The sequence below is a fragment of the Malaclemys terrapin genome, chromosome 12 (assembly GCF_027887155.1).
Source record: "Malaclemys terrapin pileata isolate rMalTer1 chromosome 12, rMalTer1.hap1, whole genome shotgun sequence".
NCBI classification, from domain to species: Eukaryota; Metazoa; Chordata; order Testudines; family Emydidae; genus Malaclemys; species Malaclemys terrapin.
In genome coordinates this window covers 21,055,834-21,190,064 of record NC_071516.1, presented here as the reverse complement: position 1 = coordinate 21,190,064, position 134,231 = coordinate 21,055,834, and the positions used below count along the sequence as shown (strand labels likewise).

The 134,231-nt window shown below is 48.8% G+C and overlaps 3 protein-coding genes across 6 annotated transcripts; 2 read left to right on the top strand and 1 right to left on the bottom strand.

The window, feature by feature from the left end:
* Window positions 1-978: 978 nt before the first annotated feature.
* Window positions 979-16,046, bottom strand: GHRH (growth hormone releasing hormone). 2 transcript variants are annotated; one of them, XM_054046179.1, is made up of 7 exons: window positions 15,761-16,046; window positions 9,600-9,700; window positions 6,027-6,164; window positions 3,915-4,019; window positions 3,002-3,133; window positions 2,492-2,591; window positions 979-2,022 (listed from the first exon to the last, which is right to left on the bottom strand). In XM_054046179.1, exons 2-6 carry the CDS (start codon window positions 9,677-9,679, stop codon window positions 2,522-2,524), a joined length of 525 nt encoding a protein of 174 aa, XP_053902154.1. In that variant the 5' UTR covers window positions 9,680-9,700; window positions 15,761-16,046; the 3' UTR covers window positions 979-2,022; window positions 2,492-2,521. The 2 variants fall into 2 exon arrangements, with proteins under 2 accessions (XP_053902154.1, XP_053902155.1); XM_054046180.1 differs by having other exon boundaries at window positions 6,027-6,140.
* An 11,769-nt stretch (window positions 16,047-27,815) lies between these two features.
* On the top strand, window positions 27,816-35,570 carry MANBAL (mannosidase beta like). Of its 2 annotated transcripts, XM_054046067.1 has the most exons (4): window positions 27,816-27,922; window positions 32,168-32,365; window positions 33,999-34,094; window positions 35,148-35,238. In XM_054046067.1, the coding sequence occupies exons 2-3, from the start codon at window positions 32,216-32,218 to the stop codon at window positions 34,089-34,091; spliced, it is 243 nt and encodes an 80-aa protein (XP_053902042.1). In that variant the 5' UTR covers window positions 27,816-27,922; window positions 32,168-32,215; the 3' UTR covers window positions 34,092-34,094; window positions 35,148-35,238. The 2 variants fall into 2 exon arrangements, with proteins under 2 accessions (XP_053902042.1, XP_053902041.1); XM_054046066.1 differs by lacking the exon at window positions 33,999-34,094 and having other exon boundaries at window positions 27,817-27,922; window positions 35,148-35,570.
* A 13,906-nt stretch (window positions 35,571-49,476) lies between these two features.
* SRC (SRC proto-oncogene, non-receptor tyrosine kinase) lies at window positions 49,477-120,899 on the top strand. Of its 2 annotated transcripts, XM_054045700.1 has the most exons (14): window positions 49,477-49,740; window positions 83,612-83,686; window positions 92,463-92,712; window positions 93,023-93,122; window positions 95,035-95,052; window positions 102,498-102,596; window positions 103,556-103,659; window positions 109,521-109,670; window positions 110,923-111,078; window positions 111,730-111,909; window positions 113,064-113,140; window positions 114,286-114,439; window positions 115,349-115,480; window positions 115,958-120,899. In XM_054045700.1, the coding sequence occupies exons 3-14, from the start codon at window positions 92,472-92,474 to the stop codon at window positions 116,164-116,166; spliced, it is 1,620 nt and encodes a 539-aa protein (XP_053901675.1). In that variant the 5' UTR covers window positions 49,477-49,740; window positions 83,612-83,686; window positions 92,463-92,471; the 3' UTR covers window positions 116,167-120,899. The 2 variants fall into 2 exon arrangements, with proteins under 2 accessions (XP_053901675.1, XP_053901676.1); XM_054045701.1 differs by lacking the exon at window positions 95,035-95,052.
* Window positions 120,900-134,231: the final 13,332 nt, after the last annotated feature.

The window sequence follows — 134,231 nt, the reverse complement described above, 5'->3', positions numbered from 1 at the left end:
CTGTTTTGGGTGGAGTTTTACCCCCGTCCTTCCTCTTCAATCAGCAACTCCTAGCATAGGAATAAACTGAACCCTTTTTTTGTTTTTTTGTTTTTTTTATTTTGAGAGACCCCCTTTTCTCTGTTTTGAAAATGTTTGTTTGTTAGTACTCTGCCTGGATTCTTCCGTTTCCCTTCTTGCAGCTGTCGCCTATCACTGCAGCTGTAGGGCCAGGGGTCCAGGAGTCACCCAGCTAGCACAGGGCAGGATGGCTTAAGGATGCCTGGAGAAACACTCTGTAGAAACACCTCAGCTGACTTACATGGAGCTACACCTAGGATCAGGGTGGTCCTCAGGCTACATTTTTAGATGGGACATCTAAATTTGCATCCACCATCAGTTACATCCATAACTGGGAGCAGATGATTGATAGGCTTTAGCTTCCTACCTCCTTGATTGCACATGCGAGTGAGAATTTAGCTGTCTGCCATTAATGCCCACAGTGGAATGTGGCTGCTATTAGTTGGAAAGGAAAAATTGTTCCCACAAAACTAGAGGCCAAGTTGAAGCCCGTTTCAGATATTTAGTCCTTAGTGTCCACAATGTATGATATAAATATTCGCTTTCAGGCATGTAGGCTGGACCCCATTTTCATATGTGTCACCTCATGAACTGCACTGAGCAGAGGGCCATGAAGAAAAGCAAAGAAAAAATTCTCCACCCCAAGTTTGACCTAGGCAAAGGTCTAATATAACGAGAGACATCTCCAAAGACCTCAACTCTACTCATGTATGTGCAAAATTATACCTATGCCTGGAGTTGACAAGTGCAGATACCGCCATGTGCTCTTTTAATAGTCTAGCACAGCTGCAAAACCAGTTGGCAAACATTGGGTCCTTAATGTGCGTTGGACAGAAAATGTAGCTCATGACCAAGAAACGGGCACATCTCAAGAGACAAGGAGGAATCTTGACCTGCTGTTGGACAGGTTTATTCAGAACAACTTTTATTTCTGCTGCGATGATGGAAAAGCGAAACCCACCCGGAATTATTTACATGTCATCTGAAGTCATAACTGTTACATGTGCAGTACTAGGAGCATCATGATGCAAAAGTAGGAGCAGAATAATGTTCTTCCTCTGCCTTTCGGACACTGGAGAGAGGGGTTTTGTGGCACTGGGGGAACATACTAAAATATTTTCCCTTCTAAAGGGCAGTGAGGAGTTACACAGCCTCACCCTGAATGTGGGAAATAATGTTGCAATGGAGTTAGGAGAAGAATTAATAATGCTCCATCATGAAAGTTGAAATATATTGACCAGTATAATCTGAAATTCCCCTCTGATGATGCACAGGAGTCTCATTTACATCATACCAACCCCAGGCTGGACTTGCTGGTGAGTTCAACCCTGCTGCAAGAGTTCTGGACAGGACAAAAAAGCCATGTCTTAGGCCAGCGATGTTTCCAGTACATTGTGTGTGTTTTCTAAAGAAGAAATAAATCGTTCATTAGTGTGCAATCATGTAATGCTTGATCTGATCTCCATTGGACATGTATCCATAAGGGGGAGGAGTCATATCAATGTATAGACTAAATCGACATGGATACCAAAAGGTAGTTTTTAGTAGCCTGCATGTTTATTGAGTAAACAAACTTTCAGACAGAGCAGTAACTCAGCAGATTTCTTTCAGTAGCACTTGATTCAAAAATTTTATGTTGAGATTGTAGATAATCAAATCTCGGCCCTGGGCTAGGTGTGCACAGGATTGAGTAGCCCTATACAGAGAACTGACCAGTAGCAGATAACAGTGAGAGATCTGTTTGATCAAGTACACCTGAAGGGAAGTAGGGAGGAATTAATTTAAGGACTGATTCAAATTAACCTGGGCATAGTAACTTTTAAAACAATCTTATTCCTTTATGAAATGTCTCTAGGTTCCAAGAAGGATATGCATGAATTACAGCTGTTCATGTCCAGGATCTTGTCTTTGCTGCTGTGGGTTGTTTACTCTACAGCTGGGTCCATGATCTCTGAATGACTCCTGTGCAGAAGGGAAAAAAAAGAAAATTATGAGGCAGCTGTTTGTGAATAAAGACAACAGATGTGTGTTACGTCAACCACAGGCTCGCCAGAGCTGTCATCACTTGGCTGCAAGAGTCAGACGTAAGTAAGTCAGGCGAAAGAATCGAAGGGAAGTGAGGTGGGTAAGGAAGGTGCCCAAGTTTGCTGTAGCTTTCCATTCATGGAAGCATTTGATTTTGAAGCATTTCTTTTAAACAGTACCAGTCTTCATGGCCACCGTTTTCAAACTAAAGTTAGGCTCTAAATCCATGTTTAGGTACATAAGAACTCGCCACTCAATTGACTTCAGTGGGCGCTGTCTGTGCTGAGATGGAAGCTTAATCATCTCTCTGCACAGTAACGCTGGTCTTAAGCCTTTCTTTTCCCACTACAAGCACTGCAAAAGCAGGATGTTGCACAAAGCTCAGCAGCTAGGGATTGCTACTCACCAGAGCACGGTGGGGAGAAGGGAGAGAGATTTACAGTTTCATGAGCTTGGCCAGGGTGTTGGCAAAGTCCTTGACATGATCACTGTTGACATCCTGAGGCCTGAATAAGAGGAGAGAGCTGGGTAGGTTGTGACATCATTCTGTGTGGAAAACAACTCACTGTTGTGATTGCTCTCAGAAAATAGAGTTGGGGGAAGAGACAAGTTGATGAGGTACAGGGCTAGTATCAGCCATGCTGTGGAGGGGAGGCTCCATCCAAGTTTCCCCCAATGCAGCTGTGCCATGCTTACCGTTGGAAAGAAAGATGCAGGCTTTGATGCACAGTAGAAGCTTTATTCTGACCAGAATGTACTGGAGAAATATTACCTACTGCCATTTTTCACCCACATAAGTCAGATAAGAATAAGGACCTATTCCTGCTCCCATTGAAGTGTACAGCAAAAGTCCTATTGACTGAAATGGGGTTAAGATTATAGGGCCCTACATTTCAAGGTAAAGCTTTCTACCTACCTTTGATTCTGCAATATGGCTCCCAAGAAATTCTTTAATACCATCTGCTGGTGGTAGCGGCTGTCCATCAAGATGCTCTCAGACTGGCGTCTGGTCAAAAATTCATGCTCCCCTTCCCCTGGACTGCGTTCGCTGGTTGGGTTATGCAAAGAACAAGAATGGGCTGCTAGAATGGCTCTCTGCAAACAGGGGCTTTACAAACAGTTTCTCCATCTTTTGCTGGAAAGATGGGGAATCTGCTGCACTTGCAGGGGTGGCTTAGCTATTGCCTCATGGATCAGGTTGTTGCAGGATCTTACTTTTGATTTGCAAATCATTTGCCCATCCATTGCTAAGATGAAATAACTGACCTCATTGCTCACAGTCTCTTGAGTAGGAATGGGGTTGGTCAAGTGGGAGACCAATGATAGGCTGCAGTTGACAAGTGTCTCCTGTCTTGTTTAGCAACACTAGTGTATGTGGTCAAAGCTGAGGGAGCAGCAATGTAGATTTTGATTTCCCCCCGCCCCCCTGCTGTGGTGCAGGGTGAAGCCAAGTTTTTCTTTCAGTGAGTGATAGCACTTAATGCTTCCCACAAAGGTTCTAGCCGGTTCCTAAGGTGGTGGAGATTAAGAATAACCCTGAAGCTAATAGGTTGGGAAGGAAAGGATTAAATACAATGCCCAAAGAAAACTCTGATTGTCGGGATCATTAAAAAAATATGGGGATGCGGGGTTCTCTTAGACTACAGAGGAAGAGGCTTTTTCTTGTACTGGTGAAACAGTGAGAAATGCATATGACTAGGAGAGATGATGATTCCATCGGACTGGAGGGAAAGTTCTCTACTTTAGCTATGTGCATGGAAGAAATTGCCTGGTGTAACACGCAAAGCCCCAACCCAGTAACAGCAGAAGAATAGGAAAAGTGGTCTTACCCCAGCCGTTTGCCTATAATGGTTTGTAAGATCTTCCGGGCAGAGATCTGCCCCAAGACTTTCCGGTAGTGGTCAGTGAATATGGCATCAGCATGACGCTGCATCCTAAAGATAAGAGACAGACGCTAGATGCATAAAACACCCTGGATAATACACCCTTTTGGTAAGAAATCAACTTTAAAAATACCAAAAAACCATTCACATCTGATAGTGCTGAGAAAGGAGCTGATTAAGGGGCAAACAACCATCCCAGAATCTGTCTGACACTTTTTATTCTCCACCAGAAAAGCAATTGTTTTTTAAAAAGTCCTGACATGGAAACAGCAGGAAAAATCTACCAACCAATCAAGAACTGCTGGGGAAAAGTGGCTTCACACTTAAATAAAAAAAATGTTGTAAAGGGCCCAAAGGTTTGTGAGTTGGGGGGGGGAGGGAGGGGATGGAGACAGCTGGGCTGCAGCGGTGAGCGGGAGGGTGGCTAGGATGTTCCTATGCCCTGGCTATTCCCCAGCAACACCATGGGACCATTCGGGGTGAATGCAGCTGGGACATGAGTTTCCGAGACGGCCTCAGAGGTGCTCTAATGTTCACTGGGATCGGGGTCCCAGAAGTCCTAGGAGAGGGGAAGTGCAAGCCCCCCACTCAATCCCCACATCCTGGCTCTGTACAAGGACAGGGATGAATCCACCAACCCAACCCCATTGCTCTTGTCTGCCTCAGTTCCCTCACCTGCTTAAACAGGAGTAACTATCCCTCCCTGCCTGATGGGGGTGCTGTGAGGATGAATTCGTGAATGTTTTTGAGGTGAACAGATGCTGCCACAATTCCCAGAGATGCCTAGAGCTCTGCAGAATTGCTGCTTGCATGAAATAGGGCGGGAAAGGAGTATTGATCTTGTGCCTCATTTTGCTATCTGTCAATAACTGTCTCTTTGGAAAGGTTGGAAGAGCTAACCCCTTCCTCAGGTGTAGGGAGACAGCCTTATAATAGTGGAGAGAATACACAGCCTGCTGACTACATGTTGTCTGGCTATGAGCACAGACTTCATCTGCTAGAGCAGGGTTTTGTCCAGTCAGCACCAGGTCGGGGAGACCTTTTAAGGAAGATACCGGCACTTTCAGATATGTCAATGGCATCGTGACACTCCACTTCCTGCATTAGCGCTGGACCCATGGGGCAGTGTGCTAGGAGGGGGCTCTGTGTCGCTGGCGATGTCTGTCAGTGGGTTCGCGCTACTATGCTGTTGCCCACATCAGTTCAGTAAAGATGCTGTAGGACTTCTGGCAAGAGTTGGGGTGATAATTCCAAACATCTTGATCAAATTCCTGTGTGAGTAATGACATGCTTCCTACCTACCCTTCCCTCTATGGCTTCAATTGGACTTAAAATTCTTCTGTTCCTGACCTAGGTAGCCACAGAATGGCTGTTTTCAATTTGATTCCTGTGTGTTAAACCACTAGAGAAATCAGTGAAGGTGGCTGGAAAATGGTTTGACTTTTTGGCAAAATATCAAAACCCGAAAAACCTTGGCCAAAACCGCCCCCTCCCTGCCCAAAAAAAAAAAAAAAAAAAGGCCCTGCACATTTCTATGGAAATGGTGCTGCAGTGCCTCGTGGGAGTTGTCGTTTAGGTGCATTATGCCCCCTTTCTTTTCTGTGGGCAGGTCTTGGTGGCCGAGCTAAATCTCCCATAATGCACCATGATCTCCTTTCTTGCTGAGTCACCACAGTGCATCATGGGAGATGTATGTAGTCCAGTAGATAATGAGACCAAGAGGCAGCCCTACTACAACTCCCAGGAGGCACCTTCGCTGCCTTTCCAAATTGAATTTTTTTCATTTTCAGGTGAAAGCTTTTCAATTTTCAAATGTTTGGGTTTTTAATATCTTCTATAGAAAGCAGACAATTTTTGCAAAAACTTTACTTTAATCAAAACCCCAATTTTCCATCGAAAAACTTCAACCAGCCCTAGAACTCAATCCTCACTGTAATTTCTGCAAAATATCCACAAGTGCCCTCAAATCCTCTTGCTGTTTCCCTCATGGGCTGCAGTGTAGGAAGAACTTAACTGAGGGTCCCTTTGTGTCTTGGGGTTGGAGAGGGAGGCACCTACCTTTTTTCAGCAGGGTTGGCTAGAAAACCCTCCTCTTCCTGCTGCTGCTGCTCCACAGAGAGATTGTTGCTCTGCACTGGACTGCCGTCCTGTAGCTGAAAGCTCACCGTCTTGCTAGAGATGGGCAGTGGATTGTACCTGTAAGAATGGGCCAGCAGCTCTGAGCACAACCAAGCTGCAATCCACACCATCTCCCCACCACCATAGCCTTCTCCACTGGGCCAACCACCAGCAGTCCTTAAGTAGCACTTGCTGGGTTCACCTCGGTATGGCTTGTCTTCTCTCTTATTCTTCCCTTCCCTGTCTCATGGAGACAGCACAGGTTGTCTTTGTACTGCTGTCCTCCAGCTCTGGAAGCTGCCTAGATGCTACTTATACCAATATGCTAGGCACCTTTTGAGATTAGAAACCCAGAAGTCCCAGGCACAAAGCAACAGACAGGTCCCCCTCTCCAAAATGCCAACATACCCAGGCAAAACATAACCAATTGTGTTCTCACTGTGCCAGTTCTTGAAAGCAAAGCCTAAAGTTTTGTAGATCTACTGATTTGTGAACTTACAAAAATAAGATTTCAACAGGTGGTAGAGAGATACTTAAATGAATTACAAGGAGGCCTTAGTACACAACCCTTCAATCCATATAATACCAAAGCTCCTGCACCTCTCACTTCAATGCAAGTGGACAATAATACAGAAGAAGCAAAGACAGTTAACCTGTACTTACAACTTTTTAATTAAAGGCAGGGCTGGCTGTACCATCTATATTATTACGGTTGCTGAACACTTCCTATTATAAGACCCTGTTTTCAACTGTTTATAATTTTGCCAAACTTCAACCATTTAGGCTGAAATTTTCCATGCCAGGCTGATTTGTTTTGAAAAATTTAACCAAAATAGCTCCGCTATTTCCAAGAACGAGGCAAGGGCAAAATGTGTTGTTTTCCCCCTGTTAAAAAATTTGAGAGACCTTTTCTTTAAAATGTCCTAACACGCCTGTACTCAAAATTTGGCAAGGGGGCGGCCTTTGTGTCAGGGATGTGTCTTTTGCCCTTCCCATAAAAATCCACTTCAAAGTTGGCCAAGTTATAAGCATTTGAAAAACAGGGGTTTGTAAATGATCAGAGACATCTTTGATTTGAGCAGCTAAAATCTCCAAAGATTGTCCTCACTAAGCATGCTCCAGCCCCTCGCTGCTCCTGTGTATGACCAGACTGCCCATGTGCCATCCCTGCAGAGTGACTGAGGTCTACGCTAGAAAATTAGGTTGCTTTAACTACATCAGTCAGAGGTGTGAAAAATCCACCCTCCTGAGTGCATAGTTAAGCCGACCTAAGTCCCCATGTAGGCAGCGCTAGGTTAATGGAAGAGCTCTTCATCAACCTAGCTACCACCTCTCGGGGAGACGGATTGCCTGCGCTGATGGGAGAATCCCTCCCTCAGTGTAGGAAGTGTCTACACTGAAGCAGAGCAGCTGCAATGGTGCAACTGTGCCCTGTAGCATTTTAAGTGTATGCGAGCACTGAGCCTGTTTCAGCCCAGGGCTATGGGGGGCTCAGAAGGACTTTCTCTTTCCAGTAATGGCTGCTCCCAAGTGCTGTGGGCTGGGGTGCGGCAAGGCACTGGGACTGAGAGCAGGAAGTCCATCTCTCATGTGCTTTCAGTCATCCAGCCAGCACAGAGGAAGAAGCTGTCCAAATGCAGAAGGGACAAAAGCCAGACGGGGGCGGGGGGGAAGGAGTAGATTGGGACAGGGAGTGGGGAGACAAATGGACTAGCTAGGCAAGGAGACTGAGACTGGGAACCAGTGGAGGACATGGCGGTGGGGACTGAGACTGGATGGGGGAAGACTGGCACTGGCTTCTGACTGGGACTAGGAACCAGTGTGGGGGCACAATAGGGGTAGGAGAGATGGCCCTGACAAGGAGTTTGGTGTGGGGGAGAACTTGGACTGGCTGGGCAAAGGAACCGGGTGGGAGGAGGGGAAGAGGCTGCGAGTTGGGAGGAAGGAGAACAGGAATCGGGGCTTAGCTTTCTCCTATGGGCTTGCTGTCCAACGTGGAAAAAATAGTATGTGAGTACTTAATGAATACGCAGCGTGGGGCCAAGTTAAAGCTACACCGGCCACCCGAATTCTGGCACTTCCTAACTTTTGAGTGCTTGACTTTGCAACCTTAATAATGTCAGGAGTGAGAGAGAGATGTTGCCTGATGACTTGGGAAACTGCTAATGAACTATATAGAGAGTCCACTCTAGGTCACCAGTTCAAATCCAGCATGGCGTGGTTGCAACAAAAAACAATTACTATCTGATGGCAGTTTGGCTCATATGTAGGAGCTTGTGATTCTAGGCATCGTCCTCTGGCTCTATCTGGATTTTTATCCTGCACCCAGCCCTGTGGTATCTGAGCACCGTGCAAGCAAGTGTCTAGTGCTACCATTGGTTCCCCAGTTGGCCAGCTCAGTGGAGCCTGAACTCTGCTATTGCCAGTAGAGGAGGGGTCTCTAGATCGACCTGAGGTCTGTTGCTGTGGCAGTGAGTGGGTAAACTTGTTGTGCTGTCGTTCATGTACCTGTTCTGTGAGTAAACAGAGGGCTTGGGCTCCCGGGCTGCTGTCCTGGCTGCTGTCACCAGCCCTGAACTTATATATTTTGCTTTAAAACTGTTTAGGCCGTTTGACCCTGCCTGTCACTTTTTTCGACTGCATCCAGTTTTCTCCTCAGGGGCCTTATAGTTAACCCTTCACGCTGTCAGACACAATGACAGCAAACCATTATGATCCATTATACCACCACCTGACTTCACGCCCATCAACAAAGAGCGGGCATGGAGTGAATACTGGACTCAACATTGTGCCATGCGTCTTCAGTGAGCCAAGGACCCAGATGAATCCGAAAGCTGTGGGTCCCATAATAGCAATGTAAACAGCTGCTCATGGAGACATTGCAGGCTCCGCTTTCTCATCCCAGCCAGAGGAATGAGGAGGAGGAAAAGCTTGTTCTCACTGAAGCATAAAGTAATGTTTAAACAAGACAACATGGCACAACCTGCGGGGTCGGCACAGGAGACTTTCAGCCCCGGCATAGCAGGGGGTGCTGCAGGTCACGACTGACTTGTACTGCCAGAGCTATGTGTGGGAGGCGCTCCAGGTGGAAATAGCAGGAGGAGGTGTGGGTCAGGACTGAGGTGAGCTGACAGGGCTACAGGCAAGGGGCAGAGATCAGGACAGAAATAGCACGGGTGCCGCGGGTCAGGATGAGGTGAACTGTCAGAGTTGCGTGGGGACCCTGGAGCCCTGGACTGAAATAGCAGAGGATGTTGCTAGTCAGGATTAAGAGCTGCCACAGCTTGTGGTGGTGGGGAGTCTGAAAATGCAGAGGGCTTTGCCAGTCAGCATGGAATGTGCTGTCGGAGCTTGGGGTTGGGGGGGGGGGGGGAGCTTGCAAAATGCTGCCTGCAGTGTCGTGAGCCTGGTATGAAAATCCACCAAATGCCCAGGCCAGAAAATAGGAGTAAAGTCAGAGCGATGGGGGGAAATCTTTGGGCAGGCAGGAAGCTAAAGGGGCTTGGAGCCTACCTGAGAGCTGGGTAGAGAGGAGAAGAGATGGAGCACATGACTAAATGGAGGAACAGGAGGAAGATGGCCCTGTGCAGCATCCTTCACCCTTCTGGAGTGACCTGAAATCGAGAGAAATCCAAATCAGTGATGGTAACAGACAGTGACTCCTGACCTCATATGCAACAGTTGGAGGCCATGAGCACACCACTGCCAATGAGTTGGGAGAAAGCTTCTTGAATGTGCATGGGAGCTCTCAGCTACATCTTCATTTTCTCAGTCAGACTCAAGTCACTGCATCCCTTTGTCATCAGCATCAATGGGACAGAAATCACCCTGTGCAGCCTATATTTATAATACCCAACATGTACTTCCCCTTGCAAGACAGCGGCCTCAGCATATCCGTGTCTTGGCATTGCACGATGATTATCATATAAATACCCGATTAACAGCCACCATCTCAGCAAAGCAGCCCCTTCCAATGCCTGCCTCTGCCTGGAACGCTGTCCCAGCAAGTTGACTCCCTGCCTTTGGTGACTGATGGCCAGACTCTAGAGCCCATTTCCAGGGAATGCTGATGGTGATACAAACGCCGGCCTTGAATCCATAACCCCCTGCCTGTGAGCTGGGATCAGAACATACTCCCCTCTCACTAGGCCTTTCTGCTCTCACCCGCCACTACTGGAGCACATTTTACCAGACGAGTCAGAGACCGGAAGCAGGGAGTGTGGGATTGTCCTAATTCGAGCTGCTTGAACTACTTTGTGAGGAGCTGAGATCTTTTTTCAGGCTAGTGAACCCAATCCTGATTTTCATCTGAATGGATTTGCCCTTTGTAAATATTTACCTGATAGTTTGCACAAATAACTTTCACCCTCTGAGGAGCTGTTTGGATTACAGGCGCACCTAGGGGCCTCAGCTGAGATTGGGACTCCTTTGCATCAAGCCCTATACAACCACAGAGAGAGAGAGTCCCTGCCCGGAAGAGCTTACAGGTAAATAGACAAAGGGTGGGAGGGGATAAAGGAGGCCCTCGTAAGCAGAGCGATTCACCTAAATTCACAGGTGGAATTAGGAAGGTGTCCTGGGTTCTAGAGCATTAGCCTAGCTTCTGCCGACACACTACTTGTGTTGTGCAGTTGGTCAGTTTAGTTGCACAGTATGCAGTTCTTCTCCCGTAATGGATGGCTGCAACACCTGACATGGGAAAACAAGTAACAACATGTTTCTGGAGCGATAACAGTCCATGTGGACAAGGGGGATCCAGTGGATATAGTGTGTTTAGATTTTTAGAAAGCCTTTGACAAGGTCCCTCACCAAAGGCTCTTAAGCAAAGTAACCAGTCATAGGATAAGATGGGAGATTCTCTCATGGATTGGTAATTGGTTAAAAGATAGGAAACAAAGGATAGAAATAAATGCTCAGTTTTCAGAATGGAGAGAGGTAAATAGTGGGGTCCCCCAGGGATCTGTACTGGACCAGTCCTATTAAACATATTCATAAACGATCTGGAAAAGGGGTAAACAGTGAGGTGGCAAAATTTGCAGATGATACAAAACTATTCAAGATAGTTAAGTCCCAGGCAGACTGCGAAGAGCTACAAAAGGATCTCTCGAAACTGGGTGACTGGGCAACAAAATGGCAGATGAAATTCAATGTTGATAAATACAAAGTAATGCACATTGAAAAACATAATCCCAATTATACATATAAACTGATGGGGTCTAAATTAGCTGTTACCACTCAAGAAAGAGATCTTGGCGTCATTGTGGACAGTTCTCTGAAAACATCCAGTTAATGTGCAGCAGCAGTCAAAAAAGCGAACAGAATGTTGGGAATCATTAAGAAAGGGATAGATAATAAGACAGAAAATATCATATTGCCCCTATGTAAATCCATGGTATGCCCACATCTTGAATACTACGTGCAGATTTGGTTGCCCCATCTCAAAAAAGATATATTGGAATTGGAAAAGGTTCAGAAAAGGCAATAAAAATGATGAGAGGTATGGAACCGTGCCGTATGAGGAGCGATTAATAAGACTGGGACTTTTCAGCTTGGAAAAGAGATGACTAAGGGGGTATATGATAGCAGTCTATAAAATCATGACTGGTGGAGAAAGTAAATAAGGAAGTGTTATTTACTCCTTCTCATACCACAAGAACTAGGGGCCACCAAATGAAATTAATAGGCAGCAGGTTTAAAACAAACAAAAGGGAGTATTTTTTCATACAAAACACAGTCAACCTGTGGAACTCCTTGCCAGAGAATGTTGTGAAGGCTAAGACTATAACACAGTTCAAAAAAGAAGATAAATTCATGAAGGATAGGTCCATCAATGGCTATTAGCCAGGATGGGCAGGGATGGTGTCCCAACCTGTTTGCCAGAAGCTGGGAATGGGCGACAGGGGATGGATCACTTGATGATTACCTGTTCTGTTCATTCCCTCTGGGGCACCTGGTATTGGCCACTGTTGGAAGACAGGATACTGGGCTAGATGGACCTTTGGTCTGACCCAGTATGGCCATTCTTATGAATGTTTCAGGATAGGCAAACACTTTCATGATTGTTTAGCAGCTGTCTGGATACTTGGGAACAGGAATGATCCAAGTCTGTGGACGAAAGTGAACTGAACTCTGTGCTTTTATTTGTGGAAATTAGAGATGGAAGAAAAATTCCATTAAATCTTTTTTTCCTGATGGAAAGTACCTTTGTGATCAAAATAAAAATGTTTGCAAAATGTTATCATTTGGATGGAAATTTATCAACAACCATATTCCAAAATGGAAAAATCCTTGCTTTAAAAAAAAAACAAAAAAAAAAACTAGTTGGGTGTCAATCACAGGTCGGGTAGAGCTGGGTTGTGGCATTGGTGGGAATTCTTTGGGGGAAGTTGATTAGTTTAGTTACAATGTTGGGTTATTTTATTTGATCTGAGGTAATTGACAGGTCTGTTTATTCACTTGTGTGTGTTTAATCTGTTACCTGGGGCTCCGGAATACCAGATGGTTGCTATTCTATTGTAGTTTAGTAAAAAAATCCAAATACATATTTATTTCTAGAGCTGTGAACTTAGACAACTGCTGGCAAAGTGCATACGAAGCCACAGTCCTGACTTCAAAAAGCTTTCAGGCTCACTGGGATAGATCTCATGAAGGGTATTCGCCCAAGACACAGTATAGCTTGGAGTGATTGTCAGCAAGAAAATACAGGTAAGGAGCTGTTGTGAGTGAAAAGGGATCTGAAGAAGAACAAGAAGGGTGCATGGCACACAGGGAGGGGAAAGTTGTTACAAGCAGAGGAATGAAAGAAGGTGCAGAGCTGAATGTAGAAAGAGATAAAGTGACCAATGAGGAGCAGGACATGAGATGGGGCTATTCCCTTCTCTGCACTGGCATCCGCAGGAGGAGAGGATGCCGTGCCCTTTCCCTGGGTGGAGCAGCAGCAGAGTTCCTCCTGCCCTCCCGGACATATTGTGCTAGCTCTAGCACAACTCCCTGCAGAGCTCCTGCCAGGCTGTACTCCTCTGTTCTGCCCACAACAGGCTGCAGCACCTGTATGCCACTGTCAAGCCCTAAACGGCTTATCACCTACTACAAATTTGGGGATAGAACCCAGATCTCTGGCCCTGTGCCATAGGCACAAAGGCATCCTTCCTTTCTTCCAGTGCCTGAAAGGATCAAACAGGCAGCAGGAGCCTGACAGTGAAGGAGAAGGAATCTAACTGCACATGGACTTGATCAGGGATGGGAGATGAAATGGAAATGCAAAATAATTCAAAGGACTGTGTGGGTGAAGGAGAGTGAACCTCGAAGATTCAGTGGAGAGTTGTGTGAACACGATCCAGTCCAGCCAGGTCTGTAAGACTGGGCTGCATATCTGACCAGCACAGGCAGGTGTGTCTATCCCTAAGGACTGGGCATTGTTGCTGCTGTTGATCATTGATGGAGTGCCATCAGTGCACGTGGCACTGCACAGATATGATCCCTAGGCCAAGGTGCTCAAAATTGAAATCTGACAACACAGTGATGACACACAGGAGCGTTGGGTGTGTTTGAGTTTTTCATAGACACAAAAGGGGTTTTGTGTTTGGTGGGTTATCACTGAAGCTCCTCATGGACAAATTGTGTTTTAAGGAGCTATTTGAAGGAGGAGAGGAAAGTTGTTTGGGGCAAAATGAGTAAGAAGGTGTTCCAGGCATAGGAGCTGATCTCGCTGCTATTGATGTTGTTTGTTTATTATTGTAGTGTCTAGGAGTCCCATTTATGAACCAGACCACATTGTGGCAGGTGCTATATGAACACAAAGACAGTCCTTGCCCCAAAGTTAAGCCCCCACTGACTTCAGTGAGTGCAGAATCAGACTCCCAGGGAGCAGGATTGTACTATTAATTACTGTAAACAGTTCCCCAGCCTGCTTTCTGGTTTCCCAGTTTACAGCTGTTTATGCTTCAAACCTGCAGGCTGGGTCAGCCTTCAGCACTATTTCCATCTGTTGTTCTTTTGGAAGTGAAGCAGCTTGACCTAACTTTAGAACAGAGCTGATGGTTGGTAAAAGAGGGAACTGAATCCACCTCCCAAAGAATTCTTGCCTCTTAGAAACCATCATGTCAGCCCCATGAAGACCCTCCGAATGCCAGGGAACCGAACCAGTGACACTCCTGTGGGACAGAATTATAAGGCTTCTGGTTTTAGGTTTACACTGCTGTTTAATGGAGGAAGCATGCCCCCCACCCTGGTACCCCAATACCCCAACATGAATCCCAAATCATATCCATCAACTTCTGATAAAGAAAATGAGGGTGATCTAGACACTCCAAAAGGAGCATTGGCACTGTCTCAGACTTGGGTGCCAATCAATGTTCTTTATATTATGAACAGCAAAACCACTGTGAGAGCATAGCAATGAAATGGCAGTGGGGTTGCACAAGTGCAACCAGGGGAGAATATAGCCCTTTGCTTTTCCCTTCCTTCCCGTTTGTATTCCTAGGGTAAGACACCCCACCACACACTACTATCCCCACTTTCATTCTATACCCAGCTCCTCTTCTTTCAGTGCCAGGTGTTCCTCCAGACTGTTTTCATCCCTTTTGAAATCTTTATTCTGTACCCCCTCTGACCCCATTAGTTTCTTAAAGAAGCTTTTTTGATTTTCCTTTTCTCTCATCTGTTTTTACCTTCCTTATCTTCTCTTTCCCCTCTTTCATATCCCTTCATTTCTGTCCCCTTGGTCCTTTCTCCTTTGGTCTTTCTCCCACCCCATACACAAGGGATACTGAACCTGGAGTCCTGCTCACCTTCCTCAAGTGTGGCCGTTATTTCAGAGGGTGAACAGAAGAATGTTCAAGTTTCGCTCTCTGAACATGGCCAAGTTGACAGCCCTGGAAAATCTTGTTCCCGTCTTAATTATGACAGGGTTAATTTCACTTCTTTGCTTTGCATTCTAGCGAGGGGGGTGTGGGGGAGATTAGTAAATTCCCTTTAAGATGAAAAGCATTTAATGTGATTGTAAAAGATAAAGCACAACAGTTTCCCAACACCCCCTCATGCAATTTTAATGTTGCAGTGTTTGTGAAAATACTGATGGATAGATTAGATTGATCACTCCTTCTGTTCCTTACTGTGTCTGGGATACGTGTCTAATCAGTCCTAAAAATACTGCTGTGGGGATGCAATGAAACCTTAATTACTCCTGCAGTCTGGTAAGGTTGATTTTTATACTGTACAATATTGCAATTAAAAGTACAAAGATATTTCCAATTGCTTCCTCTGCTATCCTGTAATTGGTTGTGCGTTACCCGTAAGTCTTTCAAATTTCTACTCATCCCTTTGTTTGGCTCAACTAAATAGTTATTAATGGATGAGTAAAATATTAGTTTTGTGGTGGCTTTCATCATCAGTGTTGTAAGAGCAGGGTGCAGATTCTGTGCCTGGGCTCGTAAATTTCCAGACTGTTTTGCAAGGCTGTTCTATAACATTACTTTGTATATTTACATGTATCAGACACTTCAGTTATTCATAATTGTTTCAGTCTATAACTTAATCCATAAAGCCCTTTGAGATTAGTACTGAGGCTGCTGATAAATGCCAAATCTGATTGTGTTTTTAGGGTAACTGAATTGCCCCCAGTTTCCAAATAGCAGGTATCTTGTTAAAACACACATGCAAAGGATCAAACTTACCGTTCCCTGAGGAAATGGGATCTTCCCAGCTCGCTACGTGATTTCCTTTCCCTGTTAAAAATACTTCTTCTTTCTCTCTCGCTCTCTTGCCAGCTTTTGTTGCTTCAGCGAACTGGACTGGGTTCCTTCCTCCTTAGTTCTTTACCTATGCAGGGTCCCAGCGGACTGGGACCAAGACTCGTTCAGATCTCCCCAACTACCGTGGCAGTTCTGCTGCTGCTGCGAGAGGTGCACCTTCTCCTTTTATACCTGTGCTCCCTTAGGAGTTCTGTGGGCTTCTCAACGTCAGAGGATCAATTACCCTCCAGTCGTTCAAAGGGCTGTGTTTAGCATCCCCTCTTTTTGCGGACGAGGATGCAGGCAGGGAGGTGTGGGAGGCAAGGGGGGGCTATGCCTGCAGTTTGAGGATGATTTGCATGCTTTCCCTTTATCTTACAGATATAGAATAACAACAATAATTTGGCACAATGAATGACAAATTTGCTTTAGAAGGTAAACTTCTTTTCCCTTTAAAATGTCATTTTTCCTTGTAACCCACAATGGGGGAAAGTTAACCATTAATATTCGTTCCTGCTGCCTTTGTAGGAAGGTTTATCTCTTGGCCTTTTTCTTTTCCTCCTGATTATCAGGCTTTTCCTCCTTCCCCTTTGTTGTTGGCACCTGCTGTCGTTAGCAGGGCAGTTCATGCTTCAGTCCCTCGCAAACATCGCAGCCTCACGTCAGGCAAGCAAAGCATCTTGCTGAAGAGCCTCACTCTGTGCATGTGCGCTGGAAAAATCAGAGGTCCTGCTCCATTTGCCATGTCATCCCTCCATTTTGGTTTCCGGTGGCCTGTTCCATTCCTGCAGGAACCGTTCGGGAAATGCTTTTTACAAAGCCTCATTTCGGAGGGAACTGGATGGCGCTGGGGGCTCGTAATAAGACTTTCCTTGCTCCATGACCAGTGTGAACCCAGACTGGAAAAGTTGTTACTACCAAAAGATCAGAAGGGATCTAAACCTTTCTGCTTCAGACCATAAGCCAACCTCCAGCTATTTTGGGTGTTTGGAGGAAACTTTCTGTGGGGCAGGTTATCTCAGAGTTGCCTCCTGCAGAGTTTCTTGCACCTCTGGAGCAGCTGTGTTCTGGCTACTGTTAGACAGGATGGCAGGACAAGATGTCCCACTTGGTCTTCTCTGGTATGGAAGGGGGGGTTTTCAAAAGCATTCAGTGTTGGCCTAACTCTGCAGCCTTCTCTCAAAACACACCATCCCCATAGACACTAATCCTCAGTCTTCTCTGGCAGCTATGGTAGAGGGCAAGGATGAAACTCCTCTGTTGCTCTTAGAGGCAGTCCCTCTGTCAGGGTTGATGCACATTGGGAGGGTGGTGTGAGGGACGTTTGCACTGCCACTGCCTGGACTGTACCTGCTCTGTAGATAAATATAGCGCTTCCATCCCTACTGCGGTCAAACCGACATCATGGGCCCAGTCCAACTCCCAGTGAAATCAATGAAAGGCTCCCATGGCCTAAACAGGAGCTGGATCTGTCCCTAAAGAGGATCTATGTAATATATTTGCAGTTCTGTAAGGCTTTTGACTTGGTACTGCATGATTTTTTGATTTTAAAAAACTAGAAAGATACCAAATTAACCTGGCACGCATTAAATGGATTAAAAGCTGGCTGATAGCTCTCAAAATGTAATTGTAAATGGGGAATCATCATTCAACAGGTGTTCCTAGTGGGGTCCTGCTGGGATCCTTTCTTGGCCCTAGGCTACTTAACATTTTATTAATGCCCTAGAAGAAAACATAAAATCATCACTGATCAAGTTTGCAGATGACACACACATTGCGGGAGTGGTAAATAATCAAGAGGACAGGTCACAGATTCAGAGCGATCTGGGTTGTTTGGTAAGCTGGGAGCACGCAATCTGTGTTTTAATATGGCTTAGTGTAAATGTCTACATCTAGGAATGAAGAATGCAGGCCACACTTATAGGATGAGGGACTCTATCCTGAGAAACAGGGACTCTGAAAAAGATTTGGGGGGTTGGTGGATAATCCGCTGAACATGAGCTCCCAGTGTGACGCTGTGGCCAAAAGGACTAATGCGAACCTGCTGCATAAACATGGGACTCTCGGGTAGGAGTATGGTGTTTATTTTACCTCTGTATTTGGCACTGGTGTGACCGCTGCTGGAATCCTGTGTCCAGTTCTGGTGTCCATAGTTCAAGAAAGATGTTGATAAATTGGAGAGGGTTCAGAGAAGAGCCATGAGAATGATTAAAGGATTAGAAAACATGCCCTGTAGCGATAAACTCAAGGAGCTCATTCTCTTTAGCTTAACAAAGAGAAGGTTAAGAGGTGATTTGATTACAGACTGTAAGTAGCTATACGGGGAACAAATATTTAATAATGGGCTCTTCAGTCTAGCAGAGAAAGGTCTAATGCAAGGATGGGCAAACTTTTTGGCCCAAGGGCCACACTGGGGTGGCAAAACTGTATGGAGTGCCTCCCCAAACAGTCTGCCCCCTCCCACTTCCTGCCCCCTGACGGCCCCCCTCAGAACGCACAACCCATCCAACCCCTCCGCTCCTTGTCCCCTAACCAACCCCCAGAACCTCACCCCCTATCCAACCCCCTTGCTCCCAGTCCCGACTGCCCCCCTGACTCCTATCCACACCTCTGCCCCCGACAGGCCCCCAGAACCCCACATCTATCCAACTCCCCCTGTTCCCCGTCTCCTGACCCCTAGCCACACCGCCGCCCCCTGGGATTCCCACACTTCTCCAACACTTCCCCCCCCCCCCCATTCCCCATCCCCTTTTATTTTATTTCTTAAAATGTGGTTCAGCTGCAAAGCAACTGTGGGAAGAGCCACAGGAAGGATTATTCTCTTTATTCCAGATCTGAGTTAAAGAAGCCTCCACACAAAACTGTTCAGGAGGAAAAGGTTTGCTGTGCAAATCAGGCATTTGTACATAGATATTCTTGTTATTTTAACACCAAATAAGGAAAATGTTCTGAATACCACAGCAGAGCTTTAAAAATCAATGTGCTGGGCCACGCAGCCGTGTGCTGTCTTTCAGCACTGCAATGAGATCGTTCAGCTCTACGTTCATTGCTAATGTTTCTGAAACAAAACTTCCTGCTCTTTCATGGATGAGGCTGGTAGCACCAATTTTTCAGCACAACTTGTTTTTCCCCGGCTGTAAATCAGTGCTATGCTTCCCTGTCTCACACGTGAATCATGCTATTTTGTTAAGCCCTGTACCACGCTGGAGCAGTTATCAACTGTCTCAGGGTATTTATTTGTGCTTCTCGACCATTATATTTTATGAGGGAGTTTCATATCAGCCTTGCCTATTGCCCAAGACCAAGCTGCTGCAGATAACTGACTCGTACACTAGGTATACCATACGTCCGGATTTTCCCGGACATGTCCGGCTTTTTGGGACTCAAATCCCCGTCCGGGGGGAAATCCCAAAAAGCCGAACATGTCCGGGAAAATCCGGCGCCGCTGGGCCGGGGGCTGGCCCGGGGCTGGTGGTGCTGGGCGGCCGGGGGTGCGCCAGGCCGGCAGTGCCGGGCGGCCGGGGGGTGTGCCGGGCCGCCGGGGGCCGGCGGTGCCGGGCGGCCGGGGGGTGCGCCGGTGCGCCGGGCCGCCGGGGGCTGCACCGGGCCGGCGGTGCCGGCCGGACGGTGGGTGCGCCGGGCCGGCGGGGGGTGCGCCATCGGTGCCGGGGGGTGCGCCGGGCCGCCGGGGGATGCGCCGGCGGTGCTGGGCGGGCCGGGGGCCGGGCTGGGGGTGCTCGGCCGGGGGCCGGCAGTGCTGGGCGGGCCGGGGGTGGTCGGCCAGGGGCTGGGACCAGCACCCCAGGGCCCGAGCCGACCCAGGCTGGCGCCGCCGGGGGGGCCAGCCTGGGCCGCGCCTCCTCCCCCCCCACACTCCCCCTTACCTGCTTCAGGCTTCCCGCGAATCAAATGTTCGCGGGAAGCAGGAGAGGGGGCGGAGACTTTGGGGAAGGGGCGGAGTTGGGGCGGGGGCGGGGGCGGGGCCCTGTGGAGTGTCCTCCATTTGGAGGCACAAAATATGGTAACCCTATCGTACAGTGCCCCTCTGAACAAGGAGAATCCATGCTTAGGAAGGGTGTGGTCTGTTTAACTGCCATACTATTAGTTATCCACCAAGCATTTTGGATTGGGGGCTTAGCCTCTGTTTTTATTTCAGATCCCAACTGCTTTCCAAGGAAGGTGTTAAAAATCCCACTGTTCTAGGTGTTTCCTTGCTGTCATAGGTCCATGGTCCTATTCTGCACTGCTGAACCCAGCTGGGAGCCCAAGTTAAGCAATAAACAACCCCCTCAAGGGTTTCAGATTCATGTACAGGTTCCAAAGAAAGTAAAACAAACATACAGGGTCTCTGGCCATGTTCCCTTCATGCAGTTTAGGCGTCTTTAAACAAACAATATAAATGCTGTAGCTCTTATATTATCCGCACTTCCTGTCCCAGCTTGTACTCCGAATCCTTCCATGTTCCTAGAACTGAAAGGAGTCAGCCTAAACACCCTTTCTTGAATCCTTGGTCTTACCCTCTGGCCAGGCACTGCAGGCTGCAGTAGGTGCCTGAACACAACTGGCTGTGATCTGTATTTTTGCCTGAAAGGGGTAAACAGTGAGGTGGCAACGTTTGCAGATGATATTAAACTGCTCAAGATAGTTAAGACCAGAGCAGCCTGTGTAGAACTTCAAAAAGATCTCACAAAACTAAGTGATTGAGCAACAAAATGGCAAATTAAATTTAATATGGATAAATGTAAAGTAATGTCCATTGGAAAAAACAATCCCAACTATACATACAATATGACGGGGCCAATTTAGCTACAACTAATCAGGAAAGAGATCTTGGAGTCATCGTGGATAGTTCTCTGAAGATGTCCACGCGGTGTGCAGTGGCAGTCAAAAAAGCAAACAGGATATTAGGAATTATTAAAAAAGGGATAGAGAATAAGACACAGAATATCTTATTGCCCTTATATAAATCCATGCCCACATCTTGAATACTGCATACAGATGTGGTCTTCTCATCTCAAAAAAAGATATACTGGCATTAGAAAAGGTTCAGAGAAGGGCAACTAAAATGATTAGGGGTTTGGAACAGGTCCCATATGAGGAGAGATTAAAGAGGCTAGGACTTTTCAGCTTGGAAAAGAGGAGACTAAGGGGGGATATGATAGAGGTACATAAAATCATGAGTGGTGCGGAGAAAGTGAATAAGGAAAAGTTATTTACTTGTTCCCATAATATAAGAACTAGGGGCCACCAAATGAAATTAATGGGCAGCAAGTTTAAAACAAATAAAAGGAAGTTGTTCTTCACACAGTGCCCAGTCAACCTGTGGAACTCCTTGCCTGAGGAGGTTGTGAAGGCTAGGACTATAACAGGGTTTAAAAGAGAACTAGATAAATTCATGGAGGTTAAGTCCATTAATGGCTATTAGCCAGGATGGGTAAGGAATGGTGTCCCTACCCTCTGTTTCTCAGAGGGTGGAGATGGATAGCAGGAGAGAAATCACTTGATCATTACCTGTTAGGTTTGCTCCCTCTGGGGCACCTGGCATTGGCCACTGTCGGTAGACAGGATACTGGGCTAGATGGACCTTTGGTCTGACTCAGTATGGCCGTTCTTATGTTCTGGCTTCGCTCTTGAGTTGGGGCTTCTCCAAACAGGGGCTTGGATCTCAAGTATCTGTGCATTTTGTCTTAATCCACCACAGTCTATGAAGGGATGTGATGTGGTTCAGAGCCTGGCCTGCATTCATCCCTGCTGCAGTCAGTGGATGCTCATCCCTGAGAGCATTTTATGATCACTGTTTAGTGTTTAACTAATATAGTGGCAAAGGTGGATCTGGCACCGTACAGACCTATAGGAAGACCCCTGCTTAAGGGGTTTAGGAATCAATCCTGCAAGCACTGAAGTCAGTAAGAGCTTTTCCACTTATTTCAGTAGGTGCAAATTTGGCCATTAAATGTAACAGAGATATTAATGTATTTTTTCCTGATAAGTAGTTTTAGAGACAGTTGTATGTTGTACGATTGCATTTGTACCTAGAACTTTTCCTCTCTTGCCCCGCCTCGCTCTCTCTCTTGATCTCCTTCATTTCATTAGAGTTACAGCCAACCCCAGAGCATGATGTAATGGGCACGACAAGTTACCTCCCATAATCCAGCAGTCAGGGCTAGGTGGGTGTTATCAGATATATTATTTCCTGTACACAATGGGCCAGCTTAGCTGATGTAAATTGGATTAGGTCCATTGAAGTTAATGGTTCTACACCAGTTTACCCTGGCAGAGGATCTGGCCCCCTTTCTGATTGAAATTCTGCTGAAGTTTGAAGTTGTATCTGCTTACACCCAGTCTGACTGTGGCCCACAGTGTGAGACAGACATCTGCTGCTATTACATTCTATTTCCAGTCCTTCATTGACAAAGGGCAGAGCCCGAAAATCCTGATGCAATTCCCTAGATATTGATTTCCTCTTAGCCTTGTCGCCTACATCCTTCATTCCATGTTTTAAAAAATAGTTGCTGTCCACTCCCTATATACCATATAGACTCCCAGATTAGCTCACCTGCATGTTAGATGGACACCCCCCCCCCCCACTTAGTGATGTTGGAACTAACTCTATTGGGTATTCAGCTAAAAGGTCAGAAAAACCTTCCCTGGACTTCGTTGCGATCTCCAGCTGTCCTAGCCTTTTCTCCAGTCTCCCCAAAGCTTTCCTGAGCATGGCTGTTGGCTCATATGTCCTCTGGTCCCCATGACCCGCTATGCAGCACCTCAGGACTTTCCAAACCCCATGTGGTTTTCTTTTCATCAGTTAGTGAGGCAATTAGGTTACCACAACTGACTTGTTAGCCTAAACAGCGCCGATTAAGCTGACTGGGAGACCTATTTTAGCATACATTTCTCATCTTACATGCGACTACAAATGGTAGAGCTATTGCACATCATCAAGAATTTAATAATATTTCTAATGAATTGGTATTTATATAGTACCTTTAATCCAAGGGAGCCCAAAGTTCTTCACAAGCCATTGGAATGTAGCAATGCGGCACTTCTTGGGGGGGGGGGGTGAGAGAGAAAGAGAGAGAGAGAAGATGTGGGGGGACCTGGCAACAACCCAGCACACAAGAACAAAAGGAGCAAAAAGAAATATTGGCAAGGGCCGTTGGGAACCACTCCCTGCTCTTCCAGAGGAGCCACAGAATCTGTAATGTCTAAACACAGCAAGCAGGATGTCTTCTTTTTAATTTAAAAAAAAATTTCCTTGGTAAATTGTATGGGACTCAGTTTCTCTACTTTGGAAGGATAAAGGGCCAGGATTTGATGCTGTGGATTCTTGGAGTCTCCAGATTTGTTGCTTAGAACACCAATATATTTCCCTTGAGGACTTTGGGGCTGAAGCACACTGAATACAAATATTTATCAAAATAATCTCCTTAGAAAAGGGTCCCCATGGAAGAGAAGCAGCCCAGCTCTTGGCCAAATACTTTGCATTTGGAAGCATGAATGTGAAGCAACGTATCAGATTAAAAACAGATGGATTAAACTGGTGGCATGCAAAAAGTAAAAGAAGGTGCTAGCAAAATGAAGGACTGTCCCATACATTTAAAAGCCTGTTTGAAAAGCCTGCTTAATCTTCACACGTTAACATTTCACTTAGACTACAATAGAGCAAGTGGCACCAGCCTGCATGATGTGAATCTGGCAGGAGCCCTGACGTGGCAGTGTGAGCAAGATGCCATTTTTAGCACTTGTGCCTGTCTGTTTCTGTTTGTTTTCTGAGAGAACCATAGAAATGTTTCGCCAGCAGAGGGGAAATGCCCCCAGCATTGGCCAGCAGATGTCACTATTCTACAGTCAGTTCTGTATTTCAGCCTCTCAAACTGACTCATTGCATGTATCCTCTCCTCCTCAGGGAAGGAGAGAAACTTCAGGTCTTGGAAATGCTTCCCAGATGATCAAGAATTGTACTTAACTCTTCATTTTCTTGCAATTTTGAGAGATAATTTTCCAAAAAGCTGACCGGTCACATTCCAACACTAGACTGGGAGCTAGGAGATCTGAGTTCCTCTTTCTCTGTAACCTTGCCCATGTTTTCAAAACTGGCCTCTGATTTTGTGTTCCTCAGATTTTGGGAACCCAGATTGAAAGGCCTCGGATCCTGGTTTTCAGAGGCACTGACAACCTCATATACAAACTGAAAGTCAACGGGAGCTATGGGTACTCAGCCCGTTTAAAAATCAGGCCCCAAAAGTCTCAGGCTTGGGAATCAGAAATGGAGCCCCATCCCAAATCACAGGCTGTTTTTTAAGATGTTGGCATAACTGCTTTGTGCCTCAGTTTCCCCATCTGTAAAAATGTGGATCTGAATTACCCACCTTTGGAAAGTGCTTTAAGAGCCTCAGATGAAAGGTGCTATTTAAGTGTCTGAAAAGTATCTGAAAAGCAAAAGTCATCTTATGGACAGGGAATCCTCTCAAATCTCCCATGGCTTTGCTAAGCCATCATTCACACAGTATATTCAATCTGATAAATGCCCTTTTTCTATATTTTTAAAATACACTTCAATAGGTGGTTATGTATAATGGTGGCAGGTATCATGCTATGCAAGCTGCTCCCAATCCTACCCAGTAGCACCACCTGCCTAGTCAATGTTTGGGTTTCTATTGAAGTGTTTGGTGGTTGTCAGGCTGCTAGTTTACAGAGTGGATGGGGCCTTTCCAAAACCTGCAGCTGTTGTCTTGATATTTTGCATGGCAAAATGCCTGGGGGAGTAGAAGCGGACCTAAGTACAAAGCATGGAAGCTGTATATAGATGCCTCTGCTCAGAGATCTCACTCTACAGGCATCTGAAATGCTATTACCAGACAGAGCTCTGATGGTATTAAGTTGATATAGAAACATGGAGATCCCGTGGAAATTTTTAGAGCAGGAGATCCAGGTTAAAGTTTTCAAAAGTACCTATTTCCAAAACTGACTTAGACCCAGATCCTCAATCAAAGGTATTTAGGCATCTAACTACCAATTGAAATCAGTGGGGAGTCAGGTTCCTAAATATCTTTGAGGAGCCTAAATCCTACTGACTTTTAATGAGATTTAGGGTCCTATGGGCATAACTCACTTTTAAAAATGGGATTTAGGCCTTGAATAAACAAGTTCCTGTGCCTGAGTTTCTCCATTGGTAGAACTGGGATAATCATCTAGGTGTGAGTTTTAGTTTTTATAGGGCTTTCAAATCCTTGGATGAAAGGGATTATATAAATCCAGAGTGTGGATTATGGTTATAAATGCAAGACCTGGAAAGGTAAAGTCTTTGTTTTTCTAAGCCACGATGACTTCCATTTGATATTTCAAAACATCTAATTGAATTCTTTTTTTGAAAAAAGACCTTTCGCCTGTAATACCTATTTGTATCAGGCTGAACATAAGCACACAATAGTGTATTTTGCCCCCTTTAGCCAGAAACTTCTGATTCTGAGGGCCAGATTCTCAGATGGTGTAAATCTGCAGAGCTCCATTGAATTCAATAGATTAGTTAGCTTTACACCAGCTAACAACCTGACCCTGAGTCTTTTCTCTGTCAGGAATGTCATCTGGCCGCCTTTGCCAGGCTGGCAGGATCTCCCCTGATGTCCATTTCCACAGAATTATTGGTAAAAGGATTTTTTAGTCCCTGAGACTATTTTTTTAATTCAGTGTTTTGGGCCAATAGTGGCAGATCTCACGGCCTTCCCCAAGCTCAACCTTAAATGTAAGCAGCCATGGGTGATGTCAGTTCCCTGAATCGTTTCTAAGATGGGCTTTTTTTCCTGAATGTTTTTCACATTAGACATCCAGGTCCTGTATACCCTTTTTAACATGGATGTCTCTATGGAAAACCAGAGAACTAGTAGGACTATGACATCTCAGGTACCAAATAAGTGAAACCTGTTAAATGAGGGAGGAAGTGATTTTTATTCGCCTGTTTTTACTAACACCTATTGAACTCACACACTTGATAAGCAGTCAGAAAATCCATTTATTACAGACTCAGTTGTCTGACCCTTCACAGGGCTGAGAAAACTCCCCACACCCATTTAGGATAGTCAGTGAGTTCTCAGAAAAAAAAAAAAAAAAAAAAAAAAAAAAAAGGAAAACTAGGTTTGACATTACTGATATTTCTAAGGTAAAAAGTAGGGAGGAAAAGAAAAACCTTCCAGACTTTTTATACATGACAAAGAAGGGGGAAAGTATTTTTTTTTTTCTTTGCAGATCATCTTACCTTTCATGATTGGGCCCTGAATCGGGGTAGCTAAATGACAGAGAGATTCCTTGGACACAGCACAGACTGAAGTGCAATTCGTCATTGTTGTGCCTAAGCACTTCAAGGAGACAAGCACAGGAAAATTACAGGTAAAAAGAAGCCTGTGAAAACGGAAAAGCCAGATGATTGATCATAGATGGCAGGGTGGCCTCTGTTAATTATTCATATCTATTTAAATAACAATTGCACCAATTTTGAGAGGAACATGCAGATAGAGGAGGCAGCATTGTGCAAGACTGCTTCATTAGACAGTTTGTTGAATAGACAACAGAATCAAAACCTATTTTGGACCTGGTATTTGGAAACATGCTCTTCTAATTGTTACTGCTCCACAGCTGGCCCCAAGGTAGAGCGTTCAGGCTGAATGCATGGTTTAAAAGAGTAGTCTTGAGCTAGGGGTCCTATTTGAATGTGAAGAAGCAAAGGGACTTCAAAGTGACCTTACCGGGGTATTCAGAATTATGAGAGGGTTTGATATAAGACAGAGCCAGACTAGAAGGGGTTTCCAAAACCACCTGCTTTCTGAAAATCAGGAAAGTAACATTAAACAGGTTGCCGATTATCTACAGAACAAGACACATCTGGAATAAATTGCCTGAGGCCACTGAAGCAAACAGTAGAAATAAACTTAAATGACAGCTAAATATTTTGATGGTGAGATAAGGGATTGCAGAAGCAGAACAATCGGTTGAGATGATAAACCTACAGGGGACAGGCTTATCCAGTCAAATGGCCACCAACTCCAGCAACCCCACCAGCTGCAGAATAGCCTGAGCAAACCTATGAGAAGGAAGAGAGAGGAGGGACCAGGAATTAGGAGTAGGAAGAAAGAAAAAAATGGTAACCCCAAAATGAAGGGAATGGAGTGGGGGGATTAGGACCCCACTTAGATTTAGCATAATATATTTATGGAGCAGAAAGTTAAACTCTTTGTTCTATTCAGGTTCTCTAGTGTCCCCATTACCATAGTACAGGGATGGCCAAACTCACTGACCCTCCGAGCCACATACGATAATCTTCAGAAGCTCGAGAGCCGGGTGCACCTGCCACGGCTCGGGGCTTCAGCCATGTGGGGCGCACGCCTGCTGCGGTTTGGGGCTTCAGCCCCACTTCTGCTGAAGCCCCAAGTCCCAGCAGGTGCCTGCCATGGGGCTGAAGCCCCCAGACAACACCACCCCCCCCATCCTCACAGGGCAGAAGCCCTGAGCTCCCCCTGCCCCAGTCTGGTAGGTGGCGAATAGGGAGCAGTGGGATGGGGCTCTGTGAGCCGCACTTAAAGGAGCCAGTTTGGCCACCCCTGCAAGTGTCTGAGTCCCCTGGACCTCCAGGGCCAGGACAAGGGTGAGGAGAGCTCATGCTCAAATATCTAATTTGAAAACACCCCACTATTGGAATAGCATTAGCGCACACGGGGAGCTGGCTGCAGGATCGGGGCCCCATTTGAGTCCGAGCCCTGTACGTGACGCCCAGGGCGTGGGGCAGTTCGGTTCCTGCTCTGAACGCTGTCGCCTAGGCCCAGCTCCACCCTGCAGGCATGGGCCGGGCCGGTCCGGGTCTGTGCGTTCAATGCGCAGCCCCGCTCCCGCCAGGCGGCCCCAGCGCTCAGGTGGGGGCACAACGGGGGTAAATGCCAATGCACGCGGGGGGGCGGGTCACATGTGCCCTGTCCCGCCCCCTCGGCGGGGTGTGGGAGGGCCCTAGCAACGCCGGCCCGGAGCTGGTTGCTACGGGAGCGGAGGGAGGAAGCGCTTCCTGCGGCGCTGGGAGGAATCACTTCCCGGGGCGGCGAGGCCTGGCCGCTGGAGCGGGAGGTGAGAGGCGCGGGGGTGGAGGGGGAGTGTGAAGGGGCTCAGAGGAGGGGATGGGGGTGAGAGGATCGGGGTAGGGATGGGGGGGCTCGAGGATGGGATGGGGGTGAGAGGATGGGGTAGGGATGGGGGGGCTCGAGGATGGGATGGGGGTGAGAGGATTGGGGTAGGGATGGGATGGGGGTGAGAGGATCGGGGTAGGGATGAGGGGGCTCAGAGGAGGGGATGGGGGTGAGAGGATCGGGGTAGGGATGAGGGGGCTCAGAGGAGGGGATGGGGGTGAGAGGATCGGGGTAGGGATGAGGGGGCTCAGAGGATGGGACGGGGGTCAGAGAATTGCGGTAGGGCTAAGGGGGCTCAGAGGAGGGGATGGGGGTCAGAGGATCGGGGTAGGGATGAGGGGGGCTCAGAGGATGGGATGGGGGTGAGAGAATTGGGGTAGGGATGAGGGGGGCTCAGAGGAGGGGATGGGGGTCAGAGGATCGGGGTGGGGATGGGGGTGAGAGGATCGGGGTAAGGATGGGGGGGCTCAAGGATGGGATGGGGGTGAGAGGATTGGGGTAGGGATGGGATGGGGGTGAGAGGATCGGGGTAGGGATGAGGGGGGCACAGAGGATGGGACAGGGGTCAGAGAATTGCGGTAGGGCTAAGGGGGCTCAGAGGAGGGGATGGGGGTCAGAGAATCGGGGTAGGGATGAGGGGGGCTTAGAGGATGGGACGGGGATTAGAGGATCGGGGTGGGGATAGGGAGGCTCAGAGGATGGGATGGGGGTCAGAGAATTGCGGTCGGGATAAGGGGGCTCAGAGGATGGAGTGGGGGTCAGAGGATTGGGGTAGGGATGGGAGGTGCTCAGGACAAGTTGGGAGGGTGAGATACAAACTCAGGATGCTCAGAAAGGTTTTTGTGCAGGTAGGGGTGCAGAGGAGAGCCCTGCACCTGGCAGGAGAACAGGGAGTAAGGAAGGGGTCTGAGTCACCAGAGCTAAATCAGGAAGGGATTTTTTTTTTTAAAGTAGGGATTGGGGGAGTGGAAAATAGCTCCCCTTTGTGTGTTATGGACAGGAGGAGTCTCATCAGATTAATGGGAATCCTCCTGCCCAGCCCAGCCAGTGAATGGCTCACAATTGAAAACATTCCCCAAATGAATCCCCTTGCTTCGCTTCTTCTTTATAATCTTCCTGGGACCAGGTGTGCTCTTAACTGACTTTATCAAAGAGGGAATAGACACCCTGAACGGGAAGCATGTCACTCAGCTATAAGGCTGCTCAGCTGTTTCCATTAAAGCCCCAGGCCAGAATTGTCAAATATGGGTACCTAAAGTTAGGCCCCTAAATCCGTAGCTGTAAATAGAAGTGGTCTCATTTTCAGAAGATCAGCGCACCCTGAAATCCCATTGAAGCCAATGGGAGCTGCTGGCTCCCAGCACTCTTGAAGTTCATTCAGGCTGTTTCTATTGAGGGGCCTACTGACTAGCTTCAGATACACCCAGATCTGGCCAGTTTGGCTGAGCACTGGAAACATTCACCTTTTGCTCTGACACTGTCATTCTTTGTCTTTACCCAAAGATGGATTTATGATGTATTGTTTTTAGTGGCTTTGGTGTGCATGCTGCTGTATAGCTATATTGTGGTAGGCCCCAAATGAGGGATTGTCCTCCTCCCTGTTGTTTTAGGCACTGTATAAACATTATGAACAACAGTCACATTCATTCCCTCCTCTGTAGAGCTTACAACCTGTGGCCCTGATCCTGAAAACTCTGAACCATTGGGCACAGGGCCTGATCCTGCACTCAGTGAAGTCAATTGTAATACCTTCCATTGACTTCAGTGGGTGCCAGATTAAGCCCATGGTATCCACTACTGTGACTAGTTAGCTTCAGGGTTACAACTCTGTGCCGATGTCTTTGCTTCTGCAAAAATAGTGTGTTTTTACGTTGAGATAGCTAGCTTGATGTAAAATCCTAGTGGAGACAAGTTCATGGAGGATAGGTCCATCAATGGCTATTAGCCAGGATGGGCAGGGATGGTGTCCCTAGCCTCTGTTTGCCAGAAGCTAGGAATGAGCAACAGGGAATGGATCGTTTGATGATTACCTGTTCTGTTCATTGCCTCTGGGGCACCTGGCATTGGCCAATGACGGAAGACAGGATACTGGGCTAGATGGATCTTTGGTCTGACCGGTCTGGCCGTTCTTATGAGACAAGGCACAGCTAGTTTTTACCTTGATGTGGCTGCTTGATGTAGCTAGTTGAAGTCAACCCCATGTCCCGCTACTGTTTAGCTTGACTTGCTTTTTGAGATTAAAAACTACCTGTGCCTTGTCTTCACTAGCATTTTACACTGAGGTAAAGACATGGTGTAAAGTAAAGACTTTACACTTGGGGTAAAGACTCACTTTTTTTTGCAGTGAAGACAAAAGCCTGGAAGTGTTCTGTCCAGCAGTAAGGCCCTGATCTTGCAAAGACTTAGACATGCATTTAACTTAGACCCTTTGGGAGTACTAATGTGTGTAAAATTAAACGTATGTGTACATGTTTGCAGGTTTGGGCTTTATGTTAGATGCAGGAGCCCTATCTATATTAGAAAACTATTCTGTGGTGGGATTTTTTTTTTTTTTTTACTGTATAAATTAGATCTGTTGTGAGCAGATCTAACGGCACAGTGCTTCAAATGGTGGTGGCAGCTGATACACTTTCTACACTAGGCCTCCTGATACTGCTAACAGCCCGGGGAAATTTTTAGAAAACTTCCCTAAGCCACAATGAGATATGAAATAGATAAGTAGGAATGGAAGGGAGATTTGTGCAGTATGAGATTAGGAGTTCTCTATTTTCACACTGTATGTGTCAGTTCCCTTTTTTGGTTTATTTTTGCACATTTATTTTTGGTAGGTTGACCTATGAGTGGGGGTTAGTGGGAGTGTGTTTAAAAATAAAAAAAGTTGTTGTTGTATGTTGAAAGTTTGAGCAAAAATCCTTTTTGCTATTTTTCAATTTGATGAGAAGGATGAGGGCAGGGAATACAATCTTTAAAAAAAAAAAAAAAAAGTTCTAACTTTTTTTTTTTCTTTTTTAAACAAAGTCAGATACAAAATAAGTGAAGTTTAAAATTTGCCCTGCCTCTGTTCCTCACTAAGAACTGCTGACTTTGCTTGGTTTGGGTGGAGATTTTAAAATAAGAAAGTTGAAACAAATTACTTCTGAGCATCCTTGCTTGACACCATTTTGGACCAAGTCGCTGGGAGCTCTGGTCCCGTCGCTGCGGGCAGCTCCGGGTCTGCACGCTGCTCTCCGCAGCGGGAGTCCCTGCTCTGGCCTGATCAGCCCTTGGGGCCGGGGAGTTAGTGCTGCCTGCAATGGGACATGTGCCCACCAAGAACTGACAGGACTGCGACCCACCAACTGGCCTCACGCAGGCCATGGGGCAGCGACAGAGGGGGGCCTTTTGGGTCACCTTCCAGCCTGCTCTGGGACTAGACTGGATCTGATGCAGTGCCTTAGGTGCAAAATGCTCCTTATCTTATTCCCTGCCCCCCTGCTAGCTAGTACCCCTAACCTAGTCACACTGGAACTTGTTCCCTAGAGGTGAAGGCCTCTGTACCCGGTTGCCTAACTGCAAAGACAAATTCTCTAGCCTGTCCCAGTTCTGTGGAGTTGTCACCTTTCTTAGCTATGGACTTTTTTTTTTTTTTTTTTTTTTGGTGGGGGAGTGAATATAAATCAACATCTGTTCTTCAAGGTGATAGAACATGGATTATCCTGGGAAAATGAATATTTTCTGTGAACAGAGGAATTATCATATCAGATCCAACTGGGGTCCATCTAAACCAGTGGCTTGTCTCTGACGGTGGCCTGTAGTAAATACTTTAGCAGAAGATGCTAAAAACCCACAATAGACAGTTATGTTATCACATGTTCAGTTTCAGGAGTAAATATATACTTGCTCATTGCTGTCCCCCATCACTGTATGGCCAGCACAAACATCACAATTTGTTTGGCCTCCTCCCACCCATAAGCAAGCTATTCTGGTCATCGGAAGTCTGTTCTAGTCAGCAGATTGCAAAAGATTACAGCATCTAAAGTGTGACTTTCAGTCCCCTCCTTGTTATTGGCTCTGTAGCCTGACAATGCCTTTAGAGGCACCAACATAATTTATTCTGTGGGATTGTTTTTTTACTGCAAATAAAATTGACCGAATTCTAGAAACTATGACTCAAAATAAACAATCTGCTGTTGTTATTTCACTGTAGAAACCAGACTTCTTGAGAGTGTTTGTGAAGGAGGAAGACGCTTCTGCCATGGCTGCCGAGCTGGATTTCTCTCCCCCTGAAGTCCCAGAGCCCACATTCCTGGAGAACGTGCTGCGCTATGGGCTCTTTTTTGGAGCCATTTTCCAGCTGATCTGTGTATTGGCCATAATCCTCCCAATTTCAAAGTCCCATAAGACAGTAAGTTGTTCTCTTCAGTACCAGCAAGCGTGGGCACAATCGAGTGGTGGTAGCCAGAACCTAATGGTTGATCAGTAATTCTGTAGTTCATTGCACTTTCTGTCTTTCCTGCGAGGTTCCCTTTACCTCTCTTCTGCCTTAACAGTCCCACGTCACTGCAGCCCACTTCCCAGCCACAGAAGGTGGGAACAGCTGAACCTGCCAGGGCCTTTCTGAGCATCAGCACAAGGGATCAGCACTTTCCATGCAGGCTAAGTGTACTTGCCTCTGCATTGCTCCCAATTTCTTCCAGAACACAAACAAAGGGCTGACCTCAGTCTCAAATCTACATTGCCATGTTATTATGGGTCTGGTCCATTCTTTACCCTGTTGGTCAAGAAGCCAATCAAGGCGTACCCTCAGTAGAGTCTGCCTTTTCAGCAAGAGACTGTTAGCTCTTCTTTGTGCATAATCCTTGATAAAGGGCATCACTGCATGCAATACAGCTGAATTTCCTGGTGTTTGTTGGCACCAGCAATACAGCTTTCAGAACCGACCCCCACCTCTGTGCAGACATGTGGAAGGCCACCTGGCTGTAGTCAGCACAAGAGGGGGATTATAAGTAAACTACAGGGCACAAAGCAAATGTGAGATGGAGTTAAAATGTAAAACATGGGCTAAACTGGAGTGATCAAAGTCCAACTGGCTATTCTGATAGAACAAGATTCAAATGCACTTGGAAACCCCTGTATTTGTAGGGTCTTCAGTCTTTACACCAACTTTTCCTGATGGCAATCAGACCACAATACATAGTGATTTTATATTTGTCTTGCTGTGTAGGGTGGAGGCCAGTATTTACAGGAACAACTTAACATGGGAAGTTTTGTTCTCTTTACAGCTGGCAATAGATTTGTTTAGAAAAATCTGATTCTTGTTGTGAAAAGATGAGGGGTATCTTTATCACAATATGTGTCTGAAGCCTGGAATGCTGCAATAATGCATTGAATGTAAAGAATCTGTTTATAGATAGTATCAGAGGGGTAGCCATGTTAGTCTGTATCCACAAAAACAACAAGGAGTCCGGTGGCACCTTAAAGACTAACAGATTTATAGATATATTTCTAAGCTGGAAGATGCCGAACCTGCTCAAGGTGTGTTTGTGTGTGTGAGAGCGAGCTGCAGCTTGAGGGGAGATGTGGTTTCTTTCATTTTCTTGACCCTGTTATGTTTGGGGGAAACGTTTAATGGCCTGAACTTTGAAAGTGAACAATAAGGCGAGCTCACACTTTGGCGTAGGGAGCTGAAAGCCAGGCACTGATTGGGAGTTGTAATGCTTAAGAAACCATCCTGTGGTGTGCACATGCTGTGGTTAAATTTTCCACACATATACTCTGCCCTCTTAGAGAAGCTGCAGACAAGTCCCATATGATCGATTTACAAGCTAATAAACAAGAATAGATGTCTTCTGGTCACGGGAGTTACACCAGCTGCTTGAGTCTGTGTAGAATTCAGAACAGCCTCTCTCACTTGAGGAGGCTTCAGGCTTTGAAGACTACCTTACTTTGAACATTAGAAGGCAGCAGTGATCATCATACAGCAGCAGTGAACTCTGTGTCCCTGAATAGGAACTGCATAATGCTCTATTTCTCCACAGTATTGCCACACTGTTTGCCAGCTCCCCATGCACCGATTACATCCTTCAACAAGCCAGCCAAGACTCCTCCCTTGGAAGGCCACACAGATATGAATAGTAATAGCACAGCAACTTGAGAAACATTTGAACTAAGCTCATTGATTAAAAGGATACTGTCAGCTACTCCCCTCCCCTGCACTATCTGTAACTCTCTCTTGGAAGCTTAAAACTAACACATCTTTCTCTGCCATTTTTGTGTGTCCTTTTCCAGTTGGCACATATTGATTGATAGAAATGTAGAAGCGTAAGCAATATTTATATCCAAACTCATTTAATGAAATGAGGCAATCTGCATGTGTGTGCCTTCTGGGATGAGACTGGCTCTGTTCCCTTGCATTTTTCCAAGATGACTAGAGTTTGTTTCCCATAATAGAAATGTTATCTATCATCTCCCTTGAAGGAAGAGATTGGGATTCTCTAAGCTATCCTTCTTAGTCCAGGTGAAGAGACCTTTGTCTCTAACTTCTCTCCTAGATCTGGGGGCTTGATTACAAACTCTGAGCTTTAAATTCCTGCTGCTGGTTTGTTTGGGATTTTTTTGGAGGAGTGGGGGTTGTCTGCTGCATGATGATGTTTTTACTTTTGCAAAATCCCTGTTGAATGTTTCAGCACATGTACAGCTGATTTCAGGATTCTTTTTCTGTTCTTCCCATTTGGAATTTTTTTTAATTTCACTTCTCTCTTTCCTGCCCTCCGTCACAGCTATCTTTTGTTCTTCCTTCTCAAAATCTTCCCTAAGGGGTGTAACAACTTCACTGGGTAACGGAATGTGGTTCTGCTTGGCTTCTGAGGTCTGGTCTATACCCAGAGTTGCATCAGTAACAGTGCATAGTTTTAAACCAGTGTAAGAAACAGGATGGATACTCCTAAATCAAATTAAATCTGGATAACATGGGGTTAGCTTGCATCAGTAATTTACAGATTGCATGTTTCAAACAATATGACCAGGTTTAAACCAACGGGTGCGATGTGTGTGTTGACAAGGCCTTGTATTAGTTGCTTGCTCCTTTTGGTATAGACACTCAGATTCTGAACTGGGATGAGATGTGAAATACAAATCTCATGCCTGAAAACATTACTGACTGTTCCTTTCTTAATTGACTGTTGTAGGACTCTGACAATTTTGAGTTTAAAAGTTCAGAGGTGGTGAAGAAGCCGAAGGTGGCTGCTCCGCAGCTGAGCAAGAAACCCAAGAAGGAAACCAAGAAGAAGAGATAAAAGGCCTTGTAAAGGAGCCTTAAAGACAAGTGGACTGCACACAGCCAGATGGTTAATTTAACTGTCCTAGTCAGCATGAATCATCTCACCTCCGATGGGGAGGGAAAGCTTACACTTGCATCTCCTCCATGCTGGCTGGGATGTGAAGTGACGCATGGAATGGGGGGCATGTGTTGTGCCCCTGAGGATACCTTTTTCTAAGTCATTCTTTTAAAGACAGATGGTTCAAATGGATTAAGGACATCACGCTACCCAGCTTTGTATTCACTTGTATTGTTGTTACATCTAAAATACATCACTGCATTTTATGCCTTAGTAGTAATGGCTTTGTTACGTTTTTTAAAAAAATATTCTCCGTACGTAATAACTACCCCGAGTCCAGACTTGCCCAGCTCAGGGCTTTCACCTGCCCCTATATTGCCAGCACTCTGTGACTGCTTTCTTCAGCCACTCTAGTCATGTAAACACTTTTCCTCTCTGCTTCCAGCCTGAAAGAAATATGGAAATTTCAAAACTTTTTGTGGTCAGAGGGGCTGAAAAAATGCAAGGACTAAGTGATTACTGGGCTCTTAAAAATACGGAGATGTTCCATTATAGAAAGCGGCAGCAGAGAGGTTAGGAGTATTGCAAACTGTCTGCCCGCAACAAACAGAACTCTGTGTACCACGTTCTGCTGCTAACAAAGCATGGAAATCATTCTATCAGTCCTCCCATCTATAGTGCTCTTAGGCAAATTTTGGGTGTGCATGCAGCTTTGCCTAGCATGGTATCCTGTGTCTCCTCTCACTGAACATCTTCTGAAGTTAACTATTATCCTGCCCTGGGAGACTATGCAAAATCCACGGGACAATAAGCTCGCTATGAAACACAGCAGAGATGATCATGTCTGTTGCTGTATAGCCAGGCACCTTCAGGCTCTCACTTTGAGGCCAGAGACCTAATGTTAGATTTAAATGTGGCTAGAAAAGATTGGAAACATACATGGTGATAAAGTGGCAGAGCCTCAATAGGGCAGCACTACCTCCTGATGATAGCTCACATGTCAGCTTGTTTGATCACTAGCGAGTCATTAGTATGAGAACCGCTGCTTAAATGCACTCAGAATGCAGAGCAGCACTAGGATCTGCTTTGAAGGAAAGTGTTCTATTGATTACTGCTCCAGTCCTGCAGTCAGAGCCACATGGACAGATCCCTGCCACTCTGATGCATCTCTCTGATGTTATTGGACACAGGATGGATCCAGTTGCAGGACTGATGCCTGTCAGTGGGTATCAGATATTACACTGCATTTGTTCTACAACATAAGCAAAACAATATGTTTGCACTTCTACAAATTACCACTGCTGAGGAGAGAGACTGAACCGCCTGTTCCTTTTTGTGTTTCTGGGGTCTTTTGGCCTCAAAGGGGTCTGACTCAAACTTCTGATGGCTTCTTAACTGTGCTGTAGGTACTGTCCCAGATGCTCTGTCTCCCTGCTTACACAGCATGTCACTGGCATTGGTTGCTGGAAGCACATTAGTGGTGGTTAAAATGTGACATGGAGAACCCCTCTGTGAATTCACTCTTTATTTGTTCTAAAGACAATTTTCAACAGAGTACCGAATGAAACACTAATAGACAAAAGAAGACCCCACCCACCCTCTACCCCAACTCCATAGCCAGAATGATCTCTCGATGCAGCAAAAAAATGTTATGAAACAGATGATAGAGAACACTGATCTTTGTAGGCCAGGAGTTCCTTGGTATGCTCCATATTCCTATCCAGAGACTCCAAGGGAATGAAAATAATTGTTGCTGTCCCAGTACAGGTGCAGTTAAGTTTTGCCATTTTTTTTAAATGAGGACAGATCAGCACTTGTCATGTGTCCTAGCCCAGTGAAGCAGTCCCTCTCCTTGTGATTTGATGGGGTTTTTGATTTGTTATAACAGAAGCACAAAGTATTTTGTGGTAACATGCATATTGCTGGAAAGGCAGGGGCTGTGTTGCAGCCTAAAGAGCATGCTAGTTAATGGGGATTGTACAGTCATTGCCTTGAAATGACAGGCCTCCACATCAACCCATCATTTTTTTGCCAGTCAGAATTTTACTGGTCACGTGAGCTGATTTTCAGTGACACTCACGCTGCCTGGGCCCTGGCCACCAGGCCGGGGAACTCTGCATTTTAATTTAATTTTAAATGACGTTTCTTAAACGTTTTAAAAACCTTATTTATTTTACATACAACAATAGTTTAGTTCTATATTATAGACTTCTAGAAAGAGACCTTCTAAAAAGGTTAAAATGTATTACTGGCACGCGAAACCTTAAATTAGAGTGAATAGATGAAGACTCGGCACACCACTTCTGAAAGGTTGCTGAGCCCTGATTTAGTTTGTTGTTTTTTAAAAATAGATGAGGTTCCAGTCCATTCCTTAGGGTAACGTAGTTCAGCCCTCTGATTAGCTAAACATATAGTCTCTACTCACAGATGAGTAATACAATATGTATTAAGAACGAGGAGTACTTGTGGAACCTTAGAGACTACCAAATTTATTTGAGAATAAGCTTTCGTGGGCTAAAACCCACTTCATCGGATGCATGCAGTGGAAAATACAGTAGGAAGATGTATATACACAGAGGACATGAAAAAATGGGTGTTGCCGTACTAACTATAAAAAGAGTAATCAATTAAGGTGGGCTATTATCAGCAGGAGAAAAAAACTTGTAGTGATAATCAGGATGGCCCATTTCCAACAGTTGACAAGAAGGTGTGAGTAACGGGGGGGGAGGGAGGGAATTAGCATGGGGAAATAGGTTTTACTTTGTGTAATGACCCATCCACTCCCAGTCTTTATTCAAGCCTAATTTAATGGTGTCCAGTTTGCAAATTAATTCCAATTCTGCAGTTGCCCTTTGGAGTCTATTTCTGAAGTTTTTTTGTTGGAGTATTGTGACTTTGAGGTCTGTAATTGAGTGATCAGGGAAGTTGAAGTGTTTTCCAACTGGTTTTTGAATGTTATAATTCTTGACGTCTGATTTGTGTTCGTTTATTCTTTTGTGTAGAGACTGTCCGGTTTGGCCAATGTACATGGCAGAGGGGCATTGCTGGCACATGATGGTATATATCACATTGGTAGATCTATTCTACTGCATGTATCCGATGAAGTGGGTTTTAGCCCATGAAAGCTTATGCTCAAATAAATTTGTTAGTCTCTAAGGTGCCACAAGGACTCCTCGTACTTTTTGCTGATACAGACGAACACGGCTACCACTCTGAAACCTGTCACAATATGTATTGTATTTTAACTTCTCTTGAAATGTGTATGTAATAAAGATAACTGGGGAAAATGCAGTGACAGACTTTTTAAACTTTGCTGCCTCCCCTTGAGCATTCAGTGTGAAAATAGCCACTGATTTGGGAGTGAGTGGATAGGGGCATAAATAATGTTAGTCGTAAGAATAGTCTGACTGTTAGAAAAAAACTGCTAAGATCCCCTCACCTGTAAGGAATTAGTTAATTGATACTGTAAGGTACTGTAGATGTTTGTGTTTGACTCCTTTTGAAAGATGGCAAACGGTCCTTTAATATACATCCCCCCCGAGAAAGGAAACGATACCATGACTAAATTAATTTGTGTCTCGTGGGATATTTTTGCTCTGAGAGCTCTAGGGAAGGTGTAGTAATGATTAAAACACTGCTTGTTAATGATACTGACTGGGATCGGATGGCTCAGTAGATTGATAATGGGGATTTTTGCCTCTAGGTCCCTGGTTTGAATCTAGACCAGTTTAATAGTGGCTGAAGTATAGTCCTGTCTGATGGCAGTTCATTGAGTTGGATGGAAATAGGTAGTTCAGCCAAGGTTCTGGTGACCATCACCTCTCAAACCCTCAGCAGAAAAGCTAAGAGAGAGGGTACAAAGAACAACTGTATTTCTGTGGTAAATCCTTTAATCGGTGAAGTCTTTCCTTGTGGTGGGTTTGTCATTAGCCTCCCAAAGAGGGCTGAAGACCTGACTAAGTCACTGTTGTTTTATTTAAAGGAAACTTTTAGAGCCTGGCTTCTGATAGGAATATTGGTCCAAACGCCTGAATCCAAATATCGATCTCTGCGCAGAGCCTAGTCAGTACCAGAGTGTCCTGGGAGCCCAAAGCCCAGGAAGTAGGAGCTAGATGCCCTCAGTTAATTGTGGTTGCTGAGTTCCTTTCACTCCATCGGGCAGGTCTGTGTTTTGTAGAAATACATTTGTGAGTTGGGATTGTTTTTAATTTGCCAGTTGGTTGTATTAGAGCAAATCCATCCTAGCTTCCTCCCCTCATTTTAGAGCTACAGTGGTTGCTGTCCCTTTGAACGCAGGTATTACACAAACAATACATCCTTGTACTTCTCCAGTACAAGTAGCACAATCCCTTGAGGCTGGCTAATAAGTAGCTCATGACCGAAGTCTCTGTTCACACAGTTCAATTAAATCCCTATTAATCTTATTCAGACCTAATTTACTTTCATTCTAATGCACACACTTCTGTTCGCCTCAGATACACCCTGGTGAGGTTCCCCACTGATAGGAAATGAACTGCCTCGGGCCATCTTTGAAGAAGACTGATGTCTGCCCAGATCCGCCCCCTTCCCCAATCAAAAGGTATGGCCTGGGATTATTTCCCAGCCTACATTTCTGCTGCTAGGAATGTAAAAATAAGACTCAAATGCTGGGATGTGCTAGGCCTGGAGGTGATACGCATGAGGAAATGAGGAGACATAAGAAAGCAGACAGGGAAAAGACCAGGTTAGTGATCTTGTCTCTCCCAGGGGCCACTGCTGAATCGTTCCCTATTGTACATTGCTAATATTTTGACTACCATCTAGACTGAAATGTCCCCAAAGTAATGGGGCTCCAAGCTCTTCCCTCGGGAGACTGTCTTACAGTCTAATACCTCCCACCAGCTCAGTTTCCCTGATATTCACCTCCATTTTGTCTCCTAGTTTCATGTCTTTCCTCCTAGTTTAACCTTCCTTGCATTTGCATTATCCTAATTAACTCCTCTCCCCCTCTTGATGTCTCCACTCATCCAATATATGTTAACTGTTATGTTCCCACTACCATTCTCCAACTCACGGTTATTGCTTAGCCAAGACTTTACTCTGAGAGCCAGATTCTGCCACCCCTGTTCATGCTGAGTAGTACCTGAATTCGCAAGTAGTCCCATTAATCCTAAATGCCCTGATGATCACTAGCACTTTCCATTATCACAGTGCTGTCCAAATAGCTCATTGAGCCTCATGCCCTCACTGTGGGGGGGTATCAGCACCCCAATTTCACTAACTGGGGCACAGGGAAGCTAAGTGACTTCATAGAATCATAGAAATTAGAGCTGGAAGAGACCTCGAGAGGTCATCTAAACCAGTGTTTCTCAACCTTTTTGATACCAGGGACCGGATTGCTGACTTCCTAAACTGTCAGGGAGATCTACAGGACCAATGCTGGTTCACAGACCCGGTGCTGAGAAACACTGATTCTAGTCCAGGTCCCTGCACTGATGCAGGACCAAGTATACCTAGACCATCCTTGACAGGTGTTTGTCTAACCTGTCCTTAAAAACCTCCAAAGATGGGAATTCCACAACCTCCCTTGGAAGCCTATTCCAGAGCTTAAATACCCTTATAGTTAGAAGCTTTTTCCAAATATCTAACAGAAATTGTCTTTGCTGCAGATTAAGCCGCTTGCTTCGTGTCTTACCTTCGGCTGCCATGGAGAACAATTTGATCACTGTCCTCTTTATAAAAACCCTTAACCTATTTACAAACTGTTATCAGACCCCCCTCTCCCCATCTTCTTTCTCAAGACTAAACATGCCCAGTTCTTTTAAACATTTTCTCATAGGTCAGGTTTTCTAAATCTTTTAGCATATTTGTTGCTCTCCTCTGGACTGTGTCCAATTTGTCCACCTCTTCTTAAACTGTGTACCCAGAATTGAACATTGTACTCTAGCTGAGACCTCATCAATGCCAAGTAGAGCGGGACAATTACCTCCTGTGTCGTCATACGACGCTCCTGGAACAGCCTAGAACAATATTCGCTGCTGCACCACATTGTTGGCTCATATTCAATTTGTGACCCACTCTGACCCCTAGATCCTTCTCAGCAGTAGTGCCGCCTAACCAGTTACTCCCTGTTTTATTGCTGTGCAATTGATTTTTCCATCCTAAGTATAGCATTTTGCACTTGTCTTTATTGAATTTCTTCTTGTTGCGTTCAGACCAATTCTCCAAGTTGTCAAAGTCATTTTGAATTCTAAGTCTGTCTTCCACTGTGCCTGCAAATCCTCCCAGCTTCATGGCATCCACAAGTTTTATGAGCATGTTCTCCATTATCCAAGTCATTAATGAAAATATTGAATGGTACTGAACCCAGGACAGACTCCTGTGGGACCCCACCTAGTTGGACAGCAAACCATTGATAAATACTTTGAGTACAGTCTTTCAACCAGTTTGGCACCCACCTTTTAGTAATTTAATCGAGACCATGTTTGCTTATGAGAATGTCATGTGGGACTGTGTCAAAAGCCTTAGTAAAATCAAGCTATATCCCATCTACTGTGCTCTCCCTTGTCAAAGAAGGAAATTAGGATTTGCCCCTAGTTGCAGAGTCATTGTCCAAGTGGGAATTAGCACCCAGGAGTTCCTAGCTCCAAGTCCTGTGCCTAGGCCAGGCCAGGCTTCTCTCCTGCTTACATTGCTACTGCCTTCTGGCTTCCAGCTGCCGTGAGATCCATTCTAACCTCCTGTCTTACCACGTACCCCTCAGTCTACCAGCAAAATCCAATGCAATGAATCATGTGAGGTCCCTGTGCAGTTAGAGTACAAAGCTGCTCCCTAACTCTGTGACTGGACTAATGCTGACTCAAGTCCCAATGCTGACAACTTCCTGTTGTTATTTGTGCTCTTTGCTGGAGCTGGTACAGTCACAGAGCTGGGTCACGTGTTTGGGGCCTGTTAGGACACATTTCTCCTCCTTTCAGAGGGCAACTGTTTAATCAGCTCATCTACTAATTGATGGATGTTATAGCAGCAAGGATCTACTGTTGCTATTGGGGTTTGTGTAGAGAAAGTTCCTTGAGGCTGTGTTCCCCGTGGTGCCGTGGATCTGACTGATTTGAGTGGCTGAAATACATGTCTGTCTCTTGATAAAAACCCTTGTGGGGAGATGCATGGATTCGGCACCCGTGCAGATGTGTGGTATTTGTGCTGGGTTCAGAAGGGTGATGGGGAAAAGCTGGAATGATATATATATATCCCCTCCCCCCACCCCAAATTGTAGTTCAGATGAAAGTAGCCATGGATCCAAACCACACCTGGTTTCAAGTTTACAGAACCAGAATCTAGTCTCCTCAACCCATCCCTAGCTCAAAGGAGCAATATACAATAGTTCGGGGGCAATATCCTGCCTGTGCTGCATTTGGCACAGTACCCAACGTGGGAGGGAAGTTGGCTTTAACCCACTCTCTTGCTCCCTGACACCGCCACTACCATAACTCGGAGCAGCCCTATACTGATAGGAACTGTGTCTAGGATGGCTCTGCTGTCTGAGGCTTGCTGGAGCTCAATGCACTCTAGACACAACCATGATGCTGGATGTGATGGTCACATAGGCTGGCTTCACCATCATTGTGCCACCCTGCAATTCCAGCACCAGAGGACTCCCAAGCTGCACTGTTTGCAAATCAGCCAGACATGGTGAAGATCTGGCCCATAACATTTTCCTGAGGCTCTGCTATTGCTCTTCTCTAGCCCTGTTAAAGCTGGTCAAAATAAATAAATAAATAAATAAAAACTTCTGTCCCACAGGGAATTCTGAGATTTTTAAAGTTGATTTTGTCTCAAATTAGGATGAAAAAATAAAAATCTCTGATTTTTGTGCAAGCTGCAATATTTCATTTTGACCCAATTGAAATGTTTAGGTTTGACTATCATTTTGAGGTTTATATGTTATTGTAATGTGTCAGGGAAAAGACCAAATGAACTGGTTTGGTCTTATTGAAACAAAATGTTTTCATACTTTCCCATCAAAAATGTCAGTGAAATCGACAGGCCCACAAACTTGTGGATTCAGGATTTTCTGATGGAAAAATGTTCCACTGGAAAATTTTCCACCAGCTCTTATTGATATTGCTGTGTGAAACATCATTGTTGAGGTAACGACCCTTTACTGCTTTCCCACCTGTAAGTACTGCTAATGACATTAGAAAGAACAGAGTGGGCTGTCATGCCACTGAAGCTTATGATAGCCTCCCTTCATCCTAACCCTTCCTGGGCTGCCCCACACTCATCATTCACTTTGCTCCTAAAGACCCATTTCTACTGCAACGCCTGCAAGACAGCAACAAACCAATAAAGGTGAAGTACAGGGTCATGGGGGATGTTTTATTTCTATATCATATACAAAAGTAAAAAGGGAACTAACAAGTGCACATCAACCATCTTCTTGAGCACTTTGCTTCTGTGTTGTAATCCCTTATCCTTTGTCTTTTGTTTGTCTCTTTAAGCCCTGAGCCTGCAAACATAGCTCTTGTCCCTGTGGTGAAACTGAACAGAATAAGAGTTCACAGGAGAAATTGTGGAGCATGTTCCGCAAAAGCTATTCCAGTCAATTTCCCCATGTAGACAAGTCCAGCTACTCAGCTTGGCTTCAATAGAACTACTCATGGGCTAAAAGTGAACCATGTGCATGAGTCTTTGTAGGATCAGGATGATAGAGTGTAAACTCTTTGGGGCAAGGACTTTGTCTACCTCAATGTCTGTCCAGCATCTCCATCACTACCACACTCTAAATAATCATCACAATCTGTGCAGAGCTGTCTGGACTTTGCACTGAGCAAAACACAACCAGCCCAAGGAACTGGATCCACACGACCAAAGCTTTAAAATTTGCCAGGATGCTTAAAAATTAATCTGGCTCGAGTAGAATAGATGCACTGTGTAAATCCACAGCTATGGATTGAGAGCTCGGGATTCCGCTCAGCTACTTTATTCAGCAGGCTTCCTCTTACTCACTTTGTACAATGAGTGAAGAAAGCTCACATATCTACGCTCTCTAGTTCACTCCTGACCTTGAAGGCTCCTCCTGGATGGGGAGAGCATGGTTCTTAGGTGTAGTGTGTATGAGATGCTGTGCACTTCAGGTCAGACAGAGGCCTTAAAAATAAGTGATGAAAAACTGTTTAGATGAATGTTAAATGCCACCAGTTAAAGGTGAACAGAAGAATCATTCGAGAATAAAAAAGTTCAAATAAGAGCTGAGGGTCCCCTATTAGTAACATAATCTATGTTTAGATTTTAAAAGGACCAAGAAAAACATTTTGAGCAGGATGGAAAGCAAAGAAAAATGCTTGGCATTTGGTGCTAGTAGGGGCATGAACAGCTCCAAGGGACAGCCTCCGCACTTGGGACTGATTGAGGAATGCACTAAAGTACATGCTTAGCTTTAAGCACATGCTTAAGTTCCATTAATATCAATGCTTTGTGTTTAAGTGCTGTTGTGCCTACATTGTGTTCCTGAATTGGAGCTTCAGCAGGTCAGAGAAGGAGGAGTGGATTGATTTCAGAACGTATATATTTGCAGATTTTTAAGTCTACACATCATCACCCTCATCATAACATAAACTGGGTTATTGCACGTTAAATGGGACAAAACCCTTTGCTGTTCTCCTTTGAGCAACACTGAACAGCTCCCAGAGGTGGAGAGTTTTGTGATGACAACACACCCTATAGAAACAGATTTGGCTACAAAAGAGAAAATAAAATTCAGCTACCCAAAGGACTCTCCATTAAATTGGATCAGCATCCCTTAAAAGACCTGGCTGTACAAACTCCAGTTCATATTGGGCCTGAGGGTGAATCGCTCACTCTCACTGGCAAGCAGTTACTTGCATGAGTAGCTCCCATTGACTTCATTGGGACTACATGTCTGAGCAGTGAGAAGATGGGGACTCCCAATCTGGTCCTAAAAAATGGCCCAACTTAACCTACAGCCTTTTGTTACCAAAAATCCAGAAAGTTGTGAGGGGGGATGAAAAGGAATCATAGTCGTGGCTTATGCTGGAGGGAATGTGGAGAATGGAGAGCCTGCTAGCACAATGGTAACTCTGCACCTGTACCCAAGATATTTAGAAACTGAAATGTATGTAGACAAAATCCTGTCTAGCTTGGTATTTATATGGCCCTAATGATAATCACCATATTGGTTAAGTATTTATCATGGGAGGGGCGTTGACAAGATACCCCCTTCCCACCATAGATCCTGTGGCTCCCAGCCAAGAATTCATCATTCAGATCTCACAGCACCTAACTTTCATACTTGCTAGTGGCACCCATAGTAGCCTAACAGTCTGTCACCAAAAGATAAAGGAACCCCTGGTCATCAACTTCTGCATCAGTGAACTAGGGGAGGTGGTGGCTGGAATTAGCACAGCATGTATGATCCTTGCCACAAAAAAACCCCAACCCAAAACTCTTTATAAATCTGGTTGTTGGTTGGCTTTCTAGTAACAAAGTAACAGTTGCTATCCAATAATAAGCACATTTGTGCGGTGCTTCTCATGTTCAAATTGCTTTATGGCTCTGGTCTTCACAGCAACCCTGTGAGCTAGGCAAATAATTAAATATTACCTGTGCATCAGTGCCTAGTAGACATCCGTAAGTTAAAGGCAGTGTAAGGGAGCCAGCCCTCTCTGGTGAAAAGGCAGGGGCCTGTCCTCAGTATGGCAATGATCAAAACTATTAACTGAGATTGCAGACAGCGTGCTCCAATGATAAACTGATAAGGAACTTATCAAGTGAACAGCTACTCAGTGTAATAGCTCCAAGTGACTATGTGCTGGACACTCAGATAATGGAATTAGCTTTCGGTATGACTCCTTGTTCCTTGTGACTCACAGGCTTGTCGGCCTTCTGCCGTGTCACAGGAAATGCTTTTTCAATAAAGAAAAAGAAAAAAATCAGCCATGCAGGTCTCTGGAATGCTTTAACGTTTCCAACTTTCTCGAAGTGTCAGCTCCTGCCTGAAGTATTGTGATTTTTAAAAATCAAACCACTTCAGGGTTCCATGGGATTTCCTGACCTGAGGTGCTGTTTGCTACGGACAATGGATTGTTTTATTCTGCCTGTGATTTAATGGTTCATAGAAAAGCTACAAGTGTGGTTTAAGTACTGGACCCAATTTCTTCCTTGGATATAATACGACAAGGAAAGATTGGAGGGAATTGTTGAAGGAGGGGTTAGTCAGCGCTGTATAGATACTCACGCAGCAGAGACATGCTCAGTAGAGTAGGTAGATACCATCATTGTGATGTCGGTGCTTGAATTCAAAGAGCTCCCAGAATCCTCAATAACAACAGTATGTCCAGGTCAGTAGCAAGGCACAAAGACAAGTTAGCAGGGAAAAAGCTTACTCTCCTGAGCTGTACCTGTTCTTCTGTATAGAATGAGAGGAATCTGGACTCCTGCTCTGTCAATCCAAGTACCTTTCTCAAAGTGCATATAAATAATAATTTGATGTGTCCATGTTTTGGCTTGTGCGGGAGACCCCATGGTTGCCAACACCCTCAGCTGGCTAAATTTGCATCTATAAATTAGTGCCAATTAGTGGCTAGGGTGGGATGCTGAAAAAGTTGCCTCTTTGGGAAGTTCGCATGTGCATTAAAAAGAGAAAAGGTATTAAGCTGTGTGGGTGGAATCCTATTTCATTTCCACTTCTCACTGTACATTCAGCCCTACACTTCCTCATGTTGATCTACTGAATGCTTCTGCCTGGCTCCAAAAAGGCCATTTCTCCAGGGCCAAGAGGAAGTTGGTTTGTCTGACTGCAGGGGTCTTTCCCACCAGTGATTTACCAACCTTCCCAAACATTGACCTGAAGGGGCCACGTGGGCAGAGAGGGGAATGCAGTCTCAGTGTTTACTCAAGCCTGTGAATTTGGTTATGGAGCAATTTATGATTTCCCCCTGTGGAGTCACAAAGATAGCTCAACCTTTTACTGATAGACCTCAGCCTCCTGGGAGCAATGAGATCTCCAGGTTCTTTAAATCCTGATCCCAGGTGAGTGGGGAAAGAAAATAAAGTGGAGACAGAGCGTGACTTATAAAACTATTAAAGCAGTGGTCTTAGAGATCACTCAGATATGTACCATTACTATTGCTTCAAACATGGTGGCGTTAGATTCCCTGGCTACCTTAAAGGTAGCTGCAAAATAACATACAATTAGGACTGGTCTTCTTTCCATTTCTCTATGATGCATAAAGAAGGCCTGAATAAAGAAGGTTTATTTTTGCATGCTAGTTTCTAGAGGGGAGGTTTTGTTTTTTACTTTAGAAATATCAGGAGCATCAAAGCTGGTTTCCCCTCTTTTGTTGAAGGCCTTTCTTGGAGGATGCAGAGGAGGCTTTAGATCTCTATCAGCTCTTAACTGAAAGGGCTGGAGTAAGTAACAAAATAGCTTTTCTTCCAACTGATTTTTGGTGTCAGAGTTCAATAATAAAAATGAACCCAAAGAATTTTAAACAGACTGCATGGAAATCACTTCCCTTCTCCATTAATCAGGTTCCACTTTTATGGGATATCATCAACAGCTTAGTTCTCCAGTTGCCCATAGAGCTTCTGTGTTAAAAACCAGATATGACTTGGCATGCTAAGCAGAACCTCCACCCACCCACCCACCTTTTTGGGGAACAGGTAGCTGAGGCCCTTTCAGGGGAGGTAGCATAATCTAGTAAGTACATCATAGAACTGGGAGTTTGGAGTTCTAGTCCCTGCTCTTTTGTGTGATCTTGGACAAGTCACTTTCCTTCTTTGTCCTCATTTCCCCTCCCTTGTCAGTCTTATCTGTTTAAATTGCAAATTCTCAGAGGAAAGGGGTCTCTAGGCCCTAAAGGTGTTTGAGGCATTATAACAACAATTCCAGGCCTTCTCATTAATGCTTGTGATGGGCTCAGATGAGTGCCACAGAAAAGCCCAGGAATACCCCCACAGGAAGTACTTTTAGGACACAGGTTTAGCTCAGTAATCACTGGGGTACCTCTAGACACCTCAGGGAACAGTGGGGACTCATCTGCAGGCAGGTGGGATTTTTTTTTTTAATACAACTATTTATTTGTGCTCTAGAAGGCTACCTAGAGGCAAGCACATGGGCAAACACACAGGCCTCCTGCATGGGTTTAGTCTGGCACAGCTCATATTTACCGGGAAACTCTGGGGCAGGGACAGTCTTTTTGTTCTGTAAAAAGCTCAAAGAGTCCTGTGGCACCTTATAGACTAACCGAGGTATTGGAGCATAAGCCATTGTTCTGTTTTTCCAGCACTGAGAGCAATGAGGGCCCCAGTCCATGACGGCGGGGTCTCCTAGTTGCTAAGAGAGTACAATAAATCAACAACAACAATAACAATAATAATTCCACTCTGCGGACCCTGGGAGGCGAGCAGTACCGGGGTTTCCCTCCAGCCCTGGCGAGCCAGCAGAGATGCAGCTGCTCTGGGGGCTATATGGCCCGCAGGCTGGAGGGCTGGGCATAGCTCGCCCCAGCTCGGCGGGCTGTTCCTCGTCGCTGCAGCTCCAGCCTCGCCACCCACCTAGCTGCGGCGGGGGCCGGAGCTCCGTATTCTCCACATAGAAAAGCGACGTCAAGCCCTGTCTTGCAAACGTCGCAGCTTCGCTCAGGACTATGCCCGTTTCCAGCCGCTGGCAGAGCGCCCGGAGCCGTTTTTTTCCTTATTAAAAAAGAAGAAGAAAATATCTAGGGGGGAAGGGCTGGTTCTTTTTCCTTAATCTGTTTCCGGTTTGCTGCCATATTCCCCCTTTTGGGGTGGGTTGGGGGAGGGGAGCATTTGCAAATAAATAGGAATCGATGCTAGGCTTTGGGGTGGTAGCAGCAGTGAGAGGAGGAAGGACAGGGCTGGACCAGGAGCCGCCCCGGCCGTGAGCGCCCGAGCCCAGGCAGGCACCTGGAGGGAAAGGGGGGGGGGGGCTATTGCTTTGGCCTCGCCTGGCCCCCGATGCTAAATCCAAGCAGGCAGCAGCATGAATCACTGTGGGGAGAAGGTGTCTCAGCCGCAGGCGGGCGTGAACCGCTGCTGACATCACGGCTCCAAGTTACAATCCGGCTCTCTAGCCATTTGCTAGCGTTGCAGCCGCGCCGGGAAGGGGCCGGGGGACTGAGCAGCCGAGGGGGTTAATTCCGCCCCCACTCCCCCCCCCCCCGAGAGAGACAAAGCCAGAGCCGGGTTTTTGTGTCTGTCTGGGCGCGCCAACCATGAGCCGTGTGTCCCCGGCGCGGCTGCCCGGCTCTCTGCCGCTCCGCGATGGTGTCTCGCAGCGGCGCGGGCGAGTCGTGTAACTGCTGGGGCCGGGGAGCCTGCGAGCCGCCGAGGGCTTTGCATGTGGGGGCTGCGGCGCTTGGGAGAAAGGAGCTGAGCGAGGAAGCCGCCTGGATTTGGGAGTTTTCCGCGGAGAGAGAAGGTAAGAAACCGCCCGGCTGCCGCCTGCCCTGCGATAGGGACTGGCCGAGGGAAAGGGGCTAGTGATACGCTCGGGGATATTGACTAAGCCGGGGATGAAACTGACCCGGAGCTTTGTTAACCTCCTGCCTTGGCGGTGTGTGTGGGTGTCTGCTGGGGTTGTGTAGGAGCGTTACACTTCTCCTCTGAACAACACAACAGCAGCAGCAGCAATCCCTGTGTGTGGCACCTTGGAGCTGCCTCCTTACGGCTGAGGATGAATTAGCTGAAGCAGCTAAATGGGAAAGGTATTGTCTGATGGGGCTGGGAAGGGAGGGTGATACGGTCGGGGGATGTGGGACTTGTTCAGATCCCCTCACTTTCTTTTGTTGTGGTGGTGTAGGGCTGACTGACAGGTTGGGGCTTCTCTGTCTAGCTGAAGACTTTCTGTAGTTCATTTAATCAAACCACTCGGAGAAGCAAGAGGGGGGAGGGAGCAGGAGCTGTATGTAGGCCAAAATATGAAATATTAATAACTCGGCTGCTTTGATGTCTTCTGATCCATTTCCCTTTTACTATTTGTTAAATATTCATTTCAGTGGTTTGTTTTTAATCACGTAGGTGCTCTTCGGGGGTTTGTGTGTTTACATCACTTTGGGGAGTGTAGAAGAATCTCTGCTCCTCACTTTTTTTTCTTTCTTTCTCTCTTTTTCCTTCTAACCTGGCCCTGTCTTAACTAGGGTTTATCTTGTGGAAGACTGGAAAGCTGTTTATTACTTACCAGCCCTGTAACTTCGGCTTCTTCAGATCAGTACAACACCAATATAAAAAAGAAAGTAACACGCTAGGTTTTATAATTCATACTATATCTATAGTAATCAGTTTCTGTCATGCAAAATATTGTAGTCCTAGGTACACAAGGTGGTTGAGGTAATATATTTTATTGGGCTGACTTCTGCTTTAGAGCTATCATATCTGTAGTAATCAGATGCTGTCATGCAAAATACTGTAGTCCTAGGTACACAAGGTGGTTGAGGTAATATATTTTATTGGGCCGACTTCTGCTTTAGAGCGACACAGAGTCCTAGTCCTCCTCCTGAAGCCAAACACCTGGGGTCAGAGCGGGCAAACTTCAATTGGCTTTTGTTGTTGTTTTACTCCCTAGCTCTCCTGGGTGTATGCAATGTGGGTGGTACACATGCTCTGCTTTATCATTCTGAGACACTGTAAGAATTTCAGCTGTCATCTTGGTTCACTTATTTGTACCTGTTGGAAGAAGATGTGTTAGTAGACCTAATGGAAGGGGCAGTCAGGAGGTGCTTAATACATCTTGACCCTGGCAAGGCGTGAGGTGCCTCTTCCGTTGGATGTTCCTGGTACTGTGTGGTGTCTGCCAGCGAACTTCTGTACGGCTTTCTGCAAAAAATGAATGAGAACCTGCTGCTGTCTCTACCCTGGGATCGCTCCCCCATTCCTTCCCCTCCCCTATCCCCGAGTACTTGTGCAATGACTTACCCCAGTTCTGCTGGGGTACTTACCTAGAGACCAGCAGATGTTAAGCCCTCCCAAATAGGTTTCAATTTTTATAAAACCTAGAGCTTTAGAAGCCCATTTTGTTAGTTTCTTGGCCTGTGGTGACTGAATGCCCTTGGGGGAATAGGCTGCATTGGGAACCCAGAATTGTCTCACACAGTTTCTTTGTACTAGTATAGACTAGGAACAGCCATCCAGTAGTCTACTGTTCATAAAGAAACAAGATGGTCAGTGATTGTAGTGTGTGTGTTCTCCTTCCCCAAAAGAGGTGGCTAACTATTTTACCTGTTCCACAAAACAGCTAAATGGCAGGTGACCCACCAGACTGTGAAGGGTATTTTAGGTCATCCCAGAATGTAACACATCCCTGGTAAAGTTTGCCTCTGCTGGCTTGAAACAGGTAGCTGCTCTTGGCTCATGCGGCAGAATGCTCACCTGGAGGTGTGTGGGTTGGCTTTCTTTTTGGGCAGGCCTGTCTGCTGCCAGTGAGTGTTAGCTTTCTGAATGCTCCCCATCATGCCGGGCTTGTGTGTGGGAGCTGCAGGGTGGAGAACTCAACCTGGCTGCTTTGCTTGGAAGTCTCTAGGATTCTAGCCCTGCTTGCTATGGGATCATGGGCGAGGCACTTCTTTGTGCCACCTACAAAGTGCTGGTGGCGGGGGGGATAACAAACCCAACCCACACTAGTAAAACAACTTGAGAACCTCCAAGAAGTGCTGTCTAAGACCTTGCCTACACTGGGAAAGCATGTGAAGCTTGTTGGTGATTTCCCCCTTCTTCCCCCCTCCCCCACCCACTCACCGTCAACACACACCCCTGCCCCAGCGTTTCCAAGAGTGGAAGCTGTAGCATGGACAGAATGCAGGCACATCTTGCAGCTACTCTGTGAGCTAGATCAGGGGACATGATGGTGAAATGCCTGCATCCTGTCTACACCACAGCCTTCATGGTGGTCAGTACCAGGGCAGGTAACCACTTACCAACTTCTTCAGTATAGAAGCAACCAAAGTTCTTGTTTTTTTTATTATTATTATTTCTTTTCAAATACTGTATTGGAAAGCCGTTCTTGAACTATCTGCCAAACCTGGAGTTCCCCTTCAGCAGGTGATAGCTCTATAAATGTCTAAGGCCGTCATTCATCAAAGCACTCAAGTACATTATGAAGTTCACCTTTACTGAAGGGGGGCCCCCAAAGATGTATGGGGTGTCTGATGATCCCAATGCCATTACCTGTGATTGGGGGAGGTGCAAAAGAAGACAGACCATTGGGCATCTGAAGATGAAGCTGTGTCAATTAAATATAAATATGTCATGTTTAAGTTTGGGGACTTGGTCCTGAGAATTGCTCTGCACCTACAACTTGTTAGTCAATGGGCCGGATCCTTAGCTAGTCTATAATGACATAGGCTCACCCAAGATCTCCCAACAAGCAGAGCTAGAACTCTGGAGACATTGAAGTCAATGGAGTTATACCATTTTCACCAACTGAGGATCCAGCCTGATGAGAGTTTTGGCTACTCTGCACTCAGGCCTTTAATGATTATGATGTTAAACAAAAAGATGGCCTGAGCCAAACTGCTTTGAACTATGGGAGGTTGGAGTTGGAATCTGCTTCCAAGTTGTGAGCAAGGGAGGTAGGTGGGGGAATCTCTCTCTGTGGCTGCTGCTGAAATAGTGGATCAGCTGACATTTTAGGAGGCTGATTTGTGTGTGACTATGTGCTGGACTTAAGAGAAAGATATGGTATGTCCTACCGATGGATTGTCTTCCACTGGGCAGGCATGGCGGGCTTGCGAAACTCCAGTGCACTGTGCAGAATCAGGAGAGTTGCCTCAAAAGTAGCTCTACAACTTGATGAACTGCCCAGGTGTGCTTTGGGGCGGGGGGGAGCCAGCAAGTACCTAGATACAGACCTGGAGGATAGTCTCACTTTTGAGACCTGGAAAGAGGGTATGCAGTTAGAAATGACCAATGTGTATGGGAAGCTTGGCTGGTGAGACAAACCAGAGGAGCTGCTTCATTAATTTCTGTAGTCTGCTTACCCGGGAAGGGGTGTATGCTCAAAGGTCTGAGCGTGTGAAATGAAATCTGCGCTTAATAGGCAAAGTCACGTACTCTCTTGTACTGAAGCGTGTGGTGGCCTTTGCTGGTGGACACGTGTTGAAATGTAATAGCATGTGAAAGTGATGCTGTTGTCACTGCCACAGCAGCACTTGATGCCTGAAGCCTCGCTTGTTTCCCAAGTGGGCCCGACCAGGCCTTAGTGGGCACTTGTCCACTTACCACAGTGGTTCCCCAGTTGGACTTGATTGTGCAGCCTCTGAATAGCAGAATGAAACCTGCTCTGTGGGCATCTGGAGCTGGAGGAGCTGTGGCCGTCACTGCCCATTTGTGCATTGGCAGAAGTGTGGCTGGAGGGGGATGGCTGAGAGCTGCCCAGTCTGATTGCACTATTCCTGGTGGGAGCTAGGGCTAATGATGGGATTAAGCCTGGACTTGGAAGTCATTGGTAAAACTCTCTGAAAATGATCTAGAATAGAACCACTGGGCCCAAGTCTCACTTAATTACCCACAAATGCAAATGTTTTGAGAAAGGAGTTTGAGGCGAACCATAGACTGAAGTGGACGACTTCAGTTTCTTAGTCTGCTTCCTCTGAGTGCTTAACACAAAAAGGCAGCATCATTTCTATAAAGGGCAACATCATTTCTGTGTTTTTGGCATTGCTAGGGACGTTTGAAAGCCTATCTAAACCACTATTGTTTCCTGTACTGTCTGTCTTACTGCTTGATTTTTAACATGCTCCTTTTTATCTCTCGGAACAACTTCCCATATGACCTCACTTCCTCAACATGCGGCGTCTCGTTTCATAGAACCCAGTTGGAAATTCTTCCAATGCATTTCACTTACTCTGGTGCAGAACATCCCAGAGTGAAACAAGTTCTTCCCCCCTGCCTTGGCCATTTGCCTCCCCCCGCCCCCAAACCTTCCCCTCCGTAAGAAAGCACATGAGGTACCTCCACCCAAGTTGCTGAGTTGTGTTGTGTTTTGTTTTAACAGGGAAGAGGCAGATTCATTTAAGTTGATGCTTGTAAATGAAATATGAGCTTAAATCACTTAACATGGAAATAACTGTCTCTGCTAATGCTATTCATGCTGCTCTAGTTAAAATTGTCAGTGTTTCCATTCCAATAAAGCCTTGTTTTCTGAGGCTTAGAACTTTGGGTCATTTAACATAACAAAACAAAACAATCCCTCCAGGCTGAAATTTGCTAGCAAAAGTCTGCCTGGGAGCAAAAAATGTAAAGTATGTGGTGCTATTTAAACCAAACTTTACAAAAATAATTTCTCTTGCCTTCAATTTTTTTTAATGGCACAGAACCACAAAATAACTAGAAGCCTCCGAGCTCTCCATAGAAGAACAGAATAAGCCCGTGGCACTGTAGTAAAATCACATGTAGATTTCTTTCTTTTGTGTGGGGGAGGGAGAAATTAGTTGAGATTCAACTCTGAAATGCAGCTGCAGGTCATCTAGTAGCTGCGCCTGACAGCATTTTCCCCAGGGGGTTCACCTAGATGCCCAGACCCACATCAAGGCCCTAATCCTGCAACAGGCAGCGCTCCATTGGGGCTGCCCAGGCATAGACATCAACTTGTGAAGATCTTATTTCAGGATCAGGCCTTTACCCTGCAGCAAACTGTGCCTGGGCTGTGGATTCTGATGTTCAAAGTGTGGTTTGAAAACAATCCTTGAGAGGTATTTTGAGAGAGTGTGGTCTGAGCACAAGGCTGGGAACCAGAAACTCCTGGGATGTAAATCCAGCTCTGCCACCAAATTCTCTGGAGGTCATTTATAACCTCTCTGCCCTCAGCTTCCCCAGGAGTAATATGGGGATGCTCCAGGGGCACGGTGAGATTTAATTCATTAATGTTTGTGAAGTGCTTTGCAGATAAAGGCTAAGCATGAATATCCCCTTTGGGAGAACCAGCTGGCCCATGCTTGCTTTCTGTCTGGCTCTTGTTCCATTTGCCAAATCTCTTTAATTAAACCAGGCAGATTCCTGACTCCCGGGGTGTGATGCTGCGAATGTTACTGTGTTGCTGGCTTAGCGTAAAGCAGGGATGTGGCCACCCCATGTGGTGGGGCCGATGCAGTGAACTGTGACTCTAGAAAGAGAAAAGCAGGCGTCCGTTTTTATTGAGGCCTCTGCAGAATGGGGTCCCAATGCCCTAGGGTGCCAAAATGCTCAGCACCCTCAGCTTCCACAGAGCCCCTAGTTGGGAGGTTCCCAGTACCCTGCAGGATCAGGCATTTAGGTGACCAGTTATCCAGTGGAGGGACCTACAAAACATCATGCTTGGGCAGACTCCTGCTCCAAATGGGAGTCTGGTTAGACTAATCCTGCATACAGGACATTGGGGCTCCTCCCTCCTCACCACTGGTCTTGGGGAGCCTGCTCCCTGAGACCTATCCCAAGTGAGTGGCCAGAAACTGAGGAAGCCTGGAACTGGAATAGCCAGCTGTGTCGATTGTTTGAGGTGGTTTCTTTGGACTAGTTGAAGACAGGGTTGCTTGGGGCAACAGAATATGGAGAGGAAACACAATGCCATTGAGCATCTGGAGGAGAAAACATTGGCCTCCAATTTGAACCCCCACCCCCTCCAGATTCCTTCCTTGAAGTCTGAGATTCTGAACATCTCTGCTCAGATCTCCCTTGGTTTCATGACCAGATGCGCTGAGGTAGCTGTAATCACCATTGCTCCTGTCTGACCAGTCTTAGCCGACTAGATCTTGCTGCTGTTCCCGCTCTGGGATGAACTGCGGTAGGAGGCAGACAGAGATTCTGGGGCTTGAGGGATCCTGAATAGCTGTTCTAAATCATAACTGAAATGAAGATGGGGTCCTCATGTTGTTTTGAGGGGAGAGAAGATACTCCTATCCTTGGTGCCATGTCTGTTGTTATGGGCACTCCCCAGGTTGGCTAGCTCCAGGGACTTGCTCAGTAAAGATTAGTCCAACTTGCTTCTCTGCCCTAACCTTGCAGGTTACAAATTCCGTAATGTAAATGGTTCTCCCCAAGGCCAGTACGATAGCTGGCTCCTGGAGTGCTGCCCAAGGGGAACTGCAAAGGAAAATGTCAGCTCGCCTCCCAATGAGAGGCATGCTGGTGCTCAGATATCCTTGTGGGAGGAGCTTGTTTTGGGGTTGACCCCTGTTCCAGGTGGGTGGGAGAAAGGTGAAGGTTCTGATCTCTTGTGATACTGACTTTGTCTCCTGCTTGGGTTTTGCTGGGTCATTTTCTCTTCTTGCTTGTGACTTCTGCTGTGCAGTATTACTCCCTGACTTTCCTCTATTACTGTAGGAAAATCCTGGAGGCTGGCTCTAAATTTCCCAGCCATGTCTCATGTTTGACCTATTATGGTCTCATTTCCGTGACTGTAAACTTTACTGGCATGAGGTTTGCTGTGCTGTGCAAACAAATGGAGGAAAACCTGACTGCACGCTACAGAAATAGCTTCCACACTGCATGTCTCCTTCTCAGCTTGTGGTTTCTCACTGACACTGCATGACTGCTGGTCTGTGGCTGTAATGTGGAAGCAACGAAGTGAAGCAGCTGCAACTGAGTTTTATTTTGCATTTGTCCGACTTTGAAACTCTTGTGAATCAAAACTGGGGAGTGCAGAAATGTGTCCTCGACTTCTGCAAACTGTGGAATCATTCTCAGTTCTGCTGTGCGTGGCTATGCCCTCTTCTCACGCAGGCCAGCATGAAACTGGGCCTGTATGACATGAAACATACACTAGAAGTGAAACCCATCTGCCCCTGTCCCTGCCCTGCTTTATTCCTGTTCTCTCCTGTTTGACCCTGGAGTTTTTTCTCCTTCCTTTGCAGCATGGGGCACAGGTCACTTGCTGGTTTAAACTAGTGAAAATGGTGGATTCTGTGTAACTTGAAGTCTTTAAACCATGATTTGAGAATTTCAGTAACTCAGCCAGAGGTTAGGGGTCTGTTACAGGAGTGGGTAGGCAAGATTATGTGGTCTACAATGTGCAGGAGGTCAGACTAGATGATCATGATGGTCCCTTCTGTCTGAGTACTGGATGTTTTGAGCCCTGGCTGGCTGTGTGGCAGGGAAATGCAATAGGAAAAACTCTAATAGGCAGAAAACCAATTGACTTTATAGAAACAGCTACAGCATTTGAGCATTTGTAGAATTCCTCCTGGTGGGCTTGAATCTCACTCTTCCTAGGATCATTTTCTGGGGGATGGGACACTGGACCAGGAGACCTTGCTTCTAATTCCTGACTCTGACACTGATCAGGTTTGTGACTGTGGCCAAGTCACTTAACTTCACTTTGGGCACGTCTTCACTACCCGCCAGATCGGCGGGTAGCAATCGATCTATTGGGGATCGACTTATCGCGTCTAGTGAAGACACGATAAAATCGATCCCCGATGGCTCTGCCGTCGACTCCGGAAATCCACTGCGGCAAGAGGCGGAAGCGGAGTTGATGGCGGCACAGCTGCGGTCAACTTGCCGCCGTCCTCACAGCCAGGTAAGTCGACCTAAAATACGCAACTTCAGCTATGCTATTCACGTAGCTGAAGTTGCATATCTTAGGTCGACCCCCGTCCTCCTCCCCTCCCCCCCCCCCCCCCGGTAGTGTAGACCTAGCCTTTGTGTCTCATTCCCCATCTGTGAAATAGGGCCAGTACCTGCCAACTCAGAAATGCTTCGCTGCCTCCTGACGAAGCTCCAGAAATGCTTGGCATTGCATAGGGTCCTTCCATAACATCTGTGGGGGGATGGAATCTGTTCTCCTCATGAGACCTGGAACTACAGCAAAGAATGAGTGAGGGTGGATAGAGGTACTGAGGTAACTGGGGCTGGAACGCAGCCATGTGCAGCATTGTCCTCCTCTGCCTATTCCAGCTCTGCACCATGATCCTCTGTGCAATCCTCTGACACTGCAGAAGCCCTGGAAGCACCTGATGGCAAATGACATCCCTGAGCAAGTGGGACTGAGGGTTTCCTGTGGGTACAGCCTGCTTGCTGCTTGTAGCCGTGTTTGGCTCCAGAGAGGTGTAGCAGATCTGATTTCTATGAACAGGAGGGCAGGTTTGACCCTGTTTGCAGTGGTTGAGTAGACAGCTCTGCTTTTGACACGCCTGCCTTTCATGTTGCACCCCTCCTCCTATCCCTGAGCTTGTAAGGGACTGCAATAAGTTGGGCCCTTCCCTTAAGGAGAAATCCCCTTGATTGTGATGAGGATTGAGATTAACCCAACAGGGTTCTACAGAAATGAGCCGGAACCATCCTGTGGACTCTGAGGAAATTGGATCCCGGTTATAGGTTGCATAGGCTGGTTTGAAAATCCTATGCCATTGTATAGACTTCTCCATAAGGGTTAATTTTTAACTGTGCTTTAGAGGTCTGAGTGGGAAGCCCCGTTAGCGTTATTTTTTGTAGTAGGTATTTGAGAAACGCCAATGAACGCTGCTCTTTGTCCGCCCTGCACCAAAACAGTACTGGGTGCCCTCGTTCACCTTCAGCAGCGCTAGCGGCAAAGTGCTCTCATTAGAGCTCATCAGTGATACCGGTGCATAAACGAGAAGGGATGGAAATCTTAATGCGTTCACAGCCCTCCGAGTGCTTGAGCAGCTCAACTCCTGGCCTGCAAGGAGCCATTGTCACCCAGCTGCGGACTGGTGGGGGAGAACTGAGGCAGCAGTATTCACCCTTGAGAGACTGGCTGAAATTGTGAGGCATGAATGGGGGGAAGGTGGGAGTTTTCTCTCTTCAGAGAGCACAGTAGAACTTCCAGGCTGGGAGGAGAGTGGCTGCAGATTAGGTGCATGGTGCTGCACAGAGATCAAAGAGTGGGTCTCGGCCCTGCCGTGCCTGCTTTTCCAAAGCAAACAGGATGCACGGCTTCATGGGTCAGCAGGGTTTTTCTGGAAGCCCAAGAGGTGCAGGTGTGACTGTGCTGGGCACAATGGACACCGTGAACGAAGGCAGCAGACATGGAAGGAGACACTGTGGTAGAACTGAGGGATTGGGTTGGGAGCGGTCTAACAAACTCCTCACCCACGCTGGTGCCCTGTTAGCTGGTGATCTCTCCGCAGCATGTCGCCCCATTAGTGCAGAAAGCCTTAAATACAGGGTCTGTCCGGGAGAGAGGCCATGTCTGTAGCCTGTCACTGCAACTCTCATCACTCCACGGGTTCCAGCACATTGCCAGCCCCTATGCAGCAAGCTGCTGCCATTGCTAGTTTGGTGAAAGCTCTCCTGGTTAAGTGCGGCTCACGTCACTCAGAGAAACCCTCCCCTCTCTTCAGTTCCTGGCAGCCCTGTGCTGCTGGAACCTCTGGCTCCCCTTTAGGTCCTGCCACAGCATCTACTGGCTGACTCACGGCTGTGGCTGGCACGGGAGCCCTGTGTGTCTTGCATTTGGGAAGTGCATGGAGCTGACTTATCTTGGAGGAAGGGTGGGGAGGAAAAGAAACGAACTCTCAGCTTTTCTGACTGTCTCTTACTCTGAGGTTGGCCTGGCCACACTCTGGTACAGCATTCAAGGCTCTCTAAGCCAGAGCAGCTCTGAGGAATCTGATGCAACCAGGAAGTTGATTTGCTCATCTTATGAGCAAGCATGATCTGCTAGAGATGCAGGTGCTGGTGGGCCAGGATGGCCTACGCACCTGAGTTGTCCTGTCTCAGTAACAAACAATTCATCACCAAGGCAGGAAAGCTAGCTCAGACAAGTCCATCTGTGCTATTGTTGCAATATAGGAAAAGATTCCCTCCCTGATACAGCGTCTGAGGGAGTAAATACTGCACATGTGGGGAAATATAGGCAACAAACACGATGCAAATCAGGGAGACTAGAGGCCCCAGCTAAGATCAGGCCTTCTGTGCTAGGTGCTGTACGAATACATATGTGACAATCCCAAAGAGTGTACTATCCAAATCGATAAGACAAACAGGTGGGCGTAGAAGCAGCGTCCGAGAAAGGCCCAAGGTTGCACAGCTGGCTGGTGGCAGTGCTGGGAATAGAACTTGCGTCTCTTACTCACTGGCTCATGCTGTTCCTCAATTTGATTTCACTAGCTCCAGCCTTGCAACAGGTAGTCATTGTGTTGTCTTTGTTGTAATGTTGCCTCCATATTACCACGAGATCAGGGGCAAGATGTTCACTTTAACCCAGCCACTTGCGTGCCTGGAACCCCCTTGAAGTCTGCAGCCATGGGATTCTTGGCTTATGTAGTTTTGTACACAAATACCCAGTGGTGCTTGAACAATTTGTACGGGGGGCGCGGGGGGGGTGGTGGTGGTGCTGAGAGCCATTGAACCAAACTGTAAACCCTGCATAGAATGGAAACTACTTCCAGCCAGGGGGTGCAGTAGCACCCCTGCAAACACCTAGATCTGATTCCCTTTCTCTCTCTGCATGTACAATATTGATTTGAAACTGGCTGGTTATGCCTGTGTACCACTGCCCTGAACTGGATATGCGAAGCTCTGCCATAGACCTTACACTGCCACCAGCCAGTGAAGATTCTCCTCCTAGTTTCAGTGGCAGAGGCCTGTCCTTTTGAAGCTGGAGGATCTGTGTTCTCTCTGCTATCACTATGCAAAGAATCAGTGGCCACTTAAGGGACTCGGTGGTCTCTGTGCTGCACTGCATGGCCATTCAAATCTTCACTGCGCCCATATCCATTGCCAGACTTATCTGTTAATTACACTTGGGTACGATATTGGCTCCTCTGATGTGTTCTGGAGGCTAGGGATGTATAGGATATAAGAGACACTGAAAAATCAGGCCCTAGATGTAGATAAAATGGCCATAGTGGGTCAGACGAGACCAATGGTCCATCTAGAGCCCAGTTTTGCCCACGGTAAGGGGCAATATTGGCAGCTTGCCAGGGCCTAGAACCAACTGCAGCCATCCCTTTCTTAGGGTGGTGATGTGGCCCATGGAGATGCAACACGACAGCTTGACCTGAGCAACCTAGCAATTAGAATCTGATTTCTAGGCGGAGGGGAGTGGATTTCTGTTCTGGAGGCAGAAACTTCCTTCCAGCGCTAACTAGTTCCCAGCTGTAGGAGAGAAGCAAATTCCACTTGCAGCTGCTTCGACAGAGCCGAGACCCACATGCCAGCAAGCTCTCTCCCAGAGCTACTGACAGGCCACTGCAGTGACAGGAACCCACAGGGGAAGTGTCTGCTTTCAGTCTGAGATGCCTCCCTACACCTGAGAGCTATGGGGAGCACACACTCCAAACGAGGGCGGAAGTGACTCAGCCGCAGTATTACCTGTGGGCAGCCAAAGTGCTGCTCTCTACCTGTTTAAGCAGAGGTGAAGTGCCAAGAGGGAATGACGCACTAGTGATCACTGGAGCCACTTTGTGTGCTTGAAAGCCTTGGGCCAGAGCAAGGATACCAGCTCAGCCAGGCGGGAGAATCCTTCGAGGGGGAAGAAGAACAGGGCCACGTAGAAGAGAAGTTCCAGGTCTGAGCAAGTGCTAACCATCCCCAGCTGTGCTGGCGTCACTGCCCAAGCATTTCCATTCCAGAAACCAGCCAGGCCAGTCTGACAAGGAGAGGAACTCCTGCAGGCTTCAAAAAAATCCTCTGCTGGCAACTCCAGCTCTTAGGGTACGTCCAGACTTCCCGCTGTATCGGGGAGTAGCGATTGATTTATCGGGGATCGATATATCGTGTCTCGTTAAGACGCGATATATCGATCCCCGAATGCGCTCCCCGTCGACTCTGGAACTCCACTGGAGCGAGCAGCGGTAGCGGAGTCGACGGGGGAGCCGTGGTCTTTGATCCCGCACCGTGAGGATCCAAGGTAAATCGATCTAAGATACTTAGACTTCAGCTACGCTATTCACGTAGCTGAAGTTGCGTATCTTAGATCGATTTCCCTCTCCCCCCCACCCCCCAGTGTAGACCAGCCCTTAGAGACATGAATCCAGAGATGGGGGAACACATACATCACAAGTGTGCTGATCCCTTATGGAAGAGCCCTATAGAATTTAATGGGGATTAAGGCAATAGGGATCTATAGGAATTACTCTTCAAAACCCATAGCAGTGATAAAGATGATCCCCAAAGGACATAAGGTTATTGATTATTCCATTCTATAGGGAAGTTGTTCTCAGAGTGCTCCATCCTCCTTGTCACGTGGGTTTAATGCAAGTCACTTCTCTATTTGCCTCTCCTGCTATGTGGCCTTGGTCCAGATAAGTTTCCCCCTCTGTATAAGGATTGCAAGGCCACCCATCAGCAGAATGACAGGTTTCAGAGTAGCAGCCGTGTTAGTCTGTATCCGCAAAAAGAACAGGAGTACTTGTGGCACCTTAGAGACTAACAAATTTATTAGAGCATAAGCTTTCGTGGACTACAGCCCACTGTAGTCCACGAAAGCTTATGCTCTAATAAATTTGTTAGTCCACGAAAGCTTATGCTCTAATAAATTTGTTAGTCTCTAAGGTGCCACAAGTACTCCTGTTCTTCTTCCATCAGCAGAAAACACTCAAAGAATCTCAAAGCTGTTGTGCTGCACATGCACTGCACTATAAGAGTGCTGCATTCACTGTTAGCAGGTGACAGATCCAAATAGAGGTCACCGCAGAGACAGGTGATTTCTGAACCCATACTGGATTCCCCTCTGGGGCATGGAGAACGTTTTCTGTTCATCGGGTCAAGATATCCCATCGCAGGTGCCAACTAGCAGGAATCAACGGGAGCTCTGAGCAGTTTTGTGCTGACATGAGCAGAGAGAGAGATCTGGCTTCAAACAGGAGTGATACACCTTGTCACTGGCATGCAGTCAAGAGATAGTGGGGTGAGGAAGGACCAGTCACCAGCGGAAATACAACACAACACCCTTTACCCAGCAGGGCAAGAGAACACTCCTAGAGGAGCAGGAATGGGTGCAGCACCACAGCTGCTCAGCACAGCAAACAGAAGTGAAACAGAAGGTGCCGGCTGCCAGGCAGGACTAGTCCACAAAGTGTCCCTTTGTGCATTGAAAGCTTTAATTTACCACTGACAGTCGAGCTGCATTTGCCTATGCAAACCCGGGGGGAAGTGGGGAGAGGCAACAGCAGGTCAAGGTGAGCTCCAAGGGTGGATCCATTCTTGACCCAGCTCTCAGCAGCACTTCACACGCCCCTCCAGCGTTTCTGACACTGACTCCTGAGAGTGGAAGAGAGAAAGCGGCTTGGGGGGAGAGGAATCAAGCATTGGACTCCTCTGAGGCCGAAGCAAAGGGAGAGATGAATATGTGCACAGGGCTCTAGCAAAGAGAACCACGAAATGCACAAGGAGCGAGCGCACCAAAGAGCACAGGCCCCTTGGATCCTCACTGTAGATACCATGGGCTTTGGGGGAGGGGGAATATTGTTAGTTTAGCTAGGGCCTTGGTCACCCAGTGGGATCCCCATGGAAACGGGTGGAGGCTGAAGGGAATCGGGTACCATAGCAAAGGGTGTGGCATAAAAACCTAATGGAAAGAATGGACTGAACCTCGAAAGAGCCCAGGTTCCGGGATGGTTGGAGCTTCGAGGTGGCGTTCTGTGAGGGAGCATAGTCCAGTGTTCGGAGCACAGGCCTGGAAGTGGGGAGTCGGGCTTCTTGTTCCAATGCTGCTGCTGGCTCGGTATGGGCCACGGTGAGTCTCCGCAGGAGCTCAGCCCTGTCCTAAACCAGGCCATAAACCTCTTCCTCACTTCCCCCATCTGTGAAAGGAGGAGGATGCCATATTCACCTGCCTCACAGGGGTGGGGTGGGGGGGGGGTTTGCAAAAACAGTTTGTTTGCAAAGGGCTTTAAATATACCGCGTGGTAGAAGTACATGGGACTTATTTCAGCTGTCTAAGATCAAACATAGCATCAACTTGCTAGTGGAGATTCTCTCTTCTAGGAAGGGGCTAGCTTGCACCAATAGGGCTCTTCCATCTCAATCACTCTGACTGTCGCTGGAAATGAGCTGGTCAGAATTTTCCTGGGGTGAAACTGCATGGGGTGAGGCAGTGGCACAACAAACTGTCCCCTCTTGCAGCTGACTTTGTCTGCATGCAAAAGCCATGTTGCGTTGGGTTGGCTTGCCGTGCTTGTGCTCTAGCCTCTCTCCCTTCCTGAGAGTGAGTGTAAGTGAGGCTGTGCCAAGCCTGCTGGAAAAGAGAGGGTTCTCTTGGGGGGGGGGGGGGCGGAGGAGGGGTGATGGGAACCCTTGCCAAGAAAGCAGCAATGATGGGTACCATTCATGGGCGGGGGGGGAGTGGAATCTCTAAGGTGGCATGAGTGAAATCTGGGCTTAGCTGAGCTGTGCACATTAGTAGGGTTATGGCCTGCCTTTCAATTCTGTATTCCAGCTCAGAGATCAAAGCCTGCATGCTGGGAGGAGGGGAAGGACAGAGTGAGCCCCCCCCCCCCTCTTTTTTTTCTTTTAATCTTCTGCAGTAAACAAGGGGAAAGAAAGCCCTATTGTCCGGCCCTTCAGCAAGAGGAGATGCTCCAGATTGCTCACAGCAGGATTCCTCCACAGAGCTCGTCTATGAGGGCCTCAAAATATCAAGTGCAGCCTTCAAGGAGCTCTTTCCTGCCCTCTGAATGCATTCCACTCAACAAAAGCTTCATTAAAATGAAAGGGGAGGGATAAGAAGGCTTGAACTGGTGAATTAGAGAGAATCTGGTCTGCCTGCACGGAGTAAATGAGGTCACTTTTTACCAGCGCTAGAGAGTTAAACTCGTGTGTCGGATCAAGGTGATTCAGGGTTTGATTTCAGTGTGTGGCTGGCTGCTACAAGCTCTCATTCCATGGGCTTCACTGTTCACACAACTCCCTGGGAGGAGCAAGGGGGCGGAAGAGGTCTCTGCAATTGAACACCCTCCCTAGGAAGGGAATATTGTTAAAGTACTACCAAGAGGCACTAACTGGGGATCGGAACCCCCTTGTGCTAGGTGCTGTACAAACACAGAACGAAAAGACCGTTTCTGCCCCCAAAGAGCTGACAATCTGCGTCTAAACGAGACAGCAGGTGGATACGGACAGCCAAGGGAAGGGGGGAGCACTAGAGTACAGTGAGATGATTGTTATGCTAATCATAATCAGTGGACACCAGCTAAAATGATGTGGGTTGCATTGAATGGATATACTTCTCTTGGCTTTTCACACACGTGTGAGATTCTTGCTTAGCAAACTAGTGCCGCTGGCAGCAAAGGGACTTCCATGGCCTGAAACTGAAAGTGCTTCTGTTTTATTTTGAAATCCCCCGGTCTGGTGGTGCAGCTGACCCAGCTGCAGTGCACACTTCCCTGTGCTGTCTTGCTTGCAGGCACACCCTGGCCTGAAGGATGAGGGAAGTGGCAGGAAGGAAAGGTCCCTGGATCTTGCCTGGCCCCATTTTGGCTGGTGAAGTTTGGGGGGCAGGGGGTGTCTCTGCTGTGGGCTGGGCTGGGATGACTGAACTCGCTTTGCTTGGAACCTCCATCTGGATTTGCTCCCCAGCCCTCTCCCCACTTCCAAGTGAACGTCTGTTACCTCACTCAAGCATGTAAAATACAGCTCACTGGAGCTTCAGCAGTTTCCCCATGTGCCACAAGGACCGGTATTAAACTCAAAGCTTCCACTGATGTTCTTATTTCCTCTCTCGACCTTGAGTTGACAGTCTTTCTGGGCTTGGTTCTGGAGCCTGCTGATGGGCATGTTTACAGGAGGGCTGGGAAAGCTGATGGGCCCACTGGTGGAAAGTGCCAAAACATGGGTCTGCTATCTGTGCCACTTGTCCGTTCTTGGGAGAGGGGGATGGGACGCCTTGCCAGGGAAGTGTGCTCTCTCTGGTGTGAATGGTGACCAGAGATTCCTTCTTCTAAAACAATGGTTCTCACACTATGGGGTGGGCATCTCAAGGGAGGCACCGGAATGTGTCAAGGGAGGCATAAGGTGTGCGTGCTGCTTTTTTTTTTTTTTTTTTAAGCTTTGCGTGTCTGGGGCTTGTACAGAAGGGCTTTGCACACCTGGGGGGCAAGGATAAAGGGGACAGCTAGAGCCCCACCATCCCATTCCTTCACCGGGAGGTGGAAGGGCTTTGGGTATCTGCCCTGGGGTGGCAGCAGCAGCGCAGAAGTAAAGGTGGCAATGGGGCGCTAAGTCAGCTGTGAAAAGTTATATTGACAAACAGCACTTTTCACATTGCCACCCTTACTTCTGTGCTGCTGCTGGCATGGCACTGCCCTCAGTGCTGGGTGGTGGTCTATGTACTTTGAGGTGGGGGAGGGAGGGGCTGAATGACTGACTGCAGACACACAAAGAAGGGGGGAGCCTGATCAAATAAGCTTGAGAACCACTTTTCTAAAGGGAACAGAGTGCCAAAATCTGAGTCCTGAGATCTGTGGTTTTCTCTTAGAACAGGTGCTGGGAGGGGCTCCCTCCCCAGACACAACCCATCTGTGCGCCGTAGCCCTGCCCTATAAGGACTGCTTATGGGAGAGGAAAGCCCCATCTCCAGGACCCAGCCTACCTGTGCCTCTAACCCTGCCAACAAGAGTGCCCATTGGTATCTGAGACAGAGGGGTGTCCTGTGTGCGGTGTGGACTACTCCTGGGCTGCCCTAAGAATTCAGCTGCTCAGAATCTCAACAGTGCTGCATTTCCCTAGGCCAGGGCTTGCAAGGATATCCTTGGAAGGCTGTCCGCTGCAGCTCCTCACTGGGAGAATCCTTGCCTAGCCAGCTCGGAGACTTTTTTGAGCCCCTTGATGCTTCTCTAGCCCTTTCACCTAGTGTGAAGGGGTTGGAACTTGAAGCAGAGGTGAGACGCCTCCTCACTCCAAATCAACACCAACTGGGTAGGAAAAGCTCAGTAACGGAGGCTCTAAAGCCATCTACCCTCAACCCTCCCCTCTGGCACTGGACTAATGACGCTGCAGTAACCAACATGTCATTGGGGCTAAAGGTCTCAGGTCACATTTCCTGCTTTTCCTCTGGGTTTGTGTGTTTTCCAGTCACACTCTTGTTCTTCCTGGAAACCTTGTGGTATCCTTGGCATTACTGGCTTGCACCATCTGCTTGAGGTGTGACAGGAGCTGGGCAGGCCCTTGAAGGAGTGAAGACATGGGGAATAGGAGCTTATTATTAGGAAGGCAAAAACTGGGGAAAGGAAATGGCTAGAAGAGAAACAAGAACAAAATGGAGGTTTTTCTAAATATAGCTACATACTACAGGATCCTGAGTGCAGGACCCACTGCTTTTCATCTGGCGCCTGTGCTCTCTGGTGGTCTGAATGGGCCGCTTCTGTTCCTGGCATTCCAGAGCTGCTCTTAGACAGGTTTATAGCTTCCCATTCCTGGCTGCTAAAGCCTGTCTCCTGAGATGATGCTCTTTAAAGATAGCTTTGCTGGCCCGTCAGCTGTTCCCAGGCAGCTGGGCTTTGCAGAGCCCTGCAAAATGTTTTCATAGTGAATTGCAGGAAACTGGGACTGCTTCAGAATGTTGTGAGGCAGGTGAAACTCAGATCCTTGTGGATCACTGGGCAGGTTTCACTTCAGAACCCTGAAATAACTCCTGCCTTGGCCAAAGTGGCCAGCCGAGTTTCACCTGGCTTTGTGTTGAAATTGTTCAGTCGTGTGGCCAAACCTGGAACTCCAAGCAAAGCTTGTGTCTGTACAGCCTTCCTGGTTCAAGCCCAAAGACTGCTTGGCTTGGTGATGGGGAAATCCCCACTCCCCACCTTCCCTACCCCCACAAATCTGTGCCTAGTAACTATCTCACCCTGCAAAGCCTCTTTCTTCTCCCTCCCCATTGCAGACCTCGTCACCTACTCTTAATCTTCCCCGCCTATGTGGCATCCAGTTGTGTCTGGCTCACACGTGTGGGTGTTGTGTGGATTAGATTAGCTGGTGTCTGCAAAGCGCTTGCATGGCTGCATGCACTTTGCATATATAACCCACACACCTGCTGGGTGTGGTGTTCTGTCCCATGAGCCCACTTAGAGAGCGAGATTAATGAGTCTGCTCTAGAGCCTTAGCTAAAGGCCATATGGCTTTGAGCTCATGCAGTACAGGCTCATGCATATAGCTCCAGAGGTCCCAGGTTCGATCCCGCCTGCCGATGACCAGGGTCTGTCTGTGTTACACATAGACCGCTTTGCCAGCACACAGCCCCCCTGGAGGGGAAACGCAGTCTCTACATTCGCACCCAGGGGGACATTTCAGTGGAGCTTGGCTGTTTGCTGTGGAAAATGTGTTGGTGTTGCTGCTCTGACCTGGTACAACTGAAAGCGGGCAGAGTTTATGGCTTGTTTTCCTGTAAACCCAGCAGCAGCCAGCTGCTTGGATTCCCTTTAGTGATTACTGACTCAATCCTCTACAGAGTATGAGGGGCTCAGTCTCCGCACCTTGGCTCATAGAGACCCCAGTGGCCTCTCTTCCCCCTTCAAAAACCATTCCATCAAACCTTCCATCTTCAAGCCCCTTGTTAAGTGCACAAAGGGCCATTGAGTGGCACAAGGGCCTAGCTTCCACTGTTTCATTGCTCTTTAGCTCCAGCGTTCCATCCATCGGTCTCTCTGAACTCTGTTGAAAGGAGAGAAATTCAACAGTAATAAGTCACCAGGACCAGATAGGATTCACCCAAGGGTTCTGAAGGAACTCACATAGTAGTTTTGCAATTTCTGTAACCGATCACTTAAATCAGACTCTGTACCAGATGATACCTATGTAATACTGTGGGGGTTTTGGTTTTTTGTTTTTAAAAAGGCTCCAGAGGTGATCCTGCCAGTTACAAGCTGATAAGCCTAACTTCAGTACTACGCAAACTGATAAATCTGTTTTTCACTGTAGTTTCAGTCAGAGACACAGATGAACATGATGTGTTGGACGAGTCACCATGGGTTTTGTAAAGGGAAATCACGCCTCACCAATCTATTAGAATTTTCTGAGGGAATCATCAAGCATGTGGACAAGGGTGATCCAGTGGATATAGCATACTTGAACTTTTAGAAAGCCTTTTTACAAGGTCTCTCACCAAAGGCTCTTAAGCAAACTAAGCAGTCATGGGATAAGAGGGGAGGTCCTCTCACAGATCACTATGCAGTTACAGATTGGAAACAAAGGGCAGGAATAAATGGTCAGTTTTCACAGTGGAGAGAGGTAAATAGCAGAGTCCCCAAAGGATCTGTACTGGGACCAGTACTGTTCACCATATTCACTCCCTTTTTTCAGATCATATATGAACAGTAAGGTGGCAAAGTTATTCAAGATAGCCAAGTCCAAAGCTGACTGTAAAAAGTTACAAAGGGATCTCAGTAAACTGGGAGACTGGGCAAAAAATGGCAGATGAAATTCAATGTTGATCAGTGCAAAGTAATGCACATTGAGAAAACATAATTCCAAATATACATACAAACGGATGGCGTCTAATTTAACTATTACTGCTCAATAAAGAGATCTGGGAGTCATTGTGGATAGTTCTCTGAAAATAGCCACTCAATGTGCAGTGGCAGTCAAACAAGCTAATGAGGTTAGGAATCCTTGGGAAAGGGGTGGCTAATAAGACAGAAAATATCATAATGCCACTGCGTAAATCCATGGTACACCCATATCATGAATACTGCATGCGTTTCTGGTTGCCCCATCTCAGAAAGATATATTGGAATTATTAAAGGTACAGAGACAGGCAACAAATGACTTAGTGGTATGGAACAGCTTCCCTATGAGGAGATTAAAAAGACTGAGACTGTTCAGCTTGGAAAAGTGATGACAAAGGGCAGGGGAGGGGGAATATGATAAAGGTCTATAAAACCATGAATGGTGCAGAGAAATGAATAGGGAAGTGTTACTTCTCTGTGCAACACACAGTCAACCTGTGGAACTCCTTGACATGTGGTGTTATGAAGGCCAAAGGGTTCAAAAGAGAATTAGATAAGTTCACAGAGGATAGGTCAATCAATAGCTATTAGCCAAGATGCTCAGGGATGCAACCCCACGGTCTGAGCATCCCTAGCCTCTGACCGCCAAAACTGGGACTGGATGATGGGATGGATCAGTCAATTGCCCTGTTCTGTTGATTCCCTCTGAAACATCTGGCACCAGCCTCTGTCAGAAGGTGGGATACTGAGCTAGAAGGACCATTGGTCTGACCAGCATGGTGGCTCTTACGAGGAGTGGGAGAGACTCAGTGGCTGCTCTAGGTGAGGGTTGGATGTACTTGCATACGTTATAAGCAATTCCAATAAGGCTTGTTTTCTAGCTGTCATGGAATCTCCTGTGGTCTCTAATCTGCCTGTATCCACTTCACAGTGGCAAAAGGACTAAGGAGGGAAGAACTGTGGTCTGTGTGGTGACTATACAGGACTGCAGAATATCGGTGTCTCTCCTTGGGTGGGACTGGATAAACAAGGCTAATACACTAGCCTCCTGCATCTATAGATCTGAATTCATATCCCAGAGTATAAGACCAACATGAAATGGAAGGCTTCCATAGTGCAAAGGGCTTATCTGCCACAAGCCAACCCCAGTGGCTTCATGCCTTGTCTGTGCTAGAAAAGTAGTCTGGTGTTGACTGTTCATTAGCAAAGGCTCTCCTTGTGGTCTCCCCCCTCAAATGAGGTAGGAAATGGTTCGGGGGTTAGCATGGATGGGCTAGATCTTTGTGTATTCTTTAATGGACTTTGTGTTGTAGTGGTTAATGCTCTCTGAGAATGGATTGGTTATGTCTACGATAGCAATTTAGAGGCTGCTTTCAGCAACCGCCTGAGGAGATGGGTAGGCAGGGTGTCTGTGGCGGACAACCATTGTCAGCAGCAGCACATAATTTTCCTAATGTAACTGGATCACCAGTGTAGTGAGACTGGCTAGCTTGGCCCAGGGATGGGCCCGTTGCAGGTGTATTGACAGAGCTGGGGTAGCATTACTGTCTGTCTGGCTTTCCCCCCTACGGGGAATAATGTGGGGGCTGGTTCCCCACTGCCACAGAGTTTTGGGGTCAGTTGTATTTACGCATTTAAAAAAAAAATCCTATATCCCCCCCCCCGTTGCTGATTGCAGCATGAAGTACAAAGAGGAATCAGCAAGTCTGGACAAGTAGGGTTACCATACGTCCAGATTTTCCCGGACATGTCCGGCTTTTTGGGCTCCAAATCCCCGTCTGGGGGGAAATCCCAAAAAGCCGGACATGTCCGGGAAAATCGGGACATGCGGGCGGCGGTGCTGGGCCGGGCTGGGGGCTGGGGGCGCCGAGCGCCGGGGGCCCTGAGCGCCGGGGGGGCCGGCGGGGCCGGGGACCGGCGGGGCCGAGTGCCGGGGGGGTGCTGAGCGGGCCGGGGGGCCGGCGGGGCTGGGGGGTGCTGAGCGGGCCGGGGGTGCTCGGCCGGGGGTCCGGGGGCGTGCTGAGCGGGCCGGTGGGGCCGGGGCGTGCTGAGCGGGCCGGTGGGGCCGGGGGGTGCTGAGCCGGCCGAGGGCCGGGGGGTGCTGAGCGGGCCGGCGGGGCTGGGGGGTGCTGAGCGGGCCAGGGGTGTTCGGCCGGGGGGCTGGCGGGGCCAGGGGAAGCTCGGCCGTGGGGCCGGGGGCCGGGCCAGGGACCGGCAGTGCTGGGCAGGCCAGGGGTGCTCGGCCGGGGGCTGGGCCCGGGGCCGGCACCCCAGGGCCCGAGCCGACCCAGGCTGGAAACGCCGGGGGGGCCAGCCTGGGCCGCGCCTCCTCCCCCCACACCGCCCCTTACCTGCTTCAGGCTTCCCGCGAATCAAATGTTCGCGGGAAGCAGGGGAGGGGGCGGGGACTTTGGGGAAGGGGCGGAGTTGAGGCGGGGGGGCGTGGGCGGGGCCGGGGCCCGGTGGTGTGTCCTCCTTTTGGAGGCACAAAATATGGTAACCCTAGGACAAGGCCTGTTTAAAAAGTTGGGGAGTCAGGTGTCTGAGGTGGGAATTAGCCACGCATCACTCAAGATTATCACAAACATCAAGATGGCACGTATCGCTGTGTTTAACGTAGGGGAATGGCACTGGCAATGCAGGGTGCGTGCTCGGTGTTCTCTGATCCTGACAAGTTCTCTCACCTAGCGTTCTGCTCCGAGTGTAGTAGTTGTGAGCTCTCCCACAGCATCTCTCCAAACAGCTGTGCACAATACAGCAGCTTCCCTGGTTAGGTGACACTCCTTGGCACTTGTGGGGTTTATAAACCCTGTCCTAAATTTTCAAAAATGACTTTGGGGGCCCAACTTCAGGTTCCTTTTAAAGGGGCTTCATTTTTTTTCAGAGGCAAAGGACTAGGGTGGGGTTACCGGACATACGGGTTTTCCTGGACATTGCCTCTTTTTTGATCCTCTGGCCGGGTGGATTTTTCAAATAAGAGCAACGTCTGGGATTTTTGCAAGCAGATGTTGTGGCTCAGAAAGAGACCCGATTTGTCCCTCCCCTGTATCAACAGCTGCCAGAACCCTAGCTCCCAGCCCTGGGAAGGGGGGAGAGAGAAGCACTGACAGACGGCTGTCGCTGTATCCTGGGCCTGTGTCAGCTGCCCTGCCACTGTGACAGGGAGTGATACTGCCCCCTATCTCAAGAGAGAGGCTGAAGATATTTCTTCCTCTCTCCCCCGACAGTGTGTTGTTTTTGTTTTGTTTTTAGGGGGGGAGGTGAGGGAATGGGATGGCAGGGCTCTGGCTCTCCCCTTTATCCTCGCTTCCCAGGTGTGCACAGTCCTTTTGTACAAGCCCCAGCCACTCAGAGCTCTTTAATAAAAAAAAAACCAACACCCAGCTCCTGGAGTCATGGGATATGAGAATCTCTTATTCCTGCCTCTTCTCCCCCCCCCCCTGCTCCCCAAATCCCTAAAAAGTCTAGCCTGCATGGTTGTGAAGTAAAGCTCAAAATATAACCCTGGAACAAACTGCCTAGGGAAGTCATGGAAGCGCCTTCATTGGAGGTTTTCAAAAGGAAGCTGGATAGCCGTCTGTCTTGAATGGTTTAGACACAATAAATCCTGCAACTTGGCAGGGGGTTAAACTAGATGCCACTTGCGGTCCCTACTTGGATTCTAACCCCTAAGGGCTCAGAAAGCAGAAAGCAACCCCCGGGTTTTTTAAATGTCATGATCTTTAGGGTCTGAGCTAATAATCTTTGCTTGTATAGGCTTGGCAATATTGTGTACAATAAAACTCCTATGAGCCACTCAAAACCCTTTCCTCTCCCTCTCAGTCTTACGCACCTGGCCCATGCTTTGGGACTCTCATTCCACAAATTCCTGCTGGGAAAGGAACCCTCCTCCAGAGGAGGATAGTGCATGTTTCCCTGCCTCTTGTTTTCACTTGGGCCTCTGCCAATTGCAGTCAGTGCTGGGTGTTTACAGATAACTTCCATGGAACCCTGCCCGCCTAGGCAAGTAGTTTCATAACTTACTCGACAAGCCAAAATAATTGCCAGGATTGGCCCAGAACCTACAAAGACAACACATGCTCATGCGGTAGAGGAAGATTCCAATCTGTTGCTGCCTGAATATGCAGATTTGTGTGTGTTTGTGTTCACGGTTTGCTTAGTCAGATAAAGCATCCAAAACTCTTGATTCAATCTTCAGTTTTATTTTTTTAAGGCATTTAATTCCTTCCCATTTCTGAATGCCCCTCTTTCTCCCTCCATGGGGGAGGAGATGGAGTGAATTTGCTTGTTAATTTAATTATCCCTTTCCTTTCCGTGACCCATTGGCCCCTGCTAGGTTTGGTTATGTAGCTTTAATTAAGATGGTTTTAAATTTAACAGGAGCTGACAGGATTGGTGGGTGGGGCTGGCTCTTTAATACACTAGTTTGGGTCTTGTGAGAGGTGAGACAGTTCCAGGAACGTAATTTACCATATTCCCCCATCCCGTCTATTTGTTTTATCATGGAGAAATTGTAGCTGGATTAAGGGGGATGGGGGAGGAAAGCTACATTGCCATGAATGAGTAATGAATGGGGTTCCTTCACTCGCATCTTCGCTGGGTAACTGCTGAACGTTACGGAAAGCCAAGCTCGCATTCCAGGCAGCAGCACAGGGAATGGTGGGCTTCATCAGGAAGCTGGCTGTTTAAACTCACTGTTGCCCACCCTTGCGGCTTTGTGATGTGTTTGGTGTGTTCTTAAAACCCTAGCTCCTGGAGTCAGCAGAGTCTCCCCGAATCACTTTGCATTTGAAAAAGAAAGTTTCTAGCCTGTTATGGTTGTGGAGAAAAGCTGGTATGTGCCCTGAGTGCCTTCAGGTCTGAGCCTGTAATGTGCCAAGAGAAAGAAGCAATTTTTCCTCTCTAAACACCTTGTGGTATTTTGGAGCCTGACTCATGAATTTTTTTGAATGCCTGGGGTTGGCCATGCTGTGAACCGTCATGGCCTGGTTTGTAATGTTTCTTGGCACAGATTTGCATCCCTGCCAGTCAGCTCACAAGGTCAGAGTGGAATCTCATCAGGCCTGTGTGGCAAGTTGGGCAATGTGATCTTCTATCTATGGTACTTACGTGGCCTCTATCACCATAGTACTCGAGCGCCTCGCAATCTGTAATGTAGTTATCCCCACAATACCCCTGGGAGGCAGGGCAGTGCTAGTCCCCCCCATGTTGGGAAACTGAGGCGCCAAGACTAAATGACTTGTCCAAGGCCACATAGGAAGTCTGTGGTGGAGCAGATAATTGAACCAGGTCTCCCAAGACCCAGGCAGCAAAATTAACTACTGGCCCATCCTTCCTGTTGGACTGAGCTAGCCATCATGATGATGCGAGAGAGGTTGGGAACAACCCACTCTACAGATGACTCTGGCACGAGAACCCTTTGACCTAACATGCTGTCTTGTCTCTTACTGTGATGGGATCAGTGTGGCCCTTCCCCTGGGTATGGGTTGCAAAGTGTGGATCTAAACTTGTCCAAAGGTCTTGGCAGCAGCTTAGATCCGAGCATTTGGTTGAGAACCATCCAGCTTCTTTGACTGCAAGCACTAGGATGTCTTCATGTGGCAGGTGAGAGACCCTGAAATGTTAGGGACTAACGCTGAAATCTGTTAATCCCAACAGCATCCTGAAACAGGATAGCAAGTTTCCAGTTGCAGCACTTCCCCCTAACAAATGGTCTGCAAGACCAGAAGACATAAAAATGTCTGTTCCCTTGGAGCCACTGCCTTGGATGTTGCAAGAGTTGCACTGGGGAGATTGGCACCATGCCCACCTGTAATCGGAAATCCTGCCCTTTAATTACACCCGTTCCACTTTGACAGGCTAGAGTTGCTCCATGCAATTCTCTCTTCTGGCCTCTTCTGTGAAGACTGAGACCCAAACAGGCAAAAGTTCAAGATTTAGAGATGGAATAGACAAGATCAGCCATGCAACATTTGGAACTCTCTCTTGTATAGTTCTAGCACTCTGAGAGTGTGGGTGAGAAATACTTTCTCTCTGCTCTTCCCCCCCCCCCCAATCTCTATTGCCTCAGACTCTCTGATGTGTAAGATTTGTACTTTCACTCGCTCTTGCATGGAGACCTGGACTACACTTAACATTTAGATCAACCTAGCTATGTCGTTCCAGGAGGCGGGGGTGGGGTGGGGGGGAGAGAATTCACACCCCGGAGAGCCAGAGCTATGCTGCCCTGGACCCCAGCATAGATGTAGCTAGATGAATGGAAGAATTCTTCCATTCATCTAGCCACCGCCACTGAGGGAGATGGATTACTTACAGTGACAGTAAAACCCCCTTCTGCGATGTAGGAAATGTCTGCATAGCGCTTGTAGTGTGACATAGCCATAGTCTCTTCTGTCCCTCTTGCCAGCCTAAAAGATCCACTTCTTAGTCTGGCATGAAGCAGGTGAATTTATTAACGTCTGGTTTTGCAAACCATTAAAGGGGAAAGCCTGTCTCCGTTTGACTGACTATATTTACCTTCAGAATTAGGCTCTGAACAGGGCCTAGCTAGGAGCCATGCTCACTGTTCTTTCCCCACCTCCCATCCCAGGGATGGGGAGATAGGAGGATGCAACTGCTCTAATTTTAGTATTGTGACTTTAGTATTACAGCCATGTGATCAGTACTCAAAACTTCCCAGACATCAGTTAACCAAAGAGCTGAAGTTGCCCCTATTAGCCAGAGCCTACTGTACTGGGGTAGAGCTGTGCTGGAAACTATTTTCCCATTCTGTGAACATCTGGAGATATCTGAAACCATCCAAATTTGGGTCAAAAACTCAACCTCGCACTGAAAATCCAAAAATAAGCTTTTAATTTGGATCAATAAAAACATCTCCGTTTTGATTTTTTTTGTCTAATTTACTGAAGTTTCAAAACAGAAAGTCATTGACTCGAAAACCAAGCTGTTTGTCAAAGTCTCCCATTCTGATGTTTTCCAATCTTGAAGCTCTTTCCAAAAAGTTTTTCCAAGTCACCTGATTATTTGTTTGTGAAACAGGGTCAGTTTCAGTGTCGAGGAATTGACGCTCTTCAGTGAAGAGGGGTTTGTCAAATTCCCAACCAGCTCTATCCAGGGGCAATCACTGCCCTTGTGAGAAGTCTCCCTTTTCTCTCCATCTCCTCACAAAAAAGCTACTGAAAAAGAGGGAGATGCTGTGGTTCTTACCAGGGTGCTGGCCCTGGACCTGACTGGGGCCTCCATCCTCTTTGGGGCTAGCAGATGTGTACTGACTCTTAAGCTTCCTCCCCTCCAGCTGTCTCCCAACAACTGGAAAGGTTGAGGGTGGTCTCATTCCCTGATCTCCTCGGCACTGGGGAGGGCAGAGGGTTTCCCCATCTCTATTTCCCCCCACCTCCCCTGCCTCCTGGCTGCTGTAATAGGCAGTGTCTTTGCTAATGCAGTGGCATTTTAGAGGTCCTCTCCAGTGCCTGCTTCAGCTACTGCTGCGTGTTTATTTCCAAGTGGAACTGACCCTTTGCCTACTACAGGGTTCTTCTGAACAGTAGCCATGAAAACAGCAAGACATTAGTACGGTTTCACTCTGCTGCTACTCAGAGCTTTCCCAGGCTGCAGCAGAGGCACTAAAGCTGCTTATCTGCTGACTCAGGAAGGCAACACTGCATCCGTTCACACTTGGCTCCCATATATAAAATGTCCCCGCCAACCAGAGGGGCTAGAAACGTGGACTTTTGGTTAGCAGAAAGCTTCAGTTCTGCACAGGCTGAAGGCACAGGTTGCACTTGCCAGTAATGAGGAGAGGGGATTTTCATGCTCTGCATAGGATCCGCGTACTAGTGCTAGGATTCACACCTCCAGCCTAGCGCGCTGCTCTAAGTACAGTACCCCAAGGGGAGGAGCATGATCTCATCCTTTGTGGGGCCTGAGCCCCACCATTCCTAGGGCTTTGGGACTTTTGCTTTGTAGATGACACTATTTGCCAAGGCCTCTGCTTTCCTGTAATAGAAACAAGAATGTGGTATCTCCAGATCTTGGTCTGGTAACATGGTGTGTGGGTGTCTCTCTCCTTAGCCCTTCTGGAAAGGAGACCGCTTCCCCTCCTCCACCAGTCTGGAAAGCTGTAAAAGCCACACTGATAGCACTCCGGCCTTGAGATATTTGGGTACAAGGAGCCTCTCTACTCGGGAGCAGTGGGCGGGCGAGTCTTTCTCAAGGAGACAGACTGGCTTCAATGCAGCTGGATTTCCTCGGGCTGCAGCTGGCGAAGTGTTGCTCTGCCAAGGGAGACGTAAGTCACTGGGGTCATTCTCTTGCCCCTTCTAAACTCCCGGGGTAGCAGCTCCAGGGGGAATTCGGGGCAGGAGATCCTGGCTCGGTATGAACTGCTGGGAGACTCTCCCTTTTGTTGCCCCATCCCGTGGGGTGGCTCTCAACTTGTGAGGGAAATTCTCTCTTCCCCGTGGGTCCTGTAGGAGGCACCAGATGAGACCCATAGGCACCTAGCCAGCCTCTTGCCCCTGTGATGAATGCATGTTGTAGTGTGAGAGTGCAGACTGCTGCCCTCTGGACTGTGCCATAGGCCCCATTCTGGTACCAGCTAGTGGAGATTCCCCTAGGTTCAGGTGGCAGGCGCTCTGCTTTGGAGCAGGAGGCTCTGACCCCACCGGTGACCGTTGTCAGCATGCTGCACACCAGAACTTCTAGGTTCCCCTGTATCTGCATCCGCCTGGGGTCTCTTGCCTTAGCAGTGGATTGCAAGCTCTCTGGGGTGGAGACTGCCTTGTCCATGTTCGTACAGGTCCTGAACCATGATTGAGACTCCTAGGTGCTACCACAACACACCTAGCTAATGGCCATGGATATGATAGTGATGCCTTCACTTCAAAGGGCTCTTTTTCTCGCCCTCTCCACCATTTCCCCTTCCCGGGCCTATCCTGACTCTGTCGGAGGGGCGCGCACGATACAGGCGCTAGCTCGGTGCGCCCTTCTCCTTGGCAGGAGGCCCCGTGCCACGTGTACGGAATCTCTCTAGAACAAATGCGGCGATGGGCTTGCAGATGGGATGCAGAGCACAAACCGAAACGCCGCCCGCTCCAGGGCCTCCGGGGGCTGGCCGATCCAAAGGAGTGGAAGCAGCGCTGGCCAGGTCTGGAGGCATTCCCCGACAGTTAATTTTTACTCTCCATATGCCAACGCTTTCTTTTCACACCCTGTGGCTCATTCAATTAACAACCCCACAGCTTTCCAGATTTGCTGTGGATGAAGCCGGGGGGCGGGCGGGAGGAAATGCTGTCTAAGCACCATGATCTGAACCAAGCTGAACTATGCAGCTGAGTGCCTTGTTTTTAATTGCTTTTTTGGGGGTGGGGAGGCCATTTGCTAAGATCTGTCTTGTTCTGTCTCCTGAGGGCAGGAATTGCATGTCTCAGCTTATCCATCGCTTCCCTCTCCAGCTCCCTCCCCTCTGTTTGGTCTTAATCAGTGCCACAGCTTGGGGTGGGTGGAGGGTAGTGGATGGAGGGAAGAGCTGTGGTGAAAACCTGGAACTGGATATTTGGGAAACGTTCCTCTTGGCTGCTGGAAAATGCTACAAAGCTCCAAGGAAAGGGCAGATCTCATGGATCACAAACGCCTTCGCTATTTGGTATCTCGCTTCCCTCCTGCCCCTCCAACGGTGTCTATGGGAGCGGGCCGTTTTAAGCCTCTTGAAGAGGGGATTGCAAGCTGCCACTATTTGGCAGAGTAAAGATGGGCAGAGCAGGCGCTGATGACTTAATGCCAAGCAGGGTGGCTGTCTGGTTAGAGCACAAGACTCGAGTTGGGCAACTGCCTGTTCTAATCCTGGCCCCATCACTGCTTTACTGTGATCTTGGGCAAGTCTCTTAACCCGTCTGTGCCTAGTAGATTTCTGTGCGAAATGGGGATCGTGCTTAAACCTGGTGGTGGTGACTAATCTGTTAGTTTGAAGTGCTTAAGATCCTTGGGGGGAAGGTGCTAGGGACGTGCCTGCGTTACTTGTTAGTACAGGTCTGTGGCATCTTACGCTGGGGTTACGTTCCGCAGTCAGCGCGTAAAGCGAAAATCGCATATAGTCAAAATTACATTGAGTGTAATGGCGGGCGAAATCGCCCGCACTACAGGTACAGTATTTATTAAAATGTCTGTCGCATCTTACGCGCATTTAACATGCGCAATTTCAGCTTTACGCGGTCGGCAAAAACAAAACCCCCCAAAAAAAGAGAAAAATAACAATTCTAATACTGTACCTGTAGTGCGGGCGATTTTGCCCACCGTTACCCTCAATGTAATTTTGACTATACACGATTTTCGCTTTACACGCTGACTGCAGAACATAACCCCAGTGTAAGATGAGACAGACCTGTACTGCTCTGCTTATCAACCATCCCTAATTAGAATGGAGGACTTTCAAGTTCAGCATAGACCAACTTGCATCTGGGCATGGTCTGGTAGAGAGGTGCTGGGCTGGAATTCAAAGTCCTTGAGTGCGTATCTGAACCCAACTCTGCCACTGATGTAGTGTGTGACCTTGGGCAAGTCATTTCACTGCCTCTGTGTCCCCTTCTGTTTTTTTTTTTTTTTTTTTTTTAAAGCGGGGGGGATGGGGGAGACTTTCCAGTGCTTTGAGATCTTGAGATGGGCTTTTGTCACTTGGCACCATAGATGCAGGCAGCAATATTCTGTACACTGGCTTCTGCTGAGCTTAAAGAAGAGTCCATAATTTCTCGAAATCCCCAGACAGGATGGTGCAAAAATTGTTTCTACACCTCCAACCTGACCTGCAAAGAGTGGACAGTGCAATGTTAGCAAGAGGGAAATTCTGAAAAGGTTTTTACCATCCGCCCTGGGATGAGCCCTCCTAACCCAGGAGTTAGAGCCCTAAGGGTGCCGGCTTCCAGAACATGATTAGCCTGGTCTATGCTAGACAAACTTCCCAAACACTTCCCACTGTGGCTGATGCCAAACAGAGAGAGACCCCGGAAAGCTAGGGTAGGCAATGCTTACGTGCTCATATAGAGGCTTCAGCAGTGCTGGGGGCAGGAGGTGTTGTACAGCTTGTCTAGGGTTTTCAATATTTCCTCCTGTAACTTCTTCCCTTCCTTTGCCATCCTCCCACCCTTAGTAATATTGTGTACCACAGGAGTACCTAGAGGCACTGTATGGACTTGGTGAGGGGCAGCCCCTGCCCCAAAGAGCTAACAATCCAGCCAAGAGACATAGGGTGGGGGGTATGAAACTGAGGGGAAGTAACTTGCCAGAGGTCACATGGCAGGTCGGTGGCAGAGATGGGAATAGAACCCAGGATGACGTCCTGGCCCAACTGACTTCACTCCAAATCTTTACAGTCCTAGTCCAGTGCCTGAATTGTTACTACCTTGTCTATCTTCCCGACCAGACCTGTAATCCATCTCTTTTCCCATGGATGCTTTTTCTTCTGTGTCTTGGTGGAATTTTTTTAATATCCCCTCATTCACTGGTAGCATCTCATCTGATCAGACATGCTGAGCAGCTCAAGCCATGAGGGTTTTTTTTTTTTTAATGTGATTCAGACTAGTCACCCATCTTGCTAAATACAGTGAAATTCAAATACTGAGCATCAGCCAAAAAAAATGCAACTAGGAAGATTCCCTTTCCAGAACTTCACTGCGGCTCTAACAGAATCAGACAGAGCCAAGGGATGCAGCCTCCGTAGACCTGTCAAATGCAGTGGAGTATGGGTGTGGGAAGGGAATCTTATTTGTATGTACTGCAATCCTGAGTTGAGACTGTAACTTGAAATCCACGCATCCTGCTGTGCAATTACATCGAGCAAATATTAGTCAAGTACGAATTACAAACTGTTCTGTCTTAGAGAGCTGTCAGTCAAATGCTGCTTGTTCTTCTAATCAACCTCACTAAAAATAGTGGCAAAACTTATTAGCAGGGAGAAGGGAGGGATATCAAACTGTGCTGTAGCGCATCTGCTGCATGTTAAGCAATGTACTCAGAAACTGCCAGCCAAAATACCCCCGTGGGACTGAGAGGAGATGTTTGGTTGGCCGGGTCTGCTTAGATCCTGGCAATAAAATCCATTGTTCATATCCACCCCAGTGCAACAGAATATTAAAAAAACCAAAAACACCCTCCCCTCCCCCCACAACTCTAGCCTTTGCCATACCCCCTTGTCTTGGGATCCTGTTAATTCTCAAGCTAAGCAGGGGCTGGGTCAGGTTTTTGATGGAAGATTTCAAAGGCAATCTTAGATGCTCAGAAGCAGTGTGTGCTCTCATTTGGTCCCTGTCTACACCGATTCTTTCTAAAACCTTTGACCTGTGCAGCTCTGCTGGTGGGAGTTCTCAGGTAAAAGGTACAGGCAGCCACTGGTATTGAGCCCCGCTCTGAGCCAAGTTAGATGATACTGTGGTAAATACACCAGTGACTGATCTATTCTAGTTCACCCACCATTGCTAACATCAATGGCACTTCGTGGCTTTGTCTACACTAGATTTTTTTGACACAGGTTTTGTCATTTGGATGAAATGTGAAAGCATGGGCCTGGCCATTTCTCGTGCTCAATGATCCCACAGCACTTTAAGAGTAAGGATGTTGCTCGAGATGCCCTAGTTAAACCCCAAATTCAGTAATTCTAGTCTGAGTTTCCCCTGAATTTTCAAATAGGTAGTGGTGTTGTACCTCCACTAAGCCTTAAATTGTTTATAGCTGCGGCGTTCATCCCAGAAGTGGCTGCATTTCAGGGTAGCATATATGTTCTTGGTATATTTCCCCCGCCCCTCCCTGCCCGTGGATTGAAGGTGTGTGTGTGTGTGTGTGTGTGTGTGTGTGTGTGTGTGTGTGTGTGTGTGTTGCTTTGGGAGCCTCTGAAAGCTGCTATAGAAGTACAAAATGAGTGACTTAGTGGATTTTTTTTTTTAAACTCCTTGTGCCCCTGTTGGGGGTGAGGGTTAGAGGAATAACTCTCTGAAGGTGGAACTCCAACTAATAACTACTCCAAGGAGTGACCTGTGTGGCAATGATGTGACTGGACCCACATCATGTCAGTGAGAGCACTGGTGACGCTTCTGAAAGGATTTGCTTTCAGACTAGAAGAAATTCAGCTGAAAGGGGTCCAAGAGCCTGAGCATGCTCAAGAAATGGAACCTAGGTGGTAGAAACCAGTTAAAACCTGAGCCTCCAGTTCACCCGGGGGTTTTGGGATGTTTTGGATGGCATATTGGGCCTATCTGCTCTGCCGCTACCTGTGCTGTCCCTGTGCTCTCTCTGGGGGCAGGACTTGCGGCATCTCTCACAAGCACTACGATGTCCTCCCCCAGCCAGCCCAGTAGGAAACCTACATCCGTGCACAGGGCTGCTCAGGCTGATCTGTGCAGGCTAGTTGGGGGGTGGGGTTGGATCTGTGTCTAAACCCTCTGAGATGAAACCCACAGTTCCTAGGAAGAGACACCGCAGCGCTGGGTACTGCGCTGGCCCACCTAGCTCAGGCCGGGAGCAGTTTCTCACACTGGTGACGACTCAGATACCCATTCAGGCGCAAGCTCGGTTGGATAGCCCTGGGCTGCCCACTGACAACCTCCCCTTCCTTACCCTGTTGATTTGATTAAGTGGAGCAGAGAATCGTCCCCTCTTTACACGTGACCGATCAGAGAAGCAGATGTTGGCTGGCTGTTGTGGACTTCAGAGATCCACCAAGCGAGAAAGTTCTTGGGGAAGGTGAGGAGGGTGGAGATCACAGCCTCACTGGGTTTAATTAGCCCTTCCCATGAGCTCTTCTTGCCCTAATTAGGAGGCTGATGGGAAGCCCCCCTTCCTGGGAGGACTGGAGTAGAGGGAGGAGGTGTGAAACGGATTTCAAGCTGGAGTACTGAAAGTTGCAAGCATGGGGCTATCTGTGCTGGGAAGGTGCCCAAGCAGCATGCAGTGAGCAGCATGTTGAGAACTCTGTGGTAACCTTTCACTTCATTTGTGTCTCAGATTCCTGAAGAGCTGAGGTGACTTTACACACGGCCACACTGCCCCTGTAGAAAGGCTGTAGCTGGACACATCGAGGTAAGACCTTTTCCTTTTTGGGCAGAGGGGAGAAGAGGGTCTGAGAGTTCTGCCAGTGACTATTCAACAGGTCACAAAGTGAAACCGAAATCTTCTGCTTTGAGGCACTTAGTTCCCTAAGCAATAGGCACCTTTAGCTGGGTGGACTTCGTCCCAGTGCATGGGAATGACGCACATTACCTGGTCCTGCCCGGCGTGGAAGCTTTGTGGAGAAAAGTACATCTATTGGTTAGGTTTGTCTCCATATCAGCTGGTGCTTCCAGAGCAGACCCCACTGGCTGTGCTAAACTGGGCATGATGCTTTTAGTTCTAACTGGCCTGTTGGACACATAGCTGAAGCCTTAAACTCATCCCACCAATGGCCTCAAACTCATCCATTGTGATTTCTTCCCTTGAGCTGAAATCATCAGAGAGCTCCTGTGTGCCTGAACTTGCCTTCTCTGCTAATCCAGTCGCGGAAAAGCCTGCTTCCTTATACCAGGTCTAATCAGCCAGGAGCAAGCGTTTGGGAATGCTGGCCGCTTTTGCACTTGGTATGGAGAGGGGACGGGAGCTTTCAAATTAAAGATTCTGTGAGATCCTAATCGCTGACAAACCAGATGTGAAATGGAACCACAAATATGTTTTTCCCTGTGACAATCTAGTGCTGCCGTTGTTTGTTTGTTTTTATTTTTAAACTGGGGGAAATGATGTGAAAAACAATAGGGTTTTTGTTTGGGGGGAGGATGGGTGTGGGAGGCAGGAAATGTACAAGTCAACAGATTCTGGTCCCTCTCCCGAAAAGTGACAGCACTTTGTTCCCTCTCCCACCCCACAATATGCTTTTCTGTTTCCTTATTGTATGGCTCTGCACGTGGTTTGGAACCCGGATGACTCAGGCTGTAAAGTCTCTGGGGCAGGGACCATCTTTTTGTTCTGTGTGTGGTACGATGCCGAATGCAATGGGCTGCTGCTCCAGGATTGGGGCTCCAAGGTGCTACCGCAATAAAGGCAGGATGTAGGAACGGCTTTGGGGATGATGATAATTTAGGCAGCTTCCTTCTTGCACCTGAAGCTTGGACCCATTTTTGCAGCTTCCAGTTATCCAAGCAGGTCTCCTTGGTAGTGTAGTGGGAGCCTGGAAAACTGTACTAGAAACCAGTGCAGAGAGCGTGGTGCTGTGCAGACGTTTGTCTCCCAATTTCTGCCTGTAACGTGCCGTGCTCACAAGGCAAAAGGCCTCTCTCATGAGGTGAAAGCAGCCACGTTCAGCTGCAACCACACTGAAGTTGGCACAGTTCTGATCTTGTTGTGGCTAGGACTAAAGGCTCCCCAGGGAAGCGTCCAATATCTGTTTCCTGCTGGGGCTGATACTACAAGCTTAGCTTGGTAGCTTCCTTTAAGCCCAGTAACTCATTTAACAAGGCTAGAAGAGATGGAACTAGCTGTGGGAGGGAGTGGAGGAGCCAGCCTCCTGAAGGCTCTAGGCTAACTGGGCAGTAGATTCAACTAGCTGTATTCTCTCCTTCCTCCCCGCAGCCTGTCTTTCCTCCCTTTTCTTTCGTGGCTCATTCTTTCTCTCCCTCCTGGCAGAGTGTGTCTGATCTCTCACAGTCACCCCCGAGACCTTTGTACACAGCACATTCCCGGACAGGTCATTAATAACTCCTTTCCCCCAGGCCTCCCCTGTGCCACTCTTTAGCAATACAAATTCCTTTGCTAGACTAGTGAATAGGCATTGACCCTCCTGGTTTTATCAGGAGGGGGTGGCTGGAGATCTCCTTGTACTGCTGCTGAATCCTCCTGGATTGCAGGCAGAGGTTGGAATTTTAACCCTGTCCTTGCCTGAGAGTGGAAGCGTGGCTGCCGCCAGCTGTTAGCAGTCAGGTTTCTGCCAATATGGTAACTTATTGTCCACTGCCAGTTCTTGATGGGCCACTGTTAGCTGGAGGGTTGGCATTGCCTCTCGCTCTTTCAGAGGCACAGCTCTTTCCCCAAAGGTTGATTGGATGACTCGACATGGGGGGGATAGCTCAGTGGTTTGAGCATTGGCCTGCTAAACCCATAGTTGTGAGTTCAATCCTTGAGGGGAGCCATTTAGGGATATGGGGCAAAAATCTGTTGGCTGATTTAATTGGCGATTGGCCCTACTTTATGCAGGGGGTTGGACTGGATGATCTCCTGAGGTCCCTTCCAACCCTGATATTCTATGACTTCTGTTTTGCACAGGGAGGGGAGGAAGATAAATGGTTTTGGCGGCATCTCCAGGGGGGAAGAGTGATGTTGGGGCACTACCTTGAGGTGGACATTGAGCCTGCTAAGAAGCCAGTGGGTATATGAGGAACGCTGAGGCTCTTCCCTATCTATGCCGATGGCCCTTCCCTATCTATGCTGTGATCCTACAGCGTGTAAGAGGCGGAGGTTTCCTGGGAGGAGGGGAGTGGGGGATGGGAGGGTGGGCTAGCTGCCTGCACCTCATATAGGACTTACAAATCAGGCATTATAAAAAGCTCACCTGACCTGAGTGAACTTGCCATTCAATCCTCCTCTCTGTCGCCCCTCCTTCTAGTTTGGGTTGCCAGTGAAGGCTGGGCTCCAAGAGAGGACCTGCTGTTGGATTAGTAGGGGTAGCCAATGTAAGCGGGGCTGAGCTGGTGATAGGTGAGTAGGGGGGATAGGATTGAACACAGGGCAGAGGAGAGCTTGGGAAGTATGTAGCATAAGTAAAGGAAGGACGACGTCCCCAGGATAGGTCTGAGCTGCTCACCTCTCTGCCTCCACACCCCTGAATTCTGTCCCACTCTGAGCCTGGTGTCTGGCTTACCTTTCTTCTGTGTCTCCTGGCCAGTGGCCCTGTATGTGCCGTTGTTTCCCTCTCTCCAGTGGAGCAGTATAACGAAGGGCAGTGCCCTACAGCACTTCCTTTTTGGTCTGTGTGTTCTAGCTCTGCAGCCAAAGCCCTAGAAGCTTGTGTGAGCGAGAGGCCAAATTAGGCCTCATCAAAGCAGTGCACACTGTGATTCAGCAGGAGTCTGAAGCTAGTGGATTCCTTTTTCAAAAGGGTAAACCCGTGGAGGGGTGGGGGTTTCCAGCACTTGGGATTCTAATCCAACGCACAAACCGTGCACTTGTGAAAGGTACTGGGGGTGGAGCCCTCCCTCTAGTCTAGAGGCTACTTGGATAGTCCCTGACTTGGAGACGCCTGATACACTTCCACAGTGGGTAGTGTGCTGCCACTAACTTCTTGTTCTCATAGGCGACTTCCCGACGGATGCTGCGAGGTATTCCAGCCTGGCATGGCAGCGCGCTCAGCTGGAGCCTACCAGCAGGACTCCTGACATGGGGCAGTGGTTCGAAGTGGGTGGGGGAAGGGAAAGTTCAGGACTCCTCTCTCCCAAAGAAGTCCCTGCAGATGGACAAGGACTCTCTTGAGAGTAGGGTTGCCTTAGCGTGCCCCACTTGTGAATGGACGCGGGGTGGGGGAAAGAAACATCCCCAGGAGTCTGAAACAAGGGCATCAAAACTTGTGCTGCCTGTGGGGGCCTAAGCAGATCAGAAAGTATCTCCAGAGGTGACAAGTAACCAAGGGGCTAGCCATGAGTGGCCATTTCTGGGTGCTTTAGATGAAGGCCTCCATCCCCCCCCAATACACCAGTTCTCTGATACAAGGTGCGGGGTTGGCTCCTGAAGCAAGAGGATGATTGGTCCTGTTCAATTGTATTCTAGCTAGTGCAACTGCAGGGGCCGGTCTTACTCACGTAAAAGGCCTGGTCCTTTTCTGAAGCCTATTTCAATGAGTTGTGGTGGTGATGTACACACGAGCTCCTGTGGGACCCAATTGCTGTGTGAGCGGTAAAGTGTCAGTCCCACCAGTCCCTTTGCCCATTGTCTTCCCCAGGAGTCATCTGGCTGGGCCAAGTTCACTGCTAGTGTAAGTGATTTCAGCCGAGGAAGAATTTGGCCCATTGTCTTTCTCTCTTCTCCTCCCACTACACACTGATCTGGGCAAGTCCCAGTGAATACTCTGACACTAGGCTCTTGCGGGACTCTGAAAAGGGATACTGCAATGCATTATAGCGCGGTTAAGTTAGGCCCATTATGTCTGTCTTTCAGAGACTCGCTCACCAGGCTAAAAGAAAGTGACTCAGAATGATTAGGAAAAATCCCTACGCTTACACACAGACCATATTACGAGACTTAGTCTTTTTCCGTTTGGGGAAGTGTTGTTTCCAGGGGAAATTCTGAGCCGACTTGGGTACTTGTGACTGCCTATGTAATGGTGGAAAACAACCAGTGCGGTTAGGCCCTGCCCTGCATTGTGCGTGTCTCCTCCTCCCTTCACCCACAGATGGAATTTAGCAGGGCAGAATCCAGTAATGGGAACAAATGGCGGGAGACCTGAATCACCTGAGACAGAGGTAGGAAAAAACAAAAGGCTGAACTGGGGGCAAGAGGAGGGAATGTTTCTGTCTTTCCCTGTCTGATCACTGATCTAGGAGACTGCCGTTCCTCATGCCAAGTATTCCAGCGCATGAGGAACAGCAGTCTCCTAGATCAGTGATTCTCAAAGCCAGTCCGCTGCTTGTTCAGGGAAAGTCCCTGGCGGGCCGGGCCGGTTTGTTTACCTGCTGCATCCGCAGGTTCGGACGATCGTGGCTCCCACTGGCCGTAGTTCGCCACTCCAGGCCAATGGGGGCTGTGGGAAGTGGTGCAGGCCGAGGGATGTGCTGGCCGCCCTTCCCGCAGCCCCCATTGGCCTGGAGTGGTGAACCGCGGCCAGTGGGAGCCGCGATTGGCCGAACCTGTGGACACGGCAGGTAAGCAAACTGGCCCGGCCCACCAGGGGCTTTCCCTGAACAAGCGACGGACCAGCTTTGAGAACCCCGGTCCTAGATCATACTCTCTGTATCACTCTTCTGCATGATTTATTTATTTTTAAAAGACCCTTATTCCCTTGGTCTGTCTCCTGTTTTCCCTCCACGCACAGGCAAGCTGTGACCTTGCCATGACCATGCCTCCCTTGTGAGATGCCATTGCCACAGAAATCTCTTGGCCTGCCCAAGGACTCGGTTTTGTGTTCCTGTTGTGCCTTCAGCCTGAGGGTCTCCAAGCACTTTGCGCAGCTTAATGTTTGAAGTAAAGAAATACTATCATCACTTCCCAGATGGGGAGGAAAAACTGAGGGGAAGTGACTTTGCCCACGGTCTCCCAGTGTCTGAGTCAGAAAGAAAACTCTCATCTCCTGACACCTAGTTCCTTAGCTATTGATGAGGGTCCCAATCCTGCAAATGTTGACATATATGCTCCACTTTACTACCATCAGTAGCTCCATTGAAATCAGTGGAGTTATTCATGATAGTAAAGGTTAATAATGTGTAAGTGTGTGTGGTTTTTTGTTTGTTTGTTTGTTTTTGTTTTTTGTTTTGTTTTTTGTAGAAAAACAAAAATGCTCCCTCGATCTAGAGGTTGGAAGTGAGCAGACAACCTCGGCTTTTTCAGAAACAAAGGAGTTTATTTTGAAGACAGGATCTAATAATAAAGACCAGAAGCAGAACTCATTCCATTAGAAGGAAGGATTTTCCATTTAAGATGCAGGTAGCTCCCTAAAGCAAAGACCCATACACCCACGCCTATCTAATCCCACTTCGCAGAAATCCTAAGTGGAGATGAGGTTCCTCAACTGGAACACTGGCTCAGAACCTCCTTGGCTCTGTGTAGGTGTGTTGTGTATTGAAAACAGTGCTGGAATTGCAGGCTGTCCCTTTAAGAGAAGGAAGATGGACAGGGTTCCTGATCCTGCTTGCAGGCTAGGGAGCTCTGTAGCAAAGCATGTGACTGCAAAGGTGCAGTTGTTTGGCGTCAGTCTGTTTTTAAAGTAAGGGGCACTGAGTTGTGCATCGCTACCTTGAGGGAGCAGCCCGTCTTCTCTGTTTGGGTTCTTGTGCGTTATTTCTGAATTCTAAGACATAAAGTAGTGTTACATTGCAACCTTCCAGCCAGAGTATTTTGTTTTTTATCGAATTTCTCTGTCTGACATGACCATAACAATCTAGACTTGAACTTGTTGGCTCACACCCTTCTTTAAGCTTCTGTCAGAGAGAAGTTTGCTCAGAAAAGATCATTCTGGGCTTCCCACCTGGTCCCATGCAGTTTGCAGGATCCCTTGTTACTTCCTCCTGCACAGCTTCATCTAACCTGCTCTCAGATTTCTGCATCACACGTCTCTGCCATCTTCTCTGGCCCTTGCTCAACTGCTCAGCTTATTAAGAACCGCCCCCTAGCCTAAATACTTCCTTCTGTAGCTTCAGGACATTGCTATGTATCCTGCCATCTTCAGAGACCACAAATAATTCCCGTCCTTCATTTATATAGCTATTTAGAAGGTATTTATAGACTGTGATCTTGAGTTGACAGAGGGTTTTTATATATACAAGGAGCTCAGCCACTAACTGCCTAAAATGCTCAGAATCAGAACACCGTGTGTGTTACCTAAGACTATAAGAATGACCATACTGGGTCAGACCAAAAGTCCATCTAGCCCAATATCCTGTCTTCCGACAGTGGCCGATGCCAGGTGCCCCAGAGGGAATAAACAGAACAGGTAATCATCAAGTGATCCATCCCCTGTCGCCCATTCCCAGCTTCTGGCAAACAGAGGCTAGGGACACCATCCCTGCCCATCCTGGATAATAGCCATTGATGGACCTATCTTTCATGAATTTATCTAGTTCTTTTTTTGAACCCTGTTCTAGTCTTGGTCTTCACAACATCCTCTGGCAAGGAGTTCCACAGATTGACTGTGCATTGTGTGAAAAAATACTTTCTTTTGTTTGTTTTAAACCTGCTGCCAATTAATTTCATTTGGTGACCCCAGATTCTTGTGCTATGAGAAGGATTAAATAATTCTTCACACCAGTCATGATTTTATAGACTTCAATCATATCCCCCCTTAGTTGGACTTTTCAGCTTGGAAAAGAGACATCTTCTTATTCTCCCCCCATATGGCAGCCATTCCATACCCCTATTCATTTTTGTGGCCCTTTTCTGAACCTTGTCCAATTCCAATATATCTTTTTTTTGAGACAGGGTGACCACATCTGCACGCAGTATGTGTGTTAATGCTCAACTATTGAGTCCTATGGGCTACTTCTAGGTGGTAGGGTCTCTCCCACAATCTTTAGGAATTTTTAAAATCCCATCTTTCCAGTGATGATCCAGCAGTTGTGTCTGAACTTCTGATGCAGTTATTACTTGTGTAAGTTGATCAGACTCCTCTCCTCCTACCCATAGGTGCTGGAACAAAAAGCGCTAAGGGTGCTGCCACACCCCCTGGCTTGAAATGGTTTCCATCATGTGCAGGGTTTACAGTTTGGTTCAATGGCTCTCAGCACCCCTACTATACAAATTGTTCCAGCCCCCCTGCTCCTGCCTGTCCCCTAATAGGGACATAGAATGGAGCGTTTGTACGTAACAGTCTCCTGCTGGATGCGATTACTGTATCACCCTCTGCTGTGTCCCGTGTAACGTTCTTGTCAGACACCATGCTGCTTTGCGATGTGGAATGACTGTTGTCATATGAAGTGCTAGTGATGCCTCTGTGGTCTTGTGAGCCCTGCTTTCAGAATGCCTCTCTGAAACTGGGATAATTCTGCAAGCTATGGGACAGGCAGGACCCTTCGCTGCTGTTCAGGCGAGCTTTGGGGGAGCAGAAAGTCAAAGGAGGATTATGGAAAAGGCTTATTTTGGAAGCCAATGGTGGTAGCACATCTTGAATGGCTCTAGGATTTTAGAGACCCACCTCCCCGGCCTTGGATGATCTGCAGATCAGTGCCTGTCTGATGCCCTATGAGCAATGGGTGCCGGCTATCCTACCTGCCCCCGAAGGAAATGGTGAACCTCTGGCCATCAGCTGACCATTCTGAATCTGCTCTCGCTGTCCAGTTTTCCCACAGAGTAATGCACAAACATGCTGGGACCCGCAGGCCCGCTGCAGGATGTGGGTATGAGGAGATGTGCTAGGGAAAGTGGGCCCACAAGGGAGTTGGTGTCTGAACACTTCACCTATTGAGTGGGGGTGGTCCGAGGGGAGCAGCAGAGTTCAGAGCTGTCTAATGTTGGAGCCTAGGACTTGTTTTTTCCCTTAGCTGAGCGAGGGCAGATGGTCTTCGGATCCTCTACCTGAAGTCCTGATTGCTTGTAGACCTTAAATTTCCCATAGAGTTCCTGGAGTGCCTAGTCCTATTATTGCCCGGGCCAAATTTGAACTCTGGTAAGTACGTTCAGCATAGTTGAAGTGCCTGCTGCAGTGTGAAATTAGATCTTCTATAGCATTCTTCTGTGTTTGCTGATGCATCATCCCACCTAGAGATGGCTGCTTGGCATTTTGGGTGGAGAATGATCCCCATGTACTACAGAGGGATCTGAACACTCCTGGACTCTGGACCAGATCTTTGTAGCTAGTCTCTGTCTAATTGGTTACTCGTGAAAGGCGTGTGCTCTGCATTATTCATTCTACTGTAATGCTATTGAGTTTGCCTCTCTTTGGTACTTGGACTATCGCTTACCAAGTGCATTGGGTCTGTTTCATTATCTAATACAGGGAAGTGAGAGACTGTGCCTGAATATAATGAAGTAGAGCCCATCCCCGGGCAATTGTGATGCGAGGTTTGCCAGCTGAGCAGTGGTTGTTTGGCCAGCACACAAGGGGTCTGGAGGCTTCAGTCCAGACCCTAATGGGCAGACGTTCGTGTCACCCAGACCACAGGGATCAGCTTAACCCCACTGTCTTCTCCTCCAGTTTTGGACCATGGGGAGCAGCAAGAGCAAACCCAGAGACCCCAGCCAGAGGAGACGCAGCCTGGAATCTGCTGAGAACGCCCACCATGGTGGCTACCCTTCCTCTCAAACGCCCAGCAAGACGCCTGTCCCCGATGCCCATCGGACCCCCAACCGCTCCTTTGGGAGCATGGCAGCTGAGCCGAAGCTCTTCGGAGGCTTCAATACGTCCGACACAGTCATGTCCCCGCAGCGCTCAGGGGCTTTAGCTGGTCAGTATGACGTCAGCTCTGACCTGCCAGAGGGGGAGGGGCGTCTGGAGGAGGGAGGGTGTTAGAAGGGAGCCACGCGCTCAATGAGGAAGAACCGTGAGCCTTAGGCTGGGGGGCGGGGGAGGCGTATGGCAGGTGGGGGCCATTTTTGCCAGGTGTGAGGAAGGCTGCAGTGGAGAATCCAGACTTGCAAATGCCATGAGGAAAGCAGAGGCTGTGCCGAGCCCAGCTCACGGCTAATTGCCATGGAGGGGCAAATGCTTCCTGGAGCAGGAGGGTGGCTAACAGGATGAGTTTGGGTCTGTTTCAGGTGGAGTCACCACCTTTGTGGCCCTCTACGACTATGAGTCACGGACGGAAACAGACCTTTCCTTCAAGAAAGGGGAGCGCCTCCAAATTGTCAACAACACGTAAGTGTGTCTGCCTGCTTGCTGGGCTGGAGACACCTCTGCTGCGTGGGCTGGCGTCTCCCTTGGAGGGGTTTCGACCCTTGCTGCTCAGGGGAGCCCCGCTGGTAATGTTCTTGCCTCAAAACTGCTCTTCTCCCTCTTGCTTCTCCCCTTTCTTCCATGTTTAACCCCCGTCTGGTCACGTCTGTTGCCTGGTGTTTGCACGTGGTTCCTCTGGGATCCTTCCCAAAGCCTGGTGGCGCGGCTGTCTGCCTGAGGAGGGCTGGGCTGTGTCTCCTGTGCTAGCAAAGAGCCCCTGAGCTAGACCCAGGGGATTTATCAAGAGCACCACAAGGTGCCGTCCCTGTCTCCTGGGGCTGCTGCCAGCCAGGGAGCTTGGGGGCCATGTAGCAGCCCGTGCAGCACTAGGTGGTGATGGGCAGCTAATGAGATCCTCCAGCTTGCCCCATTCAAGCAGCCTCCCTTCTTACCTCCCTAGCCCTCCGCCCCAGGCCTGGGGAGGGCTGGGTATGGTTCCCTGCAGCGCTGCCCAGCGCGCTGGCCAAAGGTGTCTTGCTAGAGAGGCTCCAGTCCCAACCTTCAAAGAGGCAGTGAAAGGAAACTGACCTGCTCTAAGGAGCATACCTGTGACTGGAGTCCTGTGGTGTTTCTCTTCTACTTTGTGAAATAATGGTGCCCCCAGGTCTCAGTCCCCAGCGTCCTGCCCATCCCTTGAGCACTGGATGTGATGTATATCTAGGGGCAGAGGCAGTGAATGCACCTCAGATGGTTTGACAGGCATCCTACGGTCCATGAGGGTCTCCCATGGAAGTGGGTAACAAACACCTGCTAGCCCTGCAAGAGGATCCACTGGGAAGATTGTGAAGCCCTCTGTGTCTTGATGTGATGCCCTGCAGGGTGGGGGGTTTAGGTGCCAAGGGAACTGCATTAACCCAGGCAGCCTGCGCTGAAGGAGTTGGGCAGCAGAATGAGGCATTTGGGAAATCCTGGGGGTTACTGAGTTAGTCCCGCTCTCTTCCTAGAGTTGGGTCCTGCATCTGGCCTGCTCTCCCCATTGCTCGGGCGGGGTTGGTGGTATGGAGCTAGAGGCAGTCTGTGCTCTGGGAAGGTCCTGGAGAGGAACAGCAAAGGGAGGTGAGCAGCGAGCATGCACAGGGCCCACTGATAGAATGCAAATGGCATCTTCCCTTAGAACAATCACTAAAGTCACCACAGTCCCCTCGAAGCGAGATGCACAGAGGTTAAGTGCTGTGCCCAGGGCCACAGAGAGAGTTGGCGTCTGACTCGGGAGTCCCTGGCTCCCAGTTCTGTGCTTGGACCACTTCACAGTTCCCCTCCATAAGCTGTGAAACAGCCCTCTGCTGCTGACGCTGTGGAGAGGGATTGTTGGTTGTTTCTCTGGCTGCTGGAAGCATCTGAGGTGTCTGTGGCAGGTGCTTTCTGGGGTGAGCTAGACCTAGAGGCTCTTATTGAAAGTTGCATTGTCCAGATCAGCTTTAGTTTGCCCTAGTGTTGGGGCCAGGCCCCTTCCTAATAGGCCTCTAGGGTGAGCCAGAACTGGCTTCCACTTTCCCTGCCCTACCACCACCACTCGCCAAAACAAACTATCATTGGGAGGTATTGTCCTGTTACTCATGGTGCCCCTTGGCTGCCAAATTTCTCCTCTGTCTAGTGGCATCAACTTCCCCCGTCTTTAAATAAATCACACCTCTCAGGGGGTTTATTATGCTTTCCTGCCTCTGTTGCTGACAGCCTCACTCGAGGCGACAGGATCTCAAATCCCTTTTGATTGCCTTGTGAGATCTCTCCATGCACACTTTTCCCAGTCACTGTCCAGCCACGCCAGCGCCTGTGCGGTACCTCTAATCTAAGCCCTGTCTCTTTCTCTCCTGCACAACATGCTTTCATTTAGGAGAAAAGTGGATGTCAGGTGTGTATCTGTTTTTACTTTTTTGTTTAAAGCCAACTTCCTTCCCGGGTGAGCTAAAGGGCAGCTGGGGAGGGGGTTGTTTTGTGGTCCATTTATGGTCCCCGGTCACAGTTTGCATTTGGGCCCCTTTGTTTTGTTTTGTTTTTCCCCCCAGTGGAACTTTTATAGGTTCATTTTCTAACTACAAATAGCCCTGCCTAAATCCATGTGCCCATACTGCGGTGGTGTGAATTCAGTCCCCTCCTCTCATCCAGGTCTGGCACCTTCTTCCCTCATCCCGTCCCAACAAAGCACTTCTTACCTGTTTGTTTTCTCTCCCCCTTTTTTGTTTCTCCCATTCATCCAAGCCACCAGTGCACCCTGCTTTCCAATGGCAATGGGGGATGCAGGCAGGACCGAGTGGGGACTGCTTTCACCCTGCCTCTCTGAAATTCCTGGCGCTGCACCCCTTGATCACTTCAGCCGCCCCGGTGGCCATTCTTGCCAGCTCATTGCATGCAGTTGGAAGTAGGATGGTGCAAAGGGCTGCTGTAGGAGAGGTGTTGAATTTGTTCTTCGTTGGAACCAAGTATGTGCTTTTGAATAAGTGTGCATGCACAGACAAGCCTATCAATAGGTACATTTCAGAGCTCTTAAAGTGCACTGGCTGAATAACCATGCTTCAAGGAATGTGCATGCTCTGCTGGCAAAGGCTGTGCTGTGGGAGACGCATCAATCTGGGTTCTTACACTTTCCCTTGCCACTTTCTTAAAACTAAGGAAACTTAAAATGTGAAGGGAACACTTAAAGATTGCAACATCGAGCACTGGCAGGTCCAATAACTCCCTGCGTGTGAGGTTTCTCCTGCTATGTTACTTGTATAGTGTTACCCAAATGGAATTTTTCAGTTCCCAACTCCTGTGTGTTTTTGGTTATTAACTCAAGCCATAAAATCTCTCTAATGTGCGAAGTGGCGGAGTTCAATGTTGCAGAAGAAACCTTAACTTTGGGAGTGTCCTGACCCCTTTTTGAACGTTTGACTTTTGGAATCTTAATTTTGTACTAACACTAGCTTCGGTTTCTAATGAGTACTCCTAAAAGGAGGAATCTGCCTATTGGGGATTCTGGATTGTGCAAATATCTGGGGGAGGTTCCCCCCACTCCCATGCACAAAAGGCACCTCTGCTTTCCATCTGAATGACATTTGCTCACTATCCTAAAGTACGTGTGTCTCCTTTGTACATGCTGCAGGAACTCTGAGAACAAAATGGCTATCTCTGCAGGGTGGGTAAAGTTCTTGGAACTTTTAAGGTGCAGTGTGCAGGAGAAAATACATCAGTTTCAAACGACATACCCCACAGTATCCAGTGTAACCGCATTGCTGTGACCTTCACTTTATCAGAGTTAAAAAACATCTTTAGAAAGCAGCTTCACGCAGTGCTGTTAGGGGAGTGACTAACCTATACATGTTGAATGATTGAAAAAAACTTAATCTTCTGCCTAACACACTGAGATGTGCAGACATTCCTGGGATAACCACCCATCTTGTCAAGCATTCTCGCTGACCTAGCAGTAGAGCTGGCATTCTAGCCACATGTTCTGAATGCAGTTAGCCCGAAACCTAGTCATTTTGTTTTCCTTTTGCAAAGTATCATTAGAAAAATATGTGGCAGATGGAAAATCCTGCCTGGCGATACATCCAGGCCCTTTAGTATTGGAACTAGAGTCATGTAACCTCTCGTGAAATGTGTCTGGTTGCGTGGGTTACAAACTCCCACCCACGCTTGGTTTTCAGTCAATCTGGGTTGGTTTATGGGTTTGCTCCGAAACCACACAGAGCTCAGTGTCTTCAGCAGTTTTCTTCTGGAGTCGCTGACCTTGTTTCGACTCAGTTAAACTTGAGAAGGATCCATATGCTTGGAGTGAGAGAGGACTATTGCGTGGACCCCTGTGGGACCTGAGGAGAGACTCAGGTGCCTAGCCAGGAGGGGACTACACCTTTGAAAAGCTGGGAAGGTAGTAAGTGGCAAGGCCTTTCCTCTGCCCCTGAGCTTTGGTAGCCTATAGCCATAGCTCGTATAAAAGGTGTGTGGGCCTGCCAAAGTCACTGTGGAATAGCACAGCAAGTTTGCAACGAGAGCTGCCCCGCTCCATTTACCTAGGGTTACCATACGTCCGGATTTTCCCGGACATGTCCGGCTTTTGGGGGTTCAAATCCCCGTCCGGGGGGAAATCCCCAAAAGCCGGGCATGTCCGGGAAAATCGGGAGGGAGGGATGGAGGGCTCGGGCGGGGCCTCTTTGGCCGGGCCGGTGCGGGGCCGGGCCGGGGTCGCGGGGCCGGGGGCATGGTGCCGGGCCAGGCGCGGGGCCGGGCGGGGAGCCGGGGGCGCGGTGCCGGGCCGGGAGCCGGGCGGTGCGCCGGGCCGCGAGCCGGTCCGGGGTAGCGGGGGGGTGCGCCGGGCCGCGGGGCCGGGCGGGGAGCCGGTCCAGGGTAGCGGGGGGGTGCGCCAGGCCGCGGGGCCGGGCGGGGAGCCGGTCCAGGGTAGCGGGGGGGTGCGCCGGGCCGCGGGGCCGGGCGGGGAGCCGGTCCGGGGTACCGGGGGGGTGCGCCGGGCCGCGGGGCTGGGCGGGGAGCCGGGGGTGCGCGGGGCCGCGGGCCGGTCCGGGGTCGCGGGGCCGGGCCGCCGGGGGGTGCGCTGGGCCGCAGGGCCGGGAGCTGGGCCGGGATAGCGGGGGGGGGTGCGCTGGGCCGCCGGGGGCCGGCAGTGCTGGGCGGGCTGGGGGTGGTCGGCCAGGGCTGGCACCCCAGGGCCCGAGCCGACCCAGGCTGGCGCTGCCGGGGGGCCAGCCTGGGCCGCGCCTGCTCCCCCCACACCCCCCCTTACCAGCTTCAGGCTTCCCGCGAATTTAATATTCGCGGGAAGCAGGGGAGGGGGCGGAGACTTTGGGAGGGGGCGGAGTTGGGGAGGGGGCGTGGGCGGGGCTGGGGGCTGGGCCGAGGCCCCGTGGAGTGTCCTCCATTTGGAGGCACAAAATATGGTAACCCTACATTTACCACCCCTTAATGAGAGGCTAATGTCCGGGCTGACTGGACCATTTCAAATGCTCATGATACGCAATGTAGAGATGGCCCCCAAATAATGCTCCCCCCATATGAATAATTGGATCGCCCAAACTTGATATGGTTAGAAATCCGCCCCTGCTTCAGAACTGCCAGAATAAACCAAATTTTGAAATCTCAGAATTTCCCATCAGTTTCACTTTTCAACCAGCTCTTGTTCTCCTCGTTGCCCAGTCTCTGTCCCCCCTGTAAGGGATTCAGTACAGCACGGACCCGTGGCATGGGGGGAGTGTGGAATCCCTTGAGCTATTCCCCATGCCTTTCCATGGAGAGGGATCTCTCTTCAGAGTGGCCCACTGGCAGCATACCTACCTACGTAGAGAACAGTTTGGTAGGATGCCACCATCTGCCATTGTCCTGGGTGTTGCAATGCAGACTGGATCCTGATCATGGGTGTGTAAGCAGTTTGGCCAGGCCTCCCAGCTCTTTTTAAATTAAATTAATGGAGATCTCCTAGAGCTGGAAGGGACCTTGAAAGGTCATCGAGTCCAGCCCCCTGCCTTCACTTTCAGGACCAAGTACTGATTTTGCCCTAGATCCTTAAGTGGCCCTCTCAAGGATTGAACTCACAACCCTGGGTTTAGCAGGCCAATGCTCAAACCACTGAGCTATCCCTCCTCCCTCTTTAGTAAGAGCTCCCAGAGTGCATTGCCCTCTGGATTGCTCTACATGCATCTCCTCTGGCACTGTAGCCTCTGCTGAGGCAGGATGGCATAGTTGACATGAGTTTCCCAGAATGCACTGTTGCTATCTATCTTAGCTACTTATTTGGCCCCCATTCCTGTGTTATCTAAGCACCTCACAACCTTCAATGTATGTGTATGTCACACCCCTGAGAGACAGGGCAGTGCTATTTTGCAGGTGGGCAAGTCACTTTCTCTCAGTGCTCCAAGATCTTATTGGGCAGCATGGTAGATGCAAACATGGTCATATTATTAGAAAAAGCTGCTGTGTGGACAGTTTCACTGGGACAAGTGACTGTCACAAATATGTTAAACACCACTGCACTGGCCTTGTAAATAGATGTGCTTGCTAACAGGGCAGTATTGGTGCACCTGCAGATGCACCATAGTTCACCATTATACAGAGTGAAAACACCTGCAAAATGGGTCATGAGATGGCCTGAGCCACCAAAGGGTGAGGGGTCTGGATCCAGGTTTTGGGTTAGCCCATTGTGCAGGGAGGGACTAGCAGTGGATCTGAATTTCCCCATGCTTAAGGCGGAGAGTTCAGATCTGGAAGATGTGTGGTTGGGTTTCTTTTGTTAACTCAGACCATCTCTTAAAATGTGCCTTCAAAAAAACCTCAAGTTATCCATTCATTTGAAACATTGTTCTGAAAATATGAATCCTCTGGTAAAGTCTCTCAAGACCCTTATTAGGAATCTGCAGAGTTCTTGTAGATTTGTTTATCCTCCAGTCACAGTAAATTAGACACATGCTCGTCCTTCCTCCCTCCCATCTGACTCCGATAGAACAGTCTCTGTAATATGTGACTGCCATCTCCCATAGAACAAAACTTCCCCAGTCTTCTGGCATTCCTTTCTGCTTGTGACCCACTTACAAGAATCCCCTGAGACCCCAGTGAAAATCTGGGAACTGGTGCGACGAAGTTGTTGCCCTGGATTTGTTTTCTCACTTCACCAGTCTGCTCATCACAGATTGCTGCTAATGGAAATGACGGCCGTACTTTATTGTGACAAGATGGTGGGCTTGACTATCCCGTTATCCATCTCATAGCCCTAGATGTGTTTAGACACTACAGTGAGGAATCCGCATAATCTAGATTGGCTCATCTCAAATTCCAGCCTTGTAAAATTGTACTTGGGGCAAGTAACACTTTTGTGGGCATATACATTGGCTCCATCCTCCTGGTGTAGGTGAGCAAGTAGACTTGTTAAAGTAGATTTTAACAACTTGTACATCTAGTCACTAAGCATGTGTGCACAGTAGCAGTAATTGTATGTGTAAATGGCTATGCATAATCCCATGGGCAAACGATGCACTTTTGCCCATGCAGTTAGGAATATTTGAGCTTTGTGTCTGGACTGGAAAATTTTCCTGCCCATTTCCCCAGGCTGCCATGCCATCTGATCTGTGTAAGTGCTGTGTTAGGGGTACATACACTCCTTCCTTTCAAAGTGCAGGGAGGAGGTCTTTTTGGGGAGTTTGTGCTGTCATCGTAGTCTATGAAACAGCTTGGTGGAGTCTGAGACACCTCTGTTCTGAGGAAACGGTGTTCTCAAAACCACACGGAGAGTTTGTCTACCCAGCAGCCGAGGCCTCACTTGTGAAATTCTGCAAGATAAAGACATTCCAAACCACCTTGGCATTCAGGGAGTGCTTTCAGGGTTAGTCATTTAGAGAGAGAGAGAGAGGAGCACGCACTGCATGGAGCAGGAGCCACTGCTGTGTGCCTCTTGCTTGCTTCACATAAAGCTTATGGACCACATCTCACCAGGGCTGCAGCCAGCAACTTGTGCGCGACCACATGAATAACTGAGCTCCTAGACAGCTTCTTCAAGTGACTCCTGGGATAACACAGAAGTAGCTCTGAGCTCCCCATGCAGCCCAGTACTGAAGCATGGCTCCATAGGCACCGACTTTTACTTTCCCCAGGGGTGCTCTGGCCCCTCCCATGAGGCTCCACCCCCTGCCCTCACTCTGCCTTTTCCCGCCCCCAGGCCCCAGCTTGCTGTTCTTCACCCTTCCCCAAGCTGCCAATCTTGCACCAAACATCTGTGGCTGGTGGGTGCTGAGTACCCGCTATTTTTTTTTGTGGGTTCTCCAGCCCCGGAGCACCCACAAAGTCGGCACCTATATGACTGGATCCATTTCTGCTGGGAGAGCTCCTGGCCCAATCACGTAAGCTCCTCATACAGGATCAGTGATCAGGAGAGATTATACGAAACCTGACGCCAGTCATGACCATCCTGTTCCCAGTGAATTCAAAAGGAGTTTTGCCACCAAAGTAAATGGCAGCGCCAATCAAGCCCTGTTAAGTGACATTCATGCCTCAATCATTTGTTTTTCACGCTCTGTCCCTCCCCTTTTTTCCTCTCTTCCTTCTTGTTGCTTTTATGTGATTTGCATTTAACAAACAAGTCTCCTTTGTTTGGCCGTCTTTTCTAGCATGCTTTTTTTAATTATCACAGTCATTTTGCTTTTTTCTTTTCTTTTCTTTTTCTTTTCCTTCTCTGCTTCCCTGTTCTTTCTGCTCTCTGGAATTTCCAATGCGTCACACTTCAGCCAGACTTGGTTCAAATTCAGATGGCTCCAAAGGTATTTTCAATGGGTATCTGATGTGCCCTTTTTAAGTAAGGAGTTTCCTTATTTAAAAGGCTATCGCCTGTGCTGTGTGTATGTGAGAGTGATCGCACAGTGACTGTGGCCATCGCATGCCTTATGGGACCAACGTGGTATCCGCACTGGAATCTCTGGTCAAATGGCATTTCTGAGTTAACGTCGGGTGCCCTGATACCGGAGCAATTTGACCCTTGTGGCCAATGTATTTCCTAGAGCATTTGGTTTGCTGGTGCCATGGGTTGTCATGATGGTCGGTGGTAAATCCCCCCCCGCGTTGATGGGAATTGCAGGTGCTCGGCACCTCGGGCTCTGCCCTCTGTGAGCAAAGTTCCGTTATTAGTTCCCCTGCCAGCTTGGCTATTGCCCCCAGCGATTCTAATGGTCCCTTGGAGATGGTACTTCAAGGTGAATTTCTAGTGACTGCCATGGGAGCGGTTGTAGTTGATGATAAAAATAATATTGAGAGCAAAGTGTGATGCTTTCTGTGGCCTAACAATTCCGCTGCTCATCTGTAATGTAGGGTTGCCAGTTTTGGTTGGACGGATTCCTGGAGATTTCATCACACGACAATCTTTAATTAAAGATTAATCTTTAATTCCTGGAGACTCCAGGACAATCCTGGAAGCTTGGCAACCCTAGTAATGACTGCAGGGAACATGGGAAGGTGGGCATACAGTAGGGCTCACAGCACCCAGACCCCAACCTGAACTAACTCGCCCTGAACCTTCGAGAGCTTCTCCCTTGCCCTGTTGACTCTAAATCAGGTGTCAGTCCAATCTGACTGTGGCTTTGGGTCTCTGAACATCTCCTGGTTCAGTAAAGCTGTGGGCACCCAACGGTGACCTAAGCAAAACAATCCAGAAGAACTAGCTTGGAAATAACCCCGATTCCAGTGAGCTCCCTGAAAGGGCCAGGGTTGCCTGTTTGCAATACCTCCAGCCCAGGGAGTCCACTCTTGGTTGCCAGCTACTTGGGAATGACTTCACTGCTCGAGAAGTTCCTCTTTTTGAATGTCTGTCTCTCTTTATTTCTCTTCCAGGGAAGGAGACTGGTGGCTGGCTCACTCCCTCACGACAGGACAAACGGGCTACATCCCCAGTAACTATGTCGCACCCTCAGACTCCATCCAGGCTGAAGAGTAATTGAAATCTTTTTAGACAGTTTAAAAGAACAATGCAAACAGCCTGCCAAGTATATTTTTTTCAGACATTTTTTGTAGCCTCCTAAAGGTTTTTGTGGGCTTTCTGAGCTTGCCACTCTGTTAAATGTTTTGTTGTCTTTCTCGGGCATGCTCAAAGCCAAATGTTAACACTGTATATGTTTTTGTGCCATACACAGTGAAATCCGTCTTGAGCAACTGCCCAGGGGTGGCCTGTGTAGTAGATGTGGCCCTAAAGGATCTGATTTTTTTTTTTTTTTCAGACCAAATAGGCATTTAATTGCATAGGCAAGATGTTGACTAATTTACATATGCAAATTAGGGACAGCATGCCAATAGTCACACTTGCACCTGCAATGGCCCGGCCCTATTTGTGTATGCAATCCCACTAGTGGTCTGTGCAAACTAGGCATGTGCAATTGGCTGCACCACTAATTTTAATGTAAATCTACCCTGACAGGTTGCACGCACCATGCTGGAAGGCTTGACAGGGCTAACCCCAAATCACACAGACTCCCATCTGAACACTGCTGCAGGCGCTCCTGCAGCTTCCACTACGCTGTGAAATTAACACCCACTTTCTGCTCCACATCTGCGGGGGGGCAGAGTTCTTGGAGTAACACTGGGCTGGGATGCCTGGGGGACACTTTGGTTAAAAAAGACAAGTGACTGCGTATGACACAAAATTGCTTTGGGGGGGAGAGGCTTTTGCTGTTTACCTAATTATATCTTTCCCAATAGATCCCTAGCCCCCTGGCCGTTGGGATTTGAGAACTCTGACGAATGCCTCTGGCTGTTAATGCAACCCTTGGTTCTAGCAATCAGTGCTATGGGGGAGGGGATGTTGGGACATCCCTCTCTAAAACGTGGTAGCCGTAATGAAGAGGGTCTAAATCCAAGGGGTTTTCCTTGTGCTGATCTGTTGCTTGCTCTTCCAGGTGGTATTTTGGCAAAATCACTCGCCGGGAGTCAGAGCGGCTCCTGCTCAATTCTGAGAACCCCCGAGGAACCTTCCTGGTCAGGGAGAGTGAAACCACCAAAGGTAACTGAGTCCCCGGCAGCGCTTAGGTCCATGGCGAAGGCCTATGGGGTGCTTAAGTCTTGGAGAACCATCCCTATATGGTGCTTCTGTCAGGATCTGGAGGCACAATGCAGTGGGTGGCCAGTCTGCTGGGTCCAGGTGTCTCCCCAGGCTCTGTTCTCCCTCTCACAAAGATGGAATGAGGAGATGCTAGCTGGCATTGCTGAGAGGCCCCCCTTCTCTGTGCACACAACCCCTATAGTGCCCCCTATCCTGTGCTTATAGGGGCAGCCTATCTGCAGTACCCCCAGAACCCTTGTCCTGCACCAAGGGCCAATACTCACCCTTAATCGGTGACCTTCTTGCTTTTAACCCTTGCGCTTTTAATCTGTCCCCACTCAGCCAGCTGTTCCAATGCGTGGTTCCCCCCTCTCTTTCTCCAGCCGATTGGCTGAGAGCTGGGTGGGATTGAAAAGTCTGGTGTAAACAGTCTCCGATCTTGTGCTCGCCTCTTCCCCTCCGGGAGAACAGTGCAAAAACTGGGTCACTGAGCTGGGAATAGCTGGGTAACCAATGGCAACGGAGAACTCTGCAGTTCCCTCCTTCCTGTAGTGCCAGGGGTTGTTGGGTTTGAGCTGCTTCATGAAGACCGTGTGAGGACCTGGCTGAGGGGTGAAGCAGGCTAGCTTATACCCGGGCAGCAGCAGCCTCTGCATTGGCAGAGAGCCTGGCTGTGAATTACATCCGCCCTGGGTGCTTGTGCTTGCTAAGATTTCACTCGCCTTGCTCTGACCTGGGTGCGCTCCGTGCAAGCAGCATAATTGCTCTGAGTCGTACAGAGATTTAGACTTGGGGGTGGGGTATTTAGTTAATATAACTGGGGAGGAGGGCTGAATGTTGTGTCTCTGACATGGGTGAGTTCTGGTGCTGTCTCCAAGCTGGGTTGGAGCGTGCAATCCAAGGCCCCAAACAGCTCTCTGCATGCTGACATGAGATGTTCTGGGATGGTGAAGTTTAGGACTGGTATAAAGGGGGGTATATAGTAACTTATGTAGCAACCTCCCTCTAGATGGATTCCCATGTGCTTCAGGCGTAGGCTTCATCTGTGCTTGGAACTGGGCGTGTGATTCCCAGCTCGCGTCGGCAGCTCGCCCTAGCTCTCGTTGAGCTAGTGTGCTACAAATAGTAGTGTAGCTGTGGAAGCATGGGGAGCAGGGACTGGCAGCATGGGCGAGCTGCCCTGAGTATGTACCCTTGGGATCTGGCACGGGTTTGTCCCCCTCACAGCTAACCCATGCCACTGCTCACTGCTGCCTGTGCTACTGTAGCTAGCTCAAGGAGAGCTAGCGTGAGTCTACACAGAGTCTCGGAGCCTGGGTCAGACTCAGGCTCATGGGGGTCAGGTTACTGAACTAAAAATAACTGTGTAGATGTGGGCTAGAGCTTGGGCTCTGAAGCCCATCCCCATCCTTAGGCTTCAAAGCCCAATCTCCTGTCAGAGCCGCAACATTTCCATGGCTTTTCTTAGCGCTGTAGCCCAAGTCAGCCTAAGTGTGCCAGACTCACTCCCCCTCCTCTGTTGTGCACTCATCTCTGGGTGTTCGGTGGCAATGCTACGCAGCCATCATGCTTGCAGTGCCTAGAGATCTTGCCCAGGTCCAGGGCTCTGTGGCAGGCATTGTACAAACACATGGGAAGGCAGTCCCTCCCCACGAGAGCTTAGCCTTTGGAGATCAGACAGAGAAGAAGGGAGATTATCCCCATTTTGAAGAGTAGAAACTGAGGCCCAGGGAGTTTCTCAAGGTCACACGAGATGTCTGTGTTAGCTCAGTTCCCGGCTCTGCATCTCCCGAGTTCCAGCAAAGCGTGTTCAGGAGGGGAAGTTCAGACTAACTTCTCCCACTTCAATGACTGGGTGAACCTATGTTAACAGAGGGTCACCACCATATAAGGATTTGGTCAGGGCTCTAGGGAGTCTGTCTGTCTTGTGCTGCAAAAAATCCATTTAAGCCACTAAAAAGAGGAAGCCTGGACCATTTCGCTGCTTGAGAGTTGGCTTGGTTTGGATTTGTGCTGAGGCGGATTTTCGACACTCCACAACAGCACAAGTCTGTTGAGCAGGTTGCCAGTAGCTCACTAAGTCATGCAAGTTACGAATTTTATTTTTGTATGTGGAGGCCTCTTTGCCCTGAAATGAGTCCAAACCACTCCCTTGCCAGGATTGACCCTGCTTGCCTGCCTAGAGTGCCCGCATCTATCCTGGGTACTGGTGGAGCCCCCATTGCCCCCCAACATTTAAAAATGGAAATAGCACATGCACACTCTCCTTTCTCAGCCCATTGGAGCAATAGCTTGATTTAATTCATAGGCTCGTTTGTAGGAATGCGTGAGAAGAAACACAGGCACCGACTTTCTTCTGTCTGGGTGGGTACTCCACCCCTGCTCTGCCCTGAGGCCCTGCCCCTTTCCCCAAGGCCCCACCCTTTCCCCACCTCTTCCTGCCCCTGCTCCCCTTCCTCCCCCCTGCACCTCCTGCATGCCTCTAAACAGCTGATTGGGGGGTGCTAAGCACCCACTTGTTTTTTTCTGTGGGTGCTCCAGGGCTGGAGTTGGCACCTATGAGAAGAAAAGCTAATCTGCTCTTCGAGGCCTCTGGGGGATGCCTCTGTCTCAGTACTACTGCCAATGAGCAGTTGGATACTGTAAAGACGATCAGGTATCAGAGGTATCCGTGTTAGTCTGGATCTGTAAAAAGCAACAAAGAGTCCTGTGGCACCTTAAAGACTAACAGATGTATTGGAGCATAAGCTTTCATGGGTGAATACCCACTTTGTCAGACACATGTCTGTAGAGGCAATGTGCTACTTCCACCCGTGTCCAGTGCCAACTGTTTGGTGGAAAAGGCCCTTTGACGGTAGGTCTGCACAGTGTGGTTCTTAGTGTGGGTTGACTGACTCGCGCTATCTCTGCACGAGGGGAGAGCACTCAAAATAGCAGTGTCAACACTGGTGGTGGCTCCAGCAAGTTACCTGAGCTCGGACCCAGGGGCTTGGGTAGGCTTGGACTAGGGCAGCTAGTCTGAGCTACCTCCTGTGCTGTGATGTTCATGCTGCTCTCTTTAATGCGCTTCTCGAGCAGAGCTAGTGGGAGTCTACTCGTGCTGGGAATCACACCTCCCAGCTGCAGTGTAGACAGACCTTAAGGGGGCTACGTGGTATAATGTTTGGGACTGGGAGTCAGGGCACATGGATTTTCTTCCTAACTTGGTCACTGGCTCGCTGTGAGACTGTGAACAAATTGCTTTGTTGCTCTGCCAGTGTTTCCCCATCTGCATAGAAGGTGTTGTACTTCACTTCACAATTTTTAGGCTTGATTCAGTGTTTGCCAGCTCTCGTGACTTTGCTGGTTCTCACCCCCCAATAAATACTGCAAGACTCACAATGAAGTTCCAGCTCCTGGAGTCATGTGATTTTTGAAACATTTGTGGTTTTATTAGCCCTTCCTGGTTGCGGAGGAAAGCTGGAAAATGTGATCCCTATCCACTCCACCTGCCCCCACAAAGGTTCAAGAATCAGAGGCATATAGACTTTTTTTTGGTTCTTTTTATTTTTAAAAATGTTATGGCTTTGGGGGGGGGGGGGGCTGACTCACTATTTTTGCACACTTGGGTTGGCGCTCCTGTTAATGAACAGGACACTGGTCAAATTTTGGCCCCAAATGGAGGTCTGGGAGCTCCTGAAAACACTTCATTAAGTCTTAGAATCAGCATGACTTTTTTTTTTATTCCAGTGAAAACAGTTTATATGAATAAAGCACCAGCCGTCCCCTGCCGAGCTGGCAGCCTAAACATGGCAGTGCTGGGAGCTGGGCTGGAGCCCCCCCGAGCTCCAGAATCCCAATGCCCTCCAAAGCTGGAGAGTGCTGGGGTTTGGGGATTAGCCTGGGCCCTTTCTTTGAGAAGCTGATGAAGAAAATTGAGATTGGCTTTAAACATGATTTTTAGCCTGAGGGGTCTGTCACTCATATCTAGCAACGACCCATCCGAGGCGCTATGGCAGCATAACACACTCTTACTTCCTCTCAGAAAGGGGGGGCTTGGAGCTCTCCTCCCCACCCTTCCAGCTCCCACAATCCAACTGTTCCCCTCTTTGGGGATTGGGACTCGGCTGGTTCCTGCCTAGGCAGATTCCTCCTTTGTTGCTTTTGTTGTTATCTGGAGCCTTTCCCAGTCGTGCATTCATCTTCGCTCCTCTCACATGGCTGCTTGCCCTGTTGCCAACCCAACCAGCACTAGCAAGGCTCCAGAGGTCACGTTCCCTTTTGCCAGCTGTTTCCCCTCTCCCGGCTTGGCTCCTGTAAGCCAGCAGGGACTCTTCCTATTCATACCTCATCCGGGAATCACACAGGGAGGCACCTTTGTCCTCTTACCCTCACTTCCCCACAGGGAGGTGATAGCAGGGCCAGCTGATCCTAGACACCTCACCAAAATATTCTCCATCTCCCTGTACATTCCACTGAAGAGCCATGTCCCCATTTAAAGGGAAGTGGCTGGTTTTTGTGCCTGCCCTTTTGTGTACTCTGCATTTTGGTGCTATTCATTTCATGTTTCTTCCCCTCCACTCTCCTGTCGATGCCTTGTTAAGCTAATACAGTGAAATTGGAACAAAGATTACGATCTCTATGGGCCAGAGAAGTGGTCAGGGGTACACCTGTGTGAGTGGGTGTGATGGATATGTGTGATTTTTGTCAGCTGCCTCTGGGCTGGAATGTGCTAACTGGGAACACCTAGTAGCACTGCACAGCAGTTTAGGAAAGAAGTGAGAGAACAGTATCCAGGAGAAACTGCAGGGGGGAATTTAGGGAGGCGGAACGTAAACCCTGGAATTGATACTTGGCCAAGACACTGAGAGTTAATGACCCCATCTTATACTGCCGTTGGATCTCCTGGGATGGCGTAATGCCAGGTCTTATGTTTCATCCACGACATCTCTGACAAGCCCCACAGTGTGTCCTAGCACCATGCTGGGGCACTGACAGGGCAGTGAATCACCAGCATCACTGCCTTAGCGGCTAGGTGTTCTGTGGAGGTCTACCATCTCCAAGTATTTTTTTGACCCACACTGGTTAGCTTATGGCGCTTGACAGCCTCACTGCATGAGAAAACATAGCTGGAGGCCACAACTGGAGTTGGCCTTGCCTGCTCCTTTGTTCAAAGGACATGGTGCCTCTATACTTTGATTTCTCTCCCCCGGGTCCTGCTGTGAAGTTGCTGTCCTGTTGCATTGGCATGTCCAGAATCTCTTCCATGGACACAGTCCCACCCGCTGGGAAGCCTCGATCCTGTCAGCAAGGCTGTGTGTATTCCCACACCATGGGGCGTAAAGGGAGAAAGCAATGTGCAGCTGTCACAACCAATAGTTGTTTGCATTGGTTCTCCCCTCGTCTTACTGTGTCACACTGGCTACCTTAGGACTGTTCAACTTGTCCCAGTCTTAGGATGACACCGAGTTACGTCTCTAAAGAGCATGCATGCCCCTGCCCAGGCCCCTACCCCACATCCCACGGGGGGAGGGATAGCTCAGTGGTTTGAGCTTCGGCCTGCTAAACCCAGCACTGTGAGTTCAATCCTTGAAGGGGTCACTTAGGGATCTCGGGCAAAAATCAGTACTTGGTCCTGCTAGTGAAGGCAGGGGGCTGGACTCAATGACCTTTTGGGGTCCCTTCCAGCTCTATGAGATAGGTATATCTCCATATATTATTCCCTTCCTATAAACCTCAGAGGAATAAGACACGCGCTTCTATTGCACCCTACTCAGTCATTTTCCCCCTGCTCTTGGAGTGTCCTCTCAAGGAGGACTGAGGTGCACCTGCTCTCCCCACAGGTGCCTACTGCCTCTCGGTCTCTGACTTTGACAACGCCAAGGGGCTCAACGTGAAACACTACAAGATCCGCAAGCTGGACAGCGGTGGCTTCTACATCACCTCCCGCACACAGTTCAACAACCTGCAGCAGCTGGTGGCGTATTACTCCAGTAGGTGTCGTGAGACCGGTATCAGCGCCCTACATTTGTACCGAATGCAGCTGAACCCAATCCCTGCCCTGCATTCCTTTACCGTCTACGCAAAGTAAAGTGTAGTCAGGCCTGGGACAGCCGCTCAGAAAAAGCAGGGCCTGTGGGTTAGTAATGACAGAGGAGAGGGTGTCTTGACCCAAGAGTTGGGTTTGAAGGAGGGGAAAGGGGCTGCTGGACAGATGAGGTTACGGCGAGTGTATGGGGCATGGGGAACAGCCTGGTAAAAGCACAGCATTGAAAGTGGGAGAAGGAGATGGAGACATCAGAGGAGGGTGTACGGAGGCACAGAGATGTAGTTGGGGGGCAGGCTATGTAGGTCTTACGTGTGAATTGAGGCTGTGTCTGTCTCTCTCTTCGCAATGGGGAGAAGGTTGGAGCAGCTCCCTCAGTGGCTGCAGTGGTGGGACCCTTGTGTGGACAAGGCTCCTGCAGCTTCTGGTATTCAACACTGCATCACTCTAGACTTGCTCTGATCAGGTTTTGTTAGACAGGGCTGCTGACATCTTCTATCTTAGTGCTTCCTTACAAGCTACCACTGACGCAGCTGCACTATTGTTGGCAATGATGGGTAACTTTGCCAATAAAAAAATCCCCAGTATAGAAAGCCCCAGAGCTGCATTGTGGTGGGGATGGGAGGCCTGGGGTTGGCCCCCAGCTTTATTTTGGCAGGTCAAGCAACCAAAAAGAGAAGCCAAAGGTCTGTTTCCACTTCCCTGAAAACATACAGGATGCCAGGAGACTTGGTGATTTTAGATAGAGGGAGTAAACGTGAGGATCCCTCCTCTCTAGCCCTTGTCTCCTAAGCAGATGTCATGTCTCAGCAGGGGAGACAAATACTAGATGTTAAGAGGGAAATTATCAAGGAAGGAAGACTGTGTTTTCTCCCTCCCCTCTGCAATGCAGAGAACGACCCCCTAGAGACCTCTGGCCTTAATGCCGTAGCAGGTAAGCAGTGAATGGCAGGCTCCATTTGAAGTCTGGAGGGGGGATGTTGTCTTCCACATGGAATGTAGCACCCCAGGCAAAAGGGTCCCAGGCACCCTTCCCACTGAAATAAAATGGGGAAGAGCCAAATAATGGGATTTTAAGTAAGAAGGGAGGGGATGATGATCAGAACAGACTCTGCCGCTTTGGAGGCTGGCAGGACTTCCGGTGAAGATGCCGTCTATCTAAACTCCCCTTCATGCCTGTCTATCTTCCCCCTTGCCAGAACATGCTGATGGCTTGTGCCACCGTCTCACGAACGTGTGCCCAACTGCCAAGCCCCAAACGCAAGGACTTGCTAAGGATGCTTGGGAAATCCCCAGGGAGTCTCTGCGGCTGGAGGTGAAACTGGGGCAAGGCTGCTTTGGAGAAGTGTGGATGGGTAAGGATTCCTCCAAACACACACGCCTAAGGCGGCAGCAGGTGCCTGGGCCATGGAGTGTCTGCTCCTCTTGACTTGTTAATGAGCCAGCTGGATTTCTGACAGCGAGGGCTGGATGAGAGAATAGGAATTTCAGCCTTTGTTATTCCTTGCAGCAAGTTGAGTAATCCCTCCTTCCTGGCTGATGTCTCCCACCTGGGTGGGAGAAGGGGTGCTCATTGGAGGGATGCGAAGCTTCCCCAGTGCTGAAAGTGCCCCCTAGGGCACTCTGAGGGAGCGTCTCTCTTTCCATCAAACAGGCCGTATAAATGGGATGGGAGGGAATAACTTCTAGCACCGTCAGAGAGCCGTGGATTGCGGCCAGTGCAGTGAGCGCTGGCCAAGGAATGCTGATGTGTCAGAAGTCGGGTGGGATGCGGTGAAATCTGCAGCTCTCCCTGTACTAGTCAGGCTCAGGCACTTGTAGGACTTCCACGCCTGGTGCAGCATCATCCCTGCACATCCTGTTGCTAGTGTGTCATGGCATAATCTGTCTGTGACTGGGTGCTGGGCACCGTGCCCCTGAAGGCAGTGTGCTAGGTGAGCGCCTGTAAAGGCAGTGCCTAATCCTTCAGGGGCTGCTTCATAAACTGGCTCTGGCTTCTGCTCCAGGGACCTGGAATGGCACCACCCGGGTGGCCATAAAGACTCTGAAACCCGGCACCATGTCTCCAGAGGCATTTCTGCAGGAGGCCCAGGTGATGAAGAAACTCCGTCACGAGAAGCTGGTTCAGCTGTATGCGGTGGTGTCGGAGGAGCCCATTTACATTGTAACGGAGTACATGAGCAAAGGTGAGTGCCTGGCACCCAGGGGATAGGGCTGAGGCAGCTGGACAGGGGGCCTGGGGCAGTCATAGGCAGGGCTGGCTCCAGACACCAGCCCAGCAAGCAGGTGCTTGGGGCGGCCAACGGAGAGGGGTGGCACGTCTGGCTCTTCGGCGGCGGGTCCCTCACTCCCTCTCGGAGCGAAGGACCAGCCACTGAATTGCCGCAGATCGCACTCGTGGCTTTTTTTTGCTGCTTGGGGCCGCAAAAACCCTGGAGCCGGCCCTGGTCATAGGCTCTGATAACTGAGGAACTGCTTCCTATTTGTAACTGAACCTCCTGTGTGAGCAGAGAGAAGCGTGTAGGGCAAGCTGCACTGGCCACCAGCAGCAGCAAGATGCAACCACCTGAGGGAGCTGGAAGGAATCTCTCCCTAAAACTGATTCCATAGTGCTCCCATACACGGAAAGCCGGGTGCTAGTGGGCGGAGGTGGAGACCTATAAATGACCCAGCCAGCTAAGCACAGCCTTACCCATTCCTCCATAGAAGGCGTGTTGGATATTTATCGGCGGCACCCGCCCGTGGCAATGTGCAGTGTTCCCTACTAGAAAGGATAGAGTTAAGGGAGCTGGGACCCACTAGAGTGCAGAGGGGTAAGGAGACGGCCTGCTTGGGAGCTGACTGGGGAGGGGGAGGGCACAGGTTGCGAGGAGAGGAATAACCACTTCCTACCTTACAATGCTCCCACTCTGGTGCATGCACTGCTGCCCCCGACTGGATGGAACTGGAGCTGTGCAATGTTTCAGAGGCCCTGTCCTGCTAACAGATTGGTCTTTAGGCAGGGGCCTGTGGTTTTTTTGTTTGTTTGTTTTTTGGGTTGTTTTTTTTTGTTGTTGTTGTTGTTTTTTTTGGAGCAGGAGGATTTGGATTCTGTCCCTACTGTTGCCATGGCATTCCAAGTGGCTGTAATGTGCAGCAATGAAATCCCAGGTGGCTGCAGATTGGTTTAGCACAAATACTAAACATCTAGTATTTAGCACAAGACTCCTCACCCCAGCCCCAAGGGCAGCTGCATGTGAGGACACCTCCTTGCTGTTCTGCTCAAACATCATCAAGTGGCCGAGAGTCTGGTGTCCACTCCTTCCTAACAGTAGCTGACGGTTGTGCCTTTCCACCCTAGGGAGTTTACTGGATTTCCTGAAGGGGGAGATGGGCAAGTATCTGCGGCTGCCCCAGCTGGTGGACATGGCGGCTCAGGTGGGTCTGGCTGACTGGAGAGCTGCAGTTTGAATTTCCCTTTTATCTTCTTGGCCGCTGTGGCCCTTGGACTTCGGGCCTTCTCATGCCTGGTTTGAGAGGGGTGTGGGAGTCCAGCTGCCAGAGAGGACAAGACCATCATGCCAGCCTTCACGAGTGCAATCCAAGGCCAACAGGAATCTACTAGCACCAAAGTGAAATGTCCCCCACAGTTTGAGGCGCTGCCTGAGACGTCCTTGTCTTCTGAATTTGGGGGTAACCCGATTCAAAGCCAGCAATCCCATGGGGGTGGGGTGGGCAGGGAAGAGAGGAAGAATCTGTTCAGAATGGGATGGCCTCTGTCCCACATGCCCTTATCTCCTTTCTGTTTCTCTGCCACAATTGCTCTCTCAAGCGAGGCCTGGGAACTGGATGGTCAGGGCACAGCCAGAGCCAGAAAGTGCTAGACTTTGGCTCGCCTGCCTTCTGGGTCTTTGCCAGCAATTGCTGGTGTATGGCACCTCCGCAGTGAAAGGTCAATAGCAGCCTGACCTAAGCAGATTTATAGGGCTCTGGAGGGTCACAAACTTAGAGCTGTACTCTGGAAAACCGTGAGGGATCCTGTGCTAGATCTGTAGCCCTGATTCTATGGCGCATACACGGGAACAAAAAGCAGCTGTCGTCCCTAGCTTGGCTCCTGCCACTGGACTGGTCCCATCAGATTTTACTGCCCGGATCTGGCTGCTATAGAAAAGGCCCCCAGTCTGGGGCTCTGGGTGGTATTTCATGTAGAATCCCGGGGAAGAAAATCTCTCATCACTGCCAGGCTTTTGTCGTGTCCCGTCCTTCCCCCTTCCGGTGACTTATTTATGGCCACAAACCTGCATTTGCCTGACAAAGCATCGCAAAATAACTGCGAGCCCCTTCCAAGTCCCATCAGCTCAGCGTGACCCAGCCCCCGGGCTGATGTTGGGTTGCCACTTTACCACCTCTATTCCACCTCCGGCAGAGCCTCCCAGGTTGCTGCTGGAGTGCCGGCTACGTTTACCATGCCCCCAAGGCAGCTGCAGGCAGCTCTGCATTAACACGAGCACAGTTGTGAGGTCTAGTGCGTGTCCTGTAGTATCTTAACGTTCTCTGCGCACTGTCCCGTGTGTGGGCTACAGATCGCATCTGGAATGGCATACGTGGAGAGGATGAACTACGTCCATCGGGATCTCCGAGCTGCCAACATCCTGGTGGGGGAAAACCTGGTGTGCAAGGTAGCCGACTTCGGCTTGGCCCGGCTGATTGAGGACAATGAATACACGGCCAGGCAAGGTATGGGGAACGGGAGGGGGTGCATAGCCTTTACGTGCGGGCCTCAAAGGGAGCTGTGGAAAATGGAAATGACTGAGGCCCAAACTGCTTAGCATTTCCAAGCAGGGCAGGGCAGGGCAGGTGAGAGCAAGGTGGCACAAGCCATTGGTATGTGCTCCTAGGTTCAAGTCTAGACCAGCTGAGGAATGACTCAATTGTTGCCTTCCAGCCACTCTTTGTGGGTCTGTCTGGTTCCCTACAGGCGGGCCCCCACACTGCATAGACTGCCCCGCTGGCATGGGTGGTCTCTGCAGAGGGGCCAAGTACTTAAACAGGGCATGGAGGCTGACATAATCCCTTGCCCCCAGCCAGTGAGGGAGCCTGCACAGACTGCAGGTGTGGAGGGACATGGCTCTGCAGGGCTCTTGATCCAGCACTTCTCAGGAGTCTGCAGTCACACTCCTGTGCTCAGATGTGTATGGTGTGACCCTGCTGCTCCATTAAACCAGCACTTTAACTCCTGTTCACCTGCTTCTACTCACCCTTCCCTGCTGGTGCTATTGGAAAGTGAAGGGGATGGGATTTGGGACCCTACCTTATGCTTTTCAGACTTACTCCTGATGCAGGCTCTGTCCCCTGCCTAGATATGAGAACTTAATAAGGTGCTTGCTGTCCCTGTAAGAGCTGAGGGGGAAGCAATCACCATCACTAGTGCCACGGACTGCAGAGGGGGCAGGCATAACTTTTCTCCAATGCTAGTTCTGTAGCCTAGTCCTCTGAACGGAGGTCTGCAAGTCCGGCTGGTGAAACCTCCCACCTAGAGTAGCTCTCAGCTGACACCAATTGTGGTGTCACTATCCCTCTGTTCTCCATGTGTAGGACATACAGGTTGTTTGCATCTGAATCTTATTTTCTATCTCTGTTGCTTAGGTGCCAAGTTCCCCATTAAGTGGACAGCCCCGGAAGCTGCTTTGTATGGCAGGTTTACGATCAAGTCAGATGTCTGGTCCTTTGGAATCCTATTGACTGAGCTGACCACGAAGGGCAGAGTGCCATACCCAGGTAAGAGTAGGTACCAACTAGACACCAGGAGGTCCTATGCAGTCGCTGGCCATTGCAGGCTCTGATATCAGCTCAGGCTGTGGCAGATCCCAGCTGATCTATGGAGAAGTGTTTTGTCTAAGTTGCCATGGTGACTCCTAGGCTCATCTCAATGGAGAAACTTGCTGTGGTGTTTCTGCCACTGCTTAGGGATGGGGGTGGATAATGAGGCCTTCCCCATGGTGGGAAAGACCTGAGGAGGGTCTTGTACTTGGACGAAGATGTTCTCTGAGCCTTGAGTGAAGGCCCAGACCTCCTGCCTTGGATCAAGTTCTTCTCCCATTCATGCTTGGAGTGAGTGACTGGCTGTATTTAGGGCTGAATCTAGCTAGCAGAATATCAAGGTTCAGTTCCTAGCTCTACCACAGACTAGCTACACGATCTTAGTCAAGTCAGCTAGCCCTGGTATGTCTCACTATTCCCTCTCTTGGCTATCAGGTATGGTTAACCGGGAGGTGCTGGACCAGGTGGAACGTGGCTACCGGATGCCCTGTCCTCCAGAGTGCCCCGAATCACTGCACGATCTGATGTGTCAGTGTTGGAGGAAGGACCCAGAGGAAAGGCCCACCTTCGAGTACCTTCAGGCTTTCTTGGAGGACTACTTCACATCGACAGAGCCCCAGTACCAGCCAGGCGAGAACCTATAGACGTGGGGATGGCTCCTGGTGCCAAAGACCTTGCTCTCCTCCTGGTGTGTCCATGCACATGTCACAAGACACACGGCATCTCAGGAACTCCTTGCAGAGTCTGGTTCTGGTGACTAGCCCTTCTTCCAGAGGGTGGGACTGGTGCTTTTTAGCCCCGCAAGGTGGAGGGGGCTGGGTTCTCCCGATCACGAATTACTGATTTATGGTCTGTGTTTAACAAAGTGGCCATTTGACCTGGAGATGAGTCTGAAGGGAATTGGCTGTGTGCAGTGACTGGGGGTTGGAGAAGGAGCCTTTCCAGAAGAAACCCAGGAGGGAAGGTCTGTGCAGAAGCTGGAGGGGCCTTCAGGGGTCTTCCTCCTAGTAGTTCTGAAGTGCAATGAAAGGCATTAGACAACCTCTGTCTAACAACGACCTAGGCTTCCTTGCAGCCTGCCTCTCACTGGAGCACTTGGCTCTGCTGGGACTGGATGCTAGTGCTACAGATCAACACCTTTCAATCTCCGATCACGCAGCTTCCAGCCTCTCTCTTTTCTTTTAAACCAGCACAAGGTTCCCCCCGTACCTCTCTGCTCCCTACACCTGTTCCCAGAGCAAACTTGGCTGCAGTTCGCTACAGGAATGTTTGTGGTTTCAGACTGAGAGACTCTTCCAGAGAGGACACTCACATTTCAGTGCTCGCATGACTCGGTCTCCACTGCCCCATCCTGCTGGCGTACAGGGCTGTGGCACTGGGACACTAGCGCCAGCCCCCTTGCCTTGCTGCAGGTCCCAGGCACATGTGAGTTTGGATCAGGGATGCTGACTGCGCCTGGAGGCTCGTGAGGTGATTTTTCTCTGCGGGCGAGATTCTACTGGAGAGCTAGAAGGACTTCATGGCCGAGTTGCACGTGTAGCTGCATTAGTGTTCACTGTTGCTGCTCATGGGGCCAGTGACTTCTGACTTGTATCGGGACCATGTTAGATCATGAGCTGCAGGTTTCTGTCTTCCAGTCTCGTCTGACCCAGCGAAGGGAACCTTGTAATCTTGATGACTACTTCTTAGAGACACACTAAGGCAAATGCCAATGGGGCAGGATACCTCTCCTTTTTCCTACCCTTGCTGCCAACCCCCTATTGCTTTGAGGGGTATTCTTCAACGAAGTACCCCTGGTCTTCCAGCCAGCACCCTAAGCAGCTCACCTGGAGAACACTCAGCCAGACCCTCCTGCCTCTCCTCATTCCACTCATTCAGATGCATCTTAGTTTACTCCAAGGCTTTTAGTGCCAGAGAAGCAGGGGTGGTCATTCTTGGGACACTTTGGTGTTCACGCCAACTCTGCCACAGTCAGGAAAGCCTCTGCCCAGCAAAGGGTTCTTTGTGTCTGAATCAAGGCCTGATGTGGAGCTAGCTTACTTAGGGTAATGGGGCCCTGGCCGTGCCCCATTGTCTTATCCTCCACAGGCTGCTGAGTTCAGGAGACTCCTGGGAGTGCATTACCCACTCCATGGGGGCGTGGTTTCAAGAACTACTTATGGATACATTCAGGGTGGAGGTGAAGTCTCCATTCTGCCTGAGAGCAGAGGGGCCTTCCCCTCCATCTTCACTCCATAATTGGTCTTGAGCGACCAGGGGGCATCACCTAAACTCCAGACCCTGCCTAAAAGTTAAAACTCTGGATTCTGCTGCTTTAGCCTGGCTTCCATGGCTGTTTTCCGTGGGTGCAGGTGAGGGTCTGGGAAAGGGCTCCCATGGGGAATATCACTAGTGCAGTGCTTCCACTCAACCCCGTGCTTCAGCAGCTGGAGCTGAGATCTTTTGGAATCCTGGTGGGATCTTTGTACCTGCCCTGTGTACAGCATGGTAAGGTAGGGAAGCAACCTCCTTGCCTCATTGTGTATTGGTGTCTGGCCTAGTTGTGCCCTTGCTGCAGACTGGTCTCGGGCCTATGAATGCAGAAATCATGCAAAATCTCTGTTCCAAGCCTTGGTGGGGAAAGGGAGGAGGAAGGGCCTGATTCTGTAAGTTGCTAAGAGCCCTCACTTCCCACTGAAATCCTTGGGAGCTCAGGTTGCTCAGCACTCTCTAGGATTGGATCCTAAGTACTTTTTTCAGCAAACAGCTGGTTGCTCCCAATTAACGCTCTCTCTGATGGTGCACGAGTGGCTTCCATGCTTGTATTTATGCAGCCACGTGGCAGAGGCTACCTTGACAGCAGTTGACACACAAGTGGCTGGTTGTATTTTTCATCAGGCTTGTGAATAAACAGCAGACTTAAGTTTGCAAGCTTTGCCCTGTGTGTATATAGTTATTAAAATCTCTAAGGAATCCCTTCTTGCCAGATCACTGCTGATCTTCTCTTCTCTTCTGCTGTTTCCTCAGGCAGAGAGATCTGGTGGAAGGCAGATTCAGACACCAGTTCTAGCTCAAGCTGCTGTCAAGGGGGGTTTTCTGGTGACCCTGACCCTGATAGAGAACTAATAGGCCATCTACAGCCAAGTCAGTCATGGTGCAGGAGAGATTACAGTAGCCACGGGTCAAGAGACAACTTTCCATCTGCTCTTAGCTGCCAGGCAGAACAGGCAGCTGGATGGATTGTATGCAGGGCAGTAAGATTCTTGGATTCAGGTCATTTAGTTGCAGTCTAGGACAGCTCTGCAAATGAAAGATCTGTGTCTCAGCTACCGCTCCAAATGGACAATGGAGGAACACTGTGCTGAGATCTGCAGCGGGGAGTGTTAAAATGGAGAGTGAGCCTGGCCTGTCAGTGAAAGTGCTAAGCAAAAGGCCCACTCTCTTCAGTGGGGGAGGGAGGGAACCCCAACTCTCGTTAACTCCAGAATGCCCTGGGGCTCCATCTCGATCAATATGGTGCCCTAATGCAGTTGTGCGCTGGCAGCGCGCACCCCCGTTTTGGAGGTGAGGCCTAAGCACGGCCGAGGGAACAGCAGTCCCGTTTCTTTTTGCTGCAGAAGAAAGGCTCCTTGCTGCTCAGCAGCACTTTTTCCCCCTTTGGGGTAGACCTGGAATGTCAGAATGAGAGAGGCAGGGAGGTGGAATAGCAAATGGTGCCCATGTGAGCAAAGTGTCATTAATGGGCAGGTGCTGTGCCAAAGACAGGAGAGAACGCAAAAGACACCGCCCCATCCTTGGCCAAGACAGCTGGCTGGTCTTCGGCCCAGATCTCCAAATGCGCCAGGCGAGGTCCCACCTGCTCAGTCCTTAAGGATTTCTTCATTCTAAATGAGTTCCAGTCATAAAGCCCCACGTGGTGTAGGCCTGTCCTTGGAGCAGGACTGAGATCTGCTTGGCCAGCCCCTAGAAGGGAGGGTGCTCGGAGGGGTGGGGAGGTAGATAGAGGCTGCAGGACTGCCCTTTCCTACGTCACATCCAGGGGCTGGAGATGCTTCTGAGTTTGGCGGTTTTCAATGACCAATCTTGCTCCTGCCTCCACCTCATGATGGATGATTCTTTAAACAAACTATCAAACCCAACAGCCACCGAGGCCCTATTCAAATCACCTCTTTCTAGCAAAGTTACGCTGTTCAACGGGAGCAGCCCAGCAGCTTTCTGTGGGAGTAATGGCGTCTTAAAAGGGAGAACTTCTAATGCGCTGGTTTTGTACATAGCCCTCGAGTCGCCTGGGTGCTCACCCAGAGCCCCCTGTTGAATTAGTTGCATGTGTTTTTTCGAAGCTAACACTCGTGTCTGCAATTGGACGTAACTGGAATTCTTTGCCATTTGCCCGCAAGGCTTTGGTTGTTGTCATTACTCGCTCGTGTTTGTCTGTGGTTTTGGATGCTCTTCAGTGTGCCAATAATCCCCCACGGACCGAACCCCTTTGGCAACTGAGGGACTGTGCTCCAAGCCCAACCTGTGGCCCACTTAGTCCGTGCATTATTCAAAGGGTTTAGCTGTCCCAAACAAGGGCTGTCCTAACTGCTTCCTTTAGGTGGCATCTGTCCTGTGGGTGCTTTGGCACACTGGCCGAGAGTGACTCCTGACCCTCTGTTCTCCAGAATTGTAAGTTCAACATGATCCATTCTGCCCAAGGCTGGGTTTGGTCTGGCTCAGCTGCCCGTTCTTGATGCAGAGGAGAACTTCTTTTCTGGGGAGTGTTAAGGAGTGCTGGGCAGGCACAAATCCTTCCCCTGGAGAAATGCCGGCTGGGGGGAGTGAAATCTCAGAACCACATGGGATTTAAAAAAAGTGGACTCAAGTGATTGATTCTGATGTGCTTCCCAAAGTCCCTTTCCACCCCAGCCTGTGGAGCAAAGTGGGTTTTGGTATTTTCCATACATTTTCTTCCTTCATGGCCCTAACGCTTTTTCCATGTTGGGATCGATCCTCATCTTTAGGGCAATTGAGCCAAATCTCCACCATGTGCCAGGCCCTTGTGTATCACAACTGCAAGTTGCAGAAATGTCTTGGCAGCTGTGGTGAATCCCCCAGGTGGAGCTAGTGGGGTGTGAGAAGTGTCCAGGGGCATTCATGGAGCTGACTGGCTGCATGTGGGCTAAATCCTCCTTCCACTGCCATCTGTGCCAAAACTCCAGTTGGTTTCAATGGGATCTGTCCTTCAGTCCCCTCTTCCCCTGCCTGGTCATAGTACAATGCAAGCAACCTTGGGAGATATTCTAACAGTGTTGCTGTTTATAGATCAGCTTTAACTCACGTATCTTGTCTGTATTGCTGATATGCCTTTGTGATTAAACATCATTAGGGTCAGAAAATTAGGCGGAGTGTGACTCCATCCTGGCTTTGTAGACTCTTTTTAAAGCCGCCTTCTCCTGAGCTCTTGCAGCCACGTACGGGCCCCACTGAAATCCAGGTCACAACTCCCATTAACTGACGTGGCACCAGCCTTGGCCTCTCAGAATAAAACCCTCCCCGTCCAGCAGGGGAGAAGCAGGTGCAGAGGGATGAGGTAATTGTGTCTTCCCAACCTATCCCCTCAAATGTGGCTAGAAATCTAGCTTCACTGGCATTCTCTTCCAAACCTGGGCATGGTGGGAGGGGTGGTTCATTTTCTCCCAGAGATGCTGGGACCCAAATGAGAATCTTCCTTTTAGGCTTTTTGTTTTGTTTTGTTTTGTTTTCCCCCACCAGGAGCTCAGGGAAAATGGGACTGATGAAAACACATACCCAGCCCTGCATCTCACTCTTATTTATTAAAACTGGTTTGTTCTCTCTCTTGAAAAGGCTGAGTTTCCACTCATCTCCAAGAAAAGTTCCTACCTTTCTTGGTTAGAATGTTAATTTTCTGTATTCTTTTAAATGAATTTTGGACTTAAACTAAAAGGTCCTTCTGCACAGCATAAAAGTTGCTGTGTCTAGATTTCTGCATTCATGAGCAGGGACTCTGGGTCCCTTTTTCATGTTCTGTGTCTTTTTCCATATGTTGAGCAGTTGTGGAGAAATCCTAATTCCTAGCGAGATCAGATTCCCGCCCCCTTTTTTGTAAGGTTTCTAACATGCAGAGAAAGTATGGGGGGGGGGGGGCATTAAGTGTGTGTTGTGCCAATGATGCTTGTATAATTTATATAATATATCTTTAAACACCTACCACCAAGGAGAAATTGTTGCTTCAGAAACAAAAATTGGAATATGCTGAAGAACAGCAGGCTGACGGGAGCTGGGGGGGAGGAGGTAACGGCAGATGTAGATACTGAAAAGACTTTTTTTAATATGTACGTTTTTCAAAGAAAGATGGGGGAATAGAATGACTTAAACACGGATTGTTTCCAGCTCTGTCTGATTTTACTACAGCTGGTGTAGCAATAATGACTATTAATAATTTAAGTGAATACGGGATGCTCTTCCCCTGTCTTTGACAAGCTTTTGAAGAAGAACAGAGCAGGATTCTTTGAATTCTTTTTTGTCCCAGGTTCAGAGTAAACCCCTCTCCATTGTGCATGATCTAGAGTGTGGTAGAGCAGGGTGACCCTCCTATGTGTGGACAGGAGAGGACATAGGGTCTGTTTATGTCTTAGGGCTGGATACTGGCATTGGAACTGACTAATACCCTGCAGGCAGCAGGATGGAGAGACTGTGTGTTTTGCCAATTTTATTTTTTAAGCCAATAAACTAAAGAGGAATCTCTTTACCTAGTGAGTCTGATGCTCTTTGGCATTGATTCAGGGAAATAAATAACCCCGTACAAGGTATTCTTCTGCTATTGTAACTTGTTAAGTGTTTTGTAAAATCTCCAGCTGCTGACTATGCAGAGAACATGGTGATCTGTCTCTCTTCCCTGCTCCCCATCCCACTGCCTTCTGAGTGTCTAACTAGCTAGTCCCCCCCCCCTTTTTTTTTTAATAATAAAACTTTTTGGAAAAACCTAAAGTCCCCAGATTTGTGGAATGGGAGGTGGGGGTTCTTTGAAACTCTGATATTGGTGTAAATATTTTGCAGTTTATCTGATTAAACACACAGACCTCACCAAAAAACGGTTGTATCGTGTGTATGAATGAAAAGATCGGCTTCTTGTGTGTGCAGTAGTGTGTCGCTTTCTGTGCCAGTGCACGTCCTGAAACCAGCATGAGCTCCAACCTGTAATCTCTGAGCACCTCTTACAGAGCTAGGGCCAGACTTCAGCTGGCACTCATTGGCATACCTATTATTGACTTCAATGGAGCTAGGATGCTTTACATATTGGGGTCCAGGAAGTGGGTGGGCGTAAGCCTGCTCACTGCTAAAGGATCCCCCCCCAGCCTAAGGGGAGGATCTACAGGGCCTGAAACCCAAGTGATTACGGGGGACAACTAATGTAATAACAGGGACAGGAGTATGGTCCAAGGGTCAAAAGAAGGGAGCCTGACGGGGACACCGAGCTAGGATGCTTTATGCTACTTGAGTACCTGGCCTCTGGCCACGATAGCTCTCTCTTTAGATAAGCTCATTTTTCCTCCCCAGTCCATCAGCTTAAATTTTCAAATTTTATCAAGGCAGCGAGTTCTACCAGGCATTGTACTACCAAGGCCCATCAGACTCTTAGCTCTAGCTGGTGCCCTTCTCAACAGCATGTCTCCAGCCAGCGACATTCAGCCGTATTGAATCCATCACAGCCTGCGAGCCAAGAACTCCTTCCTTGCCAATGAATATCTCGAGGACTGCAAAGCCTTAGTGAATCCCTCTGCCCTGCTGGGAATGGGCTTCCAGAAGGCATGCAAAAATTAAACTCTGCTCTATCATATAATAGACAAGCTTCTTGGGCAGGGTAATGTGAAGTCCCTGGAGTCTACTAGCGGCAGAGCTGGGTTATTGTGTACAAATATTGTGTACAAAACAGCTGGACCTACCGGCAAACTGAATCTCAATTCCTTTTGCTGCTCCACAGGAAAAAGGAGAGGGGCTGACTAGCGCTGCTCCTATAAAATTTGGTTTCTTTATGTCCTCTAAATGTTAATGAATGCAGGTTGGAGCTGGGCCTTACCACTAGGAGCTGCTTCATCCTGGATGCACAGCCTGCAGATAATCACATCCCTCACTGATTTATAGTGCTCCCAGCTGGTAATGGGACACGGGTGTGTACGGAAGCTTTGGGAAGAAGCTGGAGCTTCATCGGGGAATCTTCCCTCCCCCGACACATTTGGATGGAGCTGGTTTTCCTTTAAAATAAACACAACATGCTTGATGTGCTCCGTGCCAGAGGCTCTTGCTGCTTATTCTAGCATCTCCTCCCATCTGCATTACTGCTTCAGTGGGAGAGTGCAGGCCATCCTGCTGGCCGTGTCGCAATAGAATGCAGTTGAAGGCATGGTTGGTTTGCAGCTCACCTCCAGCTGCTGCTCCCTGTAGGACCCCAACAAGACTGCTGAATGAAGACAGCAAGTCACATGTATGTTAAAGTAATGTACGCAAGGTGTAGGCTGTGCTGGGAGCAGATCTGTGCTACTTATCTTGCTCCATTAACTCATGCATCTCGTGGGTTTGTCCTGCCTGATAACAAGATTCACACTAGCCTGATCACAGCTGCATGTGAATTTTCCCAAGGTAAACTTTAGAAAGAGGGGTCAACTGCAAAGTTGATCTGTTTGCAGCAGTTGGGATCAGGTGCTGCTCCGAACATATGAACCTTGTGCTTAACCCTGGTTTGGATGATCCTTACGGTCCCCATGTAACTGCTTCATCAGCCCAGTGCAACTTACAGTCATGCCAGGGAAGGCAGAGGCTGGATGAGTCCTGATGCCATTTCCATTTTTAGCGATTCTAGGTATTTCAGCTCTGATCTTTATACCCTGAGCCATCCCCTGGATTTGTACTGTAGCAAAGGGTTGGTGCCTGTGCCTCTTGCATGCACCTGAAGGGGTGACCTAAGGCCTACAAATTTAGGGTTGCCAACCCTCCAGGGTTGGCCTGGAGTGTCCAGGAATTAAAGATTAATATTTAATTTAAAAATTGTCATGTGATGAAACCTCCAGGAATACGTCCAACCAGAATTGGCAACCCTACCTACGATGGAAGGCGTGTCCTGGGCTCTGCTTTGTTGTGAAAATCCCCTTATAGTAATGGGCCAAGGTGTCATGGATACCATGCTCCCTGTTTGCTCCCCTACTGCCCCCTGGTGGCCAGGGAGTGATCATCATGAAGGCTAAGATTTTGTGAGGAGTATTTTTAGTAGAAGTCAGGGACAGGATGCAGGTAATAAACAATAAATCACAGCAGGCCAAGCCCGGCCACCTGGAGCTGAAGTTGCGGAGGTCACGTAAAATCATGGAAGCCGTGACTGACTCGTGGTCCGTGCAGGGCAGAAAAGGCAGAGCAGTCCATTGGCAGCAGTGTGCTCTATGCCTGAGACCCTGGACGCTCCTGATGCATCAGACGGTTGTGAAAACTGCAGGTCTGCCAAGATGTGGCAGAGAAAGCTCCCCTCTGCCATTTCCCCCCTCTAGACTCGCTCCTCGTGTATCCATCAGCCAATGGTGCTCATGGTGCAGGACTCACACATGGCTGTGTAATCCTGTAACAAGATTACCCTGGGCCAGGAGGGCTATGAGCTAATCTACGATACTGTACAATAAACCCTAGGATCCAATTACCTTCTGACAAGATAATGAAAGCAGCAAACCCAGAGAGGGTTGCTCCCGGAGGTGTGTCCTACTCACCCTACTGCCTGGACTTCCCTTCTGTCCTGGTGTCCTTTAAGATTAGATGTTTGTGTTACCCACCACCAGGCTCCATTGTTTTGCCTCGCTGGGCAGTCCAGGTTGCTTCACTGTTTAGGTTTCATGCACACCAGCTTGCACAACGTTTTGCCTCCCGTTCACCCTGTGATGCTTTAGCTGGCCAACTCTGCTGCCTCTGGATTTACTCTGTGACAAGGATCGTGTTTCCCACGGGAGGACTTGTACAGACCTTTCCTGATGCCTGCTGGGTGCATAGCTGGTGCACTGTGCTCTGCACTCCCTTCTCAGCCACACCACTACATCTAGCAGGGGAAGTAGAACCACGCGGCGGGGAAACTCCACTGACACGTTGAGGCATTCCAGTAGCATTGTAATTAAATCAAACACATCTACACCGATGGCTGGGATCGGGACCAACCCCCACGCCAGGACAGGGCCTTTCATTCTGATTTCCTTAGCACCGTGCAGGCTCCTTCCAGTCAATGCAGCCTTTTTTGTGTGAATAAAACCAAGATCCTGCCTCTTCGCCCTGATCCCCTTTCCCTGCCGATCCAACAGCTTGTGTTTGCAGCACGCAGCCTAAACTGCGCTATGGACACCAGCCTGTGCAGTCACTGAGATACCCGCACTTGTGCTAGGGCCGGCTGCAGGCTCCTGCCTTCATGTTTGGAGCCCTGCACTCACTGAATGGCTGCCAGTTTGGTTAGTTGTTGCTTTTTCTTTAACAGTTTTGAGATTTGATTCCCCCATGTGAATTTCAGGCTAGTCTGATGAGCTGGGTGGCAGTCTGGGGACCTGATTCTGAGACCCATCTACAGAGCTGGGGGGCGCCTGGGCAGTGGCACCCCAAGCTGACTCACACTCTGCCCACCAGCCTACCTTACCCGCGTCCAGGAGGGGCATTTTCTAAGGATAAGCTGGAAGTCCAGGCTCTGCGGCCTGTTCAGTCCTCAGCCCCTCCTCCCAGTGGGGAAGGTGCTTACTGCGATGCAGATTTGGACTTGGCCCACTGCCCAGGTGGATGGAGATGGATTTGAAAGGCTCCATGTCGCAGGAGCTCATCCCCACTTCTCCAGGGTGCCAGTCTGAGCCTGGTCTGCTCCAGTCACAGCCATCACTGCAACTGCACCAGTGTGAAGCCCTAGTGCCAAGGGGCCACGCTGCTCTTTGCACTGGTGCAGTTCTCCGCTGCTTAAAACTGGGGTAACCCTCATGAGAGCCGCTAGCTGTACTGAGCCTGCTTTGGCCACAGTGCGGAAGGGCTGGGCTCTTATCGCCACTCCACGATGTCAAGAAATCCCCAGTGCAGGCCTGGCCTCTGCCGGAAACGTGGCAGAGCCTTCTCTCCCCTGACCTAGAGGGCTCGGGGCTGAGGCCCTGTGTGAAGCAACCACCACATTTCTGTACAAAGAATTGTGGCTTCCCCTTTTCTCCTTATGCTGCGTCCCTGCTGCTCGGTGGCACCCATAATGCAGTCAAGGCTCTGGCTCTCGCCAGCAGCCACGGGGCGCTTGCCCTCTCTTTAACTGTTTCAGGGTCAGGGTTCTGTTCAGCCCAATGTGGGAGACGGCTGAGAAAGGAAGCAGCATTTATGGGACTGGTTAAAGCCTCCGGCTGCCTCCCTGGCTTCCTTGGAGGTGCGGGGGGGGGGGGGGGATAGGGACAGAGAGGGGCTCTTTTACTTTGTTGGTGGGGTTATGCTTGCTGGGCCCAGGCGCTGTGATTCTGTCCTTAGCAAAATTCTCCCCCTGGAAAGGCAGTCAGGGATTCCCGGAAGCTTCCATTGTAACATTTTTGTGGCTCACGGAAATATAATATGCAACGATTGTAGCGGAAATAACAGCTAGCACTGGGGTCTGCTTCTTTATAAGGCCTCTCCTCCCTGGGTAGTTCATGGACACTAGCTGCCGTTCCCTTCAGCCTAGGCCCTGCCTCCGCCTTGGTTAGAGGTGGGAGATGGGCGGGGACCCTGGGTCAGTTCCCCCTGTGCTTGGTGAGACGGGCTGTGAATAGGGGGTCTGCACACTTTCATGTGAGTACCCAAATCACTAACAGCAGGGGTATGCTGATATGGGGTGTTCTTCATGGCTTATGGCAGCTGTTTCATTTTAATAAATAATTACATTTTAATTGGACCCCAGAATGTGTAAGAAGCTCTCTATAGTCCAGCGTTTTGGGTAGTCACCTAGCCTATGGGAGCATTTGGGTCAAGCCTCCTGTTCTTTGTGGAGATGGGATTTAAGCAGTGTTCTCTTACCTCTCACGGGACTGCCCTGACTGCTGGACTTTGAGGTTTTCTGAGGTGTGATGGGACTGGGGGGGGGGGGGGGGGGGATTCCTCAGGCTTTCCTGATGAAGCTGCTCCACTTTAATTAACTCGCCAAAGTGAGACTTAAATGTAGGAAGCACTCTGTCACCCAGGGCCGGGGCTTCCACTAGGCGACCCTAGGCGGGCACCTAGGGCAGCAGGATTTTGCCGCCCTGGGTGGAAATTCAGCGGTGGGGGGGTCCTTCCGCTCCAGGTCTTTGGCGGAAATTCGGCGGCGGGTCCTTCACGCACTCCGGGACCCGCCACCGAAGTGCCCCGAAGATGCGGAGCGGAAGGACCCCGGCCGCCGAATGCTCAGTGGAGGAGCGCTGCCGCCTAAGGCAGCAAAAACCCTGGCGCCACTCCTGCTGTCACCCAGTGGTTAGGACCCTCCCCTGGGCTGTTAGTGACCCTGGTTCAAGTCTTCCTTGTGCCTGATGAGAAGGGCTTGGCAGAGTGGTTTCCTTCTGTCTGCCCTGTTGATGCTGGTCTACTTTAATTAACTATGTGCATGGGCTGTTGGAGACAGTGGTTTGAGGCCTCCAGCTACCCCCTGAGGTGTAAAGATATCACAAAGGAGCTGCCCTGTTGAAGCTGTTCCACTTTAATTAACTATTAATTGGGCCAAAGCAAGTTTTGAGAGTGAGAACCCCGGTGTAGCGTAGTGGTTAGGTGCCTTAGCTGGGGTGTTGGATATCCTGATTTTATCCCCCCAGTGAGTGGAAGGGTTTTGAACAGGGCTCTGTCTTAAATGTGAATCACTCTTTTGTCCCCTATGGTTAGACAGCTCACCCAGGCTGTGGGAGCCTCCAGTTCCAATCACAGGGATCTCCCACTACCCAGAGACCCTGCCCTCCACCCCCCCACCCTTCCCCCACACACCCCTGCCCCACTCCCTTCACACCCCATCTGCCTCACACCCCACCCAGGGCCAACATTTCAACACAAAAAGGGAGGTGTGTGCTTCACTGACCCCCTGTCTGTCAAGCCCCTAGGACTGTGCTAGGACACTACACATGTAGTGCTGCATTCAGACCACCGCGTTTGTTCCAGGGCTGCTGCACCAGAGAGCATCTGTGTCAACCAATGGGGCAGAGTTAGAAAGTGGCTAGTTAATTTTAGCAGCACTAATAACACATGGAGCTATACATGTGAAGAGACGGGTACTCCAATGATTAGAGCAGGGGACTGGGCGGTAGGAGACCTGGCTCCGCCACTAATTCACTCTGTGACCCTGGGCAGGTTACTTAGCCTGTGAGTCTGCATCACCAGTTATAACATGGCGCTACTAATTCTGACCCAGGTTTGTAAGAATTGTGAGACTCCCCTCCCCCCCAATAGAAGGGGCACACAGACTCATTTTGCCTCTGATGCACATTGCACACCTGGCCTAATGTTTTGGGGCGGGTACTGTACTCAATGGCCCAGCATTCAATCTGTTCCAGCCACTCTTAGATTCCCCTGTTACTGACCAGCCGTTGCTCATTTCTGGGTTGGGGAAAAAAGTGTAATCAGAAACCAGCTTGGTCATAAAAACAGTAATCTTTTTAAAATGGTGTTATGAGGAAGGCAGTTTGGTTTCTGGTTGGCAGCCGCACGGTCAGCTCTACCCTGGGTGGCCAGCCTGTCCTCTCCAAGTCAGTACAAATGCACCAGGAGCCTTTGATTTTTGAAAATAAATCAAAAGAGTAGAAACTGGCAAAACCCTTATTGCAAAAAGGCTCTAGCTCTTGGGGGGGGGGAGGGGCGCGCGGGGGAGGTGTAGCGGGAAGGCATGTGATCAGCTAGACAGCGGAATCCACTTGATCAACAATCTGCTAAGCGGCAAGTCTGCTTAATTAGGGTAATTAAAAGGGAACTGAGTGGCATCAAACGGATTGGACAGTTGATACCAAGTACACCAGTAGGAAAAGTCCATTTAAGGGCAGACTGATGACAAGGCCCAGTGGTGAACTATGGAGGAATTGGTATGTTTGCTAATATGAATTTTCTAAGCATTGGCTGCCTGTCTCCTGCTTCTCTGATCTGTTATGTTCGGTAAGTGAGACAGTCTTGTCTTTTTAAATGTTTAATGCTTTGTAGTATATTGCCTGTTAAAGCAATTCATGAAATGAAAGAGAATATTTCTCAGCAGCGACCGTCTTCTGTAAGCCTCTGACATACAGGCTGATTCCTTAACTGGCACGTTTGTTTCTACTCAAAAGCTAAAGAGGATTTCTGGCTTCAGTTTTCCCTCTTGGAATGGTTATGCATGGGGCTGCGTGACTACAGGGAGAAAGTGGGGCACAGATCCAGCCCAGCAGAAGCTAAGACATTTAGACGGTTAAATAGGAGGCTTTTTTGCTGTCTAATTCACTAGGTGTGGTCATAGGATTTTGCTTTGGAAGCTTTTAACTGTACCTGTTAACCAGCACCACCAGAGCTGTTGCACAAGGACAGAAGCCAGTCTTGCTCTCGCACTACGAGTCAGGCTTTCAACAGCCTTCAGTAGCTCTAACGGGCCTCAAGGGTGAGGCAGAGTCTCTATTGCTGCTGTGCACTTCTGCAAATCTAGGCATAAGTGTAGATGAGACTCCCTGCTCCATAGCTGGCTATAGAACGTATTATATGTATACGATCTAACAAACACCAACACTACAGGAACAACTGGTTAATTACATGAGGTAAGTAACTGATTCACCCCTGGGTAGGGGATGGCAAAGTGACCACGAACCATTTCCATTTGCTCTTACTACATTATGGAATCATAGACAGGTGGGGCTGGTAGGGAGCTTGAGAGGCCATCTAGTCCAGCTCCTTGCACTGAGGTAGGCCCAAGTAAACCTAGACCCATCCTGATGGGTTTGTCCAACATGTACTTAAAAGTCTCCAATGAGAGGGATTCCACAACCTCCCTGGATACAAACTAGTGTTTAGGCTCACTTCACTAGGGAAGATGAAGGCTGTTTTTTTTTTAAACTTATGCCTTCTGCATGTGCCATTTAAAAAAAAACAAACGGCCCCGATTTTTAATCTGAACTGGATAGTTGGCGCAAGTGCTTCACTGCATCCTCAACTGGGGCTAGATTCTTCAAGAGCCTTCAGCACCCTGTGCTGGGCTCCTCTGAAATGTTGGCCACCTGTTTTGGTGTCAAGAGGAGTGCTGAGTTCTCCTGAGAATCTGGCCTGTGGGCTGATACACTAGGCAGAGTGCAGTGCAGCTGGGCAGAGAATAATCTGGGGGCATGGAGAGTCTCTCCTCTGTTTCTAGTGAATGAGGAAGTGTCCCAGCCTCATGGGGCAAATGAACAATCAAGTGCTATTTTATCATGAAGCATGGCTCTTCTTACCTGAGGGGCGTTGCCTATAATGTCCTTTTGGGCTTGAAGCTGCTCATAAGGCCTTGTCTCTACCGGTGGTGTGTAGGGTGCACGTAGCTACACAACACACTGAAAAGCAGGCTGCATCCATGCTCGCTGCAGGGTGCGGCTACATGTAGCAGGGAAAGGCCCTGGCGGAGGGCAGGCAGCGGGACACTACACTGCTAAAAATAGCAGTGTATCCATGAGTGGCCCTGCTTGGCAGGGGAGAGAGTCCCGTAAGGTATATACCGCCAAGTTCTAGAGCATCTTCACTCACCTAAGCAGTGCCTCACCTCTACATGACTATTTATCCCATGCTGAGGGGGCACACGGTATATATCCACTACCTGCCACCATACGTGTAGACTCAGCCTAATAAGTGTCCCACAGGAGAAGATGTAACCACACTTCTATGAGCCAAGATCTGCACTGAAGAACTAGGTTCCTCATTAGCCATCACCTGCCTCTCCTAGTTTGCTGAAGGAACTGCGCTGCTGCCTGGTGCCAGGAGGCTTGGTCAGCAGCAGAGTCATCCTGACATTTCTCACCATGTGAAAAAGTAAATGTTGCTGCCCCAGCAACCTCCTCCCTGCTCTGGCTGCAGTGCCTGACGTGATCCGGCACTAGCAGCAGCAGGGGAAATGACCAAACTATGGCTGCCACTTGTACTAAATCACTTCCAGTTACCTCTCACCTCTAGTAGGTATCAGCTAGTGATGCTTGTAGGGTGAGGAAGAGCAAAGGGGCCTTGCTCATAATATTGAGGCAAAAGCTGTAGGCCGAAATTCAGAGTGATACCTCCACAAACGCTCCCCCAGAATTCCTGGGATTGCGTCAGGAAACCCCCCTCCCCTCCCTGCTCAGGACAGTGGCCATGCTACGGGGATGCCCGTCTGTGCATGTTTCCATAGCAGAAATTTCTCTCTGCTCAAACAGACACAAAGCTGTTCACCAAGCGGCTATTCCAACACTCCCTGGCCACCAAGGCGCTGGAGGGGACACTGGTGGAGGAGAACCTGGGCTCTTTGTTACGTCTTTCCCTTGCAAAGGGCCTTGAAAACCTAACTGGTGACCTGTTTGCTAGGTGTGAATGGAGCCTGCTGGCTGGGTTCCACTGTTGCAGTTGGAGGCGGGCAGGAACTGAATGGATTTGCTCCAACTCTAGAGCAACAAGGGGTGTGTGGGAATATCTTTTATTGGACCAACTCTTGTTGGTAAGAAGGCTTCTCTTTCTAATATCCTAGGACCAACACGGCTACTACAACCTCTCTCCAACTCTCACATTTCTAAAGGAAAATGAGTCGGGTAGGGAGATGATGCCTTGGGATATATCCCAAACCTAACATCCCTAGGCCAGCTCTGTCCACTGGGACATGAGTAGGGTGGGCAGGAACTAGTGCCGTTGGGGAAGGGGAGTCCACAAAAGACCACTTTGCAATCCACTCAAAAACATTAAGGCCTCCTCTGCTCTTTGGAAGTGACAGCCTTCTGTTTGGTGCACCTGGCTGCTAGACCAAGGGTCCTCCCTTCTTGGATTCCCCCAGGAGTGCCCCCAGGGTACCTGAGTGACCTATCCCAGAATCACCACTCCAGCAGCAGACGAGGAGGAGAGGAAATTAAACCAAGCTGCAGCTGCACTGAAAAGGAACCAAGCAGTTTATTTTGCTTCCCATTCTGTGTGACGCCTTCCCCCGCCCATCCCAGAGGCTGGTACTGATAGGGAGTGAGGAGTCCTGTTCTGCCACCCCCCCGCAGGCAGGGAGATCTGCTCCAACCCCACCCACTGGAAATGTACCAACATCAAGAATCAAAGACCTGTTCTTCGCCTCACAATCCAGCCCATCTCCTAAGGGGACTGGTTCCCCAGTCACAGGAGCCCAGAGGATTTGCCTACCTCTGCTGCAAGGAACTCCTACCAGGTAAAGGGAGATAGTGAGAGGCTGGTGAGGTCTCCCTTAGGACTGCTGAATTTGGGAGGGGCAGAACCCATGGCTAAGCTGGCAGGACAGCATATGGAATTGCTGGATTCTGGGCAGTTTGGAGAAGAGAGGCTGTTGCATGCATCACCAAGTGGGGTGGTATACTGTTGAAAGAAACCCTGGATGAAGTGTAGGTGGGTGTAAATCAGGCACACAACATCCTTCTGCGAGCTGCAGCCAGTCACCCCACTCTGCCTTCCCCTCCCCCCAGCTAGAGAGATCCCAGCAGAAATTCCTCACTAGCTGCCAGACTAGCTTTGGCTAAACCTCACTCGGACTGGCAGATGCGCCTTGGGGGATTACACACGTTGGCTCCTAAAGGAATTAATCTCACTGTTTGTTTCATGCGCTTGCTTCTTCCCTGATCTCTTTGTAATCTAGGCAGGGGATTTGCGTGTTACACAAATACAGGGAGAATGAGGGCAGAGGAAAGCCAAAACTATTGTCTCCATGCTCTACATTCTGAACTCCTATCCAAGGGCAGGGAGACAGCAGTGTTGAGAGGAGTGAAAGCGTACCAGACAGCAGAAGCCACATACACAGTTGTCCATTTACACTAACTACATTACAGGCTAACACATAAGCCAGCCACGTACATAGGAGAAGCCTGGCCACTTGAAACCTCCCTCTAAAATCTACCACTAGTGCTTGACTCTTGCAAGGATGGAAGTGGGACAGTGGAGTTTATAAAATCAGCAGCAGTTTGGTACGAGTGAGGCTGATTTGTAGAAGGGCAAAAGTTCAAATTCCCTGATTCATTTTCCCCAAAGCTCTGCGTAAATACCACACGTATTAGAGGTGACCGGCAGAGCAAAAAAGGAACCTGAGTTCCGCCCAGGTTCTGCAGAGTGGTCCCACCTTTCCTAAGGCGGAATGTACAGCAGTACTCTTCAACTAACACTTGTGCAATTCTCACCCCACTCACGAGATACTCAATGCTACTTGCTTGGCTGGGGATATCCAGGAAAGCATCCAGGATTGCACTGAGGATTCTGGGATGCCTTTTGATTTTTGCAGCAGTTGCAGGAAAGCATTTTTATGCTGCAAGCCTGGTTAGCAGGAACATGGAGCCCGCACTCCTCAGTTCAGTTCAGTTAACCTCAGCTCTTTCTGAAGGTATCTTTCCAGTGCCTCTCTTTTCTGCTGTTACTCTGAATCTTTTCTGCTTATTAGTAAAGGGCAAATAGGGAGCCACAGGCATAATCTGACAAGGAACGAAACCTGCCTTTCTCAGGAGGCCAAAAGGTTGTCACTGTGTCATACCTAGGGCCCTACCAAATTCACGGCCGTGAAAAATGCGTCATGGACCGTGAAAGCTGATCTCCCTCG

What these genes read in the sequence shown, in the direction of transcription:
- SRC (XM_054045700.1), top strand. Translation starts at nt 92,472, where the DNA reads ATGGGGAGCAGCAAGAGCAAACCCAGAGACCCCAGCCAGAGGAGACGC. An exon ending in GCGCTCAGGGGCTTTAGCTG is followed by an intron (nt 92,713 to 93,022) that starts GTCAGTATGACG and finishes GGTCTGTTTCAG; the next exon opens with GTGGAGTCACCACCTTTGTG. An exon ending in AACGGAGTACATGAGCAAAG is followed by an intron (nt 111,910 to 113,063) that starts GTGAGTGCCTGG and finishes TTTCCACCCTAG; the next exon opens with GGAGTTTACTGGATTTCCTG.
- GHRH (XM_054046179.1), bottom strand. Translation starts at nt 9,679, where the DNA reads ATGCTGCACAGGGCCATCTTCCTCCTGTTCCTCCATTTAGTCATGTGC. An exon ending in CCTCTCTACCCAGCTCTCAG is followed by an intron (nt 6,165 to 9,599) that starts GTAGGCTCCAAG and finishes CCATTCTTACAG; the next exon opens with GTACAATCCACTGCCCATCT. An exon ending in ATTATAGGCAAACGGCTGGG is followed by an intron (nt 3,134 to 3,914) that starts GTAAGACCACTT and finishes TAACCCAACCAG; the next exon opens with CGAACGCAGTCCAGGGGAAG.
- MANBAL (XM_054046066.1), top strand. Translation starts at nt 32,216, where the DNA reads ATGGCTGCCGAGCTGGATTTCTCTCCCCCTGAAGTCCCAGAGCCCACA. An exon ending in TTTCAAAGTCCCATAAGACA is followed by an intron (nt 32,366 to 35,147) that starts GTAAGTTGTTCT and finishes TGACTGTTGTAG; the next exon opens with GACTCTGACAATTTTGAGTT.